Raw genomic sequence first — 143,076 nt, 5'->3', positions numbered from 1 at the left:
GGCTTTGGGCAGGGAAGAGCAAGAAGATGGTGGTGGCATGGGGTGAGCCTGGCATTGCAGGCAGCCCTGCACCTGCCTCTGCTTTGGGGCACCGTCTCTTGGCCCTAAAATGTGTGTATATATGTAACAGCACTGGTAAAGGAGGTATTGTCACAACCAGGATTTGCTCTCTCCTGAGACTTCCTTATGGACAGCAAATCCTCACATTTCTGCCATTCTTACCCTTGCAAAGTGGGTTCTCAGCATTTCCCTCTTTTGCGCTGTGTCTTTGATCCACAGTGTCTCTCCCGCTTGCAGCCATCACCCTTCTCAATCAGGAGGGTGTGATCAGGCTCCCTGCAAGCAGGCAATGTCATTTGCTGTCCAGTTCATGGCTCACAGCTCTAGTTTCTCTGTCCTCAGAGTTCCCCAGCCTTCCCCTTGCTAGTATTTAAGTGCAGTTTCTGCTGATCGCTACTGGAACAGGCAGCACCTTCTACATGACCAGCATGATGTGCATCTCTGTACACTGGGGGGGGATTGCCAGGCATATTCAGCCCACTCTGTGAAGCTACTTGGGGTGGGAGGATCCAACAGCACACTGCCAATCCTCCCCTTGGCCCTAGTGAGAATGAAGCTGGTGAGGAACAACTGCTCTCTTTGTTGTGCTTCTTCTGAACCACCATTCAGCTGGGGGAACAAAGCTTAAACTGTGCTCAGTTTGCTTTGTAACTTCTCTGCCATGCGATGCTTACACCAAAACCCAGGGGTCTGTGTGAGGGCATGAAGACAGGTGAGCAAGCTGGGCAGGACACTGCATATCACTGTCACACTCAGAAACTCTCAGTGACCACATGTGAGAGAGGAAAATCCAAGGTAACATGTGCTGAGCTGCTTTGCCAGAGAGAATTATGTCCAGTGTTTGTCAGTGTGATTTGTCATCTGAGGATCCCTGCAGATCTACCACAGCTCCTGGCGTCTCAGCTGTCAGCCATGGCACGGAAAATCCTCTTTCATCACTTGTGTCCAATTCCAGATGAAAACTCATTAAAGGTGGCCTCCTCCACCACCCCCTGCTGTCTCTGGGGCAGTTGCCTCTCAGTTGCATCCTATTACTGTAGGCATGGATTAATTTATACCAAAGCACAGGATCAAAAGAAATGTTTTTAAAATAGTGAATTCTGTAGCCCCTCCTTCATGTCCTGGGCAGCCTCACCTGCCTGTGCCTTGTCACCCATCACTGATGGCAGCAGTACCTGCTGCATCTGTGTGTGCTGCCTGCTCTGGGAGATGACCCTGTCTGCCCGTGAATGCTGGATCCTTTCCCTGCTGTTGCTGGGATATTGCCATTATTTTGGATGTCTGGTGTGGTGACATGCAAAGTTGCCCAGCCCTTTCTGTTCATCTTCCACAAGTGATGTCAAAGCTCAAAGGCAGGGAATTAGCCTAGTCACAAAGCCAAATTGGCTTTTGCATAGGAAATTACTGGTTTTGCTGTGGAAGTGACACTGGTTTTCTTAGGCTAAGTTCTTCTGAGGATGTGAGTGGACCATATACAATCACAGGGTTCTTTGAGCTCCAGCACTGGCTGAAAAACAGTCCACAGTGTGCTGAGTCTTTGCTGCCTCACAGCCAGAGGGTAACCCAGAGACTGGCTCCTGTTTGCAAAATGTATTTTTCACATTTATTCAAAGCAGGAGCCTGCCTGTGTGAAAGGCAGCCTGTTTGTGTGCTGCACTAGAGAAAAAGTGTTACATTTGCCCCCAAAATTGTTTATAGTGTGGCCAGAACTAGTGACAAAACACAATAGCCCAGGTCTTAATTTTATGAGATTTTATATGTATATAAAATGTATTTACTTTTTACATGCAGACCCACAGACATGGCTTGTTTGTTTGCAGTCCAGCCTGGTTTTAATCACTTTGAATTAAGTAACTGATCTTATTGCTGATCCGACTGTGAGAGGGCTTATCACAGGTTCCTTGGCAAATGACGAAGATCACTGTATCAGTGCAACCACATTTGAGTAATGTGACGTGTTGCCTTAGAGGTATTTTCCTTGCCCTCCTCTAGGACATCCTTTGGTTTCTCTAGCCGATGACCAATTAAAACCTGCTTAACTGAAACTCAGCCATGTAATGGCACAAAGGCAAAAAGCTCTGCTGTGTCTTTCAGCTAACATCATTTATTTCCTGATGTTTTCATTAAATTGAGGGCAGGATCATATTGATTTAATGGGCACGATTGTGGGTGTAATTAAAAGCAGTATGAAAACAGGCAGTATCAGTGAGCACACATAGCTAATGTTTAATGCTGGTTTTGAGCATGAGATGAAAGACCAGCAGAGACTACCTCCCTCATTTTTGAAAGGGGATGAAAGAGACAGGTTTTGCTCCAGTCCTTGCAAGGATTTTGTGTGTGGGTTTGACTCTCAACGCTTGCCAGTCTGCGCTCTTGGAAGCAGGCTCAGGAACAAAGGTCGGTGGAGACAACAGCCCCAGACCTGTGGTGGGCTGGAGCAGCAGAGTTGACACTTCACTTTAAAAGCTTCTGGTTCTGGTGTCTTCATCAACAAGTCAAACAGAAACACCTAATATCCCATTTAGCTTAAAGATCTTCAGAGAGAAGTAATGAGTGAGGAGAGTCAAGGGTTTGCTGGGCTTCAACATACACAGTGTATGTTCCCCTCCAATCACATCGCTGACCTCCAGTTTAATCTCACCATGTCACACTATCCCACCTGTAGAAGGGGTGCAGTAATGACACTTTGTCCATCCTGGTATAGCTCTTTAGCTGATATGCAAGTATATTGGTTTGATCTTTGGGGTCCAGGCCCTGCATGGGGGCCTTTCTGCTCTGTTGTCCTTAGACAGGGGACAGAGACTAGTTGTCCTATGCTGGCCTGTGGGGAGAAAAAAAGGCAGAGCTGTTGGCAGTCACTAGGCAGGACTTGCTCTTCTTTGATGAGAACATGACAGGTGAAGAGGCAAATGGCAGCCGCAGGCACCTCTGTTCAGCTGTGATGAATAGTAGCTGTTGCTGACACCTCGTGGAAGTCTTAGAAAAACATTTTCTCCAGAAACCTTTCTGTTTTGTTTCCTCAGCTGCTGGGGGTTCCTTTTACTGTAATTTCTGTCATCTCCAGAGCAGCCAGCCAGGAAGCAGGCATCAGGGCCCTTGGCTGCCTTCAAGACCAGGGATAGAAGGAAGGCATCGCTCTCTTCTACCCATCTCAGAGTCTGTAATGTCTATTTGTCTGCCTATTTTGCCCATCTCTGGTTTTTTTTGGGGGGGGGGTGGTATTTGCAAGTGGCTGTTAGAAGTCACACTGTACTTTCAGAATCTCAAATCACACTGGAAAAAAAGACACAGAGGTTTTCCTGGGACATGGGAAAAATATTTTCAGTTGAGTTACAAGACCTCTGAAGATGAAACAGAGTCAGCAGTGATGTGGGTTGGAACATTGCTCCTGATTCCTTTGCTGGAACTGTCAGACAACATCATTGTCCAGGGGAGGAGTCACAGCCTTGAAACCTGTTCTCATTGCACACCCCTGGCAGTGTCTCACTCAGCACCTACCCCTTTTTCCTCCTCAGTCTTCTGTATTAGTCACTCCCTACTTGCCTGGCTTTGTGTGAGTCATCGTTTTGCATGGAGCCTGAGCTGCCTGTAACCCTGGCTGCTTTGCTCTCACTGCTTCATTACAGGGTCAGCTCCATCCTGACCCACAGCATGAAAGAAAAGCTGCTTTGGAAGCAACAAAATGAACAAGTCTTCTCTTGTTACTCTTGTTTCCTGGTGACTGCTGAGCAAATGTGACATCCTTCCAAAATTCTGCATTCCAAATGATGCCTGGGGACCCAAATGAAGCTCCGAAACACTTCGTTTTAGAAAGGAAATCCCTCCAGCAGCTCTGGAGCAATTATGTAATGTGAGGGCTGACCCCTGTCAAATGTCAGTACTGGCTGATGGGACGCTGAATAAATGGCTTAAGTGGTGTCACAGATCCGTTGAGGCTGTCCACTGGTAGGATAACTAAATTTTTAAGCTTTAGAAGTTATTTTTCAATGTGGTTCCTTGGCAGAGAGTACAGAAAATATTCTGGCAGAAGTGAGTGGAGCAGCAAAGTGACAGGTTCTTCAGCTATAGGTATCTCACAAGTCCTCAGAGGTAATCACAAGCTGTTATCAGTGTTGTCTTTATTTTGTCTAGGTTTGCAGGTCACTCCTCATTAAGCCTTGATTTTGGCACCTGTAGTAAATAAGCCATGTTCATCCATCTGGAAAACTAGGGAAACTCCCAGAGCTGCAGCAGAGATTAAATTTGATCCAATAAATTACAAGGGGAAGTTGAAAAGCATACTTATCCCTTAAAAGACAAAAAAGTACCTTGTGGGGAGCCTTTCTCTTTCATAAGCAAGCAGATGAGGTGGGTCAGAGAGCTCCTGGCATCTGTGGGTGATTTTGGCCTTCAGCCTGATGTTGGTTGTTAAAAATATTATCCAAGATGTATTAATACAACCAGACTGGATTGCATCTGAGCTGAACATTGTGAGCCTAAGGCAGGACATAAATATAGAAGCAAAACAGCCTGACATAAGAGTCATCTGTCCTCTTCTACACAAGAAGGCAAAAGAGAGGGAAATTATTCTGTTGCAATTTCCAGATGCTTCCAGGCAATAGCCTGATCCTCAGAGAATGCCTATACTGGGGTCCTAGGGCACAGAAGACCTCATGTATCCCTTGCTCAGCCCCTGGCATGCTGTGCCACAGGACCGCACACTCAGCACATTTTTAACCTGGGGTTAGATTTGCCTAGACAAGGTTTGTAATCAAGAATGACTGTCTGTTTGATGTGTTTGCCTAACAGAATTACCCTTATCATGATGATATAGCAAGCTGGCCTTGAGCCCCAGGGGCTCAAGGGGTCAGACCTTTGCCTCCCTTGCTCCAGATGTGCTTGTCTCTGTTATCATGCAATAATCAGTTGGTGTTTCAGTTGGCATTCAGTGATCTGCTTTTGGAAAGAGCAATTGTGCCATGTACTGTTGCCTGCTGACATCACTCTTGGCATTTCTCTCTCCACAACTGAAAAAAGCATCAGTAATAGTCAAAGATTATAAAATGTGATGCAGTTTTACAGTTAGAGAATGGGACATCTTCCCCACGGAGAACTGCTCTGAGCAGGTGCCTGATTTCATTCAGTGTGAATTTGTTGCCCTCTCACTCCCTAGCAGTAGGCAATCATAGAATCATAGAATCAATAAGGTTGGAAAAGACCCCAGAGATCATCAAGTCCAACCTACCACCCAACACCTCATGACTAACTAAACCATGGCTTCATGGTCTAATCTCTTCTTGAACACCTCCAGGGATGGTGACTCCAACACCTTCCTGGGCAGCACATTCCAATGGCCAGTCGCTCTTTCTGTGAAGAACTTTCTCTTCACCTTGAGCCTAAACCTCCCCTGGTGCAGCTTGAGACTGTGTCCCCTTGTTCTGGTGCTGGTTGCCTGGGAGAAGAGACCAACCCCCACCTGGCTACAACCTCCTTTCAGGTAGTCGTAGAGAGCAATAAGGTCTCCTCTGAGCCTCCTCTTCTCCAGGCTAAACAATCCCAGCTCCCTCAGCCTCTCCTCATAGGGCTTGTGCTCAAGGCCTCTCACCAGCCTTGTTGCCCTTCTCTGGACACGTTCAAGCGTCTCAATACCCTTCTTAAATTGAGGGGCCCAGAACTGGACACAGTACTCAAGGTGTGGCCTAACCAGTGCTGAGTACAGGGGCACAATGACTTGCCTGCTCCTGCTGGCCACACTATTCCTGATACAGGCCAGGATGCCATTGGCCTTCTTGGCCACCTGGGCACACTGCTGGTTCATGTTCAGCTGGCTGTCAACCACTACCCCCAGGTCCCTTTCTGCCTGGCCACTCTCCAGCCACTTCAACCCCAGCCTGTAGCACTGTATGGGGTTTTTGTGACCAAAGTGCAGCACCTGGCACTTGGACTTGTTGAATGCCATCATGTTGGACTCTGCCCATCTGTCCAGCCTGTCAAGATCCCTCTGCAGAGCCCTTCTACCCTCTAGCAGATCAACACCTGCTTCCAACTTGGTGTCATCTGCAAACTTAGTAATGGTGGACTCAATCCCCTCACCTAGATCATCAATAAAGATATTGAATAGGATTGGGCCCAGCAATGATCCCTAGGGGACACCACTAGTGACTGGCTGCCATTCTGGGCTTGGCCCTCCAGCCAGTTCCTAACTCAGCACAGAGTGCTGCTGTCCAAGCCATGGGCTGACAGCTTGGCCAGCAGTTTGCTGTGGGGGACGGTATCAAAGGCCTTGCTGAAGTCCACGTAAACTACATCCACAGCCTGCCCCACATCCACCAGGGAGTCACCTGATCATAGAAGGAGATCAGGTTGGAGAAGCAGGATCTGCCCTTCCTGAAACCATGCTGGGTGGACCTGATCCCTTGGCCATCCTGCAGGTGCTCTGTGATTGCCCCCAAGATGATCTGTTCCATACTTTTCCCTGGCACTTAAGTCAGGCTGACAGGCCTGTGGTTTCCAGATTCCTCCTTCTGGCCCTTCTTGTGGATGGGCATCACATTGGCCAGATTCCAGTCATCTGGGACCTCTCCAGTGAGCAAGGACTGGTGGTAAATGATGGAGAGTGGCTTGGCCAGCTCATCTGCCAGCTCTCTCAGCACCCTAGGATGGATCCCATCCGGTCCCATGGACTTGTGAGTATCCAAGTGGCTCAGGAGGTCTCTAACTACTTCCTCATGGATTTCAGGGGAATTATACTGCTCTCTGACCCCATCTACCAGTTCAGGATGTCAGTTTTGTTAGCCCTCCCTCTGATTTTAACCCACAGGCACTCAATCCTTTCATCCTCTACCCCAAGTTCTGTGACATCTAGAGATTGCCTAATATACAGGGCTACCCCTCCTCTTCTTCTCCCTCGCCTGTCTTGCCTAAAGACCTTGCAACCATGCAGTGCAGTATTCCAATTGTGTGAATCATCCCACCATGTTTCTGTAATGGCAACTACATCATAGTTTTCCTGGTGAATCAAGACTTCCAGTTCCTCTTGTTGGTTACCCACACTGCGTGCAGCGGTGTATGTGTACTTCAGCTGGGCTGCTGATTTCTCAACTAACTCTAGTGTATGTCCCTCTCCTCTCTGGACAGACTGGTTTCATCACCCACCCCCTTCAAACCTAGTTTGAATGAACAATGAGTTGTCTGCTTTTTGTATTGTGTATCATGAACGTGCCTTAAATCATTAAAAAGCATCTGTTTGTACACAAAAGTGGATCTGCGATTAGTAAAGTTTGCTGATATAAAAGACTCGAGGAAGACATAGGATAAAAGCTCTGTTTTCCTGTTGATAAGCAGGATAAAGGCTTTGCTAAAGCAGAGCCTGGCCCCACTGATGATCAGTGACCAGGCTTGTCTACCCCTGTTCCTGGCCAGGGTGGGGGACACCTCCTTGCTCACTTGTTATTTTAACCCCAGCACTTCTCAGGCCAGCTGACGTGAGCCTGGCCTTACCAGCTCCCTGGGCTATTTTTGGAAGCAGAACCTCCTGCTTGATGTTTGCCCATTCCAAAAGAAGAAGGATCCTCTATTTATAATGTGTTATAATTGGCTTGAATGAAACCTGTGGCTCTCCATGCTTTAGGGGCCCAGGACACTGGTGCAGCAGCACCCTAATTCCAGGGGATGCTGCTGGGGATGCTGAGATGGCTCTGCATAAAGCCAAGGGGTGTGTAGGTACGTAGTGTGAGTTGTACATTCACATGCTCCTGGTTTCTAGAGCAGGATGTACTCATCTGGGCTGCATAGATTCCCTTCTCTAGGTGAGATCTGGGGGGATGGAGCTTCTTCGGAGCAAGGCAGAGAGATATCTTCCTGCTGCTGCAGCAGCATCACCATGGCTCCAGAGGCTGCAGGGCTATCAATATTCCCCACCCCCCCCAAGAAGCTTTTATAACTGGCATGTGAGCAGAGCTCTACGACTCAGAAATCACCTACTCGACCATCAGGCCTAAACAATTCAAGTTCACTTGTGATTAGTGTATATTTAATTTCAGTGGCATGTGTGGCTGTTCAAACCCCGCTGTTCTGAATGGAACTGTTCTTGACCTTGTAGCTCATTGTGGGATGAACTCCTCCTACCCAAGATAAAACAAAGCACCCACCTTAATTTTCTTTAGAAGCAGGCACATCTAGTAAAATGCTTACCCAAGGATGGTGTCTGATGTTTAATTTTGCTGTAATACATCCCTCTGCCATTTGAATTGTAGAGCATGATAGCCATAAGGCCAAGCAAAAAGATTAATAAATAAATAAAAACTGGGCAATGCTTTGTATGTCTTTGAGGGCTTATTTTTATTCCCATTTGTTCATCCTCTCTGCTGTTGGCTGCTGCTGGGTCTGTTGTAATAGCAAACAGAGATGAGGAAAGAGGGCAGCTCTGCCATGAATGTCTTTGGGTGGGAAGCGGCTGCATTACAGCAGTTAACTCTAACAGCACCTGCTGCCTCACTAGACATCTGTCATCTGTCACATCCATCCCAATGGCAAACCTATTATTTTTTTCTGAAAAAGATTGGATTATCAGTCATAAACCTCTTTTTTTTTGCAGTGTTTAAAAAGAGTCTGTCTTTCCCTTTTGCTTTGTGAAAAATAAAATAGCCAGAACTCTTCTAGTGCTGCTTAAAGCTGCTCTGCTGCCAAGAAAACCTCCCGGGTCTGGTGATGAGGCCTCTGGAATATTTCTCTGTAATTATTTTCTAATGAAATTTTCAAACCCAAGTACAATCAGGAGGTTAGACCATAGCAAGTTCACAGTAGGGTTTTTCAGCTCTCTTTTTCTAAAGTGGTATCTATCCCTTGGATAGAGCTGATAACATCATTTTCTGCATATTAGGGTGCCTCAAATCAGGGTGGCAATACCTTTTACTTGCCAGATTCAGCATTAGCAGCATTTTATACAATTCTCCATTTGGAAGCCTTGCTTGTACACTCAAATTATTGTAACTTACTTAGTATGTCTTTTTATGGCTCACTGGGTGGCTGGGGTTTAGGGTGCATCTCCCCATGCCAGGATTTTCCTCTGCTCCTGCACATGCAATTTAGGGAAGTAGGAGGGCTGATCACAGTATCACAGTATCACTAAGGTTGGAAGAGACCTCAAAGATCATCGATGTTTCAAGGCATTGCCAGTAAGGGCTAAAAAGATGATGTAAAGAAAGTGGGGTATGATATTCATAATTAAAACAAGCCAGGTATAAATGGTGAGGCTGAGAAACACCTGAGCCATGCTGCTAAGCATAGTAGAAAAACAGCTTGCTCCCTGCTGCTGCATGCATTATGCAGGGGCCTTGGCAGTCCACTCCCCTTTGACTGTGCTTCCTGGACCTCTCCTGTAGCCCTGTTGGGATATCATGTCTGGGCTCATCAGGCTCACCATCACCTTCATCTCTGCAGCAGCTCTGCCCTCAACAGGGCTGGAGCAGCAGCTGCTATTGATGTGAAGTGTTGGGAGCACTTGTGGACTTTTTGTTGTAGAAAGGTGTGAAGCACACTTGGACAATGTCTTGGGCTCCTTCAGGTGTTTCCCCAGTGCTGCTGGAGCCACAGAAGCATGGCATGCTGCAAAGGCTGGGCCAGTGCCCATGCAGTCTGTGCAGCCCGTCTGCACACCCTGTGCACACCAGCATGGTCTGTTGCAGACAAGGGTTGTTTAATGGGCTCCTGGGAGTGCTGCCCATTTGGCAGCTCACGCGGAGCTGGCTATGGGCAGCATTTCCTGAAGTGCCTGACAACATGGGTCAGTAAAATGGGGATTCAGTAAAATGGGGATTCTTAAATCTGGTAGGAAGGCAGGTTACATAAGCAGGAGGAAAGGTCTTACATCTCCAGGAACTGGAAATGTGTATGAACAATGAAACTTTCCAGTGTTTTATAGCTCCTGATAAGAAGTGTTGCAGGAAACAGACAAACTGCTCAAGTTCCCCTCTTCACATCTCTTGCTGCCGGCCTTTAGCCCCACCCTTCTGCCCCTAAACCAGGGATGACAGAATAGGAAGTGCCTGTGTCCCCATTTGCAGCCAGGTGTTTCAGCTTAAACTACTGAGGAAAGTGGGTCTGGGCTAAAATACCAGTGTAGTGTGGGATAGGGGTGTAGGTCTTGGAGTAATGCCTGTGCCTGGGAGAGGTTGTGCTGTTGGGTTGGGTGTTTAGTTGGTTGGGATTTTTTGTTTGTTTATTTTTGGGTTTGTGTTTGGGGTTTGGTTTTTTTTGTTCTGTTTTTAAAGTGATGTCAACATTGTTGGTTGGCTTTAGACAACAAGAAACATAAGATTTCATATCAGTTTACCCTGGAATTCTTGCTGCTGTTTCCAAGGCACAATACACCTGGAGACAGGCTGCTTTTGCAATTCATGCGTTCTGTGAAGCAGAAAGAAAAACATTTTGGCCAAGGTTCAAGCACCCTTCTCTGTTTTCTTAGTGATAAGTGTCTGATAAGAGTTCAAGGTCTTTGCTTGCTTGTACAGAATAAAAGCAGCTTTTCTTAAGTTGCTGCTGGCATCTGTGGGCTCCCCAGTGGTGCCGGTCTGTTGCTCCCAGTGTTCAGGCTGTTCTTGGTGAATAAGATAAGGTTGTGCTGTGTGGGTTGTAATTTGTCCTCCATCAGAGGTGAGCTTCCAGGTTCTCAGACTCTGTCATGCTGCAGTGGCTATGGCACAGCAAGCATTTGGGTAAGCTGGATGCTCCCTCTGAGGGGGCTGGCACTTTGTGGAAAGCATGTGGGATAGTGGCACAAGCTCAGTGCAGCTGGTAGCCCACTGTGGTAGTGCCTGGAAGCAAGCTAAGGATGGCAGCTTTTTCAGCACCATCATTAAGCTGCCTAGGGAGATGTAAAGACAAGAGAAGCATTCTTAGTGCTGCTGCTTCCAGCTTTTTGTCATCTGGGGAAGGTGTGACTGGTTCTCTGATGCTTGGTTTGTGCTCTCAAAGACTTAGTGTGTCTGAGGGTTGGATTTTTTTTTGGCAGGAGTGTGAGAGGGTGCTGGTTTGGGCAGAGGTGAAGTGAGTTCAGAGCAGTGGGTTACGCCATTCGGGCTTGGTCTCAGAGCTCTGGTGGACTGAACCAGATGCCAGGAACTGAACTCCTCAGGTCACCTGCAGGGGTGAGGATGGAACTGCATTCACTCCCCCCTGCTCTGCTGCCTTCCCAGCCCTGTGTGTCTGACACCATGGCTAACCTCCCAAAGCTGGAGCCGCAGCTACTTTCATTTCTGCACAGGCTTGTTTGTAATTTCCCACCTATAAACAAACATTTTAAAGATATTGGCAAAGCTAAGCCATCAACAGGACAAAGCTCTATTGGTCTGAAAGTAGCTCATACATCAGCAAGTTTTATTGTGCAGCAGCTCAGCCACTGAGGAATTGAAACCACCCTCTGCTTGTTGTGCAGGGAACAGGAAAATGTGCTTCTTGTGCAGGTCAGTCTTTCAATCTTTAGTTTCACTTCCATTCTAAATGTGTGGTAGATTAGGGGCTTTATTCTGTGGTGTTTGTTTGTTTGTACAATTTAAAAAAACAATTTAAAATTTTTCTTTACTGTTATGTATTTTTCACCTTCTTTTGGCAGTGAGGTCTGGGTCTGTCTCACTTTTCCATTGATGAGCCCATGCTGTCTTGAGACTTTTTTCTTCTTCCTTATCTATGGAGGTCTTTTCAGGTTTCTTTGAGGACATTTGCACTGGTAGAGCAATAAGGATCTGAGGCACAGTTGTTGCTGCAATCTAAAGACAAACAAACAATTCAAATCAGTCTTTGCCAAAGGAGGAATCTGCTCACCCACACACAGTTAGCTGTTGTCTGGCTTCGGCACTTTTCTAACCATCATTTCCACCTGTGTGACCATAGGAGTGGGCTCACAGGTTCCTTGGGCTAGCCCCAGGCAAGGCATCAGGCTTCTGGCATGTGGTTCCACCCTGACATGTTCTTGACAATCCGCTGTGACTGAGGGCATGCACAGCTTGGGGGGAGTTATTGCCAGCTCTCCTGGAGCGTTACCAAGCAGCAATGGAAACACCACCGGGGACAAGACTCTTGCAAATGATCAGCTCTTCCTTGAAGAGCTCATGGGTAGAGGATGTTTGTAGGGCTTAAAGAAGAAATCTGCTTCACCAAATAAAACCCCCAAACTCCCACAGAGAGGGCCAAATATTATAAAAAGTGAGAGTGTTAAAATTTGTAACAGCATATTGTACATTTTAGTTGAGAGATTTATTCTTGACTCATTAAAGCAAAAAAAGAGCCCGGATGAGTTATTTAACTAAATGCTGTATCACAAGCAGCAGAGGCTGCAAGTATGAGGCAGGCAGAGCTGAGAGGCTGGGTTTCACCTCTCAGCAAGGTCTCATGACTGCCCCAGTCTGCCCACAGGTCCTGCCCTGGCACAGGCAGCAGAATTCCTGCCTGCTGCCACCCTTGTAAACATGGCCTGGTTAGTGGTTGCTGCTGGACACTAGCTGGGTGAGACTGCTGATAAATCAACAAAACCAAAGTGCCTTTGGCTGCTGGGGAGGAAATCCATTTTGACTTTTTTTTTTCTCTTCTTCCTCTGCTCGCTGCTACCCCCCAGCAGAGTTTCACCCTGAGATCTCCATCATTGTTCAGTGTCATGCTGTCCTCCCTTAGCTCCCCATCCTGGGAGGTGTGTGCAGGATCCCTGGGCCAACCCTGAGGTACGTGTGGCTTTTAATGGCCACCCAGAGCAGCAGCCTGGAATCTGGCTCAGCATCTAGCTTCACTCCCATTGAAGATTCTGGGGTTCATTTCAAAGCTCAGTGTGTACCAGGTGCTCTCTGATCTGGGACCCTTCACTGATTCCCAGTGTGAAGAGTGTCATTCTCTTACATAAGCCTTTGAGGCTTCCTCTGGTTTCATTAGGAGCTAGAAAATAGTATTCTGCTGGACTTCGCCCCCTGCAGTGATGGCCTGGCTTTGTGTGTGCGTGTGTGGATTCAGGTGTTTGATGTGGATATCTCCAGCGATGTTGGTCAAGCACAAAATGCAGTCTGAGAGAAGCAAAACGATCATTCTGCTTACCTTGCCCCAAATGTCAGATTATTTCTGTGAGGTTGTTTTCTAGTGTGTGTATGGGGATGGTCTTGTTTGTGGGTTTTGTTTTTGTTTGTTTAGTAAATTATTTCTAGGCCTCTCTTGCTTAAGCTCTTTAAAATTAGGAAAGCCAGAAGCTTGCCGTAGCTGAACTGGGACTGTGGTAGAAGAGTCCAGCGAGTGCTCTCGCCTCCGAAGTTTGCTGCGGCCAAACCTGCCTGGTGGCTCCCATTTCAAGTCGCCGCAGCAGAAGCAGCGAGTGTATCAGCAGCCAGAGGTTACCCCCTGCAGTACAGCTAAAGGTACTGCAGGTGCAACACGAGCTGGAGCTCATTTTGTCCTTTTAGATTTTCATGTTTAAAAAACCTAAAGAAAAACCAAACAAACAAACAGGGGGAAAAAAAGTCAGCTTGCTCAACTAAAATCCAGAGCCAGTTCTACTGACTTGTGTCAGGAATAGTGTGTCCAGCAGGAGTAGGGAAGTGATTATCCACCTGTACTCATCAATGGTGAGGCCATACCTTGAATACTGTTTTGGGCCCCTCACTACAAGACAGACATTGAGATCCTCGAGCACATCCACAGAAGGGCAAGGAAGCTGCTGAAGGGTCTAGAGCACAAACCTTATGAGGAGCAGCTGAGGGAACAGAGGGGTTGTTTAATCTGGATAAAACTGAGGGGTGACCTCTCTACAGCTACCTGAAAGGAGGTTGTAGAGAGGTGAGGCTTATCTCTTGTCCCTAGTGTCAAGTGACAGAATGAGAGGAAATGTCTTCAAGTTGGCTAAGGGAGATTTAAATTGGATATTAGGAAAAATCGATTCACTTAAAATGCTGTCAAGCATTGGAATGGTTAAGTAGTGGAGTAACCGCCCCTGGAGGTATTCAAAAGACATGTAGATGTGGTGCCTAGGGACATGGTTTAGTGGTGGGCAGTGCTAGGTTAATAGCTGGTCATGATGATCTTCCAGGGGTTTTTCCAATGTAAACAATTCGATGATTCTATGACTTCAGCAACCACAAATGGGTTGTTAATGGCACAAGGGAATCAACAATTATTGGTGCTTGTCTTCTTTGTGGGACCCGACTGTCAGAGATTTCCAGGGAGGTGTGTTAGGCCAAGGATTGTGATATAATAGCTAAATCCACGGAACAGCTCCAGACACAGCTTTGCCCCAAACCCATGACAAGGCATGAACAAAAAAGGAGCTAAAAGTTTATATGGTTCAAAGGACAAGTGAGAGAATTCGTGAGGACACATGCTGAAAGATGTTAAAGCTACACTGCAGCCCAAGGACACAGCTAAAAAACTGTTGGAGATGGGAGGGGTTTGGGGAAGTATTTTTGTTGATTCTCTGTTCTTGCAGTACTCCCTCCTTCAGGTGCACCCAGGACTGGTGGACCTTCATATGATCCAGCCCTCCATGCCTCTTGTTCTTTCATGGACGCTTTTGCCAGTGCTTCCCAAAGTAGTTTGGGCTTGCTGTTGCTGCAGACTTGGGGTCTCTTCCAACCTTAGTTATACTGTGATACGGTGATAAATTTAGGCTAATGCAGCTGCATGTATTGCACAGAGGTCACAGCGGGAATGTCCTTTCCAGTTTTACACAGTTCGGTCCTTTTGCAGAGGAAAATTGAGCTCCTGAAGAATGTACTGGCCTTGTGCATCACCTATACCAAGGTCTGCTCACCTTGTTCGTTACCTACACCAAGGTCTGTCCAGTATATTGATGTGCCTCATCTTAGGGATGCAATGGGGCTTGGCCAGCAGTTGGCAAGAGCTCATAAAAGAGCTGGGACGCTTTGTCTCCCTCTAACATGCACACACAAACCCCCTGAGCTCTTAGCTGGCTGCTGCCACAGCCCTCAGTGTGGCACTGTGTTTTCACATGTGAAATTCAACAAATGCAGCATTTTCAGGAGCTTGGCATAATCAGGGTTCCCAATCTTCTTCACTGCCTTCTAATATACACTCCTAACAATTGACTCTGTGTGTTGGGACAACGCCAAATGCAGGGTAAAAGACTTTGTTTTTCTTTCCCATAATGAAGTGCCGTGTTTGCTGCTGTGTCTCCCACTCGGTTAAGTGTCCGTGTATGGCCTAAAATGCTCTTTGGTGAATTAACATAAGGTCTGATAGGATTCAACCAATATTCTCCCATCTGCTGCATGAGCTGCATCTGTGCAGCTCACGAAGGGCAGCGCTGGCCAGTGGGAGGGTGGGGTTGGAAATGGGATGTTCCCCCATGAGGGGGACGGGCTCAGGCTGGGAGGAGCACTGTGGGGCTGTGTGCCCGCCTCTCCTCACCGTCAGCCCAAAGCAGCCATGCTTGCAGATGAAGCCTAGAAGCCTAGGACACTCTGCATGGTGTCATAGCTGTGTCTGACTCACTCCTGCAGGAAACTTCCTGGATGTCAGAGGAATTTTCACTGTGATTCTGTAAAAACAACTTGCAAAACCTCTCCTCAGTCTCCATCTGTGCTGCACAGTAACTGGGGTAGCCAGCTGATAAAAGAGTCCTTTTTTTGCATTGAATCTAAAGATATATTGGAGAAACATTCCCTAAGCTGGACCCTAGGAACATCTAAAGCACTGCAAGGAATCACAAAAAAATCTAGTGGGATGTTGCTAGTAATAGATGTGTGAGCTATGGGCTGGGAGGTGCAGGAAGTATAACAACTTCCTACCAGTTCAGGATGAGCTGGAGGTGAGATCGTGACTGGGTTTCTCAGCACAACATGAGCAGTGAAGTTACCCTAGCTGGCAGCCTTGTCCTGGTGAATGGCTCATCTCTCCTTGGAGCAGTTCCCTAAAAAGCATATCCTGGGTCTAGTGCCCCTGTTGCCACATCTCTCAGGGCTGCTCTGTGCTACCAAACTCCAAATAGTGGATTCTGGTGGTACCTGGGCAGTATGACATTTTAAAGAGGCAGAACACTTCTGCTCAACTTTTTGGCATAGCCCCAGCTCCCACCAGGAGTTCAGAAGTAGTCTTTCTGATACAGGAAGATGGGTCATTATAAGATGGGTCAAGACCTATTGTTGAGGGCTTCTTGGTGGCAGATAAGCCTGGGGTGTGGCTACAAGTGCTGAGCCCTTCTTGCCCTGGAGGCACCTCCACTCTCTGAGGAGGGACTTTGCTGGATGGGATCTGTGACCACTGCTATTTCCCCACCTCCTCCAGCATCCCGCTCTATGTGCTTTGGATAAACAGCTGCAGAAAGGAAGCCTTTGTTCACAGCAGATTTGAGGGAATGGCTCATGGTGGTACAGATAACCCTGCCTGCAAACAAGCAGAGAGGCTGCAATACAACCAGGATGGTACACAATGAGTTATTCACCAGCTGTTTCTTCCCATTTCAACACTTGCTGTAGAAGCAGGAGCCAGACACGGTGCATATGAAATGTGTAATCAACCACAAAGAAAGGCTCACTGGGTACTCGCTCCATCCTGGTTATGGGAACCAGGTTTGTGCAAATCTCTCTGGTCCTCTGTAGTGTTTGACCATGGGTGACACATAAATGTGCTTTCTTTGCACTCTGAATGCCTGCTGAAGACCTGAAAATCTGCTTTACAGAAGTGCCAGATGCCCGCAGCTTTGGCAGATGTTAGTAGGAGCAATGCTTTAAACATACAGAGAGAGTTATAGAGCCATGCACCCTAGTGACTTAGATCTTTGGGCTTTTCACTTGGGCAAGTACTCAGGCTATGTGTATGGTTTTATGTCTACCTTTGGCCAAAACTATTGGCTAAGATGTGGAGCCATCTTGGAACGTGGTTTAACAGCCATGGTGGTGTTAGGTTGATAGTTGAACTCAGTGATCTTAGAGGTCTTTTCCAAGCCAAAACAATTCTAAGATTCTAAGAATAAAAAGTGTTGCTGATGGGGGGTTTGGGTTTGTTTTATTTTGTTTTGTTTCCTTGCTTGTTTTTTTTTGTTTTGTGGGTTTTTTTTCTTTAACTTGGCTATTCAAACTCCCATGAAAAATATGTTCCTTCTTTTCTTCTGTCACCTCTTATAAGCTCTCACTTTTAGCCTCTGCTTCCCAGAGCCCATAAAATGAATGGGTAAAAACACTGAGGAGAACATTCTTCACTGAGCGAGTCGTTCGCCATTGGAATGGGCTGCCCAGGGAGGTGGTGGAGTCACTGTCCCTGGAGGTGTTCAAGAGGAGATTGGATGTGGCACTTGGTGCCATGGTCTAGTCATAAGGTCTGTGGAGACAGGTTGGACTTGATGATCCTTGGGGTCTCTTCCAACCTTAGTTAAACTGTGATACTGTAAAAGTAAACAAAATCCCCCAAACATAGCCAGTTCATATTCTGAGTGTCTTATAGTGTCCTATTAAATGTTTATTTGAAAAAAAAATAATCCCTCTCCTTACATAAATATGTGCTCATTTGTAAATCTATAACGAATTTTAAGGTTTGAAACAGCAGTAGAATGACCTTCTACAAAAAGAGCTTTGCAACAAGATGCCAGATGACGGACTACAGAACAAGAGCAGAGTAGATATGAGATACTTCTGGTTTAATATATTCAGAAAAATTTTGCTCAGAAAATATAAAGGTATCTAAGAAAAATAAAAGCTTGAATTGTTCATGTATTTAATGGAGCTCAAAAGCAAAGTTGTTTGTACCTGCAGTTTCAAGGGAAATTCAACACAAGGAGTAATAGAGGAGTGGACATAAGAACAAATGGACAAGTACATTGCATTTCTGTTCCTTGTGCTGAATAGTGTGTTGAAAACCTCGCCCGTGTGGTCAAGCCCTCTGGCCCTGCTGGATTTGGGTGGTGAGCAGTGCTTCTCAGTCTCCCAGTTCACTGGGAGGCTGACAAAGTGTAGGCATGAGGGTGAGAATGGTCCTGTCATTCCACAGCACTATACAAAGGTAAGAAGAGTAAAGTTAAGTCCTGCATCCTGCTTTGTCATAGGCCCCACTGGTTCCCTCCCTCTCTCAAGTTTACCTTTGTCATTAAACCAGAGAATGGCTCCAGGCGTTGCCTTAGTCTCCCTGGAAAGAGAGGAAAAGGGACCCTGTCTGTCAAGGGAAGGTGAAAACAGCTGAGCTGATAAGCAGAAAATCCAGCCCTGTGCTGGCTGTGCCTGAGCTCTGGCAACCATTCCCTCTGCAAGTGCCTTGGAGGGGGTTAAAGTTTTTGCTGCCTCTTTTGCCCAGGGAGGTGGTGGAGTCACCATCACTGGAGGTGTTTAAGAAGAGACTGGATGAGGCACTTGGTGCCATGGTTTAGTTAATTGGTGTTGGATGATAGGTTGGACTTGATGATCTCGAAGGTCTTTTCCAACCTGGTTAATTCTATTCTATTCTACTCTATTCTATTCTATTCTATACAGTTGGCCCCAAAGTGGGTCTGTGCTCGTGCCGCTGCTGCTGCTGGTGGATGCATGATGACAACCTACACGATTACGTTTCTGTCAGTGGATATAACGAAGTGTTGCCAGATGATGAGACCTCATGCAGCCTCAGGGATGCTTTTAGATTTTTCTATTAATAACTCCCTACATTTTCATCTCCAGGAACATAAATATGTATCCTCAAATGCTCTTCATCATCACAAGCCTCATCAGGCTGGGAGTCTGTGAATGGTGACTGATTTCAATCCTGTACAACATAAAACTGGCATGGCTAGGGCTGTCCTCACCTCACATCGACACCAAAATGCTGGGTTTGTGCACTCATTACAGTGACAGTTTGTGCAGGCTGGGAACAAAGCTCAGGAGAAAAGCTGCAGGAGTTGGGCCAGTCCTGGAGCAGTCTGGCATAAACTCAACTGATTTGAATGTGAATTACACCCATTTAGGCCAGGCGTGGAATTTGCCCCTGGCAAGGGCTGGCTCTCTGCAGCTTCACTAAACCAAGTCGTTTGTGGCCCAAAAGGCTGTTCATGGGAAAAGAGCTGAACAAAAGCAGATCATGGTGCCAGCCTGAGCTGCGATTTTGCCTATGAAAAATGTCACTAATAGAGCGATTCATTTTTCTGGTGATCTAACTTAGATTTTAACTTTGTTAAAAATTTAAGTAGTTAGTGAGTGGAAACAAATGAACACCCATGAACACACAATCTAAATACTTGCTGATTCTAGTATAAGTGTTTTGTTCCTGGATTTAAACTTGCTCCAGATTCAGTACATGCAGAGCTGACATTTTGTCACGCTGTACATAGGCCTGCCGAGATGCTCAGCACAGACATTGGATTTGATCTGATTGCTGCCAGTTTCTTGTGTAATTTTGGATCTGGGCTTTGTCATCTGGGCTCTGGACTACCTGAACTGCTGGCTTTGGGGTACAGGATGTATGGTATGGATCTCCTAGACTGGAGACTGATGTTTCCTGCAGAGGTCACTTTGCCATGTCTTTTAGCTGCTTGGTGACTAAATAGAAGTGGTCAGCCCAGTGGCAGCATAGGAGGGACATCAGCAACCAGCTAATGGGAATGTGTGTGCACATGTGTGTAAGACCAAATACAGTGTAATGTCTGTTAGCAAGATACGTGCAAGTGAACAAACTAGACCTGCTGAGACAAGAGCTGCCGAAGTCCCACTACAGCTGGCAGGACCATGTTCCTGTGCCCAGTGCTACTTCCCCCTCTGGAAACACGAAAATTACCCAGGGCAAGCTGCTGTCTCCCTGTCAGCTCAGCATGGATTTGCCAGCTTCAGATATGACCCTGAGCCAGTATCTGTTACATATGCAGCTCTTCCTGAGATCAAAGAGGGCCACTGGCATCAAAAAAGATTTGTCAGAGCTTTGACTCTGTCCCTCCCTGCTTAGGCAGGACAGGCACCCCGGGACTGATGGAGCACACAGCTGTGCCCTGCAGAGGCCACACTTCCCTCCAGAAGCAAATGGCACTTGTGGGCACCCTCCAGCCACTTTTGAAAATTTTAATAATGCAATGTTAACTCTCACATTTGGGCTAAGGTAACACAAATCACAAGTTAAGGAGTATGTATTCTAGTAAGTCACATGATAATTATTTTTGGACAAAGAGCAGCAGTGGGGAGCAGTTTTCACCCTAAAAAAATGCAGAAATAGTAGGGTGAAACTATGCTTTCCTGCTTCAAAGTGTTGCAGCCACCTGGCCTCACTTGGAGTCACCCAAAATCCTACCACAGTGAAGAGCAAAATGTGGCCATAATGATCCAACTGCTTATTGAGCCAGAGAGGACCTGAAGTCGACTAATTTCACAGCAGCATGTTTGTGTAGTGGAATCCCATGTTAGTCTTCAAAATGCTAAATCAAGAGAGAAATCAAGATTTTTCTCACAGTTGGGTTTAGGTTAGCCTTTCCAAATGGGATGACACAGCACTATCATGTACATTGAAGTTGTTGTATTTCATCCCATTTGATTTCCTAGTTTGCCCTGAATAGCTGAGGACTTTCAATAAAATAGTTTTGTGCTCTTCAGGATGCTCAGGGGCTCTGCTTTTAGGAGTCAAGAAGCTCCGCTAAGGAACCAGTGCATGTTGCAGGGCGGAATGTGCATTGTGTTGAACTGGGTGGCTCTGCTTTGGAGGCTACTGGTACAAAGGGAGCAGTGGGAGATCATTTTTCTAATGTTGAGTCCCCATGTGCAAAGGCTGCCACAGGATGCATGACTCATACTTAATGAACCTTCAGCTGTTTCTGTTAATGTTGCTGTCCAAAAATGCCTGCGAAAAGATGGCTACGAAAGGTCCCATGGTGGGCAGTCTGTGCACTGTGTCCTCTGCCTTCAGCAGAGCTGAAGGAAGACTGCTCCTCAGGGAAGGAAGCAGGGTCAGGGTCCACGTCCATCCTTGCCTTCCTTTGTCTGACATGGTCCCAGATGCATCCTTTCCCCAAGGTGGGAGAAAGGCACGTTTGCATTGGAAGAACTTTTTTGGGAATCCTTTGTCACGGGGGAAATCCTGCTGGTTCTGGTCAGCTGAGTGCTGGAGAGCCTTGGTAGCAAATGAGGGCTTCCTAGCCCGTTCCTTAGAAGTGGGATGGAGGCATCCCATGTGCAGTATTGTAATCAGATCTGGTTTGGTGGTTTTGTTTTCGTTTGGTTTGTTGTGTTTTCTGAGACACAGATCTCATTTTACCTGCTTGTTTCCTCCCCACCAGCAGCTCAAGGAGCCAACTGCATGTTACATTCAGCCCGTGCTTTAAGTTAGTGGTGTTTCCACAGCTTTCATTTGCAGATCTGAGTGTGCTGATGAACTAACAGCTTCCAAGGATCCCTCCATGAATGCTGTCTCCTCTCTCCCTTGTGAATCAGAGGTGTGAACAGAGGAAGAAACCAAGTCAGTAACAATGATGACAGAGTCCGTCACGAACTGAATGAGTCAGCAGACACACTATTTTCAGTTAAACCTTAGCTTTTATTTTATTTCAAATTCTATCTCAGATCTCAGCTTCTATTTTATAATTTGGCCTAGAAAGATCTAGGAAAGTGAAGAAACTAAAAGACATTCTCAAATGCATTGTTTTTCACTGCTGATTTTTACATTAGATAATTTGAACCTTCTATTATCTTTAACTGCTGGAATCAGAGCTGATAATGTGAAAACCAGGATATTCAAGATAAGGTGCCTTTCAAATGAATAGTACAGAGGGAGACAACCAGTATCAAAACCTCTTGAAACAAACTCTGTAACTCAAAGGAAAATAGGTCATGTAAGTACAATTGAGTATGATTTCTGCCTGGTTTCACAGGATGCTGGTGGGTGCAGATCCAGACACAGGACCACTGCTGCTCACTTGTCTCCAACCCCTTTTACACCATTGATACCCATAGAAACCACCTGGCCTGCTAAATCCCTCACCAGGTGTGTAGTTAAAGCTTTCATTTATAAATGAAGAGGGCCTCAACAGCCTACAGCTTCTGCAGGTTTGCCTTTATGTGACTGCTGTTAGCTACTCCTGCTGGTTATGGAGGGCACCTGGAAGATGGGGGCTAGTTTTGGAATCCTGGAGAGGAGGAGCTGCTTGGAGTCTTGCTCTCTGCTGGTACATCAGTAGCGATACATTCAGTCCTGGGATTTGGGCTAGAGGGAAGTTTGTTTGGCTAAGCTTTCTACTGGGGGCTGAGGGAGCCTTTGTCTGCCTTGGAAGATGAAGGTGGGCTCCCTGGAGCCTCCCTGAAGGATGGGCTAAGGGCTAATAAGGCTTATGTATGTTTTGAAGGATGGAGAAGAGGAGCCTGTATTATGTTCAAGGCTTGGAGAGCTTTGCACATCTTAATGATGGCGAGTTCAGTGTGGATTGCTCCCTGACATGGGAAAATCTTCCCATCTAAATTGTTCAGAGCTGAGCTTCAAGGAGCAGATAGGTCCTGGAGGAGGAATTTTGCAGTGTGGAGTTGGAGGGAGGCACATCTGCAGGCAGCTGGCCTCAGGGGACGTCTCCCAAAGGTCCTCCATGATTATTAAGTGCTTCCATGGTGTTGGTGATGCAACAGTTGCTGCATTGGTTCTGTGTTTCCCTGGCCAGAATAATTACTTCTCTCAGAAATATCATCTTGCTGCCTTGGATGTGTCTGGGTCCAGCCTTTCTAACAGAGGCTGAACATTAGCAGCTGAAGGCTTAACTGTAATATGCTTAGTGTAATAAGCTTTATTATTTTAAATGCCTGATTAAGAGCCTCAGGGACTGGAATCCTCCCTCTCACGGGGTCACCAGCAAGTGCCCTGGCACTGGTGGGTGAAGTTTCCCCTCCTCCCCCAGCTGCTGGCATTGTACACCTCACTCCTGCTTTTGCGTGTACAAAGGCATTTTGTTCTGTTCCTACCATCCCTTGCTCCTGGTGCTGGCTGTATCAGGGACTCCTGTGACGTGGGTCTCTGCCCTTTTTGCTGAATGGCAACCACTGAGTTGCTTCATCCTAGCTAGGAAACAGGCTGTGCTGTACGTGAGGGCACTTGAAGTGGGGCTCTGGGGCACAGACCTTTTCATTCCAGCAGCTGTGCTCACGTGAGGAGCGGTGCTACAAAGCACCTCTGTGTTGCAAAATTAGCCCTAACACTGCTGCATGTCCCAGACAAGGGGGGACAAGCTCAGAGCAGAGTGGGAAAGAAAATATGTTTCCACTTCTAGAACCTCAGCCTTTAAGTTCTCAGATGAAGTACAAATTTCAGCTTGATGATAGTCTACTAAATATCTTCAACTATAAACTCAAACTGTACCAGAGAGACAATCCAGAAATTTAGAAGATAATTGAATCTGAATATTAAACCAGTGATTCCCTGGAGGGAAATTTTATCAACATGTCTGATTCTCCAAGGAGATGGCATTCCCAAGGAACTAATTTTGTAACTAATGATCAGATTAAATAAGGCTCTATCAATGGTTTAGAAGACCTAACTTGGTGCTGGTTGAAGGCATATGGAATTTGTCATTGCTATGAATGAAAAAATTGTTCAGAACTTTTGTGGAACATGCCTTGTAGTTAAACCCACTTTGCCTTTCAGTCTGAGGCTGGTTAAAGATTATTATACCCTCTACAGCCTATATTGAAGGGGACATTCTACCTTGCTGTAACTTTTTCCTTTTGTTTGAAGACCTTTTACAGAAGCCAGTGGAAGCAAGAGACAGAGACATTGACAAATGCCTTGAAAACACAGGCAGCTACTTCTGGGAAAGATGATGGCTGAGGGCTAACCTGAAGGCAACTGTTTAATTCCAACTTTAAACTCAATGTCCCAAATTGCATAAATTTCCTGAATTCCTTATCTATTTGAGCTTCTTAAAAATCTCATGCTTGGGATGCTGTGCCTCAGGACATTTGAAGGTAAATGCTGTCCCCATTTGGTACTAGCAGAATGGCTGAGCAGATTTATGTATTCATTATTATTAGCGTGTGTTGGATAATATACTAATTTTTCAATGTGTTCTGCCCTGGGCAGCGGAGGGGCACACAGAACACAGCAGCTTTGGGCCAAAGTGGGTGAGGGAGTTGGGAGTGGGCTGGGGGTGGAGAGGGGCTGCTGGGGAGGCTGGTGCTGTTTGTCCAATGGATAGACTTTCCTGATGGAGGAGAAGGGTCTCTGCCTCCTCACCACTCAGCAGAGGTATTAGTCCAGTAGGCTGGACTGTTGGGTGCTGGTGATGGACTTGTCACATGTGTGACTGTCCTCAGAGGAGTGTGGTGCCCGCCAAGGATCAATAGTGAATGAGATACCAGAGAGTCAAATGCTTCTGCCTCTTCAGTTCTTGACAATGGAGTGTGATGCATTCCCAAAAAAGGAAGAGTTGTCCTAGGCTAGCCAAAGGATTTGCATTAATTTTCCAAAACAGCAAGAGAGCTGTCAGAAATGGGGAGATGCTTGAAACAAGCCATTCATTGCCTGGTGGGTGTTTGTTGGCTGATGACTGGGAGGACCTGGGTGGATGTGCGAGAAAGGGATAGGAGTGAAACTGGAAAAAGTGGGAAAGATTAGAACCTGCCTAGTGTGCTTGAGTCTGAGTGGCACATGAAACGTGCTGTAGAGAAACCAACCCCTCAAAAGTAGCTATTCACACCATGTGCCCCATCCTCACTAAGTGTTGGTGGTACAGGGACACTCAAACATCTGCATGGAGAAATGTTAGCTAACTGGGAGAGTGTGAGCCTTCCTGGTTGAGGTGGGCCAAGAGAGGAGGAAGACTTCTGTTGCCTCTGTATCTGGGTCCCTGCCTCTGAGCTCCAGGAAGAGCAGAGGATGTTTTTTCATGGAGGTGAGTGCCTGAGGGGGATGCCAGCCCTGGGAGGCTCCAGTCAGCATCTGAGCCCAGATGAGCTTCTTTTCAGCAAATCTTCACACTGGATGACTCTGTGGTACGGTCATGAGTTAGCAGCCATCCAGCCCTCCAAACCACAAAGCAACAGAAACTTTAAAACAGAAGTTGCTGAAAGGCACCCTGGGGTATACCTGCAAAAGACCCCAAGCACACTGCTTGAAACATCTCTCTGAGGATAAGTAGGGGAATGCCCTGACCCAGTGTGGTCCTAAGCTCCTGGTGCAGCTGGTGGCGTCCTAGGGTAGGTGAAACCTGCTGAGGAGGACAGGGTCTGTGCTCACCTGTGCTGACCTGCAAGGCAAAATTAGCCATGTTTCTTTTAACTGTTTTAGGTGGGGGACTGTCATGAAAGCTCAAATCCCCTGTCTTTTGTGCACCAAAATTCATCAAAAATTTGGCTTATGGTGGTGTGGTAGAAGAGTAGGCTTGATGTTGGCCCAATCTGCAGTGCTGTCAAAGTTATTGCAAAGGTCTTGCACTGGGAAAGGGTAGATTTCTTCTTGCTTGCTTGTACAAAATGCAGCAGCCTGTGGATAACACAGGCTTCAGCCCTGGCTGCGAAGGGGAACCAGATGGGGTGTAAAAGGTCCCAACCTTGTTTTGAGGGGTGGCTGTAAACTGTGCTCTGTAAAGCCTGCTTTGCTCTTCACTGGACCTGGCGTTTCAAGAGTGCTCTGTGGTTGCTGCCTTTGGATGCTGTTGTCTTCAGAAACCAGCCGCTCATGCCTAGGAGTTTGGCTCGGAGGTGCTGTGCTGGATTTGGACTTCCAATTTTCTCTCTCCATTTCCCCAGTCACGGTCGCTGCTGGCTCCACTAGAGGGCAATGCGATCCGGTACGGGAAAGGGAGCAGCCGCTGGCGAAGCGGCACAGCGCGCACGGGCGGCCGAGGTGGTGCTGGGCGGCCATGGGCCCCGGCCTGGTGCGGGGCTGAGCGAAGGGGCTCGGCAGATGCCTCGGTGGGACCCCAGTGTTGGGGTGAAAGCAACTGTGGTGTCGCTGCTAACCCACACACTGCGAGACTTGGTGGTCGCTGCAGGGATAGGAAAGAACTTGACAGTCAATGAATGTCACCGAAATGGTGGCAGGGGGAAGCCTGAAGTAACACTGAATGCTTCTGAAATGGCAAAGAAAATGCGTGGGTAGGGGGGCAGATAACGTGCACAAGTACATGGTTCTGCTGCAAGCAGGGGAGCCTCCTCTGGGCATATCTTCCTCTTCCTTAGAGTTGTCAAAGATGATTGCTCTGTCGTTAAGCACAGTCCAGTGTGGTGGGAGGTGACAGCACCTGTCATGAGTTGTCTGTTCTCTTGTCCTGCTCTGGGGCTGGGGAGAGATGAGTGCAAGAGGCATTTTGTTTTTCATCGAATCTGGGGGTTTGTATTTTGCTCAATATATTGAATCTGAAAGAGTAGGTCGGCTTTCTTCCCTGGTCTGGGTGGGTAAGGTTTGTTGTTGCAACCTTACACCACTTGAGAATGTATGTAATAGGGTGGCTTCTGCTGAGGGTTTCAAAAGCTGTGAAAGCTGATTTTGTGTGTTTGGGGTTTTTGTTTGTTTTGTTTGGTTGGTTTTGGTTTGTTTTTCTTTGCCCTTGGTTTCTGGAGGACATGGAGGCTAGCTGATGATCTGTGCTTTGGTACATGTGATCAGGCACAATAAAACCTTCAGGGATGGGCTCAGAGAGGGGTGGAGGCAGGGGTGTGCTCCAGTGAGGTGACCAGCCCAACTTGGGGGGGACTAGGGGTGCACGAGGTTGGGCAGAGGTGAGGGTGTTGAGGTGCCTTCATTGAAGAATGCCCTGGACTTTGCCAACAGCAAGGGTAGACTGTGTAAGTAGCTGCGGGAGCTGACTAGCAGCTGTGCAGTGTGGCTATAAAGTGTACAGACCCCCAAATACAGCTCCTTGGCTGCCAGATGATCCCTCCTGCGGGCAGATTCTCCCTGCCTCCACTGCAGGGGCTCCTTTCTGTGCTCCTTTCTCCACAAAGGGTCCTCTTCTTCCAGGGCCAGACATTGTCCCATGTTTAATGTCCCAGCTGTTGTGGTGGCTGAGCAGCACACCCTTTGAATGCAGGGGAAAGTGAGGAGGATGACGACCCAAGGAAGTTTTTATCTGTTCCAAATATTGGTTTGTGGTTTAGGACCACCTCTCCATCCAAACTGCAGGGGATCGTCCAGTGGCAGTAGACTCTAATGCTCCAACAGTGACTCTTGGCTTTGGCAGACTTATGTCCCATCAAAGTCCCTGCAGTGGGCTGTTGCTGCTGGTCTGAGCACTGTCTCTGGTGAAGGCTGTGACACGGTGTGAATGGTTCTGGGGGGGCCTGTGGGACTCTACTGCACTCCATGGCTCTGAGTGGCCAAATACTACTTAAGACCAGGATGGCCCTGGCTCTGCCCCAAGCTGACTTCTGGGGTAGCCACAGCTAAGAGCTCTCTGTGTTAGAGCTGACATGCCACAACAGCTGCTCACCCTGCTGAAAACTGCACCCATTTCAATTTATGTCAAACCTGCTGCAAAGTGGCACACCAATAAAAGATGTCAATTGCTGACTTTGATGTTCAGTAAAACTGAGCCTGGGAAATGATAAAATGCAGCTGCACCGAGGAACTACAGCAAAGAAATTTGACATTAGTTATTCTAGGTTTTTATCAGCTTTTGGTAGATGGTCCTCCCAGCATTAAAACTGTAGCAACTCTTTTATCTTCCTGCCTGATACCTTGGGTGCGGGCATGTTGGATTTGGTGACTTCTTCCAGAAGGCTGGCAAAAAAGCAAAACTAATTCCAGTTCAGTACATGATGTCATTTTGTTCTTTTTCTGTGGTTTATTTTTCTTTAAATTTAATCTGCTCCACATTTGGCTACACAGAAATTTCCACTTCAACCCAACCTTTGAGCTTTTGACAGACAGGTTTATTTAAGGCCTACAGCTGGAAGAAGTAATTAAGGCTTCACTAAAAATGCAACCTCTCTAAATAAGGCAAAAGTCCCACATTTCAGCTTAGTCTTACATTATGCCCTTAGATGGAGTTTCATAGGTATGTAGCATTTTACTGATGGTGGAAACATGGTGCTCAAACCACCTCTTTTATTTTTGCCCTGGAAGCTCACAAAGTTGTACAGATCCCCTAAAAATGCATTTCTTGCCCTTCACAAGCCAACACCTTTGATCTGCCAGTGATTGAAAGGAACCACTTTTTCTTTTGTTTTCTGCTGTTTTCTGTCTTTCTGGGAAGAGTGGCCAAGGAAACTGCTGATGCTTAATGGAAAGTTTAGCAACAACCCTTAGAGTGAAGACTTTTTAAATAATTGCAGGAATGAACCTTGTTCTGTTTCCCAGAAAAACTTTACTTAGTTAACTTTCTTAGATGAATCACTGCTGCTGAGAGGAAAGCACTGCTGATCTTGTCCCTATTTCTTTCTTCCTTTTGTGCCAGTGCCTCATCTCCAGAACACATGTGGTTAGTCCTGTCTGAAGCCAGTTGCTGCTTTAAAATTCTCCCTTTTTGGCTGGCCATGGCTGTTGCTGCTTACTGCTTATCAGTAAGCACGGTTAAAATGTGCTGCTGCTTTTTGCTTTGTGCTATGATGTAGATTTGTCCAACTTCAACATCAGGAGCTGGATGAGAAAAGAACCAGGAGTTTGCTGGTGCAGTGGGTACCTGCTTCTGGAGACTGCATCACTGCTGTCATAACCCTCTTGCTGCAGAGCCTTGGTGCATGTCCAAATGGGCTTAAAACATACTGACAAGTAAACTATCAGTGGGCTTGATGCAAGATTGGATAGTGCTTGTCAGGGCTGTTCCACCTGCATGGTTCATTGGAGATTACCCATCTTCCCACAGCTGGCATGGCCCTGGCATGTATCATCCAGCTAACTTCAGTCCTTAGGGTAATTCAGTCTCCCTGTATTTATGCCTGATGAGGACCAATTTTGCACTGCAGGTGACTTGCTGGTTTTTACCTCCGGCAAGTGTGAAGGTGAAGCCATGGTGGAGGTGGGCATACTCGTTCCACCCTGCAGCTAGTGAAGAAACAATGTTTTAGGTGGGCAGGCACAGAACTTGGGGGTCTGCCAATGTGCTTGGGTAACCCAGCCCAGGCAAAGCTCTGCAGCAGCAAAAAGCCCTGACCTGGGGAGAAGTTGGGATGGTTCTTAGCCTGGCTCCATGAATCCAGAGGTAGCTGAAGGGGAGCAACCGGAACCTGGAGGGTTTATTGCTGCTGCATTCAGAAGTGTGACATTTGTGGAAGAGGAGATAGATTCTGTTTGCTCAGCAGATCCAAGGGAGGCTACATGCTGGGGAGCAGAGTGGGAAGTGAAGGGAAAAGGAGAGAGCAATTTAAAGGAATCCTCTAGTATTAATTCTTCTGCCTGTGCCATGAGGTTAATGAGGAAGCTGTTAGGGAGCTTACAGCACTGCTGCTGCATTGCCACATTTGCTAACATGGCTTTCAAAACAAAGGAAGGGAGAGAGAAAGGAATCAACTGAAACTTTTAAATATTTGTAATAACTATTTAGATCTGGTCATGCAAAAAATGCAATAACTTCATCCCTGTCAAAACATTTTTTTTTTTAGAGAGTTTAATGTGCAAACTGCCTCATTGTCATCAAATTTGCAATAAGGCCTACCTGACTTCTTACAAAGGTTGGCTCTTGCAGTGCCCCTCTGTGACACTTTTGCAGCTGACAGAGAGAGGAGGGAGAAGGTTCACATGGGATCAAACACATCCCAAGTGGGTATTCCTCCAAGCAGGGAAAGCTGAAGTGTAGAGACATCTGTGATGGCTCATTGTCCTTGGAAAGGCCCTGCAGGGGTGGGGAGGGACAGTGGTATCCCTGTGCCAGATCTTATGTATGTTCAGCAGAGCCCTTCTCTGGTCCTACTGGCTCCATGTGGGTTTCTCACTCTGAGGAAGGTCTGTGATGAGCTGAGGCAAATCCTCCAAAGTGTCTGCACAGCCTGATGCTTGCAGCAGTGAGTCTCTGAAGGTGTGGGTCTGCTAGGGCTATTCTCAGCAAAACTGCTTTGGGTGTCACATTGGTGAAGCTAACCATGTACCTACAGGTTTTAGCCTCCAGTTCCTCCCTGTAAGAGAGGTACCTCTCTTACAGGTATCCCCTACCTGGGCAGCCTGGAAACAGGTGAAGTCTGGGTGTTACTGGCAGTGCTGGCCAAAATCCAACTTTCCTATAAGTGCCTGTGTTTGCCTCCTGCATCCTCAGGTGGATCATACATATGAGCAACACAACTGGAGAACTGCTACAGGCAGGTAAGTGGTGTCTTAATGTTTTCAAAGTTAAAAAAAACCAAATCTACCTTTGTTTCAGATGATTTTTAGAAGTGAATTAATTGTCTAGATGACTGCCATTGTACCAGAGAGTTCATCATTCCGTGTTTGGCACAGTCAAGGTCTAGCCTAGTAGTGAAGTGTTGATCGCTCTGATGGTAGAGACAAACTGTGATGATAAGAGAAAAATGAGACACTGAAACAAAATGCACTGAGCTGGTCTGGGTTTCTTTGCAAGCATTGTTTTCTGACAGCTGCCAGAATCTTTGCCTGGGGATCCTGTGCTGCGACAAATACCCCTGGGACAAACAGCTCAAAGTCTGTTTGGGAGGGGAAACTTTCTTCCAGCCCAGCTTTGCACAAGTAGAATAGAATAAACCAGGTTGGAAGAGACCTTCAAGATCATCACGTCCAACCCATCATCCAACATCATCTAATCAACTAAACCATGGCACCAAGCACCCCATCAAGTCTCCTCCTAAACTACAAACAAAACCCCTCTGACCTCTCCCTCCATGTCCTCTCTCAGCAGTGGGCTGTGTTTCTCAGGAGCAGCAAGCCCTCCTCCCCTCTCAATGAGAGCCATCTTAGATATGAGGGTTTTGGCATCTGAATCATACAATTTGTCAGCAACCTGAGGTATTTGGAGGCTTGGGAACTTGCCACCAGGATGCTGAACAAAACTCTGCTTATAAGTTACTGCTGCTGTAACATATGCCCTGGAGGGCAAGCAGCATAAACAGCATCTCTGACATGAATATGCTTCCATGGGGCTCCATTCCCCCTCTGCAGGGGGAGCCGTGCAGTGCCTTGGCAGACCTTTCTGGCAGCCAGCACTTCGGGGGCACTCTAGCTGCGTGCGTCCGACCCCAGATGGTCATGACTTGGGACTGCAGTGGAGGAGTTTATGTGCAGAGCTGGGGGTGTTGGGAGAGGAAGACAGCTGGCACGGCTGCATTTGCAGAGCTGCTGTTGGTGGGCTGACCTGCTGATAATGATTTGACCTCTTTCTCTTAATTGGTGGGCCTCAGTTAGGGCAACTGTAATTATAGTGGCACCTTGCTGGTGCTGAGCTGCACGTGGTGGCCAGGTCAGCTTTCTGGGCAAGAGCATTTTCAAGTAGGTTGCCAGAGCCCATGCAGACCTAGAACTGCTAGGTGGCCTCTTTATCACAGAAGGGTATTAAAGGCAAGCCTGGAGAGGAAAATGCCAGGACAGTGGGGTTAGGAAGGTGTGGAAAAGGAGTGAGGGAGGGAGGCAGGCAGAGGAGATGTTTGCCAAGGGCCTAATTAGCATGAGTAAAAAAAATGATAGAGGGAAGAGAGGCTGGGAAGTAAGGGAGAGCCCAGCTTGTGGAGAGAAACCAGATGAAGGGGAAGAAACTAGAAGCAGGGGAGGAATAGACATGGTGAAATGGGAAGGGAGATGAGGCAGGAGGATTAGTGGGTTTGAGGAATTTTTTTCAAAAGAAGAGAATTAGGATTAGAGGAAATGGAAATCTGTGGAAAGTAGAAAGGAGAAATTAACCGAGGGAGGAAAATCTGTACTTTAATATTCTTCTGTCCTGGGAGAGAAGAAATTGGTTTCAGGATAGTTGTGCACTTGGTTACACTAACAGGAAAACCCGAACAGTGAAAGGTCCATAAGGAATGGAAAAAGAGCAAAGGAAGAGAAGCAAACTGTGGAGCTGTTTATTACAGAGATACTGCAACTGGATTTTCTTTTCTTGGCTAAGCAGGGTAAAAGTGGGTTCAGCTCCCCTTCTCTCTCTGGAGCAACTCTGGGGCAACCAGCTTGCTGTTTCTCTGCTGGTTATGCTGCTGTTGTGGCACATTCCTACAGTGCACATGTGAGCAGGGCTGTCGATGGAGCTGTTTTCATTCCCAGGGTCTTCCCTTGCAATGCTGCGTATGGGAGTGGCTGTGCCTGGGTTTGCAGCCCTGCTGCTAGGCACGTGGCCCAGAAAGCTGCGTGGTGGTAGCTTTCCCTCATGAGCTGAAAAAGCAACCTGAAGAGCTAAACATCTGTGGGAGTCTCCCTTGCTCCATCTCTTAGCTGTGTATCAGGTGAGAACTCAGGTGTTTTTCACTTGGCAATAAGCTTTTTTGCACTCCCATTGGAGGCACTGATGCTGAGCTGTGCTGATGTTCAGTCCTCATGGTGTTGAGTCCCTGGGCGCATCTGCAATGCCCAGACCATGCAGCTGGGGAAAAAAAAACTCAAACCAGGAAGAAGCCCAGACTGTGGTGTTTGGTGACCCTTTGAATGTAGTTGTAGTAGAACCATCTCTGCTGCTGGGCAAAGGTAAAACCAGGGTGCACACAAGTCTCTCCCGCTTCTTGGTTTCTTTATGTAATACTTATGTTATTCTTAATTCTGGTTACATGGGTGTGATCATGTATAGAGGTCTCAGTTGTTGATCTCAATTCTTCCCTAGCTTGTAAAGCAAAACTAGTATGCTGCCTATAGGCAGAGGAAACTGAAATCTAATTCAAGAAAAAGTTGTTATTGCTTGGGAAGCACAGACTCTCTGTGCCCATACCTGATGGCTGGGAACATGTAAACTAGCATTGGTAGACTGGAAATGGAATTGTAGGAGGGTTTTGGTGTGTGGTTTGGTTTTCTAGTTGTGGTATGGCTGTGTTTTGTTCCTCCCCCCCCCCCCCCACTTCATTTTGTGTATGTGGATTTTTGACAGACTGGGTGCAAATGTTCAACAGCTTCCACTTTACTTGCAGCACATTCCTCTTTTTCCCTTACCATAACAGGGTCTGGGGTAAAATAGAATGAGAACTATCCATGTAGCCTATCAAAGGTGCTCATGGTCCTTCTGTGAAATATAAATAGTTCTGCATTTTAATGCACTTTTGGATAGCTTTTGGCTCAGTGTGATGCTTGAGCTCAGCAGAGAGGAAAAATGACTCTTAAGCAGAAGTCATTATCAGAATAATGACACCATAATACAAGATGAAATCCTGCTCCTTGTCACCACCCAAGCAGTCATGCTGGACCACGTGCAACCAGGAGTAAAGTGCTATTCCAGTAGAAATCCCTAAATTTGCTGTAGTGGTGGTATAAATCAGGAGTAACTCCAAAAAGGCTGCCAGTATTGCCCTTCTGCACTTGTCCTTAAGTGAGTGTTTCTGAAAGGGGGCAGGCATGCTCTGGGCTGTGAGGCCAGGGGTATGAGCATGGTGTGGACCTATGTATGCCAGGACCCTGGGCAGGACTGTGGTGGCCAAGGGGGAATTGTTCACCTGTTATGTTTGTCCTTGGCAGGATGGCAGGGGAGAGGGTCCCTTGCATCTTTGCAGCTAGCATCCAGCAAAAGGATACTGTTTTGCTGCCCTTTTTTTGTTTGCCCTTGATACAAAATGCGTGGCACTGTGCAAACATGGTTTTGCCTTCAATGGAGGAAGGAAAAAAAAATCCAGGACTGGGCAAGGTGATCCTGGACAAGTAAAGTCAGTCCTGTTTGAGCACATAAGTTAGGGAGATGGCCATAGATGTTATGAGAAAATCCTTCTTATGTGGGTATCTGCTGTAATATAACTGTGCTTCAGGCAAAAGGCATGGTCTGATTTGGCCACAGAGAAAGGCTACATGAAACTTTTTTTCCTTAGCTTTACAGCTCATTACTGGAGTTGCTGAGTTTCTTCTACAAAAACTGCATAAATTCAATGACATTAGAAAGCTAAAGAAAATTAAAGCTGAACAGTCTACTGCCTTTCCAAAAGTTTCAAACAACAATTTATTTCAAACTTTGATTCAGTTTTTAATTTTAATAAATCCCCTTAAGGTAGTGGTTCAGTACTAAACCAGATACTTAATTTCACATTGAACTGAAGTGCCAGTAGCAAAAATAGTCATGTTAATAGCCATTTTCATAATACTGAGAAAGGGGCATGCTAACATTGGAGATCTGGTTTGGAAAGGGAGAGTCATTTGGCACCCTGGTGACAACAGCAAGAACACAAGTGCATGTGGTAGTCTGTCCCTTCCATTGAGAGTAAGATCATAGAGTCACTAGCCTTACAGACAGTGGTGGTCCTTCTGGAATGGGATAAGGAAACTACAGTTCCTCCTTTTGTGCCTTTAACAGCAGTTTAAGAGTCTGGATCATACTGATCTCCTCCTTGCTCTGTTTCCAGTTATAGGAGGACAAAGTGATTTTGCTTGGTGGAAAAAAAACCAACCCCCGAATCTCAGAAAAAATACCAGACTCCCTCATTCCAGCTGAGTGGTTTAACTGTTTTAGTAGGCAGATGCAGAGAGGTGGAAGCATGTGGAGGATGTACATATAGCCCTGCTGCCCATGAGGATGAGTTTGTGATCTGAATGATGAGCTGCTGTGTCCTTGACCCCCTCTGCCCACGGGTGCAAGCACAGAGCAGCGACCAGTAGCAGTCTTGCTCTCGGCTCTGCCAGTTAGCTTTGCTTTGAACAGTTTTATTTCCTGTGGTGTGGTGGATGGGTTTGCAGGCAGTGCTCCCTGTCAGACATCAGTAAGGGACCACAAAGCAAGCTGGATCAATAGTCTCACCACTGTGATGTCCTTTTGATTAGCACAGTGTCTCAGTGACCAGATTCTAGTGTCATATCAGCTGCCCTTGGCTGGAGGTATTGGACTGAGGCAGGTTCTGCCTGTCTTGGAAGTGACAAGGTTTTCTATAACATCCCATTATTAGCAACTTCTACTTTGTGTCAGACAGGCAATAGACTTGTTGGTTTTCAACTACAAGAGGAGAAGCAGCTATAGATATCTCCCCTATGCAAATGTGTGCAGCCAAGTGAAGAGCACAGCTACTTGCAGGGTGCCAGAGTCCCATCCTGCATGCCCCAAAAATTCTCTGATTTTCTGGTCAAGACTCATTCCAACAAAACCTCATGTTTTTTACTTTTCCTCTCCATATTTAAAATGAGAAGAGCTTGAAAAGGCCAAAACATGCTTCCTAGTCCTCCTCTGCCCATTATGTGTTTGCACTGTGAGGTTACGCTTGGGTGGTTTTTTGGCTTTTCCTAAGAGCAGGATATTTATATAAAGTTAGGTTGTCACAGGCTCATGTAGGAGGTGAAACCTCACAAAAACCTCATCCAGTGCTGCAAAATATGAAGAAGCTACAGGAATGATCCATCAGTCCTGTTCAATACCATAACTGATGATCTGGATGAGGGGATTGAGTCCATCAACAGTAAGCTTGCAGATGACACCAAGTTAGGAGCAGGTGTTGATCTGTTGGAGGGTAGGAGAGCCCTGCAGAGTGACCTTGACAGTCTGGATGGGTGGGCAGAGGACAAGGGCATGAGATTTAACAAGGCTAAGTGGGGGTGCTGGTAGGTAGTAGGCTGAACATGAGCCAGCAGTGTGCCCAGGGGTCCAGGAGAGTCAATGGCATCCTGGCCTGTATCAGGAATAGTGTGGCCAGCAGAAGGAGGGAGGTCATTGTGCCCCTATACTCAGCACTGGTTAGGCCACACCTTGAGTTCTGTTTCCAGTTCTGGGCCCCTCAATTCAAGAGAGATGTTGAGTTGCTGGAAGGTGTCCAGAGAAAGGTCATGAAACTGGTGAGGGGCCTGGAGCACAAGCCCTATGAGGAGAGGCTGAGTGAGCTGGGGTTGCTTAGCCTGGAGAAGAGGAGGCTCAGGGGAGACCTCATTGCTGTCCCCAACTACCTGGAGGGAGGTTGTAGCCAGGTGGGGGTTGGTCTCTTCTCCCAGGCAACCAGCACCAGAACAAGAGGACACAGTCTCAAGCTGTGCCAGGGGAAGTTCAGGCTGGATCCTTAGGAAGAAGGTCTTCACAGAGAGAGTGATTGGCCATTGGAATGGTCTGCCCAGGGAGGTGGTGGAGTCACCGTCCCTGGAGATCTTCAAGAAAAGACTGGATGAGGCACTGCTGTGGTCTAGTTGATTGGATAGGGATGGGTAATAGGTTGGACTGGATGATCTTGGACATCTCTTCCAAACTGGTTGTTTCTATGATCTGGGTAGAGCCCACTGCCTCACTTCAGTGGTGTCAACGCTGCCTTTGGCCCAGCCTGGCTTGATGCTGTATGTTTTCCCATCTGTTTTATAACTAAAGGCTGAAGGATTATGTTCAGCCTTTGAGTAGTCAAGGCCCTTTCTCTATTTTGCCAAGCAGCATCACCCTGAGCAAAACCTGTTGGAGTTGTCTTGGGCCTTTTTCTTTGCTCTGGCTCTGAGAACTGGTGGTCAACAGCCTTCCTGCCTTAAACTGCTGGCCAGGAAGGATCCCTCTCAAACACTGGATTAATAAAAATGGATATGGAGAAGACTGTTCCTGGCCTTATAAAGGGAGAATGCTGGGTTTTTCCCACTGTGCTCCTTATTTTTATTTCTGTTACCTTTGCAAGCACACACAGCCATGGGCAGTACAACAGAACACGGGCTGTGCTGCGAGGCGTGGCTGTCAAACTGCTCAAAATCTGTCACTATTGTGATCAAAAGCATTCTTAAAAACACGGAAAACTGTTGAAGAGCACAGCATTTTACATTTCAGTTTGCTCCTGAGGCCAATTTAGATAGCTGCTGGCCTGCCATAGCAGAAGTTTGCCTGGGCTGCTCATCTCTGTAAAGCTGAACCCCCAGATGGACAGATGTCAGGATCCGCCAGCTCTGCTGCTGCACAGCTCTTCCTGCTACCAGTAGGTGCTGGTGTGTCCTGACAATCCTGTCTGTTGAAAATGCTTGATGTAATTCAGGACAAAGCTGTATTTATCTTCGCTCATCTTAACTCAATTTGAAGAAAGGGCTCTGCTATCGCTGCTTGGGGAGGATGTTGTCCAGAAAGGTTAACTGTAGAGGATGTTTATGCGAGAATCTAACTTCCCAAGGAGGGAGCTGGGTACAGGAAGTATCTCCTACAGTTGTCATTTTAATTTCCTGTTTTAAAATGATCCATCTTGACCTTTTAGAGGGGTGAGCTCTGCTGGATGTATGCTTTGCCATCATGGTGGTGTAAAATGAATAAACTGCCTTCGGTCCTGCTCATGGAAGTCCTCATGGCTCAGCTGTGAGCTGGGTGGTCCTGTCTCTGGAAAATAGACACCCACCAGAAGACCCTTTCAGTTTAATGATGGTAAGTAATGCATGAGACTTGTTCCACTTTTAGTGCTGTCTAGTATTGTAAGCGGTGATCCTATGGGTTCCTGGACATTCTCTGTTCATGTAGCAATTGCACCCAGCCCAGTAGCAGCACCCAAACTTCTTATGGGTCTCTGGTGGTGTCTTGTCAACTTGCTCGCCAGGAATGTGGATGGCCAAAGACATTCTGGCTTTTTTGTTGGAGGTAGGGGCTGAAATAGTGCTGGTTTGCCTCCAGGTGCCCAGCCAAGGTTATGCATTGGTACAGCCTAATTCCCCATCCTGAAAAGCTGAGAGAAAGTGCTCCTTAGCTCTTCTGCAGAAGGCACTGGAGGGAGGTGAGGACCTAAGCAGTTGTGGGGTGCAATTCCCTGTGTAAAGACACCAGCAATGGCTTGGAAGATAAGTGTTAGCCAGTAGACTGGGAAGGTCATTATTGCTGCCCGTGGTGCTGGAAATATTGGTGGACCAGAGTAATTTATACCAGCAAGGGCTGCATTATAAAGGGGCTAACACAAAGGGCTGAGTTCAGTTCTGACCTGCACTGTGTGCAGCCCTTCAGTGAGCTGGTGTGGGGTGCCAGTCAGCTCTCATTTTGTCCCCAGTGAAGCTGCTGTTCTAGTCAGACTACAGTACATTATAATGGGTGTGATAGTGGGAATGGGATCAGAAATGTCTATACAGGAGACCAGCACAAGTAATTTTTGATTTTTTCCATAATTTGACTAGTATTTCTGGGGAAAGATAAGGGTACTGATGGTGATTTGTACCTAAAATTTCTTCTGAGTAGCTGTTTGGTCAGGCATTGAAACAAGATGGCAGGGAAGTGGTGGAGTCACCATCCCTGGAAGTGTTCACAAAACATGTAGACCTGGCACTTTGGTATATGGTTTAGCAGTCATAGTAGTGTTGGTTTGACAGTTGGACTTGATCTAAGAGGTCTTTTCTAGCCTTAATGATTCTATGATTCTGCTGTGTCTTGACCTGCCCCTACATCATTTTCAGCTGACATAGGCTGTCCCTTGCTCTTGTTGTGTGAACTATGCAAAACAAAACAAGTACAGCATGAAAATGTGAGTGACGTGTGATGCAGAGCTCCAAGGATAGAGGCCAGGAGTTAGCAGCTCTGGACATGTGGCATGGTCAAGCTCCAGAAGATAATTTGCTCTGTATGCCAGCAAACAGCCTCTCACCTGCATGGGTGAGGGGCACAAACTCGAGCAGCCAGCCTGGGGTCAGATCACCGAAAGACAAAGCCCGAGGGTCTCTTTCTGGTTTCCAAAAGGGTGGGCTGGACTTCTGGGCAAGCAGCACCCCTGCTGCTCCTGCCCACTGAGCGCACAGCCTTCATATTTCCAGGGCAGCACAGCACTAGGGAAGCTCCTCCTTAACTTTTTCCTGTAATGCAGCAGAAACTGTTATTTCTGCCCAGATTAGACTTCAGGCAACCTACTGAAATTCTGAGTCTGGCTGCATAAAGTGTTACCCAGCTTCTGTTTGCTTGGCTTTGTTTACCTTTGTGTTCCCCCCCCATACTTTTCTTCATACCGGGTAGGGGGAGCATTTGAATCTCCAGCAAATTAGTGCAACACAGATTTTTAGCAAGATCTAACATATCCACTGCTCTTCTGCAGTCAGAAGCCAGCAGAAGGACTGTGAACTGCAGTGACTTGAAGTGCCTTTTGTTGTCCATTTACACCCATGTTGGAGCTGGTGGCCTGCAGGCAGTGAGAGCAGCCGCTTGTCCTCCTGCCTGCTGCAGCCAAAACACATGTCCAGCGCCTCTGCTCCCTCTGCCTTTTCCTCTGAGACACCCGAGTTTCTGCCATATATATATAACATGCATGACAGAAGCAAACTTCAGTTGACTTCTGGGTGTTTGTGGTTTTTTTGGGGACAGTGATTGTTTGACCTCACTCCCTGCTCTGCAAGGGAGAGGAAATTAACTGAATGTTTATTACATTTTGTAGTCCACATATGCCCATCTACAGCATATGCTTACAACAAATTTATAGACCCCTATAAAGGGGCTTATAGACATTATATTTAATTAATGTGGCAGAAATTATATCATTGTAATAACTGCCTGGTCTTTAGAGGTAAAACTCAGTGCCAAGGATTCCCAGATGAATCATCTCTGATAAGAACCAGAAATGACACAGGCCGTATATTGTATGGTGAATTTGTTTGGATTGGTACCTTTAGGGTATTCAGCCCTGCCAAGTCTCTGTGGTGCTGACACAGTTTATTACACATTTTCATTTATTAAGAGATTATTTGACTGCAGTTTGTTGTTTTATTGTACAGCAGGTGATAATTTTACACTAAATTAACTGTAACATCTCTGTTAGGAACAGGCCAAAGAGGCTTCTTGCTATGATGCTAAATACTAAGTAATGGCTTTTATTCATCAAGGGAGTAATTTACTCTCATGTGCAGAGCTTGAATAAGACTATCCTCCAACCTGTTATTAGTCTGTGTGTGTGCAGTTCAAGTTAGGGTTAATGGGTCTTGTGCCAATGCAAGGAAGACTGCCTCTTAAAAACAGATATCTGTGCTAGAACCACATATCTTGCTGCTTTGGAGCTTGACTAAAAACCAGTTTGAGGCTACCAAATCTGTGCATAGGCAGACAAATGGCCACTGAGTTTGAGAGGTGGGTGATGCTTGTGGTGTCAGCCCAGGAGCTTGGATTTTAGCATCAAAAAAATGTTACATCTGGGCAGGCAAAAAAAAGTAAAAGCAGCTATCAGTCTTTCACTCTACAGTAAAATAAAAAGATGCTGTTTCTCTTCCTGGCTCAAATATTTCTTTGTTTGAAATAACAAATAAGTCAGCTAGAAAACAATTTTCAAACCTTTTATAAAAGTAAACAAAAAGAAAATGAACAACAGCAACTATCTCCCATTTCCCACAAATTAATAACTTTTGAAAGAAAAATATTTATTAAGTCTTTTTTTTTTTTTTTTTTCATTTAAAATAGATTATGGATAAAAATAATTTGCCTGCTCCTTAATGAAGTCCATTATACCAGACTAGTTTCATAGTCTGTCTCACACAGATACCATTGACTTCAGCTTTGTGTTGGGAGATGGGAATTCCACACCAAATTGAATTGGAGACTGAAGCAGGAACAATTATGGCTGCAAATTATTAAAGCGTTGCTATATTGGAAATTCACAGCATGCTTATAGTGGTAACTTAATAGTAAGAAGAACCATACTACAAAGCTAAAAACAGAGGAAAAAAATCAGAACCATATTGCTTTGATCACAATTCCATGTTTAAAGAAAGTAATTATTGGCAAAATAATCCCCTTCCCAACTGCGCCATGGATTAGCTTTGGGTAACATTTCCTTTATACAGAGCACATCAAGGGAAGAATTATCAATTAATATCTAGGGCTGAGTAAGTAATTCATAGTAAATAATTTACTCAGGGGAACTTCTTGACACACATGTGCTTTTTCTCACTTAGGAGTTTTCTGCAAGCAAACCATGACTTTCAGTACACTGTACTGCTGAGCAATAAACTTGCCAAGTGGTTCGTTGTGAGCTACGCACATTTGTTCTGACTGGACAAGCAGATGAAGTGTTACATTTCTAGCTGCTGAAGGGATGATCAGAGCTTCTAAATTAGGTGTCCAGTGTGGGGTTTTTTATGATTAGTTATTCCAAATTGTCTTCTGGGGAAAATATTCCTAGGGCTCTTTCTATAATTTGATGCTCAAAGATCATTCTGTGGCAAGCTTGTTAGCTGGAGTGCTCATGAAAAGCTGCTACCGCAGCAGTGTGTGTCCACACGCTAGGAACATGGGAAAACTATTCATAACTATTTTTTGCAGTATTCCCCAGATATGAAAACATTGAATGGGTTTGACTATTTTATTTATTTGGGAGTATTTGTTTAGATGAGGGAATGTGAGACCATGTAAAAGGCTCCTGCCTACTGCCTTTTGGGAATATTCAATTTCTGCCCTCCTCCACAGTTTCTGGAGTCCCTGTTTTCCACTAAGGGAAGGAACATACAGCCAAGTTTCAGCTGAGCCTTAATGTGGGTAAGTGTGCTTTGTGGTTGGTTTTTTCTTTTTTTTTTTTTTTTCCTTCCCCCCCAAGGGGGAAAAGAGGGCTCCAGGCCTTGGAATCATCATCAAGAATTAAAAAAACCCAAACAACCCAAAACTAAAAGGATGGGGCTGCTACAGGACTTCTCATACAAAATGGTGCTGGAGGTTGGACCACAGTATGTATTACTATGGTACATTTCTACCCATTCATCATCCTTGTAGCCTGTTGAAAGGACTGTAAGTAAAACCTGAGCTACCAATCACCACTTCACAAATGAAACCCCTGATTTTATTTGATGGTGTAGGATTTGAGAAGAAAATGGGGGGGAAAACACAGAGCAGAATACGTTTTATTGGCAGAGTAGATATGGCAGAATAATTGCAATTTCTGGAGGATGTTAGCAACAGCATAAGAAGGCTGGAAAAGCAATAGCAGCTTAAATTTTGATTGTCTGTTTGGGGTGATAGCAAAGTCAAGAGTGCCATTTCCAGTCTAAAATCCTTATATCCAATACTAAAGAGCATTAGAGCCTAAATAAGGATTTGAATAGTAATGTCTTCAGCTCTGCCTAACCACAAAATTAAAGGATCTATTCCAGAAATACAGTACCCACATGAAGAGACCTCCTCCCCCTTCAGATCTCTGCCTTTGAAGCTTAAGTTCTAATTTGGGATTTAAAAAAAGAGTTGCACAAGGCCCTTCAGAAGTCTGACACAGTGTCCTGGAAGAGTTCTCATGCCACTGCCAGCTTGAGTAGAGCTGGGTTGGAAGTCTTGATGCTTGCCTGCCCCGAAGATGGAATACTACCCATGGTGATGCTGCTGATGCGAGAGTGATTCAGCTGTGAATGCAGAGGGAAAACTGCTGAAGCTGGGAGAGAAGCACTGAATCCAGGACAGGCAGGGTTTCACACAGGCTGCCTGAGTCCTGATGATGCTGGTTTTAAAATCAAACACACATGGTTTGGGCTAAGGCTATCCTCCCTTAGTCCAAATGCTTTGCTGATTATAGATGATGTGGGCTTTGTATGGGTAATTTTTTTTCCCTCTTGGTATAAGGCAGCCCCAGAGATACTATCAATGTATGTCATGTGCGTTTTTATTATGCAGTGTGTTTCATTTAATTGAAAGAGCTTTCTTAGCAGCCAGAGTACACTGGTGACCACTTCTGTTATTCTCAGCATTGTGCAATGCTGCTATTTTGCCTGTCCTCATGCAGGGTTGAGTGCACTTAGAAGCACCAGGCACAGCTCAATCATTTAGGGATATCTGAACTAGGATACAATAAGATAACTAGTAGTTTTTAGCATTGTGCCTTTACCTCCTAGTGTAGACAGAGATGGCAGCATCATCATCTTCACTAAGTGCCATGGGGTACCCCTTCAAATAAAATGCCTCTGCACTGCAAGTAAGTGCTGTGTCCCAGCAGCAGCACTGCCCTGGGATGCAGGGGATGCTGTTATCTGGGCTGCTTTGGAGTTAGGGCTGGCTCATGGCTCCAGTGCTGGGACAGCTGACTCCAGGGTTTGTGGCCTGTGTGGTGTTTTCTCTGGGTAGGTATGGCAGACCCAGCAGTATACAGGGGCTCTGCCTCAGGGTGACAGTGGGACCTACTGACCAGCCTCACTGATGCTCTGCCCAGTGCTCTGTAAGCAATTCTAAGGTTGGGTTTTCGGGTTTTTTTCCATTACATAAAATATTCACATTTGAAAAACCCCAAAACTCTACAACAGTTAAAGAACAGGGAACAATATTTTCTTTTTGCTCCTGCTGGGCAGGGTCTCTGGCCCTTCAGCTTGTGGTGGAGCAGTTTTCATTTTGAGTTTGTGTGTTCTTGGGTTAGTCCTAGGTTCTGGAGCCTATCCAGAACAGAGACCTCCTATGGTTCACAGGTCACCTGCAAATTCCACTTCAAGGTGAGCATATGCAAATTCTCTGGCCATATTCATTGTCTTTCTGGAGCTTGTTGTGCAGTCAAATATTGGTTTGAGTGATCCCACTGTACATCCCGAGTCCTGCAGTGAGATGTGCCAGTATTAGTCATATTAGTAAAAACATCTAGTAAAAGGATAGACAACTTTGTTTTAGCTAGTAAAAGTATATGTGCATCGTAGCTCAGCTGTGGACTTGGAGGGCAGGGAAACCTTTGTTGAGGGGCTGCTTCTTGGCAAGGGTTACAATTATTTTTCATCTGGAAGAGCTGCATTCTCCCAAAGAGGGAAGAGGCTCTGCATCCCTCTGCATCCCTTCTCTATGCTCTGGAAAACACTTTGAAAAATTTTCCCTTCTTCAGATAAAGAACTCATTAAGTTTTCTGTTCCTTTCAGTCCCTGTGCTTCCCATTCCCAGAGGCATAACATTGAGCCTAATCACTAATTAGAACAACTGAGGCCTTTATTTTGGTGTAAAGCTGTGTGGGGGGAAAAAAAAAAGTCCTCTGTGTATACAGTTATAACACTTGCATGATTGCATGAAAAATGGAGGAATCCACAAATGATTTCCAAATCTGCATCTTCCTTTTTCCCGTGAGTGTGATGCTTAATTTACACAAGTAAGGAAGTGTACTAAGCTCAGTATTTTTTCCTTTCTGTTTGTTTTCATTCAGTTGAAGGGTTGGGACTCCAGAAACCTGAGATAAGAGCCCTACCCTTCCCTTGGTGAGGTAAGCATGATATGGAGTACGGAGAGGAACTCAAGGAACAGCCATATGGACTTAGCTGGATCTTTTCAGCAGTTGGCAAAAAAACCCCAACCCATCTCATCTCTTTCCTGTTTTGAAAAGAAGGAAGATGAAAGCTATGATGTGAAATGAGCATTCATGTTGGAGGCAATCACAGTCTCAGTCACTGAGATACCTGCCCACACCCAGGGCTACGGCAATAAACTGCTGACTACAACTGATGTTGTAAAAATTCCTCCCTGCGTGCCCTGGACGCAGGTTGGTTTTGCATATGCTGAAGACTCACTGGGTGATGACTTTGAGTTGACTCATGAGCTGTTCTTCCTGGATGCTATGAAAGGTGGAAGCACTTTCACACTACCTGCTGCAAGTACATTGCATGAAATGAAGGCAAGATCTATTATTTCTGGGTTCGGTTATTTGACTCTTTTGTTTTGGCAGTCGCTGAGCTTTGCTACTTTGACATTTATTAAATAGCTTAATAGTGACAGAAGCAACAGCAATACAATTTGTGTGTGTAATTTAAAGCAAACAATTTTGGCTGTTAATTTGGCCTTCAAGGCCTGAAGTAAACAACTGCATTTCTAGGGAATGCCACTAAGGGAAGAAAACTCTGTCAGGTGCTACTTTTCTTTTTTTTAAATGATAAGGCAAAATGTCTCTAAAAGCTCTAAGCCCTAAGTTGTTATGGGGAAATAACAGCTCTGCTAATTAGATGATAACATACAACTTTATTAGTAAATTCTTGCATTGGTCTGGCATGGCTTTGGCTTGCTTATGAGATGCATGACTCTCTTCTTTTGAGAATTTCCAATATTCCAGCAAGTTGCTTAATCTAACTGCTGCAGTTCTCTAATCTGTGTTTTTGTATCAGTGTTGTGTGTTGATTACGACCTGGTTCAGCATATTTATGCATGCTAATTTTCAACATCTTACACACAAAAAAAGGAGTCTCTTCATGATGTGCAAGTTTGTCACCACTTCAGACCTTGTTTTCTGTCAGTCACCGGGAGAGCTGAGGTGGGTAGGTCTGTGTACTTGAGCTCATCCTGAGCTAACAACATGCCAGCATGTGGGCAGAAGAAAGAGCAAGGGGGAAGAAGCTGGATAAAACCATTAGCACAGCTGACAGGGAGACCAGGAGCCGACCTAACTCCTGATTCCTGAGTAGGGGCTGTTTGTATGGGGATAGACACCATCTTCTCCAGTGTCTGCTTGTCCGGCTGCATGGATGGTTAAACTGCCTGCGCACTGTTGATGGCTGGAGCTTATAGCCTGATGCTTTAAGGTAAACTAAAATCACTGCTGATCCACCTCAAAATATGGGATGTAGGCAGAGCACTCAGGGATGTGGCAAGAGCTGGCTTGGGGAGCTGGAGAGATGGCAGGAGAGTTCTGCCAAGAGGCACCAGACCATCTTACAGGGCCACAGTCTAGCCCATATTGAAATTACTGATGTATTTAAATCAAACCTAGCTTTTTGCAACATGATCTCTGCCTGTGGTTCCCTATGCAGGGCCCATATACATCTGTATATCACACAGCTCTTGCACAGCCTGCAGTACTTTTAACATGTGACATACATGTTTTCCTCAATGAGAGAGAGACAACAATTAACACAGTGCATTAATGAAGGCACAATCAGCTTGCATAACCTTGAACCACCGAGTGCATGCAGTGCTGTATGAATGAGAAGTTAACTGCAGATGACAGCTCATTTCTTTTTGTTCTTCTGTCCAGAACATTCTGCCAATACATAGATTATAAATAACATGTTCTTGCGATGGGAAGTGGGGAGATGGGGGCTGGGGTGCATTTCAGAAGTGACTGTTGCTTCCTTGACAAGGAGTGATTGCATGACATTTGGGGTTTCAGCCTTAATACCACCTATTACCTTGACTGCTGGCATCAGCTGTTTACCCCCAGGATGTCCAATGCTGGCAGCCATGACCACAGCCAGGTTCTGCTTTCTGAAATGAAAAGTTGAATGTGAAGCAGATTAACTGAAAAAAAACCAAACCCAAAACTACAGAAAAAGGCAAGTGGCATTTTTGATGTGCCTGGGACGCCTGTGCCCATCTGACTCACAGTTCATGACTCGTAGAGAAGTGTCATTCGTAATTTGTTTAAATGCTCACTTGCTCACCCACCCACAGCCATGCTGTATGCTGCTTTTCCATGTAAAACACTCAGCCAGCAATAAAGCTCAGTTAGCATTGTGCTATCCGCACTTTCACAGGGATTATGCCATGTCAGTGTTCTTTTTGTAGGCAATGTATTTACTTGCTGTAAGGAGCCATCTAGTGAGGGTTTACTGTACAAGAAATCAAAGTAACTGTTTCTTTACTGTTTCCAGGCAATACTGAAAGAAAAAGTGCCTTTTCTTCTTTCTTTTTCCTCCCTTCCCTGTGCTCTTGCTGAACTTGAGTCACAGCTAAATCAAGCAACTTCAGCAGGTGAGGCTGTGTGAGACTGCTTATTCCTCTGGCCATCCCTTTACAAAAGACTGAGGCACACACACCCTCACTCAGTTCTTCTCTTGGGTAACAACACAGAGTAAGGAAGAGTCCCAAAGGACCTGCACTCTGCCCTGGCAAGAGTGAAAGCAAAGGGAATGGGCGGAGAACACAGGGAAGGCCCATGCAAGGCAGAAGCGAAAGGCCTAAAGTATTTTAGTGTAAGAGGAAGGGAAGAGCGGAGCCAGCTGCAGTGCCCCTTGTCAGGAATGCACCAATTGCATAGATGGGAACTGAATTCAGTTTACAGAAGGCCAAGCCACAGCCACAGTCATTAGACAGATTCATTTGAATGGTGGGCACTTTGGTACTGGTTTTCTTTTTTTTCTTGCTGTTCTTTAAAGGATGACGAACTTCAGCGCATGAAAATATGAGAGTATAGTTGAGAAGGTCCATGCACCACAGAAACCCAAAGTTCCTGCTCCAGGAGCATCAAAAGCATGGCCATATTGCAAATCCATATTGTTATGAATTCTACTAGCTGCAGAAGGTACCAAGTTAAATATTAAGCACTCAGTCAAGGAAATGACAGCAGCTTTTCTACAGTTTAAAAGTAAGATTTTGTGTAGTGGCTTGAATCTATATCCAGTAAGTGTGGCTGGCTGGAGGGAGGGGGTGCAGGGGCAGTACAATTAATTTTGCTTCTACTGAAGCAGTTCCTGGGCTAAATTTGAGTGGCCACAGGCACTGAGGTTTCTGTCTGGATATGCCTGGGGTGATCCACAGCAGGCAATATGCTGAGTCTCCATTGTGACATTCCCTGTGGAACCTCCTGTGGCCCCTTCAAGCCTCTTGAAGAGGGGGGAGTTTCCAAGCAAGCAGCTGCTCGTCACTTTGAGCAGCCTTATGCTGTGCTGCTACTAGAGTACTCCTCCCCATTTCCTGCCTGCCTGCTTCCAGGCAGCTTTTCCATCCCTTGATAGCCCAGCTCTGTGCTCTCCTGCATTGTCCTTGGCTCACTTCCCCTAGGCAAAACTGGGCAGCCCTCGATGGGAGAGCGCTAAGCGTCAGCTTCTCCAAAGGGTTGAAAAAAATGGCTGGCACACTTGAGAAAGAAATGTGAGAATAAAGAAAGGAGAAAGAAAGAAACTCCAAAGCATTTGACACTACAATACACAATAAACAGGACAGTAATTTTTCATCGTTATGCTGTGTATCAGGATAGGGAAAGTAATCCAACTTTCATAAACAAGCCTTTATTCTACAAAACCCAGACACACTCTCATGCACAAGAAAATGCTCTGAAGTATGAATGCCCGTCATTTCACAGTAGCTATTCATTCCTTCTTAAAATTTATTTGAAAACACAAACAATAACATATTTATTTCTTTTACAATGAGTAAATCCTCATTTTTAGTCAGTGGGAAGTATTTGACTACATCAATGATTAATAGGTTTAATGTAATAGCTGCAACTGAAATTTAAAAAGCAAACAAGCCAAACAGAACAGAATGGATTTGTTATAATGATTTCATTAGAGATTTTTAAAAGTTTGCTTTATACTTGCAGTTTGTTGTCAGAAAGAATTGGCTGGATTCAGTCAAAATGGTTTGTTCTTTGTCCATGGTCACCATAGCTACCATTTCAATCTGTTAACATATGTGGTATTATTTTGTTCCTTTCTCTTAAACTCTCTTCACAGATGCTGTCAAGATTTCCCTTTGTACATATCTGATAGGTTCATGCCAGGTTTGGCTCCATGCCTTTTCAGAGAGCCTCTATGGTGAGGACATGGTGGTTAGGCACTCAGTGCAGCGATTGAGAGAGGAGAAGCTGGAGTGGGGATGGCTCCTACTCCACTGTGGCGAGAGATCTCTGAGAAATACTTTGGGAAGATATTGTCAGAGGTGTATCTTTCTTTCTGGAAAGTCAGGTATCCCCTGGATATGCTGTGGCAGATCCTTAACTGCTGTAAGTCAGTACAAACACATTCATTTTAGTGGAGCTGTTGTGCCTGCTGATGGTCAGGTTCTGAGATGTTCCTTATTACATAGGTTTTGGTTAAGGAGCCAAAAGATGAAGGAAAGCATGGCTACAACATTTAAAATAACTGCATAGTGAGATCATATACCCTGTGTTCTCCTGCTTTTTCGAGTCTGGGAAAAGGATCAGGTTGACGGTAAGTACAGAAGAGTATCCATTCTGGACAATGAAAGTGATTGGCAGATTGTCCACATTTCACTTTTTGATTGGCATTGAGTGGGGAAAAGTCAGTCTTCTCTTGCTAAATGTGAAGCTGACTGAGATGGCTCAATTTTTTTTTCCCAACTGTGAAGCAGGAAGGTAATTATATTGATATCAGTATGTATATGGTACAATTTATAGTGAGGAAGCCATAGAGAAATCAGGTAGTCTGGAAAATAAACATTTTCTTTCATACCACAGCTCTCAAAGAGAGAGAGTTAAGGTGAGCCTCTCTCTCTTTTTCTTTTTTTTTTCTCCAATATAATAGTATAAAAGCAGAGCTCAGTGGGTCTGATTTTCAGAGCTGCTGAGCATCCTGCTCTCTGATTTCTTTTAACTGGAGGTGTAAGTGTTCAGCATTTCTGGCAGCCAGAGCCCCTCTACTAATGCCTGCAGAGAGTAGCTGGAGAAAGTGTGAGAAACATTATTGTAATGAGGGGCTAATTCTGCCTCTTCTTCCTGCCTCTCAGTGCAGATGAAAGAGTGCCTGCGAGTCATGTTATGTGCACAGAGAAAGGGAATTCTGATTTACTGGCTCTGGTTCCCCAGGGGCAGGGATGCTCTTCTAGCACAACTCACTGTAAGTCATATCTGCATTTCCAGTATAAGGCCCATTTTTAAGGACTCCTCGTTTGGCTATAAAAATTCACTTAGCATGCATGAATAGAAACCAAATTGACAAGATAGACCATAACTGCTCTGAAAGGGCCATTAGTTCCTGTTGTATGAAAAATCCATGTTTTAAAAAAGACAGTATTGTTCAGATTTGCACAACAGGCTGTAACTGTTCCTTCTAAGTCATTATAGCCAGTACAGAAATAATAATTTCCAAAATCACTATTGATACCAGAGGTACAGAAACAGCAGGAGGCAGGTGTCTGTGCTTGATATTAACCCAGAGCCTCCTGGTGCCTCTGAGCAGGTTTGGATCAATGTAAATTCTAGATTTACACTGAAGTAACTCAGAAGAGGATGGCCACAGTATAGAGATTTGGTCTGACGACTGAGGGTTTGGTACAAGGTTCCAGGTGTCCTTGGATGAATCCCAGCTCTGTGGTAGCATGAGAGGGTATCATCAAGTTATCCATGGAGAAACACCACTCATCCCCTAAGCTCAGTGATGGTGGAGAGGGAAGAGGAAATGCATCTCTATTTGATGGTTTTGGTGTTTAATGAGGGAAGAGCCCAGGGCAGATAGGAATATAGCTATTTTTTAAACTGTGATTTTAAGAGATATGAGGTCATGGCATTTTCTAAAATAGTTTCTTTTAGCTGGTGATTAATCTGCCACTTGATGCCAGATTGAGGTTTTGTTGATTTTTGTTTTCCTCTTACATTCCAGGTCTTCATGTATTGCAGACTTTCTTTAGATAAACAGAAGTGAGGAACTAACTTTGATTTCCCTCTCTTCTCCATGAGATCACTAGCTTTTGAGATTTCCAGATTCTATTTGGAATGAAAAGAAGGGAGTGTGTAAAATAAAAGGTTGGCACTAGAGTCCTGATGAATTGTGCTCTGCCATAGGGAGTGTGTTCGCAGAAATGCTGAGCCTGAGCTTTCCTGTACTGGTTTTACAGCAAAGGGAATTTCCAGGTATTTCAGCAGAGTGATCCCTGTTTGTCAAAAGGATATGAATAAGGTGACTTTCTACATTCCCATATGGTATGGCTGGTATGCCCATGTGTGTGTGGTCATACCAACCTACACATTTTAACTCTCGTACAAAAATTTGCTCCTGTAGGATACCTCTGGCTGAATTTCTCTAAGATCATCCTATGTCATGGGAAGATATTGGTCTGAATGGTGGAGTAAAGGGGCTGTGCTGGCAGAAAGTCAAACTGAGAATTTTTTTGTTAGGATTTCAGGAGCAAGCAGCTGCCTCTCAGCTGCATCTCTCTTCCCCGTTGCTGGGATTACCTCTACAGCAGCAAGGCAAATGAAGAGGTCCCCTGGAGAGGCAGGAGACTGCTTGGCTGGAGGACTTTTTTTGCAGAATTTCTGTCAGAGCCTGGGACACTGGTGCACCTCCATGGGAGGTGGCAAGCAGGGGTCTGTGTGCCAGGTGGCAGAGGTGGGACATCTTGGCTGCCTTTTCTGCTCCCACCAGTGGATTGCAGCAACACGAGCCATTGCAAAGCTGCTACCATGGAGTGTCCTGCATAGAGGAGTTGCCCTGCCCTGGATGTGGCTGATGATTCTCATAGTCCATGAGCCTTGCCACCAGTAGCATCCTACTAAGGTAATGCCATAGCTTCTTCCCTCACTCTGAGAGATTTATTTAAACACTGACATGCAAGGAATTGTCTTCCTTAAACCCCTGGATCTCTTAAGTGTACAACATCCAATTTTTCTCTCATCAGGTCTTGTGACAAAATGTTCCCTGAAGGGATGGTGTATATTTCTTGCTTAAAATCTCCTGTAAGAAAATTAAGTTATTGAACTCCTGATCACCCTGAAAGCAATGGCAGCTGTCCCCCACAACCCTGTTTCCTATAATAGACTTTAGCATTGTGCACTAGCTGCACAGATGGTGATGATGGAGAGAAATTAAAAGAAAGAAGTTTATAAAAGGAGCTTGGTATTTCCCTGTGAGAGGGCACCAGCTACAGAGGGGTTAATAGCACCAGAGCCTAGCTCCTGTCTTGCCTCTCACTACTGTCCTTTCCCACTCTCTCCTCCTGAGCATTTCTTCAGGACTTATCAGGGGTGCAGGGTAGGTAAGAGCAGAGAAGGGCTGTCTGCTCTAGGTGCTGCCTGCCTAGGGGTGTCCCTGAAGCAGAGGCATGTTGGGTAGGGAGATGAGAGAGCTAGTAGGGAAGAGGCCTCCTCAAAAGCCTTACATTTAACGAGCTGAGAGAAGCAGGGAAAAAAGAAGAGAGGGGAGTGCTGTAGGAGCAACACAGGATTGTGGGGAAGGCCATAAACTTTAGCAGCCAAATCCCTGCTATGGGGATGCTCAGAATAACTACTGGGTAATGCCTGTTCCCATCGGCTTCATGAGCTGTGAAATAGTTCCTAGCACGGACACTGAAACACACTCACTGGAATTGCCATTCACACTTTGCTGTGATAGTTGGGATGTTCTCTACAACTCCGTGCATGCCATGTGTATTTGTCCCACTGCTTTTCCTGGCATCCCTGGCCTCTGGTTGTGTAAGATTTCAGTTCCATCCTCTCCTTCCTCCCAGGGCCAGCCCTTAGTGCTTTCTCTCTAGGCCAGGCAGGAGCCCTGCTCCAGGCCACGATGAGGTTTCTCCTGCTGCTGCAGCTCACCGGGCTCACCGTGCAGCTGCCAGCAGCCCTTCTCCTGCTTTCCCTCACTGATCCAACCCCAGCTGCCTCTCTGCATTCTTGTACTCCCACCATGGTCTTCCCTGTATTTTTTCCCCTGGCTTGCCACTCACTACAGGATATGAGCTGTCTCTTCCAGTGGGAAATAAAAGTTTGGATTAAAATTTGTTATATTATTCCTTTTCTAAATGTATCTTTCAGGCTGAAAGGCTCCAAGGACCAATTTGCAAAGAAGCATTAGAAATTAAGGGACAGATTTTTAAGGTCTTTCAGTTACATTGAAGTGAAATTAAATGCCACGTGGGCTTTTTTTTCAGCAGAAGAAAGTATTTCTGAGGTTTACATAGATGTCTTTGTAAGCTTGTAGGCATCAAAATGCTTTCACAGATTTGGATTTTGACCACTTCAGTCCCCTTTAAACCAAAGAGAGCCAGGCATCAACTCCTCTACACTCCTTCTAAATTGCAGCCAAAATTGTTGTCAAACTTGGAGTAGGAAGTTCGAATGTAAGAGATTATAAACCTGATTTCTGCTCCGTTTTAGCAGGCGTCTTAGCAGCAGGGAAATAAAACAAGCCATAGTGCTGCCTCTATAAACATCTTGTTCAAATGGTAACATTTTCCTGATTAATAGCCTTTCAGTATCAAAAACAATCGGTCTAGAGCATGATTAATTGTCCCTTCTACTAACCAAGTATATATCTACTAACCAAGTATATATCTGTGTGTGTGTATATACACACACACATATATATATATATACACACTTGTGTAAACACAGAGGCACACTTGTAGTGTGTCTGTTTTCAAGGAGAATACAATATATAGGGGGTGAGAGCTGTTTTTTATGGCTTGGGCAAACAGGAAGGGGTTTAGCCCTTGTAACCCTTTGTTGCAAGAATTAGGCAGCCTCAGGGATGCGAGGAGAGCATTGCTATCCTGGTGAAAGGCACAAACCACTCACCCGGGCACGGAGGAGACAGAGAAAGAAGTGGAAGACACCTTGCATTTTGTCCAGGGAATGAAAGCTTCTCAGTTGTGGGCACCCTGGCTATGTTTCTAAATCAAGAAATTATTTAAAAGGAGACAGTCCTGCCTGGTCCAGCGTGTGTGTGGCTACACCAAACACACAACAGTGACACCGTCTTTATAAGGGATTTTTATTGATTTATTTTTTTTTTACTCCCTTTTTCTCCAATCTTTGATCCAAGCTAACAAGCCCACATATACACCAGTGTCTCTCTTCGTGGTCATAGATGTTTCCTCATCTGTCCCACTTTGCAGAACTTAAAAATAATGAAGTTTTAATAACGTGTTTCTCCAGAGCAAGCGGCGTGAGCTGGAGGAACAGAGTTTTTTGGCCTTTTGGCATTTGAAGTGGCCAAAGGCTGCAAAAAAAGTGCATTCACTGAAAAACAAAATACAATTCTGTATTTTGTGTACACACTTGCCTACACTCTGCAAAGAGTTTTCTTTATGATCAGAAAAAGAATTTTTCAAAGGTTCCTTGAAGAGGAACATCAAAATCTGTGGTGCTGTGTTGGGATACTCTCAAAACTTCAGGCTTTTTAGTCTAAGCAGAAAGAAAGTGGAAGCACAATCAAACATGAAAACATTTCTCAGTGGTTAGGAACTAAATGCTCCATTGCTGTCAGATATATTATTTTCAGGGCTAATGAATTTCTGTAGAAAGGTTTGAAAAAGAGAAGCAGCCCTGCTGGGGGTGAAGAGGGTGTGGGCCTGAGACAGCAGCTGTGACAGGTGCAAGCTGGCTCTGACTGTGACAACCCCAAGACTTCCTACTCTGGGGACAGACACACATGCACCCCTTGGCACCCAAGGGAGAAGACACCAATCCACTCCTCTTTCTGCCATTTCTTCATTTTCTGTTGCAGTTAAGGAGCAAGTAGGTGTGACAGAGCATGTGCTGCTGTCCTAGAGAATGTCTTCAGCACGAGTGGCATCATGGATGGCATCCATCATGGTGCTGCCAAGCAGAAGTGGGGATGTGCTGCCTGTTCCTCCAGGACTGTACTTTGCAGCCCCACTCCCAGGAGGGTCAGTTTCAGGGCCACTTTAGGGAAGGCAAATGATTGTGAAGTGGGGGTTGTAAAAGTCACTTCAACAGTTTAAAAGTGTGAACTTCTGTTGTTAAGTATTTTAGATTTTTGAGTTAGATGTCAATCCTGGGGCTGCACACTCAGGTGTGCTTCAGTCTAATTCTTGGGTGAACTCCTGAGGTGTTTTTTTTTTCAGGAGTGAGACCTGCAAAGCAGATGGAAAATCCTCTCAATGTCACTCAAGCTCATTTTTAAATGAAAAATCAGGTGTTCAAGTGTTCCCTTCCTGCCCTTGCATTTCTAGAGCAGAAATACTGGAGTACTGTGGAGAAGAATAATGAACACTACCATGTTTGTATTTCTGTCTATCATGAAAATGTATTCTGAGCTAAAGAACTAATGCGCTGCTCACTGGGAAATATTTGTGGCTGTCAGTGCTGTGGTTTTAAAGCATTGCTAATTGTTCCTCTGATTTAGAACTGGTAGTTAAAAAAAAAAAAAAAAGTGGGATCAAGAATTACCATCATAAAATTTCATTTTGTGAGCTAGAAAAAAGGGTATTTTTGTGTAGTGTAAATAAACTTGTGTGTGTGGTGAATAAATATGCACAGGTACCGTACATGAAGGAAACCGATTATGCATGTGTCAGTATACAGAGGCAACATAAATGCTAAATACAGAGAGGAAAGTAAATACTGTAAAGAGGTCAGTATGCTGAAAGAAACTACGAAGCATTTCAAAAAAGTCTTTCCCTAATTTTAATGGAGAAAACAGTGCACGAAACTTAGAGGCTCCTTTCCAAACTACTGATTGGAAGTGAAAGAATTTTTACTAATCTTAAGCACAGCACTGAAAAGGCACCGGGGAACCCAGGACTGAGACCGCAGCAGCTCTTTCCCCCGCCCCCTGTGCAAATTCTCTTGGATTAAAATGGCAGAGGGAAGAGGGGAGTGGCTGGGGACAGTTTGTCTGATACAAGAAAACCGCTGCTAGACAAATTGCACGGGCTTGCAAAAGAAAAAAAAAAATCACTACTGAAGTTAATTTGAATTAAAATAGAAGGCACCCCCCGCGAGCTGCTTTCCATGATTATGTGTTGTTTTCCCTCACCCTGCTGCACAGTCCTAGTGGAAAATAAAAACGACGAGTTTGTGTACTTTTGTAGCCGATTAGTGTCAGGACGGGTCTGGACCCCCGTTCCCATTCTCCCCTGAGGCAGCTCCTGCCCTGAAGCGTAGAGAGTTTGCCGACAGGAGCCTGGTGCCACAGGGAAAGGACCAGTGGTGCCGCTTCCCCTTTTGTCTCCTTTGTCCTGGCTTCCTCGCAGCTTTCGGGTGCGCTGCTGTCGGAGGCTGGCTGTGGGGCAGAGCGCACACGGTGCCGCTGGCGGTGGGGCAGAACACGCACGGTGCCGCCCCGAAATGGGGAAAGTGCACAAACGAAGCACGATACCGGCCCCGGCTCTCCAAGCCCGATCTCGCGACGGCAGCCACGTGGGGAAGGTTTCTGTGCCGTGCCAAAGCCTTCGCGGGTTGAAGGGGCTCCTCCGTGCCCCGAGAGTCCCGGACATGCCGTCGAGCCCTCTTGGAGAGCCTGGCGCCTCGCCAGGCGAGAGCAAGGAATACCTGGGGCTGGGCAGATCTGGGGCGTGACGACGGTTGTTCAGGCTGGGCCCACAGAGCGGATCTTGACTTCGCAGAGAAGACCCCCAAGGGGAAACGGGGGCTTAGGAGTTACTTAAGAGGAGGCCGGGCGACCACCATCGCAGTCCGGGGCAACGACCTCGGCGGCTCTTTGTGGCCCTTACAACAGCCCGGCGGCTAGCACCCACGAGCGGGGCCTGATCCTGCTTTGGGCTGCTGCCTGAGACCTCCGTCAGGGTGGTGCCGCCTTCCCGGCTGGCTGCTCTCAACCCCTCAGGGCTTCGCTCCGCGGAACCTCCCCCGTCCCCGACACTACCCGTATCCCCAGCGCCGCTCCCAGCTGGCCGGGGCACCCGCCCCCGCTCTCTTTAAGGCGCTCCCTGCCGCTGGGATTCCCCAACCCCTCGAAGGACTTCTTCCCCCCGCCTCGCCTCACAGCCACCCCTGCCACCGGAACCACCACAATTGGGCCGCACGCAAAGCCACGACACTAACCGGCCCGTGGCTAACGGGGGCTTTGTATAGAATCCCATTCAAACCACGTGGTAACCTTCCGCCGCGAGGCGGGGGGGGGGGGGGAGGGGGAGGGGAAAGTAGTCCCTCGCCACACTCCTTAGGGATTGAGTTCACAGCGGGGCGACGGACCCCGCTGCTGCCCACTCCGCGGGCCGGACAGAGCCGAGGAGCGCCTCTTCAGTGGGGCGTGCAAACCCGCCTCTCGCCCGCTCCGCTCCGGCGTAGCCCTCGGAGGAAAGGTATCGCTGGGCGGAGAGATCGCGGAGCCCTCACACGTACAGCCCGACGATACGCCTCCACCTAACCCAGCAAACGGAAGCGCCGGGCCGCCACGATGGACAGAAAGCTCCGTCCAATAGGCAGGCGGGTTGGCCTCCCAAAATGTAGGTTTAGCCAATAGGCAAGGGCAGGAGCGGGGGGAGGCGGGGTTGGTCGTAGGCAGCAGTGCAGGTTGAACGGAGTCCCAGCGCAGGGCTGGGATGAGCCTCAAAGTTCAGGGCGATCGTGGTGGGGGATGTAGCAGCGCCGCTACCGCCGCGCACCGGCCCGGCCCGCCCCGGCTCCCGCCTTCTTCGGCGCCTCCCCCAGCCCCCCCCAGCAGTTTTTAAACTCTGATTCCCAACCTCCCCCCCTTCCCTTCTTCTCCACACCCCCCCTCCCCTTCTTCCCCTAAATGCCAGCCATGATCGAGAAGGGCCCAGAGGTCTCGGGGAAACGGCGGGGCAGGAACCACAACGCTGCCGGCGCGAATAATAACAACGGTGGTAGCAAAAGTTTATCTGCCGCCCCCAACGGCAACAGCAGCGGCAACTCCTGGGAGGAGGGTAGCTCGGGGTCCTCCAGCGATGAGGAGCACGGTGAGGAGCGAGGGTGGCGGCGTGTGGTGGTAACGGGGAGCGGGCGGGGTGGGGGGGTAGGGGCCGGGCGGGCCCACGCGGGTAACGCTTCTCCCTCTGTCTCCCGCAGCTGGCGGCGGTATGAGGGTCGGGCCGCAGTACCAGGCGGTGGTCCCTGATTTCGACCCCGGTAAGTCTTTATAATTTTTTTTTTTTTTAAATTGCCGGGGGTGAGGGGGGGGGGCGACTCCTCCCCCTCATCATTGCTTTCGACCCCCCGTGGTCAGCGGAACTTGAGGGGCGAAGGTACTTCTGCTCATCGGGGGAGTCAAAAAATACACCCCTCCCCCCCCCCCCCCCCCCCCCCGTTCCAGTCCCAAACACCTAGAGCAAGAACAAGGAGTACGTGTCTCCACCCCCTTTACCCCCCCCTCCCCCCCATGCTTGATAAAAGAAGTCTCGATGCTTTCCAGAGGGCGCTTTGCAGGCAAGGAGAAATAGGGAAGCTGGCAGGACTAGAGGAGGCAGGAGATGGCAGTTGGGTGGTTTTTTTTTTCTTCCTTTCTTTCTCTCGCTCTTTCCCCCCCTTTTCTTTTATTTTCTTTGCCTTTTTTTTTCTTTTTTTCTTTTTTTCTTTTTTTTTTCTCCCTTCTCCCATTCTCTCCAGGACTTGTGTGTCTGTGGGTTCGGTGGTAGGGGTGGAACTAGAAGAAATCAAGTTGCAAATACGTGTTTTAACGAAGGTATTTAGAAGCGTCTTGAGTTTGTATTTCAATTTTCCCTTCCTAAGAAGATGCTTGCCTTCCCCTCTCAAAAAAATAAATAAAAGAAATCACATCTCAGCTGTCCTGCTGCTGTTCTTTGCGAGCTAATTTAAAGTGGTATGGAAGCAAATTTTGAGCAAACAAAGGAATTGGGGCTGTACTGAAAGGCAGGTGCTGGAAGCACGTTAATACTGATGTATCTCTGTGTATATAAAAAGACAGGTTGTTGACCTCCTTAGTTTGAAGCATAAGCAATTTTCTTCTAAATTTTTTTGTTCCTTTGTAAGTGGAGGTTGAAGGTAGTGAAAACCTTCCTTGCCTGGAGATTCTAGCGTTTGGAGTTGTCCCTTTGCCCAGCCCAAACTTAATTGAATCCTCCGCACCTCTTGCCTTAAAACAAAAAGAATGGTGTGGAAAGGTACGGCGTCTCCTTGTGGAATAATCGTGAGTTACTACTCTGTGAATTTAGGAAAAAGGTTTCTTGTAATAGCCCTCAAGACTGTGCACTAATAGGTTGGATACCTTTTTATCACTTACTAAATATGTTTATTCTTATCTGCTAAGGTCGTGGGGAGGATGGGGGAGAGTGGTGGAGGGCAAAGAGGATATTTTTTTTCCTAAGTTCAATATTGCTTTATATTTAGTTAAAGAATCATTTCCCCCACTCATTCCTGTCTTCATTTTCTTGACAAAACAAGATAGCAAGTCTTGGCGCATGGGAACACCATTTCTTGGTTGACCAGGAGGAGGAAGGGGTGGGGGTGGGGAGGAGGAGAAAAACTAGAGGGGGAGGGAGAGAGAGCTGTTAGTTAGGCAGCACTTGACACTGTTTTTCAATCTGTAGGTCAAACCCAACATTTCTATAACATGCAATGTGCATCAATCTGGCTATTATCCAGGTATCACAAGGATACTTGGGCGTTTCAGTTACACTCTTTGTGCAATTCATTTCCTGAACGTGATACATGGAGGGCAAAAAATGCTATGTGCCCCTGCCTCACTATTATGTGCTCAGTTATACGTTGCTGGTTTTAACTTCCAGATGTACAGCGACCTATACAAAGGTTATTGCTTTCTGTACGGTGTGGGGTGGAAGAGAGGGGGAAGTGTGTGATGCGGGGAAACAATTGAACTTTTTTTTCTCTTTCTGAGTAATATATACCTTAATGCAGCATCAGCAGGCAGTCTTGTTTGCCTACATGGTGTAATATAGCAAGCTTTTAGTAGAGTGACCTCAAGTAAATGATCAGTCTTCTGATGACCTGGATGGGTATCAGATCCTCCTTTTCCAGACTTTTCACACCCTCCCCCCACCCCCTTTAAAAGTTAACAAGTTTGTGGTGAGCTTTTGTCTGCTTGTGTGTTAAAGAACTTGTTTCCTGTCCTGCAGAATTACCCAGGACAAAATTTGCAATGCAACTTTTTCCCTGAATTTTGTGATCTCTTCAGACACATTGTGTTTATTTATTGTGCCTCTTTTCTTTCCCTGTTTAAGAAGGAAAACCCTGAAGAAGTCTAACACATTGCATTAAGATCTTTTGGTTGAAACTGAAATTGTCTCACTGATAATTTTAAAGTGAAATCAATGGAATGCTGTTATCAGGGCACACAGATGCTGTGTCTGTTTCTCACTAGAAATTTTAGAGACTGATTGACAAAAGGATCCTAAAGCTTGAAGGTTGTTTGGTGTTGAGTTGTGGAGGCTTTCGCCTTCAGAATAGTTGGCTGGTGAAGTGCAGAGGGTTCTTGCTGCTGTAGCTGTATCTGAGGGGAGAATGGCACAGACTATGCCTTGTGTGTGCTATTTTATTTTTTAAACTTGATATCCATTTCTAGCTTCATTTTGGTTGAGGTATATCTGTAACTGCTGATCCTTATATCAGCATTCTTACGTGAGTGTTCCTCTTTCCCCTTGCATAGGGGTAGACAAGGCATTTAATTTTATTTTGCTTCTCAGCCACATCTGAGTTCTAGCAGAGAGCAATAAAATCTGGGATGCTTTTCTGGAATTTTTTTTCTGAAAACCTTTTCTGTAAGACTCTGGGAGAAAGGTAGAGTCAGACAGTGGTGGGATGTTGGTCTGGGCTTGGTGAACTAAATAGCTAGAGAGAGTGAAAAAGTATCATATGATAGGCCTGCAAGCAAAGAGAGTTGCGCCCTCAATGATTGCTTGGGTTTGGGGAGAGAAGGGGCCTTGACATTTTTTGGTTAGCATGAAGGAGTATAGAGAGTGCTTGTCTGTCTTATTTGAGCAGAGTATGAAAAAAATTAAGGGTTGCAATTCTTTTTGGTTGCTTCACCCTTAAAACCAGAAAATAGCAAGTTCTCATCCTGAATTAAAATGTATTGGTGCACGTTTGGCTAAAACTTGCTCTGGCAGTGGCTAAGGAAGGGCCTGATGTGATTCTCTGACTGTAAAAATGCTCATGGCTGGAATCCTCTGTAGGAGGTAGTCCTTGCTTGCAACTCCTTTAGTAAATTTCTTTATAGTGGCAAGACCTACTCCCTGTGCTGACAGAGCCTATAGGTTCTTTGCCAAAGTTAACGCTAGTATCTTTCTTACCTATCCCAATCTCCCCTTACTTTGGGAAAGTGAGTTCTCTGTGCAATGATCCCACTCTTTTTATTCTCTCAAAAACATACACCTCTGTTACTAATGGTGTAGTACTTACACCTCAGTTATTGGTATAAGACACTTTGCAGAGGCAAACTCTTTATTAAACAAGTTGATTCAAATAGGGAGAAGAAGAAAAACTTCTGGGACTGAAAATGCCATGCCAGAACTCACCAGAACCAGTAAAACTTGCGCTTCAGCTGTGTGTTTCACTGCTTGGCCTTGATTTCACAGATGCTATGTGAAAAATTGCTATTGTCTTTCCTATTTCCTCTCTTTATTAGAGCTGAGAGTCAAATATTTGCTAGCTGAAAATTCCATGTGTTAAACAACGGCTGGTATTGGTAGGTCAGCATTTCTTGTGAGTGCTCAGTCTGAGACATTGAAGGTTTTGAAGAGGGAAAACTATTACAGTTCTTTTAATCCATACAAATGAAACCCACATGTCCTCTTAATGGAAAAAATCAGTGGAAGGAAACATTGCATATCCTAAAGCTAAATAAAATCTTTCATTTGGGGAAGCATTGATATTGTACTTGACCATTTGTTGCTTATTAATTTGTGCTATTGGAGCATTGAAAATAGGAGGAAGAAAATATTAGTGAGCACTTTAACACAGCCAGTGAAGATAGTCTGTCCTAAATTTTGACATGTATTAAAAGCAGATGAACTTTCCTTTCTTCTATGTAGCACTTCAACTTTTACATTGTCACATTCATTGTGATGTCAGTGAAAATACTAGCCACATCTTGTGTCTTTGTACATCAGTTGTGTTGATCATGTTTGGAAAGTAACTTCTGGGCTATTTCCAGTAGAAGCAGTTAAGCAAAAGCTTGTTTCACTCAATAGTGTCTTGCAGGCAAGTTGGGCTGTGTGTCACTTTTGAGACTTCAGTCCCATGTTTGCAACACTGCTCTCTTCCTAGTTTTCTGGTGTTGTACTGTAACAGTAAAAATGGCCAAAGGAAATACTCTGTAGTGCTTTCATCCCTAGGTGCTGAAGTCTGCTGGAAGGCTGTGAGTTCTGGACCGTCACTAATCTTTGAGGCACTTGTTCTCCGGTCCACAGTTAGCTGTGCTCTGCCTTCTCCTACACAAACACCTGATATTCCCTTGCCTTCTTTCATGGCCAAGAATGTGTTTCAGCGTTAACAAAAAATGAAGGGGATGGGGCGAGGGACTCCATAGGAACTAACCTTTTCAATGTAGTCAGAAACTGTCAGTGTAGTTGTCTAAGAAGGGTTAAAAACAAAACCTCTGCTGTCTCTGATCTGGAATGCTTGATAGGGAGTGGTGTCCTAACTGTGTCCTAGAGGAGGAAGCTCCTGCTTCCATCCATCCAACTCTGACTGTTAAAGGTGCCCACTCTCTCATTTATTCCAGATCAAAGATGAAAGTGTAATAATGAGACAGATGCTGGGTGGCTGATTTCCCTACAATAGCTGTATTTCTCTAGTGGTTGAAAAGGCCAGATTTCATTAGGTTCTATCTTAAGGTACTTGGAGGGGTTCTCAGTAGCAGCACCTATCATCCTACACAATAGAAACAGTAACCTTTGTTAAACAAGAGGTTGTTAAAGACTACCTTTACTTCTACTTGGCAAGTCCAACTCCCAGCCAGCTTGTTCTCTTTCTTTGCAAGTAGTCCTGCTCCTAGCAGTCCTAATAGTTTGCAAATAGTCTGAGTACCCAATGACTGTAAGAGAAAATGGAGTTTAGATGAAAGGACTCATGAGAAAAGGGGGTGTGGGGGAAGAAGTGTGCTTTTCAGGTGAGACTTTGGGATCGCCATCTGAGCAGGTGGAAAAGTCAAAGCCAAGATCTTGAAACTGGAAATACTGGTATCCTGGAAAGCTATCTCATCTCCTCAAATCACTGCCTTAAACACAACAGGTAGGAGCTCCTGTAGTGCAACAATGTCTTTGGGGAAGAAGAGAGGATTATGAGTATGTTTGATCTGATAAAAAAACCCCAAAACCATAACGTACTAATGCCCAAAGTGTTTGGCTGACAGAGGCTACCTAGTATCTTGATAAACCAGGCATTTCTTGGTCTTTTTGCTGGTGTCCGAGATGTGCGTTGTCTCCAACGGGACTGTTTTCCCAGGTAGGTGGTGGAAAATTCAGCTATTATGGATTTTCTCTTGAACTTTCTGTTGGGAGAAGAGGAGATTTCCTCCTAGTTGCAGTTTGCTCAGCCTCTTACTCCATCATGGGTTATATTTGTGTTGTTCACCTTCCACAAGTCTGAATGTATGTGCTGTACTGCAGAGTGGACTGGAAGGTAAGGTCTTCAAAAGGTGGTTCACCAAAGTTGTTGCCAAAATGTGTTGTTTTTTTTTTTTTTAGCTGCCTCACCCCCATAGGCATTTGAGGTACAGTCAAAGGGGTCAGGCTGGTTCTCCAGCTCTCAGGAAGGGGAGATGATTTCTGCTGCTTCCTTACTGTGCTGGCAACTCTGATGGTGTGTGGGTGACTCTGTCTCATCTTGTTCCATCAGTGGCATATACTGCTGGTCCACTCACTGCGGTGGGAGAGGGTGCAGTCTCACTACTCCTGCCTTAGGAGAATGAAGCTGACTTGTAGATGCTGACACTTTAGTTTTATTGTCTGTTCCATAAATCCACCCTGGAGAGAGAGTAGTGGTGCTCAAGTTGGAGACTTTATTATCCATATCTCTGGCACCTCAGCAGGAGTTCAGCTTGATTTGGTACCATGCCTTTGTTACCTCTGGGCTGCTCACCCGAGGGAAGCCATTGCCTCTGTGGCTCAGTAGTTGCCTTTCACCCAGTTCGTTCACTCCTTCTGTGAAGTGGTGCAGAGGCTGCTGGTGGTGAGCAATTCTTCTGCTCCTCCTGAAGCCAGGCATGGTTTCAAAACATTCTTGTTATTCAGATAATACCAGTCTATTCAAATAGTACTGGAGCATCCTTCTCAAACCTTAATGCTGTAATAAACAAACACGTCTTGGTGTAGCCAAAGCCTGTGGCTTCCTTCCCTGCCTGGCAGGTGCGTTGTTTGTATGTAGAGGTAATAGCTGTCTCGCATTGACAAATGTATTAATGGCTGGACTGGAATTAATCCTATGTAGAGTGACTGCTTTATTCTTCATAACTGATTCCTGCTGCTTAATGAGTTGCTCTTAAAACTCTTGTTTTCAGCCCTAGTTAGGTCTGTGACTTGGCCGAGTGAAGGTTTAGAGCTCCCTGTGATTAGTCATTATAATTAGCTCGGAAATCTTTGCCTCTGTGATCAAGGCTCACTGTATAATGCGGCTTACAGTGGGCTCTACTCCTGTCACGTACCTTCTGAGTATATATGGCAAAGCTTTGTTTGACATAAAAATGTATTTTTTTAAACTGATGTAACTTTAATGTATATATATATTTTAGTATGCACCAGGCAGGTAAATCTGAAGTAATTAACTCCTTAAACTTGTGGTTAGTGCACTAGTTCCTGTTTCCCTCAGATATAACAGTTTCTGATTGTGGCCAAGGTTTGCCTTGCCCATTCCAAGTGTAAGGTGGGATTGAGACATGGTGATTAGGGGCTGATTGACTCTGCAGACCAAATCAGAGAACTTTGTGATTGTTGGAGCATGCACCCTTCCTATGAAGTTTGTACCTTTTTCTACACTGGGTGGCTGCCTTTTGAGGCTTTAACTTGATGGTATAACAAGATGAGCAATCTCATGTTCTTAAGTGTTTAAACTTGAACAGTTTCTATTTTAAACTGAGTTTCAAAGTGCATTTGTAAACTGAACTTGGTCTTCAAAAATGCCCTTGTAAGGAATGTTGGATGAGTTGCCTGTCTTTAAACTTTACAAGCTTTTAATGTACAGTTCCATATGAAAGCTTTGACGACTTTTTACTTTTCGAAAGTGCAAGAGGATGTGCTCAGCCTTGGTGAAGGCAGTGAAAGTTTCTCCAGCATGTTGTAGAATTAAGCTGCTTTTGTACTGTTCTCACTGTTTTGAAATGCAACAGATTGACCTACAATACTTAAAGGCAGTCCCATCAAACTCAATAAATTTGCTTCACTTCTCATGTACAGTTTTAAGACAAGTAAGTTTAATTTGCCTTTCCAAGTGTCTTCAAAAGTTCAGCTCTGCATCAGCTACTCTTTGAACTTCTTTAAAGGAAGTATTGGTAAATGTTGCCTCTCTGGGGGGAGGAGGCTGCAGAAGTGTGATAAAATTGAAAAAAATCCCCTCTCAGGAGGAAATTCTAGTCTATGCTTCCCCATTCAGCCCTGTCCTTCTATCATGCAGGTACCTATAGAGGACATCATATGCACTCTGCATGTGTCACTAGGTATGTCTATATTCTCTTGTCCCATTAGGGGCAGGAGGATAAGGTGATGAGTCTTTTCTTAAAATGATTTCGTCTTCCTTGCCACTTCTCTTATATTTGTGCTTTACACCTGGATGTATTTCACACACAATAATCTGACAAGCAAGCAACTAGTTTTTGTTGTGTAGTTGTCTAATTGGAGGGGTCTAACCACTTGACTGTTCCAGCTTTTCAGTTCTTCTCTCGGTATGTATGTGGTAACCTGTCATGATAGCATGTGCGCATGCTTTTAGATGACTAGATGTGTTAACAGGTTGAGATATCGTTTATAAAGAGACTTTGATTTGAAAACTGGGTATTACACATTAGTGTTTGTGACCTTGAATTTGTACCTTTCTAGAGTTTATAACACTGATATGAAGGCACAGCATAACAAGTGTGTAACATGGTTGTGGCTTTTGGGTTCCGAAATCCCTAATGAATACATGAACAAGGCTTGCATACAGGGGTATGATGCATGCCTGCCCATCTTGACTGGTTCCTGGAGAGGGCAGAGAGAGATTCTAGTTCCACAGTGGGACTTGGGTTGTATACAGGCTAAGAAAAACCTCTTTTGAATAGGAAATGGCCTCCCTTCTTTAAGAAATGAAGTGGCAGGATTGGGAAGGTCTGGTTTGCATAATAGCATTACTTTTGAGGAAACTCTTTATGTGCAGTTCATAGTGAAATGTGGAGTTTTTTCTCTTCCTTCTGACTTCTCACCTTCTTTTGGAGGTCTAAACTAATCCCTATGTTCTCATTAATAATATTGGTTTGAGACTTGGTGGTGTGAATAGGGATAGGGAAGGCTTTTTCACGTCCTTCTCAGCCTGTATTCTTAGGTAGCTGCCCCAAGTATCTGGTGCCATTGACTGGAGTTGTATATGGTTGTATGCTTAGGTTGCTAACAGCTGTGTAAGCATCTAGAACTGCAGAATCTGTAATATGAGCTTTTTTTGTGCTAAACAATGCAAATGACCTGTAGATACCAGTGTGCAGGTCTATTCTCCCAACTGAAATCTCCCTGTCCTTAGAGGGGGACTGCACTGGGTGCTTTTGGGGGAAAGGCTGTAAAGGCAGGCAGGCATACCAGGTGCAGTGCTTATACTTTCTTGATATTGTTTCCTGTCTGGGAATCTTAAAGATGTCTCTCCTGGGACCCTTGTGCTCATTTGTGCAGCTGCCAGGGTACTGTTCATGACAGTAGCCATGGGAACACAAGTAGGATGATACAAGTTTAAAACTCCAACTTGTTGCTAGGCAGACCCAGTTCAATGTGTGGATTAAGTAGTCCTAAACATGAAAAACCTCATCCTGGTCTGATATTCTACCTCTTTCATGGAGGAGGACTACTTGGCTCATCCCAAATTCTGGCTATTTGTCTTTAGGCAGGCAGAATGAAGCTAGTCCCCAAAGGGTCCCCTGACACCAGGCAACTTTGGGGGAATCCCCTCTTGTACATCTGAATGAGTACTTGGTGGTTGGGTCAGGGGGAGTTCCAGCAGGTAGGTTTCAACATCATCTTTTCTTGAGAACAAGCTTCTGTGAAGTAAAGCCATGAGCCGTCTGATGCACAGCTCATACAGTCTGAAAGTTGTAGCCTGCATTAAAATAGACACTGCTAAAAGTGACATACACTCTAAACAAAGGTCACAGGCTTAAAGTATCACAAGATCGCTTCTAAACTCTGGCTGTAAAAACTTAAAATTCGGACTAGGGCTAGGTAAATGCCTTCAAAACTTAGGCTGCTGTTGTACACTCTTAGCACAGATGCTGGTATATGCTGTATGAGCTGATATAGACCTTTTAACTCGGTCAGTCTCTTGCTGATAATGTGCTTTGTCTCAAGCTCATGTTGTGGTATTTCTTGTTAACAAAATAAGGGCAGCCCGTTCCCTCGTGTTATTTTTGTCATCAATGCCTGACAAAGGGTGTATGGGAAATTATAGGGGCCTGAAGGGAGCTGGAGACCCAGACTTTCAGGAGCTGATGGGCCCTGTGTGCTTCTTGAGGGCTGAGCTCCAGCATGCCTTTGTCTCTGCAGCTGTTGGCTTCCTGTGTCACAGCAGTAATTGGTTATGCTCTGGCCACTGGTTTAAATGGATCTTTTTTATTTCATAAACATTTGCTGTGCAATAACTTTCATTCCTGTTGGAAAAAAGCCATTTATAGAGATGCTCCCAATTACCACCTGCTCTTTTTCTTTCTTTGCAAAGTACAGTCTTACCTAATTTAACCTCCCACGGCAACTGCTTTGAAGTAATTTTCTCTTTGCACCTTGGCTCACTGCTATCCTTTTCCCCTCTGACCACCCTAACAAATTTTAGTTGTCCTTGCTTGTTCTTCCAGAAATGACCTACTTCTGTGGGGACAACTGCTTTCTTGGTTTGCCCAAAATGTTATTGTAGTCAACTCTTAGAAGAAAAGATGGCTTCCCTTTAGTATGCCTCAGCCCTTTTTTCACTTCCTAAGTTGCTATTTGTGGTTCTCCCACTTCCATTATAATTTGTGTACAGCTTCTAGATCCTATCTGTCCACCCTCTTACCACTCTAACCCTGCATGGATTTCTGTGCTCTTCTCTATCCTCGTGAGCCTTCTTTCCCCTTTGTCCCTTCAGGAGGGATACCTTCTCTGTGCCAGAGCTACATTGTAATTGTTCTCCCCAGTTGCCTCTCAGGCTGGAAGAAAGTGAACTTGATTTTTACTGTTATAATTTGTCTCTAAAAGAGGGGAAAATGTAGCAGAACTGTGCTCCTTGACAATTTATTTTAAAATTATGCCTCTCTGGATGTGGCATCTGCCTGCTTTTCAAGCATTTAAATAGCAGTGATGTTTATGCTTTTTCAGGCTCCTTTCTCAAGGCTTTTTTGCACTGCTGAAGAACTGCTGCCCCAGCTTCTCTGGGGGAAGCCTCAAGGTTCTTCTTGCTCTTGTAGAAGCAAATGCTCCTTCGTACTTTAGTAGAGCATTTGTCACTTTGGCCAGTAGTGTCACTCTTCTGAACCGTTGCTGCTGTGAGCTAACAGGTGTGTGAGAAAGGTGAGAGACTTGATCTCTCCTGCAGCCAGGGCTGCCTTGGCTACAGGCTATCCATCATTTGATGGATTAAACAAAATGTTCTAAGTAGCTGTTCTCATCCCTGCTTGGCTGAAGCCTTCAGCCCATCCCTGCTATCTGGGTGCTGAGAGTAGCTCTGAAGCCTATCCTATGAGTTTGGAAAGGAGGGAATGGAGGTCTCCGTTTCTGTTTTGTGAATAAAGCAAAACTTGGGGTTGCTGGCTGATGCATTTGCAAACAGTAAGTTGTGTTGCAGAGAGGATGGGCTAGCGCTCTGAAGAGCTTTTCCTCTTCTTGCTGTAGACTCAACCTTGGACTGATCCAGTGTGTGGAGTTGGATGGGGCTGAGGGGAGCTGAAGAGGGTACAGCTGGATCTCATCTGAAGTTCTTATTGCCTTTCTTCTCCTGTTAGGCTTTGTGCAAGTACTGAATAACTGGGAGGAGAGGCTTGCTGGTGGGAACTTGTGGCAGGAGGAAGATTTTTTTTTTTTTTTTTTTAAAAATCCAAAAACCCAACAACCCTGTTATTTATTTATTTTCCCCCAGAGCTGTTCTCTGGCTTTCAGCCCAAAATCGGAGTTGCTTGGCAAATTCTTTCCTCCTGTGTGTACTGGCTCTGAGAAGCTGTTCTGTTTGCTGGGAAACTGCTGCATTGTGCTTTACCTCCTTCTATATTTTGGGTGAAATTTTAGTCCTCTTGATTTGGTTCTTAAGATGCCTCTCCCCCCACTTTGCTTGGGAGCATGAGTGCATGGGGTCAATTTATTTTGTTTCTTTTCTTGGGGAATTTCAAGTGAAATGGCAAGCTGTCCTCCATGTTGTCCTTGTGGTGTAAAGAGGGCAGACACAAATCCAGCCATCCCATCCAATAGTGGGAAGGATCTAGGGGGGTATATTTGTGGATTTGGGTTTAATCATGGAGTCAGAGTTTGTGACTAAGAAGTTACATAAGAAAAATTGATGGTTTTTATTGTACCTATCTTGTTAAAGTAATTTTGGAGGATGGGGGAGAAATAAAGGTAGGACTCTTAAACCTTTAAGAATATTTTTAGAGGTTATAAAAACAAATAAATGAGATGTTGGAGAAATTAGACTTGGAAGCAGTTCTTAAGCTCTGAAACTGCTGGGAAGGGAGCTGTGTTTATGTCCTTTTACCTGAGCAAAGAGGCTCTGGGAGCAGACAAACCAACTGTCTCCAGCTCAGTTTGGAGGAATGCTGCCCTGCCTGGTTATCACTGGTTCTGCAGTGGCTGCTGCGTTGCCCAGGGCAATACCACCTGAACAGCAGTGTGTCCTTTTGTTCCAGCTCAAGAGAAGAAAACTACTGGGTGGAGTAGCATTACTTGTGAAATCATGTCAGTGTCTGCTGAGGGGGTGGGAGGAGATGTGATGGGGTCTCTGAAAGAGATGGGTAGGAGAAACCTTTCCAGTGGACTGTGTAGTGCTTGTATAAATAAAGGCAGCAGATTTAATTCATACTGCCAGAGCTGGGACAAAGCTTTGAGCAGGTGCACACCCAGAGCTTGCTTAAGTTGGATAGATGCCTGCCAAAATGTTTATCAAATGAGAGAATAAAAGGAAAGGGCTGTATTTAACTTTTTTTTTAATGATTAATTTTAACAGTAACTTTAGAAATAAAGTGAGTGGCACGTACAACCAGGGTTTGAAAAACTGGCTTGGTGCTTGCAAACCGCAGTGGGAAACACCTGTGCTGCAATATGCCCTGCAGCAGGAAGGGATAAAATGATTGGATGCTGCTCACTTACTGTGTTTGTTGGCTGTTACAGTGGGGTTCTCCTTGTATGTTTGGGTTGCCTTAGCACTCTTAGCGCTACTTGATTCTTGCTCTTTCATGAGTAGACATAATTGGGCTTGATATCTGTATTTCACTGTTGTTCGAGTGATTCTGAGCCTCTGGAGCAGGAAAAGAATGAATCTAGTTAGTCTTAGCTCAGTTCTACCCTGATATGCAGTAGGGGTACTGAAGCTGTCTTCAGACTATGGAAGACACTACTGCACTAATGTGCTAATTTTATACTCTTACTTGGCAGGTTGCCTTTGTAATCAAAGGGCTGGAAATTTTTCAGTTTGAACAAAATGTTCTAAGTAGCTGTTCTCTAGGTGGAAATGGATTTGATATGGGACACTGCCTTCAAAAGAAATGCATCCTTCCATGTCTTTCTGGGCATAATCGTGCTAACCAAAATTCTTAAGTGGAGTGATGGTCAAGACCTAGGTAAGGCTTAACTGTAGAGTTTGCTTTGCAGTATATCTTGTCAGTGCTTATGCATCTAATGGGAGTGGAGGAGGGGGACATTTTCAGAAAGTACCTGGAAGTTTTGGCAACGGCAGTTACTGTGAATTTCAACAGACCATTCTATTGTGATTTTTAAAAAATAACTATTGTACAGGCTTATATGGTCAAAAAGCAAAAGCTTGCTGTAAGCAACTTTGCAAGAAAATACCCTAGTGAGTTTTGCAGTACCTGGCACATAGGGATTATGCAGCAGGGACTAAATATCTGCTTCTCATCAATAGTATAAAAGTAATTAGAAACATCTATTCATGCTCTTGGGGTTTTTGCCCTTTGTTTTAGGGAATCAGAACATATGTATCCAAGTTTACTTTTTCCAATGGCAGTGTCTGCGGCAACAGAGCAATCATACTGTTTAAGTGGTTTGAAATGAAATGTTGAAGGCCCTGCTATATTGCTGGAAAGCTTAAAACAAATGGCAGAATTGCTTCCAGGCTGTATGAAGCTTGTGTCTTTCTGTTGCTTTTATTTTTTTTAAGTGGCTTCCAGTGTTCTTGAATCTGTGTAGAATTTTAAATACCATATTTTTTTCTGTGCCCAGAATTTCACCTTCTGTAATACTATAATGAGAGCCAACTGCTAAACTTTGTTGCTTTGAGTTTAAGATGAAACAAAGCTTTGTGTACCTTATGTTAAAAGGACAAGCTGAATTGACAACAAGAATGTGTTTTATCTTCTATAGAGTCTTGCCAAAATGTAGTCTTAGAGGGCAACTGTAAGAAGAGAGAAATCAGTGGAGGTGCAAGGATGATGCGAGAAGGACTTGTGAGGTCATCAGAGCTGGAAGCTAACTGTCTTAGATGGGAGGGGGGGGGAGCAGGAAGAGAACCAACCAAGAAGGGCTGGAAAGTGGCAGTGGGAAAAATCTTAAAAAAAAAAAACCACTCCTGCTGTTAGTGCCCTCTTCCAGAGATACATGGCTATTCTTTCTGGGTTTTTATCATTTGATGCTTTAGACACACTGCTGCCAGGTCAGATAAGTGCAAATCTCCCCTTCCCACACTTTGGAGAATATGGTCTTGAATAGAATTTCTGCAATCAGGAGGCAACCAGGCTGTTGGGGTGGTGGTGGAGGGGAACCTACGTTCACGACAGCATCTTACTAGCCAGAAGCTGCTGCCTCTGAAGACCTGACACATCCACATTGAGCTGAGCTGCTGCTTCTGCCTATAGCAGCTGTCCTTGTCTGTTAGCGGCTTATATACGTGGATGGATATTGCTTTGGCAAGCTGGGCAAATATGCAGCTTGCCTGGCGATGGGAGAGCCAGAACAGGCCTGTCCTTTTCTCTCCTCCCAGGGAAGGAGATCTGTGGTTTTCTCTGTTCATGTGCTCTTTCCTAGCTCCACAGCTGACCATGCATCTGAAACAATCTTTTGCTGTAACTTTTTTCTACCTTACACAAAGGCATTTTTCTCAGAAGTTGTGGACTTGCGTAGTGGGGATGCAAATTCTTTGGCACCTGCTATTGTTCTGTCATTCATGATTTCCTGTGACCATCAGCTGAGTGTGATGTCCCCACTGCATACTGTTTACTTGGCCTCATTCTGCTAGGCTTGGTGAAACTTGGTCACCATAGAGCTAATGATTTGCTTGCCATGTCCTGCAATAAAGGTGCTGGGGGGATTGCAAGTGTTTTGGCCATTCTGTCAAATATACCGACTTTCCTGTTGCTTGTCCTGCCTGTCCTTTGAAGCCATGTAGCATCCCTTTGTACTGTCTTTGTGGCATGGGGACCTTGAGTGTGATTACCTTTTGCTGGACTAGCAGGCTGCTGGAAGTGTGAGCGAGCCAAATGAACTGCTGGCTCTGGGGATTGTGCCTGGGCCAGGTGCAGAAGGAATCACACACTAAGTTACCATGCAGGCTGACTCTTGGCACAATATTCTGCTGAATAAAACTGCAAGATGTGGTTTGCAGACTCTAGAGTCTGATCTTCTCAAGTCTTCCTACTTCTCTTCAGGCTTGAGTTTTACAGTGTAGGTCTTGTTTCTCTATCTCTGTGTTTTGCTCTATGTATGTTCTTGACTAAGTATTTGTTTGGGTTAAGGGGCCCTTGTGACTTTCTTTCTACCTATCACCTCCCTTCTTTTTGGAGTCCTTGTTTCATCCCTGAGCTGCATAAAGCACCATATCTCTTTCAGAGGTGTCTGCATTCTTAGTTATCTGAGTCTGGGTAAGGCCTTGTGTAACTCAGATCTCCTGGGTCATGCCAATTCCTGTTCATTGTGCCATGCAACAGTTCAACTTCCCCTCTCTGAAAAACAATCAATATTGCAGTGACTTGTGGGCAGTTCTTTGCTGTAGGTTCAGAGCATTGGTCTGTTCACGCTGCAGCAGGTGGTTACTCTGGTCCAGGACCCTATTCAGTGAGAACAGGTACTCTGTGATGGTGCTACTGTTAGGTGCGAGACCCCTGTTGTCCTTTGATCTGTTGTTTCACAGGTGTCTGTGTCACACAACTAGCTATAGGATGACAAAGGTCATCTTGTCAAAGTAGATCTTTAAGTGACTATTCAACTTGCGCTGTGATGAACTATTTCAATGCAGCTACAGTTGAGTAGGAGTATAGGCTGGCATTGAGAGAGATGGTGGGAATATAAACTTTTAATAGCCATAAAGGAATAGTCTTTAGTCACAGCCCAGCACAACTGGAGTGTTACTGAAGTGAAGGAATGGACTAAAGATCATAGACAGACCTGGGAATGAAATGAATGGATGAAGCCATCAGTGCACCAAGAATGGCCCTTCTGTGTAGAAGTCTAATTGGCAGTGATGGGGTAAAGAGCATGCAGGACGCTGGGATTTGACACTAGCCTCTGTAGGGCTCTGCTGGGTATATCTGACTGCTGGAGGTGGTGTGTGAAGCTGGATCATGGGTTTCTTCAGGATTTAGCTGTGTGCTGATGAGAAGATGGACAGGGGCATGGAAAGAAAAGTAACTTGTTCCCTTCAGTCATTTGGACTGTAAGAATACCAGCTTGTGCTGGGATTGAGGAAAATGAATGATATTGCATGCCGTGTGTACAGCTCTTGGTACTTGTCTTCACATTAATGACCTTGGGACGTTTGTGTGCCACAGGGCAAGTAGCCACTGTTCCCATTTAGAGCAGGACAGGCCTTTCAGTGCACACAGTTAATCCAGCTACTAAGATGAGTAATTAGCACCGCTCTTCTGTCTGTATGTTCTCCATAGTCAAGCCTTCAAGTTCTTGTTTCTTATTCTGTTAGCCCAGCTGGGTCACCTGACTTTGCACAGTGGAGGCTGGATTTGGATGAGTGAGAAACCAGCTGGGAGGCAAGCCAGGTTGGCATGCACATGATATGATGATATTTCTTCTCCTTCCCTTCCATTTTGGGCCCATGGCTGAAAAATTTGTTCTGAAAAAGCATCTTCCAATTGATTTTTCAAATGGGGAAACAGGCAAGGCTTGTTCTAGTAGGGGAAGATAAGCTCAGCTTAGATTGCTGTTCCCTGCAGCAAAAGAACAGTGACATCTCAAAGTAAGAGGTGGTGGCAGAGAAAAGACTCGAAATAGAGCTTGATTTCATTAAGCAAACTCACCTGAAAACCTTGACGTGTGAGAATCTTTTCCATTTGGCAGAGGCTGTGACAGGTGTTTCACCATAGGATGCTCATTGCTTGACTTTCAGTGTGACCTTGGGCACAAAGCTGAACCTTTTAGCATTCTGTTTTCTTTAAAGCTGCTGGTGCTGTCCAACGTGCAGATGAGCATCGAGCAGACAAGTGTGTGTTGTATCTAGAGATGTTAGAGAAGGAGGCGGCAGCCTCAGCAGATCTACTGCTTAGTGGCAGAGCTGGAAACTCCCCTGTCTGATTTGTGACAGTAAGATGGGGAAAGATGTCAGTGTTTGTGGTATGTCTTATTAACAGAATTGATGCATCTGAAGTCTGGTCTGACCACAACAGACTAATTCATGTTCTGAAGGTAAAATAGGAAGAAATTTTCCTTTGTAATCTGTCTTCCAAAAGTCAAAAGTGTTTCTGGCTGCAGAGTAAGTAAGGTGCATTAACTATTCCACTGTGTATTTCTTGTGGAGACAGTGTACTTGCTCTAGCTTTACTGCAAAGTAAAGCAGGTGTGGCCAGTATTTGGCTTGCCTTGGCCATGGCCATCTGAGGGAGGAGTCTGCAATTCTCTGCTGGTGGGGGGGAAGGGAAACATGCCTCTAGCAGGGAAGGCAGAAGCTAATTTTACACATTTCCCTCTGAGGCTGCTTGGAAGGAAGAGAAATGTATGTAAGATAGAAATAAATGTGTGTTTGGGTTAGACTCTTGTGCCAGACCTGTGCTGGGCCTTATGAGCATTGTTGATGTGTCTCAAAAGTTTGATTCCTTTCCTCTGCCTATAAAGGAGTGGTGAGGGACCAGAAGGTTTCCTGGACTGCTCAGTGCTGCTCATTTAAGGGTGTATTTCTCTGGGCTACCTTAGCTTTTATTTCATGATGCTGCCTCTTTCGCTTGCCTCATGCAAGAAATACTGCTCCCAGGAATCACTGGAATCTTCTGCTCTGACTGCATTGTCCCTGTTTCTGGAATATTACTTCTGTGGGTGAAACCTGGCATAGTGGAACAGCCACAGCCCTGGAGCAGAGGGATTTCACTTTCTCAGAAGAAATCCTGTTTCCCCATTAAGGAGTTTGAAGTGTTTCTTGTCAGTTTCTCTTCCATTCTTTTTTTCTGTGATGTTTTCACAAGAGGGTTTCTGAGAATCTGGAGACTTGTCTCCTGAAAATCTGAGAGGAGAGTGCAGGATGTCAAAGGAGGAGTGGAAGCTCTTAAGGCAGTGTGTTCTGGAATGCTGGATTCAAGAAAGTGCCTTAAGCCCAGAATTTCCCACAATCTAAGGCCTTACTGACTGTGAAAGATGGAGAAGTGAATGCCAAGTGATGCTAATAGAACCATGTTCATTTCTCTTGGGCTCTTCACTAACTGCCTGCCTAAATAAGCACCCTCTGCATCAGCCACACCATTGCCTCATGCCTTTGAGCAAAAGTAATTTTCCTCTCGATGGTGTAAAATGGGAAATGCATTCCAAATTGTCTTCTAAGCAATGAGAGGACAGCTGGTCTATGGAGACACTACAGCATTTGTTAAAGTAGTCAAAGAGTGCTGAGTGTCTGCTGCACCCATCAGAAGTCCTTAGTGGAGCTCAGGTTTGATCCAGCCTGCTGTGTGCAAGGTGTCTCTGTACAATGTGTGAGTGCTGGTTGTTTGAAAATCTTAATGGAACTTAATGAACTTGTGCTCAGTTGGTTCTTGGAAGGGAGACATAAAAAGCAGGTCCAAAATGTATCTGCTGTGAGGAGGTGGTTGAGGCCCCTTCCCTGGAGATATTCAAGGTGAGGCCCTGGGCAGCCTGGTCTAGTTGAGGATGTCCTAGCTGACTGCAGGGAGGTCGGACTAGGTGAGTTTTGGAGGCCTCTTCTGGCCTGGGCCATTCTGTGATTCTATGATCCTTGGTGCAGTATGTGCAAGGGACCCCTGATGGAGCCCCTGGATTCAGGAGCAGTTGCTGGAAGCCTGGCTGCCTGCTACTTGTCTCTTCTCAACTCTGAAATTTCATGCTTTTAAGTGAGTGATTAACTGGTCCAGGGGCTTGGAAGAAAGAGGCGTGCAGCACCGTGTTCTGCTGTAGAGCTGCCTCTAGGAGAGCACTGAGTGATGTTGCTGGTATTTTGAAAGCAGTACTTGAGACCCATCACTTCGAAGTGCACTGACTGGCTCTGATGGAAGGCTTGCAGGGTGTCTCTGTTGCTAGTTTGCAAAGCTCTTTTGTGGCTTTATCAATTACAGCTTTAAAAATAAACTTGGAATTATTGGCTGTGTACAGGCTTACAATGATGGGGTATGCTGTTGGCTCATCTTTGAGTCAGAGGTATGGGTCAGCTGTTGCCAGGTGCTGTGGGGCCAGCAATCTGGGATGGTTTTATACTTAACTAGTATGGAGTGAATCCATGAACCAGAGCCTAGTTAGGTCAGTGGAACAAGTCCCTTGGTGTCAAAGGGCTGTAGGCTGGGCCTTGTATTGATATTTCTCCACTCTTTTTTTCCAATTTATGATGCAAAAGAGTTGCGAGAGGATTTTTTTTTCCCTTTCCTCTTTTATGTAACTGATTTTAACCCACAGTATTGTCTTACTCTATCACCAGTGATTCTCCAAAACTGTAGATTGACAAGAGACTTTAATAAAGCTTAGCAATATGTTAAAATCTATTTGAGTATTCTAGAAGCTTTTATAATAAGAGCAATCATATTTCTAGAACTTAAATGTCTTCACTTGTTTGGCTTGTCTTTTTAATAGCTGTCTCCAGTTACTTTTTCAGGCAGTTCACCCAGTGTGGAAGCAAGAGCTGCTGTTCTGAGCTTTGTCTGCCTATGTCCTAAATGCTCTGCATGTGGTACTCACTGCTGCAGTGCCTGGTTAGAATAAACTGATGGGGCACACAAGATAGAGTGGACTGGGGAAGTAGGGAAGAAGAATTTTATCTGAAACTGCAAAGGTGTTGATGACCTCCTTTCTCATGGCTACTAGTTTGCGTTTCTTTCTTGTTTACTAATATATTCTTTCATTTTCTTGTCTTTGTAATACTGCTAGGAAAGGCTAGGCATAGATGCAGTTTCATCTTTTCTGAAGTGTAACAATGATAGATCATTAGCTTCTCTAGCTTATCCTCCTTAACTACTGATTTTGTTCCTGGGTTTGCCAGAAGATCTTGCTGGCTTCCAAACAGGAAGTCTGCAGTGCTGTAAATAGCTGTGTGGTTCATTCTGATCCCTTCCCCCTCCACCCCCCACACCCCCCCACCCTTTTTTTTTTTTTCCTCCATCCTAATACTTTACCAGCCAGAGTTAAAATCTCTTTCTGTAGGCATCAATTGTCCTGAGCTATGGCTAGGCATCATCTCAGCACATAACCATCAAGTTTCATTGTGGAAAAATGTGGGGGTTGTGGGAGAGTGGGGCTGGTACTGCCATGTACCAAATACTGTTGTATTTTGGCAATATTTCCTTCAAAGGTATTATATGAAAACACTGCAGAATGTCAGAGCATCTTTGTACTCAATGGGAAGGTTGCTGTCTATCTTAACTGAACTGTAGGAAAAGAGGGCTCAGTTCAGCAGCCTCTGAGGAGGAGCACACCTAATGGACACAAGATTTCAGTTTTCTGGTGAAATTTTGCTGCTGATTTAACTTGATTATACCTGTATAACCATGGAGCAGCCTTCTTCCCCTGCAACACAGTGAACATAGTATGATGTGACTACTTTTTCACTGATAACTGCTCAGTTTAAATTGCTCTCAACTTCCATATCTGTGCAGAGATGTGGGTTATGTCATGACTGTCCCTAGTTGAGGTAGCAGCTGTAGGTAGGGTGACTGTATTCTGTAGTGATATTCCTGGGTGTAAGAACTTCAGAAATGCCTTTTGATAGCTCATGTATATGGGTATCATTATTCTTTTAGTAGGTTTCTTTAAGTAAAGCTTGAGCTGTGTAGCATAACTTTGGCTACAGGGCTGCAGAGATGTAGAGTTCTGACTTGCTCTTTGTACTAAAATCTTTTCTTATCTGAGCTGAGCTAGGGTGTGAATTTAATTTGCAGTAGTTAAGGCTGTATAACCCACATGCAGGAACCCCAGTCAGTTCTGAAGAGCTTGCTTTCTCTTTCCTTTCTTCTTCCCATTGGGGCTTTCTATTTAGAAAGGGGTTTTGTGAAACCTTAAATAGTATTTGAGATGCTGCAGACTTCAATAGGTAGGCAGAGCATCTCATATCCTACTCTGAGGCTGTGAGCCCAAGGACACCTTCCTGTTGTCTTACTGGAGTGAATGGTTTCTGCTTTTGCTTTGCCCCGCTCAGTCCAGGAGCCATTTTACGGAGACCTCTGGTATCTAGGTCCCTGGAAAGGCTTGTGTTGCAAGCAAAAGAGACACAGCTACCAAGACATTTGCTGGTGTAACTGGTCTGACACTGATTTCTGCTCTCATTAATGCTGGAACTGGATGTGCAAGTGCTGTTGGTGTCAATGACGGAAAAGGTATGAAATAATTGACTGGAAAGAACAGTAGCTTTCCTGAGGAACAATTTTTGGCCAGCTATAGAGGCTGTTCTTCAGTAGGTATGGTAACGTGCCTGTACTGGTAATACTGGAAGATTTGTTCTTTGAATGTGTTGGATGGAAACTTCCTATGGCCACTGTTGCCTTCAGGAAGTAACTTGAATTGCTTTTGTGGTCCTCTCACTTTGAAGTGCAGTGGTGAAAATTCCTCCAAATCTTTGCATGGCTTGCACATGCACAGCAATTCTTTCTGCTGTGGAGCCTGGAATGCTGTCCTGATGATGGCCTTTGGGCTTTCTAGTCCTCTGCATATGTGTCTGCAGAGTGCTGAGTATTGCTGTGAGTTGAAGGCAGGAGGAAATAGAGGCACAGAGGTGAAATGACTTGCTTCTACTCCAAAGAACAAAGTGTGGCTTCCCAGTAGATTCCTGTTCCACATTCAGCCACTTTCTCTGTTAGTCCAAAATAAATCCATTTTTATATAGTTTTTTTCTTCAGAACTGCAGTTCATAAACATTCTAGCAGATGATCTGAGCTTTTGTTGTAACAGTGCTTGAGAAGGAGAAAATGTGGGGCTTCTGGCTGCAAAGCAACTTAGCAGGGTAAGGTCTTCATGAATCAGTAATGAAATGCAGTCTCCCATTCCAGGGATGAGATCTTTTAGGTCTGTGAGAAGAAAATAATTCCCTCGGGTTTTTTATTTGTTTTAATAAATGAATATGATGGTTTTATGGGTATTTTGTGAACTTTGGGCTCAAAGACAGAAGGTCAGACTAACGCAGATCCTCATAACCAGAATTAAATGATACCGGAGACTGGTCTGTGGATGACAGTGTTGTTTCATGAAGGCCATATACTTTTCTAGGCCAAAATTCAGTGCATGAAACAACACTTAATCTCTGTGGAAAGATTATGGATGTGATGTACTAGATGTGAGAATGTATTAGGGGAAAAGTCATTAGGTCTCAGAATCCACTTTCCCCTCTGAAAGTCCTGCATGGAAAAATCAGGAGGGATATTCTTGAGATGTATTTAGGATTAAAAGTGAAAAGCTCTAAATGAAGATTACTGCATAACATAAGTTATTCAGAATTTTTTTCTGTCACTAATGAATTTGCTTCATTAAAAAAACCAAAAAAATCTGTCTGTAATAGTTGAATTAGTGATAACGTGGGATCAGATTCACTTTTTGTTCCTTGCTGTTTCCATGTCGCACTGAAGGACACTTCTATGCAGATTGGGATGTTGTACTTGTTTCTTTACGCTTGCATTGTGACACTAGGTCTTTATTGGTGTATCACTTCAGAGCCCTCAGGATATATAACCTTCTGTTGTAGTTAACAATATTGATACTTTCTATTTGTGACACTTTCTCCCTCCTTTGTCTCATTTTACAGATACGTCAGCTGGCAACAAATAACCATAGTGTGCTGTGACATTCTAGTCTCACTTCTGAATGTTGATAAATGTGCCTTGTATTAAAAGGCTGTACTTGGAAGCATACTTGATAGAATTGTATGTGCTAACTCAGACAGGACATGCTTCTCATTCCAGGATGAGCAAATGAAGTTCCAAGTTCCTACAGCTTTGTTTAAAAACTTTTGGAAGGAAAAAAAAGAAATAGTTTTCACTCCTTGTATTTCATAACTTAAGAGAACATTGCACTTGTGATGCATGAGGTGAACAAGAATGATCATCTTTACGTTAGGGTATGACAGGACAGTGTCTCACCTATGAGTACATGGGACATGGTGGGGACCTTTACCTCTGTCCTCTGCATGTGTGCCTTGTTCTAGGAGGATTTAGGCAGCTAAGGAAGTTACCTTTCTAATTCAGAAGTGTTATTTTCAGTGGCAGTGCCAAGAATGAGACTATTGTAGATGGCCTTGAAATCACCTGAACAAAGAAATGGGAGGAACAGGGGGAAATTACCATTTTTTGAACAATGGCAGAACTAGTAGGGTTGTGTGATGGTTTCAACTGAGTTTTCTACAGAAGAGCCAAGTAAGCCAGGGAAGAGACTGTTAGTATAGCTAAAAGGCAAAGCCAGACATGATGATTGATGCTTCTATTAATTTTTATTTCTTTAATTTTTTTAACCCTTGTCACAAGGTTTCTGGTGGCCAAAATTGGTGGTTCTGTGGGAACAGAAGAGGAAAAGCTTCTGAAAGCAGAAAAACATGCTTTGCTAGCAGTCTTGGTAGCATGTCCTTGTCCTATACATTTGAATTGAAACGTAGCATAGAATCAACAAGGTTGGAAAAGACCTCAGAGATCATCAAGTCCAACCTATTACTTAATAGCTAACACCTCATGACTAACTAAACCATGGCTTCAAGTGCCACATCCTTTATTCAGGAAGCTACCAGCATCACAGGGTGACACGGGACATCACCAGTCCTAAACTTGAAGGAGTAACAGCTGACCATGTAGCACATGTCCATACAGCTTGGGGCAGGGTCTCCTCTGCAGTGTTCTTCTGTTAGATGGTGGCTGTAAGAGACACCTGCTTATGTTCCGTTTCTATGTACCATAGCCTAGTGTGTTCCCTGTCCCTTTTGTCTCTCCCCTGCTCCTAGAGGGGAAATTCTTTATTGCAGGTAGTGCAGCAGGGCAAAGGCATGGTGCCCTTGCCTTTCACAAAGTGTTACTGCAGGGCACCGGCTAAGCCTGCTGGCGTGTGACCTTCCTTTTTAGGAATTGAGAAGCAACCTAGAAGCTCATTGTGAAAGCTGTAGCTTTCCAGTAGTATCACTCAGGAAAAGAGATCTGGAAGAAAAGGATGTAGTTAGTCTGTTCCTGTAGACCACTGAGTGGAATCTTCAGAAGGGCTTTGCTCTTGATTAGGCTGAGGGAAAAGGAAGTTACGTCACCAGCCAGTGTCAGATGGAAACAAGTTTTCCAGCCTTGTAGATTTTGCACAGAAAGATCTCTCCAAGGGCAGTAAGCTGGATCTGTGGAGACTGTGGTACTTTGGTGTCGTCTTTCCTACAAAGGGCTGCAGAGGTTGTTTTGTTAATGTAGACAGTACAGATATTTAAACAAGCTGCAGAGAGGGACTGCTCTTGGTGTACTTCTATAGCCCAAGGATGCAAGGATTCTCAAGGAGAGAGCCCAAGCATTTTACTAAGCATTGCTTAGTTACTACTTCTTTTTCTTACAAAGGAATAACTTAAATCCCACTCTTCCTGCATCTGTGCTAGCCTCATGTGACTCTTCCACATACTGACTGGGTTGTGTGGGGCATGTTGGGGCAAACATGGCTACAGTTCTAAGGCTGGTATTAGTGCTGTGTTGCTGGAGGCCATGTGAGTTGATTTAGCATGTGGCTTACTAGCCTGGACAAAATGCTCGTTACTGATGATAATCATGAACTTCAGGAGAACACCACCACAAATTTCTTGGGGCTCATCAGAGTTGTTTCTATCTCCCTGCATTGTGACCAAGGTCTTGCTGGCATTCAGGCCTTGCTAGAACATGAGCTAACATTTGTAGCTTATGCTGGATATACTAAACAAAATGCCTGGGTGCAAAGATCTAGCATCCAGATGTTGAGAGGCTTCTGCCATATTCCTTCTGAATGACAGTTGTTGAAGATGGGTGTTTGTTGAGGGCTTCAGAGGGTCCCTTTTCTCTGCTGCTTCTGTGTCTTTTGCAGCAGCACATGTTGTAACTGTTGTCACAGGAGGTTCCTACTGCTGTTGCAGGATAGTGGAGAACTGTATGCAGAGGTGTGGGAGGGTAAGCATGTCACACTGAAACTCTCATGCAGGACACTGCAAGTGGAGATGTAGGAAATGTTTACAAGCTTGAGCTTGGAGTCATGTTTGTATTTGGCAAAGTACAGACATCCAGTGCCTTCTGTGGGCATCTCTCGGGCAGGAGCTTAGGAACAAGGAGAATAAGATATTCTTGTTCTTTACAGTAAATGTGTGATACAGAAATCTGCCATGGGAAGAGAGCTTCAGTCTTGTTTGGTGAAGCTGGTTTATTCTTGAGTTTGTGTTCTTTTTGTTTTATTTTTTTAACTGGAGCTGAGTATCTTTTATGGGCTGTGAACTCTTCTTCCTTTGCTGTTGTATAATGAGGCTAGATCTTAATGAACATGATTATACCAGGAATCACTGCCAGCATCATGAATGTCTGACTGCAAATAGTTTTATCATTAGAAAGCTGGACCAATTGGAGTGTGCCTTAAAAGGAGCTGAGGCTCCCAGCAGTGTCTATGGCCCTGGTAACAAGTCTGGCTTAATGATTGCAAAGCTTTTGTGGAGGAGCTGTGTGCATGCAAGGAGAGGGAGGTGAGGCTGAGGGATTTTATGGGATTGGAGAAGGAGGAGAAGAGGGAAGTCTGTGGAGTCAACTTAGCCCAAATCATTTTGACACACATTCTTCTACAAGAACGACCAGAAAGAGGACTTGAAAATACAGACCTGTCAGTCTGACCTTGGTGCCAGGCATGGTCATGGAACAGATCATCCTGAGTGTCATTATGCAGCATGTGCAGGGCAGCCAGTTGATCAGGCCCAGTCACCATGGGTTCATGAAGGGCAGGTCCTGCTTGATGAACCTGATTGCCTTCTACAGCAAGGTGACCCACTTAGTGGATGAGATAAAGGCTGTGGATGTTGTTTACCTGTTTTTTAGTAAAGCATTTGACACTGTCTTCCACAGCATCCTCCTGGAGGGACTTGTCTGCTCATGACTTGGATGGGTGGACACTCTACTGGGTATAAAAAAATGGCTGGATGGCCAGGCCCAAAGAGTGGTGGTGAATGGAGTTAAAGTGAGTTGGTGCCATGGTCTAGTCGTGAGGTCTGTCAAGACAGGTTGGACTTGATGATCCTTGGGGTCTCTTCCAACCTTAGTTACTGTGATACTGTGGCAGCTGATCACAAGTGGTGTTCCCCAAACCCCAGTATTTGGGCCAGTTTTCTTTAATATCTTTACCAATGATTTGGATGAGGAAATTGAGTGCACCCTCAGTAAGATTGCAGATGACACTAAATTGTGTGGGAGTGCTGCCCTGCTCAAAGCTAGGAAGGCTCTGCAGATGGACCTAGACAGGCTGGATTGATGGGATGAGGACAGTTGTATGAGATTTAACAGGAGTAAGTGCTCTGTCCTGCACTTGGGACACAGCAACCCCACACAATGCTACAGAATTGAGGAAAGCATCTGGAAAGCTGCCCACTAGAGAAAGATTTGGGGGTGTTGATTGACAGCTGGTTGACCATGAGGTAGCAGTGTGCTCAGGTGGGCAAGGCCAACAGCATTCTGACCTGTATCAGCAATGGTGTGACCAGCAAGAGTAGGAAAATGATTGTGCCTCTGTATATGGTACTGGTGAGGTTGTATCTTAAATTTGATGTTCAGTTTTGGGCCCCTCACCACAAGAAGGACACCAAGGTGCTGGAGCATGCCCATAGAAAGGTAACAAAGCTGGTGAGGGGTCTGGAGAACTGCTGGAGGAGCAGCTGAGGGAACTAGAATTGTTTAGTCTGGAAAAGAGGAGGCTGAGGGGAGACCTCACTGCTCTCTACAACTACCTGAAAGGTGGCTGCAGTGATGTGGGTGCTGGTCTCATCTCCCTAGTAGCAATTTGGATTTGAGTGTTGGCACAGAGCAGAGGACTCAAATCTTTCAAATCAGATCAGAGCTCAGCTGCACTAAGAATGGTGGTTATGAGTCCCCATTTCATGGTGCTTGTCTTGTAGTCTAAGGTAGCAGCCTCTGAAAATCCAGACGTCAGGAAAATGGTAAATGCAATTGAATTGTGCTGGGAAAGTTGCAAAGAAAGTGCAGGCCAGGATAGAAATGAAGATGCACAGCTTTTCTCCTGAGGAAGATGCAAGAGTCTCAAAATGCTTGACAGAGCCCCTTGCTGTAGGTAAATGATGCAGATTCCCTGGCTTACCTTGCCTTACAGTTTTCTTTGACCGTCTGCTTTCCACTTTGGTGCCACTGTGTCTCAGCTTTGCTCTGCTCCAGACCACATAACACAATAGCCTTATAGGTGGGTAAAATACTCTGCAGAGACTTTTTTTCTTTCCTCTTTGAAGCCCCAGCAACCTTAGCATGATTTAGCTTTTCAGTCTCTAATAACTCTGCTCTTCTAAATACTGTCCCTCCCCTGAGGCTCTCTGTCCTCTTTATGTCCCTGTGTGTTTTGTTTCCCTTGCTGCCTTGTTCTTGCTGCTGATCGTTGGTGGTGTATTTTTTTGTGTGTGGTTTGGTTTTGGTAGTTTTTTTTTTTTTTTTTTTAAACTTCTCTATGGATGTGTTTAAGTCCCATTAAGTGCTTTCTACAAGCTGAGGTGCTGAGTTTTGGATTTGAAGTGACCTGGTGGCAGAACAAGAGGCATCAGTGGGTCACTGATGCTCAGAAGGTGATAGTGTGGAGACAGTGTTCGAGTGGTAGCAATAGATGTTGAAGGACGGGGACTTTGCTTAATGCCTCCTTATGCGGCTGGAGTTCAATGTGGTGCCCTGTGGAGAGCTGCTGGTCGCTTTTATGGAGTTATCCAATGGTCTCTGGGTAAAGAAAATGAGTATGACAGCCACATTTTGAGCTTGCCTAGCGCAGTGCAGGGCAGCATTACTGATGTGTGAGGAGGCACAGCTGTATTCCTATCAAACAGCTGCTGGGGGACGGCCACTGCATTTTTGGTCCCCATTACGTTATTTGTAGGAAGGGAAAACACGAGACCTTTGGGCTCTTAATGCAGGCAGGGGTGCTCTGACTGCTTTCACTGTGATGATGAGTTTTGGGAGGGAAGACATTGAAGGTGTTTTGCCCTGAGCATGAATTCTATCTGAAAGGGATTGTTTGTTTTTTAGCTGGAAAAAACAGATGAATTTTCCTCTCTACTGAGACTGTGTTTGTGCTGAATAGGATTTTGATCCTCAGATTGGAAAGACTGATGGCCCTGAACACAATAAAGTTAATTTTGTAGTTGTGTGTGTGTGTGTGAGAAGGACGGTGCTGCAGTGCAAGAGACGTGCTACAGGGCAGGTAACTGCTGCGTGAACCACTTTCCTCTGCCTTGCCTGGAAGTGCCTCCTCCTTCCCCTCCCGGAGCAGCGCCAAGCTGGGTTCCTCCCTCGGCGCTCCACCAAACCACACTCCTCTTCCAGCAGTCTGGCCCTTCCGTTTATCTAAACTGCCAGGCTGGCATTCGTTTGACTTCGCCTTATCTGCTTAGCCTCACCATCCCCTTTGTGCTTGATTCCTCCTGGCGATGGAATAATAACGCTTGGTCTCTCTTACCCCTGCCGCTTGGTTGCCGAGGATTTCCCAGCTCTCTCCCCGCTCCTGCTGCCTCTCGGCTCTTTGTGTGAGCGCTGCTCCTGACGATCGCCACGTGGTGGTTGTGTTTCAGAGAGCTTCTAAGGCCTTGTGCCTGCAAACTTTGTCCCCTTTGTTGCATAGGCTGGGAAGGGGATTGTGCTTTAGACATGGATAGGTCATAACCGATTTGCTTTTCCCTGAAGTGTATAAACAGAGCAGAAAGACTCATGCTTTTTTGTGCAGTTCCCCAAGCACAGTGGGCCTCTTCCCACTATTCACCCTTGTGCTTGTGTCCTGATTGTGTTTTTTTTTTGTTTGTTTGTTTTTCTTTTAATATGCTGTGGTATGCAAATGCTGGCACTGCAGAAGGTGTGTTCATAATTCCAAAGCAGAGGCAGCTCAGGAAAATCCAACATCTTTGCAAGGCTGTGCCCCTGTTTTGTTCCTCTGGGTGGCAAGTGTGCTTGCTGCTGCTTATTGCCAAGAGCCTGTCTCTCCAGGTGTTGGCTTGATGTTACTTGGTACCTTTTAGGATCAGTTACATTTGGCTTGAAGTGGGAGTATGAGCAGAACAGCAGTGCAGAATGAGTGCAAGGCAGTGCTTGGTATGTAGCAATGATGAATTGTTCAGCCTCTCTCATACTTGGTATACTTCTTTCTTGTTCTGATATTATTAATGTAGATGCAGGGCAAACTATTTCTGAGACTTTTTGAAGACAGGAGAGGAGGGATCAGATGACTTGCTTTGGATAGTCTAAAAGTTGAATGTTAAAACCAAAATTTTAAGACTTGCTCTGATTGTTAGTAACATTTTAAATATAGTCCTTATGTGCCTCTGAGTTTGGCAAAAATGGGGGAAAAAACTAACTTGTGAAATCTGTCAGGGACAAAATGTGATCTAGGAGCTGCCTGCATTTCAAGGGCATGTTAAGTCTGACTTTGTTTTTGGGTATGAATATTATCCTTGCAGCACCCTGGTGAGCCAGGCCCCATGCAGACAGAAGGAGCGGGACTGTCTGTGCCTTGGAGGGCTTGTGAGTTAATGAATACAGCAGTCATCTCCAAGGAGAGCTTGAAGCTGTCTGACGGTTCGAGATCTGATTTAAAATACTACAAATGTGTTATTTATGGGCTCCTATTTGATTTCAGCTTTTCTGAGAGTGGGTTGATGAGTAAGGATGACCCACAGTTGGGGTCTAGCACAGGGCCTGGGAAACCTGGCTCAGCTCCTGCAAGCCTGGCACGCTGTGCTTTGCGTGTGTGTGTTGATAAAAGCTCTCATCTGTTGGTAGCGGTGCTGTGAGGATAGGGACCTGGAAGGCTGTCATGGACGGGGGTGAGAGGAGGATATGCAATTGTTGCAGACGTTTGGTAGTCGGATTTGTGTGGGTTAAACTGGGCATGCTCGCAGCCTGTTGATTGCAGTTGCACACCACATTGGTGCATGACTCAGTACTGGGTCGGATTTGATATGTAAACTACTTGTACACTCACATTGGCCTGAGGACCGGTCACTGCTTCTGTATTGGGAGAGAAAGCTCTGCCCTTTCTTCAGAGGTTGCTATCTCTGCTGCTCTGCCAGCCAAGACACTCACTTTAAGCTGTATGAAATGAGCTTCAGGTAGAAGTGGTCGGGTTAGTTTAAATGACTTAAGCACAGAGGTGAGGCCTTTTCTGGGCATGTGGCTAGGGCCTGATTTTGCTGTTCTTGGAGGACACTGCCTCCAGCAGGACGTGCATTGGTGGTACCTTCCTAGATGTTCAGCCTGTCCATAGAACGCAGCTGACTTTGGAAGATTTGTCTGCCACTGTACATGATGGGATTGTCTTCTTATGGCCTTGAAAAGTGGTATTTGACTCATGTTTTAAATAATCATTATGTGAGTAATTTTATTACTTATTGAGAGGTGACTGTGATTAGCTGTTGCAAATTGATTCATTCAGCTGTGTAAAATGATTTGGAACTGCAAGAGTACAGTAATGTGGAATTTGTCTTTCATTTGACCTCTTGAGTAGACTCTTGTCTGGATGAAGACACCAGTGAGTCCTGTTTGCATGCCCTTCACAGTATGGTCTTGCCAAACAGTAACATGTTTTCCCAGCAGCCTTAGGTCATAAGCCATTGAGCATAGTTGGTAGAAATTTTTATTTTTTTTAAAATGAACTTCTGAGATGTTGGGTGAGGAGGAGGAAGTGTGCACATCCTATACTCTTTGGAGACAGGGTTCTAGTTAGATCTATTCCTGACTATCTCTTGGTGAGGATTTTTTAAAGCCTGGTGGAAAAAATAAACCAGTTACTTCATTAACCAAGAATCTACATTTCATATCACTGTCTCTTTTCTAGGCACTGGTTACTTGTGGTCAGTGTAAGCTATCTCAAAAGTATGCTGTCATGTGAACTTTGGATGGGTGGGAAGGGAAGAGGTGTTGATAAAAATACCAAAAAAAGTAATTTCTCTGCTTTGCAAACACTCAAGACTGACTTCTTTTCCTTTCTTCTTGCGTTGAGGCAGTAGAAACCAGACCAGCTGCTCCTTAGTGTGTGGGAAAGATGCATAAAGTGTTGCTTGTTTGGGTTGCCAGTGCTTGTGCAGGCCTATGAAGGCCAGGTTTGATGCTTTGCAGGGGAAACAGTGTTTGCTCTCTGAGTAAGGAGGTTCAGTGCTTTCTAAATGTGGGAGTGTCTTTCTTGAGCAGAGGTACTGGGTGTTCTTACTCCCTGATGGGTGCTATGGAATGAAAAAGGATTGGCAGCCTTCAATAGCATTATGTTGGTGGTCTTAAACAGCATTGGTCTCTAATGAGAAAGGGGATAGGGGGAAGCTGCAAGGTCTGAGAAACTGTTGGCTTCTTGCTCCTTGTGTCATGTCTCCTGGGGCAAGAAGACTTGGGAAGCCAGGGGTGTCCTGGAGCTGGGGGTTGGAGAGGAGCCATTGCATTTCTCACTTTCCAAATAAAGCAACACTTGTGTATTCTCCATTTCGGATTACATAGATTGTTGGTTTTGTTTCTTGCTTTTTACATTTACTACGAACAGCTGGATTGTCCTCTTGTAAGTGTGCAAAAGACAGTATGTAAATTGAAGGAGAGAGCAGCAGAAGGGCTGTGGGTATCTGCTGAATGGGGGGAATAGGCAACCTGTTCAGTCTTGTGACAATACAGCTATAAAAGTGACAGGTAACTCTTATGTGCTGAGCAATATTTAAGAAGTGGGTAGTAGGGTGGGACAGCTCTTAATTCTATGCGTATGGTAGTGGTCTCTAAATTAGCTCTTGCTGTTCTAGATAAAGATCTTGGAAGTCATAGTGTTTTCTTCATCAGCTTAATGGTAATAGTTAAAATGAAAGTGTATTGTTAAAAGCTGTTATGAAAGCATCTGAGAACAAAACAGAACCTCAATGTGCCATATTTTATAAATCTGGTGGTGTACCCTCTTTCTGAACACTGTGTACAGTTCTGCTTGTGCCCCATTTTCATCCCTTCCCCATGCATATGTAATTCTACAGACCTGTAAGATAAGTAGATAAAGTACAGGAATTGTTCTTTTCCATCTCTGTATAAGGGGGAAGCAGAAAACCCCAGACTGCCTAGCTTGGAAAACAGATGACTGAGAGGAGTGTGGTAGAGGGTCTGTAAAACAGAAAGAGACACAGGGGAGATGAACAGGGTACAGTTATTCTCTGCTTCTCATAAGGCAGGAAATGGGGCCACCAAATGAAATGACTGAGTAGCAGCTTCAGAGCTGAGGACCAAGTGTGTGCATAGGCTTTCTTTGTTCTCCTTCAGACAACAAACATATAATTAAATTGAAGCACTCTGCCACAGGATGTTGTTGATGCCAAAATTACAAATGGGTTCAAAAAGGATTAGACTATTTGATGGACTTTGCCCCCCCGCCCCAATGAAGGGCCATTAAATCCAATGATGCAGATACAAAACCAGGCTCAATAACTCTCTCTGCTGGTCCGGGACTCATTATTCCTGTGTGCTGCCTGTGAATAACAGGCAGGACTGGGCCCAAACAGCTCTTCATGCTAGGTATGAGAGAACATAACAGATGACCCTGTTCAATGGGTGAGAATACCTAAGGTCTGGCTTTGTAAAGAAATGGGAAACAATGAATGGGGAGCTGTGTGTGTAGCTATTAGTTATTGCTAAGGATCAAGGGAGTCAGCAGAATCAAGATCTGTGATGGAAAGAGATTTTTACCTTATCTCTTCTTCCTTGTCAGTAGACTATTGAGCTTCAAACACATTTGACAGTGATCTATTTGTTGGCAGCATGAGACCTGGTGCTACATTATTGCTGTTTCTTTTCTGTATATTAAATTCTATACGTGGATCTTACTTGCATTCAAGTAGGCTTGTATGTGTGACTTCTTGGTCAACTAGATGAGAGTGGAAAGGAAACAGCTTGGGGGGAAGGAATAAAATGCTTTATTGTTGGGGCAGTGTTCAAAACAGTGGAACAGAAACCAACAGTAGTTGACTCACTGTAGTTTGGCTCAGTTTGTAGCTTGGCTCTCAGACCTAATTGTGGGCATGCATTTACCTATTTTTAACAGACTTTAAAATGGTTCTCTTCATGGCTCTGTGGAGGTCTTCCATTGTGGTTTTTGTAGGGCTGTGGGTGTGCAGGGGTTACCAAGGTTGGTGGCAGGATGTGGGGCCTAGCATGGCAGCTGCGGGTTGTGGGTTGGTAGCCATAGGGTGTGTGGGGCCCATGAAGCCTCATACATGCTATTTACTGCTACTGACCAGTAGAGTGGCATGGGTCCAGTCCCATCCCAGTCCTGCTAATGAAGCTTTGAAGTTGCTATGGTTCTGAACTGCGACCCTGGGGATGCCAAGGATGCTTTCTGATGTTGAGGGGAGAGTTGTGTTTGGAAAAGGTAGGTGAGCCTCATAGGGCCAACCCAACATGTGCACTGCAGGCTTTTGCTTTGTTCTGGTTACCTCCTCTTTGGTTGTGCACTTAAGACAGCTGTGGTAGCCCTTTTCCTTAAAAAAACAAAACCAAAAGTGGATAGTGCAAATTTTTTTCATTCCTCAAATGGCTTACAATAGATCTGTGGTAAAATCTTAATCAAATGTGTGTGTGTGTTCTTAATTTTATACTTTACTCTCTTTAAACACACACCAGCCCTTCCATGGTTCATTACAAAACCCCAGCCATGTCTAGACAAAAGCCTGTTGTGATTAGCTGAGGTGTGCTTCTCACTATTGAGTGTGTGAAGGGGTGTATTTCATGCTTTGGATAACATATTTCCTGTACCTGTATGGGTTGCAGGGCAGAAGCTCAGAGTGGAATTGCGTGCATGTAGTGAAAATAATTTTGCACGCTTAGGGTATATATTGAAAAGCTGTTTGCTTGTATAGTTATTCAAACCTCATCTATGGCTGCACATTGGTGCCACCTGCTTGCAGGAAAGAATGAGTGGACTGTATTATTCAGGGGAAAAAAAAAACCAAGGCAAGGCCTCAACATCTGTTCTGGCTTTATTGTTTGTTCTGGCCTGGGCTGTGGACAAAATGTAGGCCACCGCTTTTGCTTTACTGCTAGCTCTTTAACTAGCAGTAAAGGCATGTTGGATCTGGTACATTCTTAAAGAGTTTGAAATAAAATTTAAGAAAAGTAAAGACATGAAGTTCAAACTTAGTATGAATTGAACTTGATTACTTTGTGAAGTGAGTGAAACTATTGCATTCCATGCGTATTCTCATTTTCTCTTCCAGTTATTCTAATGGTAATAATGACCTTTGTAATCATTACTGGATGATTAGCCTTTAACTGGTTATTTTTTTTAAAGCAATATTTTTCACACTGTTATAATGTGTGGGGTTTTGCAGCGCAGTACCTACACACCTATTCTGAGGCAATAAGGCCCTTCAGCCTGTGTCTCCAGTGCTGCTGCTCTGTGTAGAAACCCAAATAGTCACCTTTGTTTCCAAAGGCAGATACAAAAATGCCCTCAGAATGTTATTTGCATATAGATTATAGTGTCAGCTGGATGTAGCCATGTATAGGTAGACCTAACTGCTGCTTAATTTATAACTTTAATTAAAAAAGGTTCCTCAACTTGCAGGATTCCAGTCTAAAATATTCTGATGCATTTAATGATTCTGTAGTGTGTGCAAAGATGTGTAACATCTTTGCAGCCCTCAGAAAACACAAATGAAAGGGGATCACAAGCATTATTTGCTGACTCGAGACAAGTCACATGCAGAAGGAAGTGGAGATGGGCATTAAAGTTCTTCAAATGTCTTCAAGTTGCTGCTTGGGACACCACTGCTAGCAGAGGAGAAGGAAGGAGGAAAATTTTTTCTTCTGATGCTCAATTTTGATTGCATTCTCTTGTGCCACATAAGTATTTTGTTGTTGTGTTGTAGCTGTGCATTTACAGTTAACATTCTAAGTTTGGCCCGTGCCTCCCTTACCTTATTTTGTTTAGCAGTCACCAGGACTATAAACATTTTCTTTATATTTATTTAACAGGGTATGGTTGAGAATGGAAGCACTTCTTAATCTCACTTCACTAGAAATAACTATGTTTAGACTTGGTCTAAAACTGCTTTAAGCAGCATTCATCAGCTAAATGGTCCTATGTCAACTCTAGCTCTTCACCAAACAATAGCAACATCTGATCACGTTTGAGTATTATACAATGCATGTTTGCTATATATGTTGAGGGTGACACATTGAAAAAGTGTTTCTTAGTCTTTAATTTTAAACCTACAGTATGTGATTTAAAAATGTTATGGGGGGAGATCAGTAAGTGCTGTTAGTAACATGGGAGCCTTTGTAGTTGGGAGTTTTTCCATCCTGTACCTTGGGGATTTCAGTTACTGTGTAAACTTTAATAACTTAATGAGATACATTGTTTAGATCTGGAAATACTTTCTTACCTGTTGTCTTGCAAGAGATCAGTGCCTGAAGAATTCCCTGTACTTCTACGGCAAGTGCTTTTCATAGTTTGATTTGCCTGTGTTTACCCTCCAGAGATGGTACAACAGTGTTTCTGTATCAAATACCTGACAGCGGACATGCTTTTCTGAGTTACTTTTTGCTTTTTCTAAGTAAGAGGCACTGACTAGCAGCAGTTGCCCCTTCTTTGTGGTGGTTGTTGCTGGGCTCTTGCACAGTCATGTGTTAGAGTGTTTTGCTTTGAAATTCACAGGGCTTCAGTAGCTCTGAAATGCCTTGTGCAAACAGCAACAGCAAAAAGTGCCATCAGAGACTACTGAAAAGGTTATGGAGGAGGAGTAATGCTGGAGGCCTTCTGGCAGATCTTTTCCCCCACTTGGACAGGATGGAGCTGGGAAGCAGTGTGTCTTGGCATCTGCAGGAGGCAAGGGTCTTCTCTGAGGGTCAGCACAGCTGCCTAAAGCTAAACATAAAGCTGGGACGTGCAGCATCCTTGGGGAGAGCTGCAAGATGGAGCAGCTCCCTCAAGTGCAGGAACTCAAGTGGCAGCTGGCACTGGTGCTTTGCACAGAAGCAAAATAATAGGCAATAGAGTGATTGGTGGCTCTTAGAGAGGCCTCAGCTCCCATTGAGTTGATTCAGGCACATTTCTTCTGCAATTTGCAGAAGAAAAATAAAATGGGGTGTATCAGGCTGGAGCTGTACTGTGCTTGGCTTCTGCTTGGTGGTGTGCGCTGTGTGCACTGTTATTCCACCAGTGGTCCTTAAGATAGCCTTAACTGGTGGTGTGATTGAGGGAGGTGTCCTGCCTGTCCCTTCTTCCTCATTTGTCTTCCTTGTCTCTTAGGATATGCAGTAGAAAACTAGGAACTGGTATGAGTTAAAGCGAACAGCTTTTGTTTTGGTTTGTTTTTTTTTTAAGCTCAGGTAGATCCCCTGCTCTGGTTTCTCAAATAAGTGTTGGTGGAAGGGGAAACTCTTTTGCAGTGGTGCTCCTGAACCATCACATTGAGGTAAAGCTCTGTGGAGTGAAGGCAGAAAGTGCCCTGTCCACATAGGTCTCCTGTGTACCTGTTTAGCTGTTGGTCTCCTCTTGCAGCCATCTAATTTGATTAAATAATTGAAGAAAATGCTGTTTGCTTCTATTTTGCCAGGTTACTTTTAGGGAATGTGTTTGTTTTGGAGGTATAAGTGTCAGAGTCAAAGCTTGATGGTAGGCAGAGGCAGGGAGCACATGTCAGGAAAACAGAGAAAAGCTGGCTGAGCAGGACCCTCCTCTCCCTTCAGAAGTGGTGAGGTGTTGCAAAGATTCAAGTGATGAAGTGCAAGCTTCATCCTTTGGCCTTCTGACTTTACTCTTCAGAGGCTTTGAGTTCATCTCCCCAAAAAGAGATTCAGGTGGGATGAACTGAGTGGTATTACTGCCAGACACAGCTTTCCCTCTGTACTGATGCCAGTGCCTCCATGGCTAACTTGAAATTTAGGAGGGGTCAGAGGGATGGGAAAGGTACTCTGACCTGTAGAGGGAGCTTCATGTGTGCGCTGCAGTAGCCTTTGGTAGCTTCTGTATGGAGACATGCCCATTTCCCTTTTGCTGTCCGGTGTCCTGACTTCATAGCACCCGGGTAGAGGTGAGGAGAGAAGCAGGCTTGTTGTCTTCAGCCCTGCTTTGTTGTCCACTTGCAGCAACACGGCTGAGGCGCCTGGAGGGCCATGTACGTTATGTCTTGCAGTCTTCTAGAGAGCCTGAACAAAGATTTGCCCTTTCATGTCAACACAAATGTATTCATGATGACAAAGTCTACAGCATGTTCAACACTGAGCTTATTTCATACAGTCCTGATGCCAGCACCAGTACAACTTTGGTTTGCCTAAGAGAAAATACAAAGCTACATTAGCTGCAGAACAACCTCTCAAATGTGGGGAGATAGATTAATATTCTATGGTGTAGGGAGGGGTTCCAGATCCAGGGTTTAAGGTAACAGATCAGAGGACTCATAGGTTTAATTAGGGCTTAGTGTTCTTCAGGAAGTTCCTTGCAGGGATCTTGCAAGTTCCACTTTTCTGCTCTTTCTGCAGAGGGCATTTGGCAGCCTTGACCCTCTTCTCTGACTTGGATTAAAAACAACAAGGAAATGTGGCTCTTAGAGGGAGTGGGAGAGCAGGACTGACGTTGTATGTATGCAAGTGACAGACACATAGTCTTGGGATCGAGGCTGTTCCAGGTAGTAACCTTCACAGAAGAGAAAAGACATGCTTTAAGGACTTAGTCAAGATACTTGTTTCTTAGATTTGGCCTAATGCCTCTTGGAGTCTGAGCTGACTGCTGCTGCTGATTGAAACCCCTGTGGTGTTTTCTGTGTGTCAGTCTTGCAAAAGCTTTCCAAGAGTTGGGGATGAGCCATAGCTGCTGTGGATTGGGTTTTCACATCTGGCAGTGTGCTGCTCTTGCATGTGCCAGGCCTGTGCCTTAGCACAGGCAGCTCAGGGACCCCCAGGGACAAAAAGCCTCAGCCTACAAGCAGAAGTGATAGGAACTTCAAGTGGTGGTGTTGCCTCTCTACTTTGCAAATCAATATATTTCTACCTGCTGTGTGGTCAGCTGCATGCTGGTGTTGTGTTCTCACAGCTCCAGGGTGAGGCGGGGGAATAAAAAAAAACAAACCCAAAACTCCGCAACTTGTTTTGAGAATAATGTTGATGTATATAGGTATTACACTTTGCCTCATCTCCTCCCTTGCACATTTGAGCTGCTTGGCCTTGTGTAGTAAACCACATCTGTAGGTGGGACCAGCTTTAAAAGTAACATTTTCTTCACAAGGTGAGTTTTAACCTGGATCAGCTCCCTCCTGTGTTTCAGTGTATAGCCTGTAGAGTAGGGTTCTGGGGATGAGAGAGGAGACAGGGATGGGAACTACAACATGGCACTGTGCCTAGTTGAGTTTGTACTTCTCTGCTTGGGGAAGAACAATGGAAGCTTGCATCCTTCGAATTCTGACAGTGGAATAAAATTTTGGGGGTGCTGCTTGTACTAGTCTTCCAGTTGGGGATGAAGGAAGCATCCACAATTCCTCCTGGTCTTAGGACAAATAGGAAAGCCAGCAGTGGGAAAGGTATTATGGAATGTCTGCTCTCACAACAACCATGATGGGGAGCTAATGGCTATGGCAGAGACTTTACAAATATCTGGTGAGTGAACTAAATGATTCCCTGAAACATCAGATGATCTTATGCCAGTGTACAGCTTCTCTAGACACAGATTACATTGGTTTAATTGCAGTTGCTGAAACAAGCAAATTCTAAACCAGATCCTAAATTCATCTGTTTGTCTGAAAAATAGTAACTTTTGTCCTCCTTGTGATTACTTTTATGTGGAATATACAACGGATTAAATTGAATTAGCTTTTTAACATTGTCAATGAAGTGTGGAGTGTTCAAATTCTTTGTCCAGAAGCAGGGGAAGTAAGAACTCCTTGTTGGTGAGCCTTGCACCTGCGCTTGGAAATACTGAAGCAAGGGATGTTAATAACTGCTCTTCCCTAAGCCCTGTCTTCTCCTCTCATGGCTGTTGCTATGAAATAACCATTTCAGTGTGCTTCCAAATTCTGAGCGAGCTCTTAACCTTTTCTTTGCTGCATCAATGTAGCAAGACTGTGTGCTGCATGTATTCATCATGAGGTCAACACTGGACTGTGAAGAATGCCTGTCACATCTGCTGTGTTGGTGGTGGGCAACAGAGGTTCTCCTTCCCCTCTGCCCTGCGGAGGCCACATCTGGAATATTGTGTCTGGTTCTGGGCCCTTCAGTTCAAGGAGGACAGGGAACTGCTTGAAAGAATCCAGTGTAGAGCCACAAAGATGATTGAATGGAACATCTCCCTTATGAGGGAGCTGGGTCTGTAGCTTGGAGAAGAGGAGACTGAGGGGTGACCTCATTAATGTTTATGAATATGCAAAGGGTGAGGATGGAGCCAGGCTCTTATCAGTGATGCCAAATGATAGGACAAGGGCAAGTGGGTGCAAGCATAGGAAGTTCCATGTGAATGTAGGGAAAAACGTTTTCACTGTGAGGGTGACAGAACACTGGAACAGGCTGCTGAGAGAGGTTGTGGAGTCTCCTTCAATGGAGACATTCAAAACCCACCTGGATGTGTTTCTGTGTGATGTACTCTCAGTGATACTGCTCTATCAAGGGGTTTGAACTAGATGAGGAAGCTGGGTGGCAGGCTAAGTCACCTCTGATACCATGGAAGAAGACTTGGCCTCTTTGGATGTTTGAGGACACTCACTAATCCCCATCCCCCACCCTGCTTTGTGTATTGGCCTTTAGGTGCTCCTGTGCTTTGCAGAGAAGCATGAGTTTTAACTTTATCCTACTGCATGTCTTGAACTGGCCTCTACCACTCAGGAACAAGAGTTGAGGGTGAACAGGTGTGGGTTTGGGCAGAGAGGCAGAGGGGGAGAGGTGGTGTGTGCACACAAAAAGGGCAGGGGCAGTATGCAACTGCAGTGCAACTTGGCTGCTTGTTGCCACCAAGAGGCTGGAGGGAGGAAGAAACTGGGCTGTGGGAACTGGTTGGAAGAGAGTTCGAAGGATTGCATGAAGCCCAGCATCCAGTGCATGGGGCTCTTCTGGGTGTCAGGCCTGGGATTAGTTTGCCCTGGAATGTGGTGCTGGAAGGAGGTCCCCCCTAACCTGAGGCACTCCCTTTGCAATGGGAGATCTTAGGTGCCTGGTGGGGAGCTGTGATGGAGAATGAGGAACTCATTTTACCAGCCCTGCTTGGGTGCCATGAGGTCCTGCAGTATCTCCCTGCACTGGTCATGATCTCCCAGGGTTCACTGCAATTCAGGTCCAGGAAGGCTGCAGTGCTCCCTCCTAACACACAAAAGTGTAACTTGGAGTTCTAACTGTGGGAGGTGAAACTTCACCAGTGGGTGAGCTGAGCTAGTGGTGCTCTGCTCCAAAAAGGGGCAGTTGGGCTGGGATGTATGCCAAGACACAAGGGGGAGGTTCAGCCTGCTAAACTAGAAGAAAACCTTTCTCTTTTCCTAAGTTAGGTGTGTTTTACCAGTTCAGTGAGTGAGACACTGGTAAGGCCAGGCTGACAATTTGCCTAGTATTAAATCTTCCTGGCAGAGTGTGGGCAGGCTCCTGAACTGCAGAGGGTTGTTTGGGTGAAGAGTGTTTAAGAGACCTGACGGATGATTTCTGTTGTTACAGTTTAGGGTAACACCTGCCTTTGAGTATTTTTATGGGATAAGAATGTGCTTTTCAGTATAATGGAAAGTGTGGAGACTTTTTGCATCTTAAACCCTATGCCAGATTTCATTAGGACAGACCATCCTGGGTAGGGGGGGGGAGAAGCAAAATTTGATAAAGGAGAGGCTTATGGTTCTTTGTGTTCCAGACTTAGATTTGAAATGAGGGAGAAAGTAAGATTTAATCCCCAACTTTTCAAGATTGTTTTTTTTTTGTATAAAGTTGTAATTTTAAATGCAGTTGCTCTTCATGTTCTGTGTATAGACCTGGTCTCCACCCCCATATCTTGCCACCAGAGGTGGCTGTTGTCTCTTCTCTGTCCTGTTTTCCTGTCTAATATAGAAAGTAATGAATATGCACAGCACACAGTATCTTGTATGTGCAGTTCCTAACCTTATTTTTAAAAAAGCACAACAAACTGTATGAAAGATAATCATAGTGATTGTCTTGGAAAAAAGTTGTTAGTTCAGTGTATGTGTGTTGCTGGCAACTGGTTATTTTTAATGCATGCTATATGTGCTTTACACTTAATGTTAAAATTTTTATCTAAAACCTTTTAGCTGAGCAAATTGAGTGCTCATAGCATTGAGGTGTAGTTTGTGACCTGTTTAACACACGATGAAGTGGTGTTCATATGTCTAATTGCACAATGCAGAGAAAATAGCATTGTGTTGAAGTGTTGCATAAAATGTCAGCATTATGTGACGTTTTGGAGTGGAAGTAACACTGTAGACACTTATTCATAACAAGACCTGCAAGTTTCTCTTGGCCAGGGTGGGTAGTTGAGCTGGCTGTGCATGTGCTGACTCAATGGAGCAAGTTTCTTTCTCTTTTCATCCACCTCCTCTTTTGCCTGCTTGTGACAGGAACTCACTGTTGAAACACACCTTAGCTTGAGGTTGGTCTTTAAAACTTGTGGCTTTGTTTCTTTGCCTGAGACTTTTAGAGCTCTCAGGCCAACCGAGCATTAAGTTGGCTGAAAACAGACTTGCTTTCTGAGTGCAGGTGATTCTGGCCTGGGAAGACTTGAGTGTCACCTTGGTGTCCCTTTCTGTCCTGTAAAGAGCATGGATTAATAGAAGGGCATTTGGGCCAAGGGAAGGAGGTGCTCAGAAGTGAAATTGAGGGTGTTCATGCATGTGTCTACCCTCAAGTGTTAACCTGGCTTCACAGCACAGTCTCAGGATGTCAAGGGCTTGGAGCTTGCTGCCTGAGCCTAGCTACTCCCTTTTTTGTTTAATGATGGCTGGAAGAAAAACAATCAAGTATGCTGGAAGAGAAACATTAATTAAATTTTAATTTACATCTAACGTGTGCTTCTTGGTGCTCTGCATGAAAGAGTGAGCATGCGGTGTCTGTCACGTTATATCGGGGGTGATGCATTGCAGAAAAAAGGAAAAGCCTCTGGTCTGAATGGGAAGATGGGATTTTAACTCTGCAGATGGGTTTTATATCTTGATTAAAAGCTACAGATATATGTGTGATAAGTCACTTTTGTTTCCATTTTGCATCTGAAGTGACTTTTCTGTAACTTGGTTTGTGTCTGTTTTCTCTTAAGCCAAACTTGCAAGACGAAGTCAAGAGAGAGAGAATCTTGGCATGCTGGTCTGGTCACCTAATCAGAATCTGTCTGAAGCAAAATGTAAGTCTCTTCAAATCCTTTTATTCCCTTCTTCCTTTACATGTATCACCTAAAGAGTGCAGAATTGCCACTTCTGATAGAGAGGTTATGTCTATGACCTTTCCATTATGATATAAAATTAATTTGAAAAAAGCAAAGCCTACAAAGCAATCCCTGGGAGGAGCTTCATTCCCACTGCGCAGTTGCTCAGAGCATCAAATCTATGAAGACAGGGAAAGCAGGAGAAATCTGACACACTCTCCCTTGGTATGAATTCTTTAAGATACTAATCCACAGGCCTACATGATCTACTTTTTTATTGCTGGTGCTGTAGAAGATCACACAAATAACTGGGGAGAGCAAACAGAAAAGTATTTTGGAGGTGGAATATATAGCTATTAGTAGTATCTTTCCTGACAAAGACACAATCTACATCTGGAGCCCATGGAGGTTTAAATGCCAGAACAATTGCAATGCCTTGGAATGCCACGTGAGGGCAATTACCAGCACACTGTGTATCTGGGAACAAGTCTCAGTGCTGCTGCCAGATGGCAGAACTCGTGTTTGAAAGGTTTGTCTAGCTACAGTTTTCCTTCTGAATAAGTAGGACTCCTTGATTAAAGGGCTGCTGTTTGAATGCAGTAACTAAACCTAAGTGATTCTGGGGGAGGGAGCCTTTAAAAGGAGCTATTTTTGACTTTGTGCTCATAGCCTTTTCTCCCCCCTCCCCCCTCTTTTCTGATTCTGGGACCAGGAATAAAAGTCTTGTATTCCCGTTCCTTTGCAGTTGTTTATGGTGGCACTATTAAGCTGATAACTGATTTTCCCCTAGACCCAAGGGTTAAGATGCATCAGATATCACAACATACTTGTGGGGATGTGGTGGCATTTGCAAATTAAGGCAGCAGAGACTGTGCACAAACTGGCTGTCATGAAAGGGCTGGTCTCTGTCCTGGGGCATTTGTTCCACTGAACAAGTTACCCCTTGAATAACTAAGGATGATGGTACAGTGATCTACAGATAAAAGGGCTTTTCAAGGATCATGTCTGCCTTCTACCAGTGGTATGTTGTCTGCTTCCTGAAGACTTACGAGGAGAGGGATATATTTGACAGTTAGCTACAGCAAGAAACTTCTCAAAAGGTACAAAAGCAATAAACTGCTGCCTCCACCAAAAGGAGGGTCGGCTCTGTGACACAGGATTCCTTTAGCTGCTTCTCAAGTCTGACAGTCTTGTGAATCTCAACTCAGCTTTGGAACATTTAACTCCTGCCTGATAGGAAACCTGATTCTTGGAAAGGGAAGAGAGAATGAAGGAGGAAAAGGAGTGAAGATAGGTGGAATAAAATAGTCTGAATGTTCTGTGGCAACTGGCACAAAAATATGCAAGGATATTATAAAATGTACAAAGGATATAATATCTACTAAGATGTTGTGAACCTAAGAGGCAGTTAAAAATGTAGCATGACACTGAATAAAAACCTAGGTGGCACTTGGCTATTGGTACAGTAAACAGTGTGAACATAAGCAAGAAGAAATTTCTCAAAAGGTTTAAAATTTCAGTAAGAAATTGCATCAGCAATTTTGCCTTCCAAAAAAAGACTGAGGGGAAAACAAGGTAAATATCTTGTATGGTGTTTGGGGGGAAGAAGTACGATGTTCTTGTGCTGTACATGACACAAGATATTTCTCTCGTGTCTAATTGAGAGGAGTGGGGATGTGAAATTCAGTATCTTGTAGCAGTAAAAAAGCCCAAAAGGAACACTGGGAGAGGTGGCCAAAAGGACCTTGGAGTGGCAGGAAAACTCCAGCAGATGAGGGTAGCTGTGCAGAGAATGAGAGAATAGAGTAAGAGGGGGGCTGGTTGGTTATTGCTTTGTCTTCTGTCATTTTGAGCTTATGCAACTAAAAGGTATCCGTTACTCTCATCATGATCAGGTGTTGCTTAAAAATGAAAACCAAATCCTGCTGAAGGCTTTTGTTCTTTTTGAGACTAGAAATGGATTGATTTGTAGAAATAAGTTTATAGCTGTAATGTATTCAGCCAACTGTTACACACTGATTTGCCACTGCTTGAGAGCCTGATTTAATCCTCCTTCCTTTCAGAAGATGGGAGCTTCTTCCAAAACACCAGTGCTCTGCAATGGCTGTAGAGCACTTACTAAATGTATTACAAGCAGAATTCTCTAATGTCTTTTATGGTTTAGGAAGAAAGAACATCAGGGGACAGGAGAACTTTTCAGCTACTCGAGTTCACTGACATGTCTTGGCACTGTTGTTAGTGAATCCTAACTAAATGAGGTCCATGGAGATTTGTAAGAGGACTGATGATGATCAACATATCCATCAGTGATATGGGATGGGATATGGAATTACTGTGGAGAGAAATTCAGAATGAGGCATAGATTGACAGACCAGTAAATAAAACAAATGCTACCGACAGTCCTGTAGAGCGGTTTGGGTCTTTCCCTAACACGGATTGATGCCAATGCAATGGGTTCTTAATGACACAACTGCAGGGTTATGAATCTCAGTTCTAGAAGTTCTGGCATTATCTTCTGCATCAGGGCTGGTACTTGGAAAAAAGTGTCTTGGAGAGCAATTTATGGGGACACAGTGGGCAGGTAATTTGACAAAGTTTCGCCTTGTTCTGCTTGACCCAATAGGTGATGTGGGTGTAAAGAGGTAGTTACTAGAATGGTTTGTTGTCTCTGCAACCAGCAGCGTTCCAGAAAGTGAACCTCAGAATAGTGATTTTTTTGTGTTGAAAATCTGAGAAAAGGATGGACATGGGAGCTACTGAAATGTTTTGGAAAGTGAAGATGCAGCAAACTGCATCTGTTTAGCTTACCGAAAAGAGACTGAAAGGGGACTATTGTCAATTATTTTCTCAAAGAGAAGGTTTGACATAGTAAGACACATGCATACTATAAATAAAAGGCTACAAAGTAAGTCCACATGGACTTAGAAGGAAATGCCTGAGTTTGTGTGGGGATTTTTGTGATTGACTAGTGGAAGTTATCCAAGGAAGCAATGGATTCCCTATTTCTTGCTGTTTTTTTTTAGAACCATGGATTTTGTGATGTGTTATCCTTGATGGGAGGAATTATTGGCAGTGTGACATGGCAAGTGAAAGGAGCTGTGGTCTGCATGAGTTTCATTTAGCCCCCTTTGGTTATAAGACCTATTAATCTTAACTAGCAAATCCATTCTTTAGTATTGCTGATCAGTTTGAAGTGTGGATGTACAAATCCTTGCAGTCCGCAGCTTGTTGGCACTTGTGTCTACTTACTTTCCTTTGTACTCCAAAGCCTTTTAATCCATCCTATGCCAATTCTTGCAGTGAACTCTTTAAAGTCATGGGCCTCTTCTCTGTTTCTATGGCTGGGACTCAATGTGAAGATGGAAGTTAGTGCAGCACATGTTAGCTGTCAGTTGGGAGTGAATTGGTAGCTCTCATGAGCAAGATGGTTCTGTGTGGTTGGTGAAACTTTTGGAAGCCATCTCTGATAAGGTGAGTCTCTGCTACAAAACACTGTAAGCAGATCTATGACAATGCCCAGAGCAATGCATGCTGATGGGTTTGCTAGGGGTTGGCCAAACTGGCAGAAGTTGTAAGCTTGAGATGAACTCTAGAAAGACCAATGTGTCAGCCAAGACCAGGCAGATACCTGTATACTAGATGTTCCAGGCTCATACACTTAGTTAAAGCTTGTTTTGGTACCATGCACCCTGTATGCTGGAGCAATATTTTAATCATGTTGGAGAAACCTTTCACCTGGGAGCAATGAAATGATGCATATGGTAGAGAAAAATGAAACGGAAGTGTGTGCTGGCACATTGACTACTTTTTTTATTCTGTGCCTTGTTAACCATTAATCCTGGGACCAAACCACTAACTGCCTTGCCCAGATTAATACCAAAGTTGAATACTGCGAGCATGTTCCATATTTACTGCCATACTCCTGCCTTTGAGAGGTCACTTACATAGCAGTTGTCACCATTAGTGAGTAGTTCACAAAGTTAGACCAAAGGTAGAAGTTTGTCCTGTCTCTTTTGAAGAACAAAGAAAGAATTGCCATTGTGCAGCAGCTGAACATTTGAACTTAAAATAACTGCTCCCCTTCCAGCTCTGCTCCAAATACCCCATGTGCTGTGGGTGGTGTTGCACCTCTTACAAAGAACTTGCTCTCAAAATGAGACACCTGAGAGGCTCTCTGAGGACTTGGTGCCATGGAGGGCAATTGTTCTGGCTGTGCTGAGACTGTCACAGAGGGTGGGAAAGGAGAGAGGAGGAAGAGTGAAGTCTTGAGCCAGGTGACATTGGGGAGCAGGAACAGCTAGGTGGAAGACATATGTCTTCTCTGTCTGAATGGCCCATGGGGAAGGAGGGGAGAAATAGTGAAAAATGCATTGTAATGATGCTGTGGAAACCCTGCACAGGATAGAGCTGGGCCAGCATGAAGCTATTAATAAAACAACACTCTCTGTGCCAAGTACACCAATGGGTAGAACCATAAAAATGATATTGAGTTGGTTTAGAAATGAGCAAGTACTGGCATCTGCAGCTGCCCAAAAGTGAGGGATGGAAACCAAGCAAGAAGAAAGGATGCAATGATTGCCTTTATGCATCTGCAGTTCAAAGGTGAACTACAAGAGGAGAAAGACACATTGCTTTGGTAGTGATAAGCTCTGTTGTGAAAGTAATTTTTCTGCTCTCTTCCTGACAGAAGACATATGCCACTTGATGGAAGTTTTGGTGTCTTGGTGGGTGTGTCCAGTGGATTTGCAGTTTATGGAGGCAGATGCTTGCCTTAATACCTGTGAGACAGCAGGTTGTGGATGGTAGCTAGGTCTTCCGGTTTGCAGTGCTGCTTCTCTTTGACCTGATGGTTGACTGGTATGCCAACCTCGGATGCTCATCAGTGCTTCCCTTATAACCCCATGGCATCTCTTCCTTTGAGGCTGCAGCTGGCTCCCTGCTTTACATCTCCCTTGGTGCACTTCGAGAGAATTTAGACAATCTCGTTCCTCCTATGGAGAGAAGGTAGAAGTGCCCAGAGGACATGGGGACAGAGGAGTGCCAGATGAGGTGAAGCAGTGAGTGCTTTATCATCCTCATGATATGCTTGGCCAAGCCCTGTGGCTGGGGGAAAGGGAGGGAGTCTCTGAATGTGCTTGGAAACCTGATCCTGGGAAGGCAACAATGTACCAGCTGAGGTGCTGATGGAGGAAGAAGTGCTCGTCGCTATGGTTACTATATTAACCCTGTTGTGTCTGGATGGGCAAGGTTTAATTAACTGTGCCACAGGCTGGGTAACGGTTTGGGAGTGTGAGAGTGGTGATGTTCCACCCTAAGAAGCTATGAGTTGACATTCAGGATCCCAAAACCCTCTCAGCCAAGTCTGTAAGTGTGTCCTGGTCATTAGTGCCAACAGCCTTCTTTGAGTGAGAGTGAGTTTTGGTAGATTTCTTCTGTTGTGAAGGTGAAGTGAATACTGGTATTTTTGAGGGCAGGTTGCAGATTTAAGTGGCCAGAGTCTGTCTCCAGCTGTAGTTCAAAGGGTAGTCTGTGACTAGAACAGGCTATTATTATTTGTTTGTTTGTCTTTTAATGGGGATATTAAAGGTGTAAATCACCTTTGCCTGAAATTTCTAACTTAAAATGTCTGCCAGAGTAGATAACAAGAAAATGGTTGTCTTCTCAGGTTGCTGAGTGTGTCTGATCATGCTTTGTGTGGTGAGTCTGTTTTCATTGTGTAGCTCAGCCATGGTTGTTTCAAGAAGGGCTTCTACCTGGTCACATACTTTCTTCTTCAGCTCATTTCTTTTGGCCTGTGAATTCTGTGCACAGATGACTCCCATTATCATTATCTGTAGTCATTTTCCTGGGGGTGTAGGGTGCCATAGCAATAAGGTAGCAAACTACGAATGGGACACCACAGATGAGGAAAAGTGGTCTTAAAATCTCTGTTTTAGAAAATGAAGCCCCTGTTAAACATGAAGGGATTAATGCTTCAGAGGTACCTAGGAGCCACCCCCTCCCTAGCACACAGGCACCCCTCCTCAGGCAGCATCAGTGAGGGAAAGAATGTAGTCAAGTACATATTCAGCATCAGCAAATCGGCTTTTTAAATCCTTCCTCTTCATCATACTGTAAAAAGGATCCTGGGAATAGTTAGATCTGTGGTTTTATTTTTGGTCCCATGTCCCCTCCAGCCCCTGTCATTGTGACCTGGTTTATTAGACAACCCCAAGAAAGGTTGTGTTGGTGCTCAGGGAGAGTACAGCTACCTTGGTCAGAGATGGGAGGGTGGGAGCTGCCTTAGGCTTTGCACCAGAGAGAAAACTGTTGTTGAACTCTTAGCTGAGCTTGTCTCTTTGTTTGTTTTGTGGCTGGCTAAGTGCTGTAGGAGGTTTTTGAAAGGAGTGCATGGATTGTGCTTTTCTTGTTTGGCTTTTTTTTTTTGCTTGTGTCTGAGCTGCCTCTTTTTTCTTTTCTCCTTTTTTATTTCTTTTGAGGTCGTTGTGGGTTGTTTGTGGTTTTGTTTGTTTGGGTTTTTTTTTTTGACAGTATGAAAAGTGTTAGCCTTAAAAAACAGCTGCCAGGTAGAGACAAGAGTTACAGGTCTCTGAGGAGATAGACCTGAGGGGTTATAACTGTCACCTGCAGCTAGGTGCTTATCTTTTGTCACTCTAGTGAAGATATAACAAAACCCTCAAAATTATGGTCTTGCTGTTTCTATGTACTTCCTCCCTAGAAATACCAGTTTGTTGGCTGTCCCACTGATAGCAAAAAGGATTAATGGAAAAGCAGACTTGCATCAAGAACCTGGCAGCTGGGAAGCTTGGATGCAAATACAGTACCTGAAGAACACAACTCCATGCATTGAGAAATGAGACAACTTGTTCCTTTTAAGATTCTGTTTAAGTTTAGCTGTAGAAATAGTAGTCAAGGCCACTTCTCTGAGCAGCCACAGTTACTGCATTTCAGAAAATGCTCAAAAGGTGAAGTGATGCAGTTCTTCATTGTAGCTGAGGCAATCTTCAGTGTTTATGGTAGCAATGTTGCAAACAGCAAAAAGAAGATACCAGCCTATGGGTGTATCCCATGAGTGCCTCAGTTGCCTCAAACTTAGCTGCAGTTTCCCTTTTGTCATCTGCTGTGCTAGTTGCTGTTGCAATGCTGTGTGGAAATCTTGGAGCTGCTCTTTCATCATTATTGCTGCAGGTTGGTATTACTGGATCCCGAATGCCTATTTAAAGCAGCATGAGTTTTTAACCCTTTCACAGCAGTGGTTTGTATTGGAGCTAGGAGAGCAATTTAGTTTGAGAGGACTAGCGTGTGTTTGGGATGGATTTCACCCATGGCATAGTGGATTGTGTGGTGTGCAGTTTGCTTGGATTTATTTTTTGCTTTTTATTTTTCAAATACAAAGACCAAAAAATGGGGGGGGGAACCCCCAAACAAACAAATACCCTCAAAAACCCATAAACACCCTGAAGGAGAGAATGTGGTGGAGAGAATCCAGGGTGTCTTATCTAAGATAGCTGTGTTATCCTATAGGAATTTTTGCTGCTGTGTGGAGAGGGGGGGATGGTGAGGGCAGTCACCAGTTTCTCCATGTGCCTTGTTCTCTTCTGCCACCTGTTTGTTCCTCCTTTTTACTGCAGTGTGAAACAGGCCTCCAAACATGTCAGGATGACCCAGTTTGGAGGTTGCCACTACTGTTGCTGCTGCAGGGACTGAACTAGTACTCGTGCTAGGAAGCTGGTGTTTTTTCTAAGAGAAGTTTAGAGACAAGATGATGTGGATGTAATGGAGTGATGATAGCTGTGCTAAGAGCTGCCCTGGCAGCAAGCCTTGATCTGAAATAGGTTTGGGAGCAGCCTTAGCCAGCCTGATAGGCACTTGGAGTTGTAGGACCAGTATGACAAGAACTTGCAAGCTGCAGCTAATTCACACTGCTTGCACCCAGCCCTGGGATGGGCTGAGTGTGCTCAAGTCTTGCTGATCTTGTTGGGAATGGCAGGCATGGGGCATTTCAGGGGACTAGGTAATTTTTCTTGACCTCTTGTCTCTTACTATAACTATGATGGAAAATTAAGAAGGATTGGGGAACTAGAGGGTAACTTTTAAAAAAGTGTATATATTTTCTTTTTTTCCCTTTGAACGAGGTTAGTTAGCAAATGCACCAACAAATATTTTTTTTTTAGGGATGTGATGGGAGCTGTGCACAGGCAGGGAGTGGCTCTTTTGGGATATATCTACTGTTGAGGAATGTTTGAAGAGGTTATGGCTGTAACAGCTTGCTATATCATATGCTGCTGCAGAGTGTGACCTTTAAAGAGGTGCTGGTGCAGGAGGCATTGCAGCTAGGCTTTCTCAAGGACATGTGCCAGAGCTTCCCTGACCATAATGCTGAGGCATTATTTGCTCTAATTAGGAACCACTCCCACAGTTATTTTTCCTGTACTCTTTATTTTTGCACTCCATGTTAAGTTACTTTCTCAATCTTGTGCTTCTCCTGCAGATTCATGTTAGGGTAGGGTAGTAGTGCATTTTCTATTTTTTTGGGGGTGTGTATTTTTCAGTACCTTTATCTGTCAGTGTAACACTAATACTTTGTTTTAGAGGTAGCTATAAAGATTATGTTGTCCAAGTTCTGGCTGACAATATAAGCTGCCTGGATTTCTTCGAGGGGTCAAAAACTTTTCTTTGTACTTCTTTGGTTTCAGACCTGTAGGAAGCAAACAAGTGCAAGAATGGATTTATTGAGTGTTAGTGTCTCCTAAAGTCTGGCCTGCCTACAGTAGGGCAGTCCATGTGAGTTTGCCCATAGATAGCTTTTCCAATAGAGAAAGGGCTCTTCACCCAGAACTCTTGTATATTACCCAGGTTCTCATGTTGTGTGGGGTAAGGTACCTGGAATTTTATGATCTGCTGCACCTTAACCTGTAGTAGGTGCTTGTTTATGCTCTCTTAGTTCATGGGTTGCCTTATGAAGTGATTAAACAGGTGCTTATCAAGTGGCTGAGCTGTTTTTTTCAGGAAGCAGGAATAGGAGGGGTTGGGCAAGTAACTGGGTGGCAGAGCCACAACCTGCTCTCTTTAGTTTTTGCAACACTCTGTGCATTTGAAGTATGTCTCTGTTACTGTGCTTTCTACTAATGTGCTCACATCCTACTGAAGTGAAAGTGAGGAAGATGGAATCTTTCAAAGCAAGTCTGAGAGCTAGTTTTTTCATGCTTGCCATCCAGATGCAGTAGTGCCTTGAGTGGAGTTGTGGGAAAGCTCCTGCCTTCTCAGAAGGGACTAGCCCCAAACATCTGCAAACAGGCTTTTAACTGTAGCTGGAACAAAAGCATTTCAGTTACACTTCAGAAAATACAACTGAAGGATTCATTCCCCTCCAACATCAAGTTGCTGTTACTTAGTCCCTGGCATTCTTCATCTCATTTTGCTGGAAGCAATCTTTCATGCAACTTGTTCTTGAGTGTAGAGGCCATCTGGGTGCTGAGACGATTGTGTTACTCATAGCTGGGTTTCGAAATGAGGCCACTGGCTGTGAAAAATAACTGAAATAGTAAGGGGTGCTTTTGTGGCCTGACCACTCACCATTCAGGATCAGGGAGTTCTCCTGTTGGAGCTGCTGAGAAGCTGGATGTGGGCAATTACAGCTGGAGGCTCACTTTGCTCTTTGAGCAGCTTCTGGCTCTTGGCATATCTACTGAGGGCATCTCCTCTGTGTGACTCCCAATTCATCTTCCTTTCACTGCCTGCTGGCTTGCCCCATGTTTCCTTTCTGCTCAAGTGATATCCTTCAAGGAAGTGGCTAAGGGACAGATTGATCATTTCTTTTGGTTTTGTATCCATTATAAAGGCAGTCAGCATGGCTTCTACTCTTGTCACAGGTTTTATTATTGGTAACAATAATAATGAGTTGTAATTAACCTGAAGGCTATTTTGCTCCTACGCATCCCTTGTGTGTGTGCCCTTGTACTGCACAGAGACCCTGTGTCATGGGGAAGTAGGGTTACCCATGGTTTTTAGGGAGCCTGGCTCTGATACAGTGTTGTCATGAGTTTGCATTCCTATTACAATGAGGAATATAGTTTTATACTATGGTTTTAGAAGGCTTCAGAATATTTTGAAGGGACCTTGTGGAAGGTTTATTCTTTTGAGAGGTCTGAATATTCCTTGGTGGCTTGTGAAGCTGGTTGGCAGCAGTTTGCTTGACCAAGCCTTATGGTAACCTGTGCTGACTATCTTGCAGACCAAGAATTTCATCCTACTAAGCATGGTGTTCCTGGGTAGAGTACCAAAGCTTTGTGTCATGCTACTAGTAGTCTAGAATCTATGGCCTCCTGTGCTGACTCTGTCATTAGTGTGTGTCAAATGGTATTTTTCTGAATGAGTGAAGTTGGCTTTTGGAAAGGAACCACTGTGTTAGGCATTTTGAAAAAAAATCCATAAGAAAATCTATGTGAGGGAGGTTTCTTCTAATCCAGGCTGCCATCTCGTGCATTGAACCATCTGATCAAATATTTTTCTTGAACATTTTACCTCTTATCATAATTGCTACTTGCATTGCCTGGGAATGTTGCTGCTGGTAGTTAAGTATGTAATCCAGGTCTATAGCCTCTCGGAGTTAACTCAAGCCACAGTTTGAGAGCAGAATAAATCTGGGTTTAGGGCTGCTTGGACTGAACTGAGAGCACTGCTGGACAAAGAGCTGCTCTGGTATAAACTCACTCTGTTGTTAGGGTGTCTGATCTATATGTTTATCCTGTCTGTAACTTCTAGTCCATGTCTTGGAAGGTCATACATGGGAATAAGTACTCCCTCCCTGTCAAAAGCTAATGTGCACTGGTTTTTTGTTCTTGCATGACCTACAAACCCAGTATCAAGTGCTAAGTATGTTTAATACAGTCCAGTACCTGTCCAAGTGATAGCCATACTCAGATCGAATATGGTCATAGATTAGGTCCCTAGGTCCTCCGTGAATGTCCTTACAGTGGGCATCTACATGGCCTTTTTGAGGGAGGACAGCAGCAGCAAAAAGCCAAGAGAGCATCAGCTGGCTGGCTTTCTTTTATGGAAATCCTCATTAATACATCTCCCCATACATGTATGCAGTGTGTGGAACCTTTCCTTGGTAGTGTCAGCTGGGGCCCAGCTTTAGGAATGAGCATATGTTGGTAAAAGCTTTAAAAGTAATGTGTCAACTAGCAAAAGGCTTTCCTGATAAACAGTTTAAAATAGATTTTGTTGCTTGCCAAACCTATGTTAGATTGTTCAGTACACCTGTCTGCAGTGCAGCCTTCTTGCTGATGTGGTGAAAATCAAAAGGCAGATGACTGAGGTCTTTAACCATCACTGGAGTTTCAACTTTGGACTTGCCCTTAGATGTACACCATGCAAAGAGCAGTATTAAAATAAAAAAGAAAAAGGGTGGGAGGAAAATAGGAAATAATTATGTTCCTTTTCTAGCTTATTAGTGTGCACTGCTTAGGTGGGGACTGATTAGCTTTGTGTGGGATAGGAAGCTTTTGGTAGCTGTCAGAGCTTTTAAAGGGAGAAATTGCCCAGCATGGAGCACTCCATTTTATTTTTTGTTTTATGCTCTCCGAGGCTGTAGTTTCCAGACTCCAGATGTGGTTTGTGAACAACTCTTTCTGACCAGTGCTAGTTTACCTACCTATGCCTGTTCCTGCTCATCTCTGCAGCTGTGGGGTGTCTGGGCAAGGAATGAGCTCACTTTTGACTGAGACAATCTCATTCCTTGCTGGAACTAGGAGGCTTGTCTCTTTTCAGTCTTGTGTAACATTCCAGGAAAGTTATTTATATGGTATGCAACCGTAAAACAAGTGTAAGACTGTTTTATGAGTATCATGTTGCTTTGGTGGTGGTCACCTGTTCAGTGCCTTGAGTTGAGCTAGTGCAAAGAGAAAGGGGCAGCCTGTGTAGTTAGGGCTGGTGATAGTGGGGTCTGAGGCTGCCTATCCTGGAAGTGAGACCATCTCAGTCCTTTCAACCACCACCACTCAGTGCTTACATGGCTCACTGCTGCTTGGGTGAGAGGACATAACACAGCGGGAGAAGAGTGGGTGTTTCTCAGGTGGAGCAGTTTCCTAGTCCAGTTCCTCAGGGGTCCCAGTAAATGTGCATGTTCCCAGGTGGCTCCCAGGGGTGCTTTACATGGCCCTGCTGCCTAAGTATACTTCTAATGGATTAGCACCTTCTGGTCTTGTGGATGAGAGATGAGATAAAGTCTGAGTTAAGGGAGGCGAGTAGGTAAGTAGGTTTGCAGTTGAGAGATGCTGTGGAGCCTTGTTACTCAAGGTACCCTACCCCACTGCAGGGTATTTTTGTTGCTCCTGTTCAGGTACGCTTGTCCAGGTATGGGTGATTCCCCCCCCCCCCCCCCCCCCCCCCTTTACTTTGTCTTCCATTTGCACCAGAATTTCCCTCGCTAACTGTGGATGCAATGCAGTTGAAGCCTAAATCCTTTCATGCCTTCAGCTGCATGAGGTAATTTTTAAGTAGCCTTTACGTTAGTGTAACTATCACTCTCTATTCCTAGAAACAGTGTTAAAGGAGTCTTTCAAATAGGCTGATTTTATTTGAAGTGATACTGCCTGGAAAAAGTGATCAAGCCACTGTCCTTTGCTTCCTGCTTGTTCTCCCCTCCCTGTCACAGCTGGCTTTGGTGAGACACCTGTCCAATCTTTGTGCTTTTTGCATCTTCCTCTCCTGTGCTGGAACCACGAGGTGGCAGGATTGTTCTGCCAATGCTGCAAGGGCGGTGGGACAGCAATGCAGCTGCTCATTATTACAGCCATGGCAAAGCTTAATTGTTTGTGTACCATTGTAATTGTGTTTTGAAACTTGGAAGAATTTCATATGGATGTGTCTATCCATGTTCCTTATTTTCTTTATATGACATTAATCTGTTAGGGGAATTGACTTTTTCCCTTTCCCCTGTTCTCACGCGAGATGGAGGGGAGTGGGAGGTATACAGAAACATTCTGAATTCCTCACAGGTTCCAGCATTGATCAAACCCTGTGAAGCACGTTACTGAGGCTGTGAAGGCTGCTCCTTTTGTCCTCATTTCACCCTGTTCTGTCAGGGTATTGCATCACGTAATATGCAAAGTGTTCAGAGCTCCTGCAGTACCCCAGTAATAGGGGTGAACTGAGGCTGCTGCAACAGCTCTACCTCTGCATTCCTGTTGCTTTCTATACGCTTTAGCACACTCATTTCTGCAGCAAACCCTCCTTGGGGTCACTAAGTTGACCAGCAATGCTGGTAGTGTCATTAAGAAGCAATTTGAGTAGGGAGTAGAAATCCTCTTGAAAGACACACTAGGAAAGAGTTTCATCTGGTTAAATGCTGATGAGTAGAGTCATTGCTTTCAGGCATTTTCCTTTTCAGGGTGGGGTGGGAGAACTCTGAAATTAATGCCTCCCTGTTTTACATCTCTCAATTAATTCTTCTAGAATTCAGGACTGAAAATCAGCAATGCAGCTTGTTCTTGTCTCTCCTTCCCTCTGTCAGACGAGGGTTGCCTGTCTTTTACCTCTAGTGAGGAATTGTTGCAGGAAAGATAGTTAGCAGGAGAAAAGGGTGAGTGAAGAAAAATGTCTGGAAACAAGATCATAAAATTCAGGGGGTTGATGACACCATTTTGGTCATAAACTGTTCTCTAGATGGTAGGAAGGGAAGCATCTTTATCTGCTTCCTTTCCTACTCCCTTCAATTTCTCTTGTCTCTTCATTGGTGCTGCACTTAGGGTGCTTTGGTCATTTCATTGTAGACCTCAATTCTTGCCCGATAGGGAGATGTTTTTCAGTATTTCTGAGCATTCTGTTCTCCTCTTTGCTGGGGACAGTATGTGGGGCTCTATTCCCTTTGCACCCTCACCTGTTGTGCTGCTTCTGCCTTCCTGAGTATGACTGGCTCTAAGAAGGGGCTCTTTTGGGCCAGTGCTCACTCCATTCTGGGTATGGGGCTGACAGAGGCATCCTGCTCACCTCTACACAGATGAAATGCATGCAAAAGAAATACTAGTTTGATTCTCATTTCCATCCCTCCCCCCATCTGGTTTCTAGTAGCAACAAGAGCCTTCACAGGAGCAATGCATCTTGTGTCACACAACTGCCTCTATTCAAATATTGTCTTTTTCTGTCCTGGTCTGTGCCAAAATATCTTTCCAGCATAGAGAAATGAGTTGAATGGGATGGGAGAATGCTTTTTTTTTCTGACATGTTTGGAGAAAAAGTATGTGGGTAGAAAGTGTGGTGCTGTAGTTTATGCTGGGGGAAATGGGATGGGATTACTTTGCTGCTCTTGCTTATTCTCTTCTGGCATACTGTCTCTTCTGGTGTAAGCATGGCTCAGCCCCAGGCTTCTCTGGCTCTGAACTCTGATGTCTAAACATATTGCTGGGTTACATGCTGTGTGACTGAATGCGACTGAAATGCAGTGGAGCAGAATTTCATGTGCCTGCTGCCCTGAGCTTGCTAGAGGTACGTGTGGAAGGCACAAGTGGAAGAGGGCACTTTTTTTTTCAGCATTAAGCTTATGGCCATTCCAGGCTCTACTGGTATGGGAGACTAAAGGGATTGTATGACTCAGCTGGTGCCGTGCTCGTTCATATTTCGTAAAGAAAGAGCAGTCAGAAGGATTGCTCAAGACACTGTCATACCTCTCAGATGGTGCAAGCATCAAAGCAAGCAAATCTGTAATTAGCCAAGAAATGACAAGCAGAATGGGCTAGATTGTCAGTGAGCAGGCAAGAGTAACATTACAATGGGGTACTCCTTGCCCTTCCTTCATCCACAGACACTCCTTTAGTATATGGGAGTACTGCCTTATTGCCTCTTACTTTTCTCCTCTCTTCCTTTGCTCTAACAGTGAGGGATGACACTGAGGTATCACCAACCTCACCATGACAAGAAAAGCATCCTACTGCCTTTCATAGTGTCCAGTCACTCATAGTCTGCTGTTTGGCTCTGTGGTGTATTGACTTGATTCAAGAGAAATCCTATTAATACATGGGGACCTTGCTGATCTTACTTGGTTAGGAGAGGAAATGGTTGTAATGATTTTATTGTATTTTTTTTGAGGGGGTTAGGGTGCAAAAGAGAGGGAGTATTCTCACTGCATATAGCATCTGGCATAGGTAGGAAAGGGGAAACCCCCCATCTCTTGTTTGCCTGTATTAAAGGATAAGATGCTGAAGTCAAATCAAGAACTGCAGATCTTTCCACAGCAAAAGGGAGCTAGTTAATGCAGCAGTGCTTAGCATTCAAGAGCTGAATTCAGCCATGGACTTCAGAGAATTCAACTCTTTTTCCTCCCCCTCTCCCTTACAGAAAATATATAACACTGCATGGGCAATACCTGCCCTAAGGGGTTTAACTGAAGTACAGGGAAATGCTGCACTTGAGGTTTCCTGGCAGCCTTTGGTTTTGGTCTGGTTTTAAAGACTGGAAGCATATGAAATCATTCTTCTGTCCACATCCTACTGACGTTCCCTGCCTTCTTTGGCGTGTGGAGGGAAGGGATGGTGTGTAGGGAGGAGGCAGTTCCATTTATCCCCATTTTCTCTGTGTGGTCCTCCTGGATTGTGTTTTCTCTCTGTTGTTGTTGTTGTTGTTCCTTTCCATGTTGTGGTCGTTTGAGGCTGTGCCTTTAAGAACAAACACTGCTGGAACACACTGGCTAATGTTTTTGGTACTAGAACCAAAACATTCTGATATTCTAAACGAATTTCATTGGTTGATAAACAAAAATTCAGCTTTAGATTGTGAAGCGGTTGGAAAATTTTTTCCTCAGTGCAGTTCGGTTTGGGAGTTGGGGGAGTTTGGTGTTTCAGCCTGTTCTCCCTGCCTGCTTCTTCTGCGAACTGCTGGACTTGGCCTTCAGATAAGCAAACACTAATCCTGCATGAGCTTTTGAAGCTTGCTAACAACTCTTTTCCTTAGTAACTTGCCTTTCTCTCTCTCTAACCCCTTTTTGGGGAAAAAGGGAGGTAAGGGGGGGAGAGAGGGGGTTCCAAAGAGGGGATCCCTCCCTGAGGGAGGGATTTTTGTTGTGTTATTTGTCTTTGCTGTGTATTTCTGTGTATATATTGTAAATACCTGTATATATTGTGTTATATATATAACCTGCTTTCCATATATGCTTGTAAATATATAGCTTTTGCTCTTCGACTGAGTTAGCTGTGGTTTCTTACTCTGTGGAGGAGGGAGAGCTAAGCCCTCTCTCAACCCACCACACATGTCAAAGCTGATTTCTGAGGTTCCTACCCTTTGGTAACCCTCAACTGCTCACTGTTTTATTAGACAGTGGAGCGATTTCAGTCTAAGAATTTTCTGTTGTTGTCCCCATTCCCTGCACTGTCTGTGAAGCTGTTCTATTATGTTTGCCTTGCACAAGAAGAAATTTGCAAGAAGGGATAGTTTTCATCCCATGTTCAATGTGGTCCTTAGAAACAATTTGCTGACTCGAAGAGACAGATGCATTTGTACTGCAGAAGGTACAAATGGTTGGGGCTGTACCTTTTTCCAGAGGGCTAATAAAACTTTTGCTGAATGCATCTAGAGCAGAGTCCAGCAACAGTTTTGTCAGCCCATTGGAAGTCCCTGTTGTGTGCAGGTGGGAGCTTGGAAGAGCAAGAACCTGATGGGGCATCCTTGCTAGAGTGGAACTGTGCCTGTGTGTGCTACATGCTCTTCTGCCTCAACATACAGCTGTATAAATATTTCATGGCACTTAAAGCCCTCTTTTGCAACACCTTTTTTGCAAAAATTTACTAGTGACTCTCCTTTCCAAGTAAGAGGCCAGTATTGATATCACATGTCATACTGTTTTGTAAGATGGGCTATGTACCTAGATTTAACAACTTTGTATTGATGACAAACTGAAAATAAGAGGCTAGTGTTCTTATACTATGCATTTCCTCATCTATCCTCTCTATTTCCCCAATGTTTTAATTGCTTTGTTTTCTCAGCTAAAGGAAGATTTGAAGTTTTAAGATGTGCCATACTATTAGATTCAGAGAACCCATGTGAGAGTTCTCATAAAAGCAGAAAACCTGGGAGAAGCACATTGAGAGCTGAAGTTGTCAGGCCCAAACTGTGGGAAATGTGGCTTCCTTAGTTGTAGCACAGAGAACCATTTCCTTCCAGAGATGCTGTGCATTCACTCTGTGAGACAGGTCCTTAGCACAAGAATTTGTTTGTATTCTTCCCTGTGGGAGGAAAGTAAGGAGCAATGACTTGAAGTCCAAAATTTGAAGTGAATTCTCTTACCATGAGTCTTTTGGGATCCTGACATACTGGTTATCCCACAGCCAACCAGTGCTTCCAGCATCTAGCACTCTTAGGTGAAGTGGAAGTTTCACCTTTGAGCATGTGGGCTTTTTTCAAAGGTGTTAATTACAGTGCATTTAATAATGGCCAATCACAAGGGCACAGGCTTCAGAATGCCACTGCTAGTACTGACTTTGATCCAGCCTTATCAAATGGGTGCTGTTGCATAGAGTGTAAGCTCTTACGGAAAGGGACATTTTGGTTGTAGTCTTGTCTATATAAAATGTAACTCCTTAGAGCAGCTTTGCATTGTTAAGGTTAAAAGCTGCTGGGGGCCAAATAATGCATAGAGGGTAGAATTCAGTCCAAGGTGTAAAACTGTTGAGGCATAAGGGCTGAAAAAATTGCCAAGATATCTGCAGTGGTTTTGCAGTGCTAGGACTCTGGCAGTATTAGAAGGTATGGACTGTGTCTGAGGACTTTTGTTCTTAAGAAAAGAACTGTTTTGGGAGAATAGGGGGAAAAAAAAGTAACTGGGACAGTTAGGTCCATAGCTTTGGTGAACAAGTTTTGAAATGCTATATGCCGTGTTTCAGAAGTGCTGGAACTGGATTGGATATCATACATTACCTAGGCTTGTTAAGAAAAATACATAGTAGTTTGTCTGGTGACTGTTCTTTTCCTCTTGTTTGCTGTTTTTCCTGAACTGTTGGAAACAGCAGCCATTCGTGCAAGTTCTATGTGAAAGTTGCAGTGACCATGACTGAAGTCAGAGCCTCAGGGCTGGGCTTTAGAATGAAAGGGTAAGAGGAGATGGTTTTATGAAATGCTCTAATGCCTTGTCTTTGTTTTTCAGTGGATGAATATATTGCCATTGCTAAAGAGAAGCATGGATACAATATGGAGCAGGTAAAACCCTTTGAATATTTATTTTTAAATTTTTTTCAGCAGGTGTTAGGACATAAATTAAAGTGACTGTCCAGAACTGCTTCTTTCCTTCTATACAGTCTGGGTTTTTCCCCTTCTAACTTCTCCAAAACTGGCTGTTCTTAATAGTAACCTGTGCTCTGGGGGATATGGAGTTCATCTTTAGCTTTACTTCAAGAGTCAAAACTGGAAAACCAAAGCCATGTTTATTTCTAGCAGCATTTAACCATGGGTATTATGCTTCCTATGGTGGCTACAACTTGAACATTTTCAGAACCCCTACTTTGTTAAAGAGATTGGCTTGTCTTTGAACAGCTGCCTGATTGCATTGCAGTTTCCCCTTGATGGCTCCACCTCTGCCTCGTGGATGTATTGGAAGTTATTAATGAGCTATTGAACCATCATATGCTTTTCTGAGGCAAAACAGTATCCATGGTTATTTACTTTAAAAACTGTGCTGCAAATCATTTTGCATTGAATAAATGAGCACTTGAGATACATGTGCAGCAGCAGTGGATGACTTTACCAGCTGTCCCTGAGGTTAGCCAGTGCCTTTAGCCTAGGGATGGAAATCCTGTCTGAGGAGCAGACTTCTCCTTTACTCCACATGGTCTGAGGTTGCATACTAATCTTTCCTGGGTTAGGTAACATGAATTTCAACACTCATCTGGGGAGATGAGTACACCTATGCCTGGGAAGCTTTTCTGAATTCTGTGGAGTTTTCTTATGCACTAATACTTGCCTGGAAAGGGAAGGCAGGGAACCTACTGACATAGTGTACTGGCAAATTATGTACTGTCTTTACAGAAGGATTCTATGGAAACTTCATGAAATTGTTCAGGCCAAGAGCATAGAGACCAGTGATTTTGGTGGGCAGGTTTTCTATTCAAATTGCTATCATCTTTGAGTTGGACTTTCAGTGGTTGATACTCATGCTCAAAAAGACAGAAACAAGAGCACTGACGTTGAGAAACCCAGCAATATTTCCAGCAAAATCAGGAATGATCAGACTTGATAATTGCAGTTTCCAAGTGCAGAAGACAGCAATAAAAGGAAGATGAAAGCACTGAAAGGCTGCAAACTTAAATGAAAATAAGGGTGGTAGCTTACTTCAGTTCAGATGGACATATCTTAGCATTGGATGTTGTGGGTAATATTTGCCCAAAATAGATGGTCATAGGGTAATAAAAATGGGGTTCTTTATTTTAAGGGACAAGTGTTGTCTGGAGACTGTAGACTGGTCAAAATAAAGCTTGTGACTTTTAAAAAAAGCAGTATTGAATTCCTGTGTTTTGAAAGACTTAGATTTGTCTGACAGAGATTTGCATTCATTTTAACATTGGAAGTGCAGACCTCCCACTCATTCCTCAAAGTTTTTCTCTCCTTCTCTGTATACAGAAGTAGAAGTTACAGGATTTACTCCACCAGGATGTAAAGTGGCTGAGCAACTTGTAAAAATGTCTCCTTCCTTCTAAAGATTTTTCTTGCTCCAGCACTCTTGTGTAATACTCTGGTGTTAAACATGTTTCCCAGGGCCTTCAGGATTTCCTAGACAGCTCAGCTAGGCACATCCAGAAAATAACTGGAGAGCATCTATCTTGTATCACTCTGGAAGACATGTACTCATTTTGTGTTACAGGACAAGTGTCAGGGCTTTCAAATCAGGATGATTAGTTGTGTCACCACAGGATACTCTCTCTTCAGCAGATACCATCAGAGGTGCTGTTGGCTGGGTAACTGTGGATAAGCTGATATGAACTCTCTGGAAGCCAGGCAGAGCTTGGTTTACATTTGGCCACTGTTTCTGGCCTCTCCTGACCAGGGCATTCCTTTCCAGTGCGTGCATCTCCCCAGCAGTCAGTCTCTTTGGACCTCTATGCAGGTGGCTTAGCTGACCATCTTCACAGAAATTCCTATTCTTCTGTCTGTACCCCCTGCCCAAAGCCTACCTTTGCAGATTGAGATGTACCAGTTTGTTGGAGAGAATGGCAAGCTGCCTGTCAGGGTGGCTGGGGCATGTTCTGGCACTCCTTTGCCCAGCAGCTTTCCTGTCCAGCTGGCTGCATATGCGCTGCATGTGGCTACTATAATTCTGTCCTTTCTTTCCCCTTGCCTGTGGTCGAGTGCCCTGTTGTTGGCTCTGCTGCTGTCAGATGATGGTTGGAGGCTTGGGGCTGTGCTGGTGGGAGTTCCTGTAGCCTCACCAGCTCTAAGGCAGGGAAAAGGCAGGTTCTGGCAAGCAGATGAGCTCCAGCAGGGCAAGCCCACTTAAGCTAGTCTTGCAAATGGCTGTAGGTGGTTTTGCTGAGCTGTAGCACTTGCAGGCTTTTGGGAGTGGTACAGCAAGCCTGGCTGTGAGCTGTGCTCTCCTGCCTGCCTATGTCAGACACCCTGAAGGCTGGAATAGCTGTGTATTCATTTGCCTGTGTACAAATGCAGAGCTTTCTTAGGACAGCACAGGGCAGAGGAGGGACACTTTCTCCTGTTAAGCCTATAAGGAAAACATTTTTGTATACTTCAGCCCTTGCTGTCACCCTTGGTGGTATTTAACACTACCCTGATATCCAAAATGTGTCCTGGATTTTCCCTTGCTTTCTCCCAGGGGTTATTTGGTACATCTTGTAATTGAAGTTGAAAGGAATGGCTGGGGAGAGAAAACTCTGTCTATTGTGGCTGCAAAATAGTTTCACCCTGTGCCTGCCAGGGTGGATGGAGATAAGTGTCTGTGTTGTTCCTATGACATCTTGAGTGACCGTGCTGCAGTCAAGACTGCTTCTTGTTCTGTTTGATGACAAAAGGGAGGAGAAGGATGCCTGGGCAGTGTTGAGAGGCTAGTAGGGTCAGGGCAAGATCTTGTGCAGCACTAATGTTTTTATACACACTCTGCAAAGTCTTAGGGGAGCAAAATCCCATAAAGGAACTGCATTTTGCATAGCAAAGCATAATGGGGAAACCCCAAATTTGGAGGGATTTTGTAGCTCTGAGCAGCCAGAGCAAAACTACTAGATGAAACCCAAGCTGAGTTTGCATATGACAAGCAGGTTACTCTGGTGTTTTACTCAGCATGTTGGGAATTGTTTTCTCTTCACAGCTATTGCCAAAGCCTGGTTTCTAGTTCTGCAGCCAGGCCTTCCCCAAAATTACTTGCCTGTCACTGGCATGCCAGATGTAGTGATGTGTTATAACACACAGGGGCTGTGCACTCCTGAGAGAGAGGCGTCTGCAAGCGTCTCACATATAACAGGAGGAGAACGTTGTCAGTTAAAGTACAGTGCCTGCACTTTGGAACCTAGAACCAGAGACTGCAGTAGTGAAACAAAGCATCTCTCCAAGGAACAAAAGAGCAGTCCCCAGAATGAGTGAGATTTGTTCCCCCTTTTGATCAGGGACATCAGCAGCAAGTCAAAGCTGCATATGTTCTTCCAGTTCTTCCCTCATACTCTCCTCCCTATAGCCCCCTAAACAACTATAACCACCACCCCCACGCTCCCCCTCCCAGTCAACTAAACTGTCCTAATTGCACAAGAAGTGAAGGGAGTTGAGCACTAGCAAGAAGTTCCCATTAGCCCAGCCTGGTTTTAGATAGCCTTCCCAAGTCTTTGCTCAGCTTTCCTGTACATACCACAATCAGTGAAGCTGGAATGATGTCTTAAATTTTCTTCTTTCCCCTTTCTGTTGCTACTGTCATATTACATTACTACCTGTGTGGTTTGGATGAACATCTCGCTGGCCTTCACAACTACTGGGGTGGAGATCAAATTCTGGGTTTCTCACATACAGAGAAGTGTCTGATGTAGCTGAGAATTAAAATTGTCTAGCATGTTGCCTGAGAAAAATGTGTTATCCCTCCCCCCTCCCTTTGCATGTGAATAATGTAGTTGTGATTACAATTGTTCCCTTGGTGTCCTTGTTTCTAGGCCCTTGGAATGCTGTTTTGGCACAAGCATAACATTGAGAAGTCTTTGGCAGATCTGCCAAACTTTACTCCATTCCCAGATGAGTGGACAGTGGAAGACAAGGTCTTGTTTGAACAGGCCTTCAGTTTCCATGGGAAAACCTTCCACAGGATCCAGCAGATGGTAAGTGGTGTCACAGGAATGGAAAAGCACAGCAGGCAGTTGTACCATCATCTTCAGTCCTGATTGTGCTGGGCTCCTGTCTAATGTTCTTGGGAGAGAACAGGCCAAAGGGGATGTTAGTGGAAAAATATTGCCATGAATGGGAAGAAACTACATTGTTTCCAGAGTCTCTGTAGAAATGTTTTCCTGGTTCAGGATGAACTTTGACTGTGCAGTGTTTTTTGGTTGGAAATTACAGTAGTCAGTCCCCAGCATGCTACAGTAGTGTTTGTCTCAGCTGGAGATCAGGTATGGTCTGTACACACATGCCCACCCGCACACAGAGTGAAGATCATCTGTGTACACATTTTTTACAGCCTGCTTTCTAGGAATTCTAGGAATTTCTACAGCCTGTTCCTTTTTTACGGCCTGCTTTCTAGGAATTCATTTTGCCTATGAAGTCTGTGCTTAATCTGATTTGAGACTGTCAGTGGATGCTGTGGTATGGAGGTTTATACACCGCTGCAAGCATTCAGTCCTTGGCTTTTGCCTGGTAGTGGTATTTTTTAAAACTGTGATTGAGGACTTCAAGGATAAGTTTCTGCCTGAAAGGGAACTGCATGGGTGTGTGCAATTTTTCAAAAAAGGGGGAGGATGGGATGTAAAAAATATTTATTAATTGTATCTTGAGAGTTTCTTCAAGTGGTTCATCACCTGGGTGGGAACCAGGCTTTGTTCTTTGCTCTCCTGCAGTAAAGTGCTTCTTGAGTGTTCCAGCAGGACCTGGTTACGTTGCCTGTGACCCTTTGAAGTGAGCATAGGCTGTTGCAGTCTGTTCAGCCTCTTCAAAGCACACATGAATGTCTGTGTTGCTGATCCTGCTGAAAAGCAAAAGGTGACTTGCCTCCCAAGTATGAAGGAGAACTGCCAGGTCCCTTTTCACAAGGGTGTCAGGAAGAGGCTTCCTTTCTTCCTATCCTTGGTGAAGCTCCTTCACTAGTGTTTGTTTTCAAATGGTCTTGGAGTCCTAGGGTCCCCTACTTTCTTGGGTCAGATAATGAGGCTCGCACATATTGTGGACAGCTGGATACAGTTTCGGGAGTTGTGGACTCCGAAAGGATGAAGCTGTTCTTACATAGGGAGAAACAAAAGGAGAGGGGAATGTCCTGGGGAAAAAAAGAGAACATAAAGCCTGTCCTGTTGCTTGTTTCAGTACCAAAGCACAAAATTCTCAAGTTTGCTTTGTGTAGAAGCATGACTGTCTCCACGAGTGAAGTTCCCTAGTTATTTTTTTTTTCACTGTTATTCCTAGAAAAGCCATTCTGCATCAAAGGAATTAGATGGCATGAAGCTTTCTGTTTAATGGGACAGGAATCAATGGGTCAGGGGCACATTAATTGTTAGTTTATATATCATAGTATCAGTCAGGGTTGGAAGGGACCACAAGGATCATCAAGTTTCAACGCCCTTGCCATGGACAGGGACACTCCACACTAGATCAGGCTGGCCAGAGCCTCATCCAGCCTGGGCTTAAACACCTCCAGGGATAGGGCCTCAACCACCTCCCTGGACAACCCATTCCAGGGCTTCACCACTCTCATGGGGAAGAACTTCCTCCTCACATCCAGCCTGAATCTCCCCACCTCCAGCTTCATTCCATTCCCCCTAGTCCTATCACTACCTACTATCCTGAGAAGTCCCTCCCCAGCCTTCTTGTAGGCCCCCTTCAGATACTGGAAGGCCACAATTAGGTCACCTTGGAGCCTTCTCTTCTCCAGACTGAACAGCCCCAACTCTTTCAGTCTGTCCTCATAGGAGAGGTGCTCCAGCCCTCTGATCATCCTCGTGGCCCTTCTCTGGACACCTTCCAGCACCTCCATATCTCTCTTGTAATAGGGGCTCCAGAACTGGACACAGTACTCCAGGTGGGGTCTTACCAGAGCTGAGTAGAGGGAGAGAATCACCTCCCTTGACCTGCTGGTCAATGCACTCTAATATGCTGTCCTATTAGCACTGATGCCACTTAGAACTGAGGGGGAGAAAAAAGTTCATCAAAACTAGAGAATTAAAAGTGAGTGGCAATATTTACCGGAGCTGGTTCTGGTATTTTGGCACTCTTAACATATGTTTGTGGCCAAGTGGATGTTTGTCAAGAGCAGTGTTGTCCTTCTGTTAGTTCTTTGGAATTCTTTAATTCTAGTGTACCAGCCTGCTGCATGGCTATTGACAACACAACATTGACAGTAGCACCTGTGGCTTGCCAACACAGATGGATTTATGCCTGTGTGCAGCTGTGGGCTAGAGTCATAGTTTTGGTGTGATCCATTATTAGAATCTAAAGTCAACCTGCAGTCTGAGAACCAGGCTTATCTCAAATGGAGACTTAAATTGCTGTATCTGAAAGAGAGATCTGGCTCTTGCTCACATTTTGCTATTCCTCCCTACTTGTCCTGGTCTCCAAGCTGAATCAGACACTGATCTAAAGCATGTTTTATTCAGTGAGAAAGGCTGGACTTTTACCTCGTGTAAGTCCTGTGTAAGAACATCCATGCAGAATACTTCAAAAGTAGAAAATTAAGATTAATGACACTTTGTCTTTTGGAAGGCAGACTTTTCATTCATAGCTGCAGGGCAATGACATTAATGTAGGAGGACAAGAAGAAAAGAGAAAGATAAAATTCTGAGACCTGTGCTTTCCTGTATTGTCAGTTCCCCCCACAGTGACGTTGAAAACGTCTTTGTTGAGACATGCGAATAGACTTCATTGTTGGAATGGTGTGAATAAACCTCTTTAACCAAACATCAAAGATCTGCTTGGGATGTAGCCTGCAATTCAGCAGTTCCTGAGGTTGCTTACACATGCCTGTGTTGGATTTTAAAAATCTCAGTCTGAAGGCCCTATTTTGGATTTGCTCTTGCTATGTTCATCTATTCTGAAGGGAACCAGCTACCTGGCTGGTGAATGGAGGCTTGCTGAGATACTCCTTAGAGATTTGGTTATCCCTAAATAGTAGGCACTAACCTGAAACACTCCTTCATAGACAGTTTTTGGAAAGGCTGCAGAACTGCCTCACTTGAGCTTTTGAGAGAATCCTACACAAAATGATCAGATGTTCATGACGAAACCAGACCAATTGTATGTGAACTCCTGGGGATACTTTACATATAAACATATAAAAGGATATATGTTTAATTTGCAGCTTCCTGACAAATCAATAGCCAGCCTGGTGAAATTTTACTACTCCTGGAAGAAGACAAGGACTAAAACCAGCGTGATGGACCGTCATGCTCGTAAACAGAAAAGGGAACGTGAGGAAAGGTAGGTTTGCAAGAAGAAAGGCTGTGTATTGGCACACACTCACTTCTTTAGGCTATCTCAGCAATTCCTGTTAGAAGCTAGATGCTTCCTGGTACTACACCTTCTTTCCCCACCCCTCTTCCCTGCTGTGCATGTTTTGCTTTGCTTAAAGCCAAAAGGAATCTGTCAGCAATTAGGTGAGTTCCCTGTCTCAACACTGCAACTTCTGATTGCCCTCTACTGCAGTGGTCACTATCACATTACTGTAGAACCTTTTTCTCTGATACTGCTTGAGGGTGGGGAAAATGAAAACAAAACTGTTACAAGTTGATTGGCACTGTTGTCAGCAGAGCCAGAAAATCTGATAAGCAGGACAGTAAAAGGAAGTAATGAGAGAGATAGAAATCTGCCTTTATTTCCTCTGTGTGATGCTCAACAGAATGAGGACCTGTACCTCACAGGGTACAGGTTCCAGGGCAGCACCCCTCAGCCCTGCCTTGTACATACACAGCCCCTTCCCCTGCCTTTTATGTCAAAACCTGTTATCAGTATAAGGCTATTGGGGCAAGTTCTGTTTCCAGTGAAAGATGGACTTGAGGCTGTGTTTTTGAGTGACTGAGTAGAGGGTAGCACAAAGGAACTTAGGATGAGTTCTCTGGCAGAGGTGTCCCAAAGAGTGCTGGGTGCATTAGGATTTGGGTGAGTATGGTGGTGTTCCAAAGGCCACTGAGCTTCAGCAGATGAGCTGAACTCCTGTTTGTGTAGCTTTGTCTGCAAGTCACCCTCCTAGACAACTGGGCAAGCCCTTGAGGGTTTAGTCAGCCAGTTGCCTTGTGTGTATTGCTAGAGATATTTTTACACTTAGGTCTGCCACAGGACTTTTCCTGGTTTTGGAGCTGACAAGGCCTCAGAAATTAGGTGCCCTCAGGTGTTGGAGGGAAAAAAATCCCTCTGAACACCAGCAGCTCCATCTGCTTGATGCAGGTGCATTCTCAAACGGTTCCAAAAAGCAGTTTGTCTTTGCTGGCTTTGGGAGACTCCTTATGTAATTAGGCAAAATTCTACAAAAGCTTTTTCCCTCGAAGGACTTGCTGCTCTAGCACTTCCCAGGGAGACACTTGCTGGCTCCAGTGTGATTGTGAGCCCCGTTTTGAGATGGAGAAGAAATGTGTTTGCAGCGTTGAGCTGTAATGACTCATTCAACCTCTCCCATCTCTCCACTAGATCCACAGCACTTGCTTAACAAGCAGGGCCAGGGAGAATGCTGCCAGCCAACCTGCCCAGTACCAGCCAACTTGCCCAGTATTTGGCTGGCTTTATCTGACTTGAGACTTTTTTTTCCGTTCCATTGTTTTCTCTTCTTTGCAAAGACTCTTTTGATTTTTCTCCCCATCCTGCCTCTTTTTTAAAAATAGCTTGTGATTTTGGTTTGGGTTTTTTCCCTACTGATTTATGAGGGCAGAAAAAAAGTCTCTTACAAGGAGTATGCTTTTGTCTTGTGCTATGTAGTTTAGGATCTTTTGATAATACCTTTCTGTTTCTGTTCTGTGCTTGTAAATGAAATTACTGCAATCTGGAAATACATCTCTCTGGTACCTATGCCTGTTTGCTGGGAAAAGCAGCACCTCAGACTACCCGGTGATTGGGAAAGAACTGCATGGGTTACCAAGTGGTGTAATTTTGTAACCTTGGAGGCAGACAGTTAGATTGGAAATGCAAACATCGTACCAGGCCTTCAGCTTGATACTTGATTTCCCTTCTTCCCCTGCATTATCAAACACCTTACACCTCTGAAGGATTTATCAGTTGCAGACATGCAGAGCATGGAAGCAAAGCTGGGTGAATTTGGGGTGTCTGGATTTTGAGATTGTACTGTGTCATAAGGTGCTGGCAAAACTTCAGAAGTGTTCTTCAGTCAATAGTTAGTGGTTTTTAAAACTGCAGAAATGATTGGGTGGGGTTTGATGTAGTTCATGTCTAGGGAATTTGCTGGAACACAGGAGCAAACTGTGAGCACAGTGAAGCCTGTGAGAGTTTGGCCTTTGCAGAAAAGCTGAAATATGAGCCTAGGGGAAAACTCAAGGAAGCTCTTTTGGAGATGTAGCTAAGAGAAGAGGCAGTCTGATGTATCTCACGCAAATACTGGTATATGTCTTCTGTGGCTAGGCAGGGAAATCCCCCAGCTCCTCAGTCTGTCACTAAAATAGCTCCCAGTGCATTTGGGACCAGGTTTTCAGTAGCTGTTCTTAGCTGTATGCAAGGGTCTTTGTATATGCAGCTCTGGGAGGGGGTGCTTGTAAGTATTCCCTGGGATAGTCATTACACTGACTAAATACCTTGTGAATCAGCTTGTGAGCCAGGCAGTTTGAGAGAGAGTAGGAATGGTTTGTACAAGTGACTGCTCTTGTGGTGGTGGATGTCAGCTCAGGCTACCCAGCGGTATGTTCCTTCTTGGCCTGTGTCTGCACAGCACATTGCTGCAGCAGAGAGACAGCCAAGCTTCAATGCTGGCACTGCAGCCACGCTCCTTAGCACCCACTGTGGCTGCTGTCCCTTGCTTCTGTGTGAGCACCCCTTGGCTGACTCCAGCACCCCAACAGCATGACACAGCTTCTGCTGGAGTTTCTCTGCACAGCCCTGCTATGCATGGATGCTGTGACATGCCTGCACCATCTAAAGTTGCTCACTCCAAGCTGCAGAGTTTGGCATGACAAAATAAGTTTAGGATTGTGTGTTTGTCTTGTTTTGGAGGTTTTGGGGGAGTTTTGGGTTATGGGGAGGAGGCTGTTATTGGTGTTTTGTTTGTTTTTTAAAAAAGAAAGCTTTGATTAGGTCAGATTATTTTTCTGTTTCTGAGCATCATCCCAAATAGTACAATTATTATTAACTTTTAGTTGTGTGCAGTACACAAATTCTAAGGGGTGAAAATACATGTGATTTAATACCTGATTGAAGTTACACCAAAGCCAAACTGGCTGGGTGTGCCAAGGTCACTTTGAATATTGCCTGAATTTCATGCCTATCCTGTAACTGATAACCTCTTTTTCTGTTCCGGGGGAGAATGAAATGTGAGGCTGTCATTGAAATAATCAAAACCCAAACCAAACAAGCAAAACCAGACCTCCCCCAAACAAACACACACCCCTACAACAAACAAAACCAACAGCTCAAGCATATTTTTTTTTTTACACTTGTTCTTGAGGAAATTCATCTTGTGCATGTCTCTTGCTAAATGTTTGAGTTGTATGAAAGCTGTGGCTTAGCTACTTGCTATAATTCTAAGTCTTCATTTCTGTCTTGTTTTGTCCAAAGTTAAAATGGTCAGTGTCCCACATGCTTTATATGATAACTTGCACATTCAATTTCATCTGTGTTGCATTCATCTGAGCAGACTGACTTTGCCTAAGTGCACTACTGAGAAGTCCTCCTTTACAAGACACGGTCACTATTTTTATAATTAAGAATTTCTTGACATAAACAAGAAAAACACCCACCCCAGACCCCTAAAACAACCAAATACCCTGGGAATAGAACTAAGTAAAGCTGTTGCACTTGCTGTTGCATTCATGTGTTTCTTTTAGCATGACATTTATAGAAAAAGAGAGCCTCATGAACTAATACAGCACTGCTTGCTTTTGTCTTCCAGTGAGGATGAAATGGAGGAGGCAAATGGAAATAACCCTATTGATATTGAAGTTGAACAAAACAAGGAGAGCAAAAAAGAGGTATAATTTTTTTCTTACAACTGTGCAAATGTGTTTACTTGGCTTCCACATGAAGTAATTAGTGACATTTTCTTTATTTCTGCATTGTGTAATTGTCACAGAAGAAAAGAAGAATTGTCTTCAGAATTATTCTTAGGTCAATGCAAGTAGAGAAAAATAAGTTATGAATGTAGCTGGGAAAATTCAAGACTTTACCATCCAATGATAATGTACTATGTGAATGTTTCTAGTCTCTTTGATTCTCTCTTTGGCTGTGTTAGCTTGAGCCACCTTCAGTGATGGTATAAATCAACTGTGTAGAAATGGAGTAGTAGCACTTATGTCCCCACTGAGATGGCTTGGTGGAAGGGAAGTATGTCATTTAGTCTCTTTGGAGTTCTGGATGATAATAGCCACACAAATACAACAGACATTATTTAAAACCCAGTCTGTGCTGCTTAACAAGGGGGTGCATATTTTAATGTGTATAACCTGCTAGTTATCTATTACTAAATTAAAGAAGTCTTGCTTTTCAGCGGGAGCGTGGGTGGTATGTGTGAGTGAGTGCTACAGGAAGGCATTTACCCTAAGACCTTCTCTCCTTGAAGTAACTTCCCTTCCTGCTTTCTTGTAGCCCAATTTCTTTCTTACTATTATCTTTTTTTTTTTTTTTGCCTTTTTTTCCCAGCTATTTTTAAAAGGGTATATGTAAGGAAAAAAGACATAATTAAAATGTGACTGCACACAGGCAAGACCAGAGTCCTAGATCAGATGTTTTGTTAGTCACTGTCAGTGAGATTAATTCATCTAATAAGTTATTTTGAGTGGAATAAATGAAAAATCACAGCATTCAAGTTCGTTCTTCACCTATGCCCGAGTGCTCTTGACTTTCCAGCAAAGCCTTGGCTGTTCCTTCCACCAAAGGAACCATCATCCCTGATGAATTCCTAGGAGCTGAGTAGACGTGAAGCCACCCACATTCATCCTTACAAGAAACCAAGTTCTCAAAAGTCTGTGCAGCACCCAAACTGGAAGGGTTCTCGCTTGTCTAAGTTACAGCTGCATAGTACAGCTCTCTAGTGTGTCTTGTAAATATGTAATAATGTTGCCTTAGTTCCCATTGTTTTAATGAATTTTCAACTTTTGATTTCACCATAAGCTCTTTGAAAGCTTGCATCTGTTGGAGGGCTCACTTCAATCCTCTTTATTATTACTTCCTTCACTGCCAGACTCGCACGCTCTGAACTTGCTGCAAAAGAGGGAAAGGTAGTTTGCCAGTTTGGCTGCCTCTGTTGTAAGGCCAAACCAGAGCAGATGGGTGATAGCTACCATCAAGAAATTTTTGTAGACTTGTATGGGAGGAGGCTCTCTGCCCTCCCTGTCATGCTCATGCAGGCCATGGCACTTGATCTGAAAGATATCACCAGAACTCATGGAGCTGTGCATGGCTGTGTATGCAATGGCAGGTAGCCTTGTAGAAGGTCTTCTGGATGGGTATGGTACTGGTGGGTAAAATGAAGGTGACAACCTGCATAGCCTATTCAGAGTTCATTTAATTTGATTTTGCAGTACCTGGGCCTGGCACCAATTGAAAATGCTGGGGGGAGATCAGGTATCCAGGAGGGGCAAGTGTTTTTTTTTTTCCAATTGTTAAGTTTCATTTAATAATGTGGTCAGATGTGCAGAGGTGGTGAGGTACTGTTAGCTTACCATACTTACCGTAAAGAACCTCCCTGTCCCGGCACCTCAGAGATGGTTTCTCCAGCTCCGAGCCATGTCGGTTACTGTATGACTTGCCGAATAATACTGGGATTTCTTAGAGTGTCTGAAATCTCTCATCAGTGCAACTAACTGTTCAGGTTTCCTCTCACAGTGACTCCATAATACTGAGGTCATGAACTAGAGCTGCTTTCTCTACATCTTCCCTGTTCCTGGAAATGTCTCCCTAATTTTTTTTTTTATGCCATGCAATGTGAGGAAGGGAACCTTGTTTGCATTATGAGTTTTGCAAGACTGAAGTGCACTGGGTAGCAGTGGCAATATATAAATAGAGAAGCACTGCTACATCTCTATATTTTAATTCTCCGTGGTTTTCATTGATTGATTTAATTCTACAGAGAGAGGTGTGTGGCCAGGAGAGCAAGAGTTTCCAAGATAGGATAGAGATTCACATTTTCAGAGCCCTGCATGACATCACAGGGGCCTAGAGGCATTTGGAGCTGTCAAAAAGTGTTCTGCTGGAGCTCTGGCTTTTTGTCCGCAACACAAAGGAGCTTCACATTCTTTTAACTGTGTAAAACAATTTGAAACTGTTTTAATTTTTCTGTAAGGTTGAGACTTGTGGGATATTTGCACTGCAGGCATTATGTATTGGTCCACCTACAGCCTGAATCTGTTGTGCACGATCCTATGAAATTCTGTGTGTAGAGGAAACATGAATAAATCTGAAATGTCTATCCGTGATAAATAATTTACCTGGCTCAGTTATCAAAGTGCTTGCTTCAGAAGTGGAGTGCAGAGCTTACCTCACTTAATTGTAGCTAGACCAGTCTGGTTTCTCCTGTTTCCCACCCTCTTCTGCAAAAAGAAATAAGGTATCCATCGTGTAACAGGAACAGTTACCTCTTGCTCCTGGGCTCGCCTTAGGCGTTCTCTCTCATAGAGTCCTTTGTGCTGAAGAAAACAGGCAGTTGTCAACCTTACTGTTCCTGTGTGGCTCTTGCCATTGAGCTAGTGAAAAGGGTGCAGGCTTTTATCTGCCAGTAGTTGTGCTGGGATCTTCCAGTCTTCAGGAAGAAGGAAACTTGGCTTCCAAGAAACTAACAATCTAAAAGTTATTTTACTCACTTCTTTATCCTGAGCCTTTAAATTTGGTTTATCCGTTCTGTTTGACATGTAGAAAACCAAGTCTCTGTAAACCCTTCTAGTTGTTTGTCCTCTGTCTCCAGACTCCACTTTGTTTTCTTCTGGTGTTAAGTTGAACTGGTCAGGCCTGATGATGAAAACAAGAGAAGAGGTTTTGGAGCATTTGAAAATAACTAGAATATTAACTGCTGGGAAAGTGGGCATCTGTCTCCCAACATGAGACCAGGCTGAGAAGATCAGCAGTCTCTCTTTTAAACACTGACAGCTGCCTAGAATAAAGGGGATATTTGTGTAAGACAATGTTTGTGTGATGTGCCACTAAAAGCAAAAATGCCTCCATTTGCAAACTACCTTTTTCATTCTCTAGATGGCTAAAAGTCACAGAATCACAGAATGGCTTGACTTGGAAGGGGCCTTTGAAGTTCCTCTAGTTTTATAAAAATGACTGTTGTTTGCTAGGTGCCGCCCACTGAAACCGTTCCTCAGGTGAAGAAGGAGAAGCACAATACACAGGCCAAGAACAGAGCAAAGAGGAAACCTCCCAAAGGAATGTTCCTTTCCCAAGAAGATGTGGAGGCTGTTTCTGCCAATGCGACAGCTGCTACCACTGTACTCAGACAACTGGACATGGAATTAGTCTCAATCAAACGGCAGGTGTGGATGGGATAGATCAAGAATAACTGCAGTTTTTGGCAATAGTGCCTGTCACAGTCTGCAAACTTTGCTGAATGTGTATCTTGACAATCATGATTCACATCATTATGTGGCTTAATGGACAAGCTGTAGCCTTTTGCAATAAACTAGCACAGCCCTGTGTTTTACATCTCCTATGTGTTAGATCTATGGGCAAGCATATTTTATACTTTAAGCAGCAAAAACCCATAGCACTGACTTGAAGAATCATTTGTTGGTGCTTAGCATTTCTTCCATTTCAGAGATCCTTAGGTTTTAACTGTGAACTTTCCTCAGATAACATTGGTTTTAGCAAAGTGTAATTTCCTTTGCCTTTTCCCGTGGTACTTTTGGACCAGGCAAGTATGTTTGTGTTCTTCAGATGTCCTACAAACCTTCCTACATACCTTCTGCTTCTCTGATGGGTCTGCATTTCAAACAAATGCTTTTTAAATATTTGTTAGTAGAGACAGGTTTACTACATGAGTTAGTTTCCTAGATGTGAGCATTTTCACTGTTTTTAAAGCAGAGGTTTGGCTCAAGGTCTTTATTAAACTTAGTAGAATTGGTATTTTGGCCTAAAGCCTTTTTCTCACTCTTTGGGAGAAGAGGAGCTCTCTGGCAGTCTTTAATCCATTACTTGCTGTGTACAGGGCCTTTTTTTCTTATGTCAGGCTTTATACAGCCCTGGGCATTGGGGCAGTTCTTACTCCCAATAACTTGCAGATACATATAGGATAGAATAAATTAAATGGGTTTCCCTAATGTGCCAGCTGTTCCTGTATTCCTTTAGTCCAGTGTATTTCTTTTTGGAAAAGGCAGGTTGTGGGGGAAAACTGGAATGCTAAACTGTGGGATTCCTGCTGGGGCTGCTGGAAGATTTGTCCCAGTATGATTTTATTTTTTTAAAAATCCTTGTTAAAGGGATGAAACTTTGTTTTCAGATTCAGAATATCAAGCAGACAAACAGCGCACTCAAAGAAAAGCTTGAAGGTGGTATAGAACAATACAGACTTCCAGAGGTAGGATCCTTTTCTGACCTTTGTTTATTGTGGAGTTAAATGCTAATTTGTGTTTACATAACAGGGCTATTCCTCTTGCCAGTAAACCAGGACCAGAGTCATATTAGTTGTCACTGTGAATCAAGATCGTTACCATGTTCAATGTTTTCGTGTAATGGAAATCAAAGATGGGGAATGAGCAGAAACAGCAGTGTTTAACATATGAAAGTGGTTTCTAAGAGAAGTACAGAGTATTCCAGAGATGCCCTGTTTTATTGGTGCCCTTGTGAGAGGGGTAGTTGCTTTGTTCTGAGAAATGAAAGAGATGTTAATGGCCTGTGGTGCTCTTAACACATGGTGCTTTTGCTGTTTTCCTTCCAACTCTGGCCCCTCATGCTGGAAATAATTTGACCAAGGTTACCTAGGGTGTCTGTGATAAAACCAAGTAGGTACTTTGGAAGAGCGTGGCTCTTGGTTATCTGCTCAGAGCATTCCCCATCTCTTTGTATTGTCATGGCTTACTGGCACAGTGTATGTCACAGTTAAGGAAGTGGATGCCATGTGCAGTTCTTTGTTGAAAACATTGTTGCTACTAAAAGGAATGATACAGTTTGGCTAGTAGTTAATTGCTTGTTTTTGTGAGGGTTTTATGAACTCAGATACAAGTGAAAAAAGTTGTTGTGTATACAAATGAAGTTACCTAATTTCTTTGGTCTAGATCGTTCAGAAATTTAATGCGCGTTGGACCACGGATGAGCAGCTTCTTGCCGTGCAAGGTATGGTACTACAAGTCTATCTGTACTTAAGAATGGTGATCATCAAAACTGCTGCATTTCAGAGCAGTGTTTCTCTTCAGTGGTTAATGAAGAATTTTGTCATTGCTGTGTATTAAAGTACAAAGAACTGAATTGAACAAGGAGGCAATATCCCCCTTCCTCTCCCTGGGCAGTATAAACTGCATCATACAAACATTTGCAAAAACTGTGCTTGTCCAAGGTTTCAGACAGTGAAACTCTACTGGACTCACAGCTATGCTCTTTTCCTGCACAACATCTCTAGTAGTACACCCAGGTTTACCCAGGTCTTTTAGATATGGCTCTGCTCATCTCTGCTACACTTTACTGTTCTCTTCCTCTGCACAGCTAGTCTTCACTGTCTCTCTTGCTATTTTTGGCGTCTTTTTTTCTTCCCCCTTGATTAATCTGTCACAGTTTCAAGCTCTTCTGGGAAGTTCAGCTTTAGATTGTTGTGCCGTAACTCAAGCCTGATTTGTGGCCTTTGCGGAAGTAACGCGCTGGTTTTGTTTTTGTTGCTTTTAGCAATCAGGAAATACGGCCGAGACTTCCAGGCAATCTCCGATGTGATTGGAAACAAGTCTGTGGTGCAAGTGAAGAACTTTTTTGTAAATTATCGACGTCGTTTCAACATAGATGAAGTTCTACAGGAGTGGGAGGCAGAGCATGGCAAAGAGGAGACAAATGGAACCAATAGCCAGAAGCCTGTAAAATCCCCTGATAACTCCACTAAAATGTCTGAAGAGGAAGATGAGGTAAATCCAATTTAGAAGTTGCGTAAAATTCCCAATCTGAGCTCAGTTCAGATAGATGTGTGTGTATGTATATGCACACTCTGTGCAAAAGCCATTTCCTGACAATCTTCAATCTGAGCGTATTTCACTTCCTCTGGATATACAGATTCCAGTACTGGTTTTGGGAACTGGGAATTCCAGACACATGTGAAAAGTGGAAAGAGAACAATTCATTTGCAGCCCTCTGACAGTATCTGTATCTCATCAGCACATGGACATTTTAATGCCACTTGCTGCTGAAACCCCATATATCATTATCTCACTTGGATGTTTTCCCTGCACTCAGTTCTACAAGCTGTTCTAGGTTTGGCTTTGTGGGACCGTACAGTCTTCTGAAGCAAAGCTCACTCTTTCGTTTTTGATGATGGAGTTGTTTCACTTGAGGGAAGGGAAGAAAGCTATAAACAAGGCGAGTGTGTGAAACTGTTCCCTCTGGAATTACCTAGAGACAAAGTTTCATTGATTTTTACAGCAGTTTCTGTGAAGACAGAAATTCTAGAAACAGCTTCTCCTTGATGGAGCTTCACAGTGGTAACACTTCTCCAAAGACAACGTGTGGTTGAAATGAACTTAAGACTGTAGAGTGTTTAAATATGAAAGTTAGTTACAAAAGAATAATATTGACAGTCTTGCAACAGAAAACCCCACTAGAGGTTCGCATGTTAAAAGTGTCTGATCTGGGGCTTTCTTTGGCCTAATTTTATAAGGTAGCTTGGCACAAAAGCCCTATCTTCTAAATGTAAGCACAGTCAACAGCAAAAGGCAAACTTTGGTCTTGCATGGACAAAAGACTTCAGTGTACTGTATATTTTTGTTGTCCTGATTATGGCTGGCTCACTTATGCTGCCATTCAGGCATTCAGAGAGCAGAACTTCATTGCTTCACAAATCCTAATAATGGGTTAATCAAAAAATGCTTGTATTGGAACTAAGTCCAAAGGTATGACAGATGAACAAAACCAAACTCAAAAAACTTGTCTTCTCAGAAGAGTGTGAGCAAAGTTGTCCCATTCTTCCAGAACTGAGAAGTGGAGCAAGGAAGCAATGGTGCTAATATATAGCTGCCAGTTTGAATGACATGGCTTGTGTCACTGCTTTTTCCTGTGATCAGTAGAGTTGTATGTGTTAGCAGTGCAGAGCTTTTCTTCTCTGAGCCCTCTGAGATTCCTCCTGCCTTCAAATGCACCCTTGAAGCTTGATCTCATTTGAGATAAAAAATGTGTTAGTTTGCAGCAGGAATTGGAGCATGCTGATGTGATCAAGTGTGTGGCCTTTGGAGCAATGAGGATCCCAGAGAAGTTAGAGGAGGAGGGAGAATTGGAAGCATGACAGCAGGGTCTGGTGAAATGGCTGGTGGAGCAGCAGTTGTGATGATGAAAAGTGCCCAGGCTGGAGCTGAGCAAGTGCTGAGTGGTGGGATGGGGACTAACTAGAACAACAGGCTGGTGAGAACACTTGCAAAGCGTGGAGTCAGGCAGTTCAAAGTACCCTGCAGTTGAGTAAGGGGTGAGGGCAGAGCCTGCCTGCACCAGGCTGACACAAGCAGGAGTCAGGCACTGTGGCAGTGAGTTGCCAGCTATGACATACCACATATGCCTTACACTAGCACCATGTGGCTTGTAGTTCTTGACCAAGCCTATTCTAGACAGTAGGAACTGATGTGTCACAGCTGAGATGAGGGAGGTGCTGGCAGCATGGAGGAGATTTTAACTACCGAGACTGCATCCTGTTGTAAAAATATACAAGGAAGGGGCACATGAATTTGCTCAGAGAGCATGTCTGCTGTACAACACCAGACACTGTTTCTCAGGCTGGGTGTCAATGTGCTTCTGCCTCTAGAGGTAACAAGTGCAATGCTGACTATTTGCCTGTCTGAGCAGTTCGGGGGGCGATGTGAAATTGGAATTATCACACAGGCATTTGAACTAGGAGTGTTCCTGGTCCCTCCTGAACTGTGTAGTATCATGCAGCACTTCCACAGGTGGCTGGTCAAGTCAGGTGGACACAGCAGTAGTCAGGAAGATTGCTGGCCCAACACTGAAGTTCCTAAGTCCCTTGCGTGCTTTTTCCTCTGGCATGCCTTGTCTACTTGGCTGCCAGCCTAGTAAAAGCTGTGTCAGCCCTCTGACTGCTCTGGGCTTTCCCCTTCAGTGTATTTTCATAGCAAGTGGCTGCAGTTTTGTGGTTTTGTTTTTTCCTTTCTTTCTTTCTCTATTTTTGAAGGGAGGAAGGTTAGACTGATGATAATAAAGTAACCTCAACTCCAGTCTTAATTCTCGTACATTTGCACTCCTAATAAATCCTGATGCAGACCAGAATAGGGGAAGCTGCTGCTATTCCTCCCATGTGCCAGGGTTATCTGTCATGTTGCTTCCAGTACCATGGATCTGGGGTGAAGTTTGGAGATACAAGAAAGCCTGTGTATATTAATTTTAAAACTAAACGTGTCCTTTTTCTCCCTCCTCCTCCTTCCCTCCAGGCTACTTCTGTTCTTGATGTCAGATATGCATCTGCTTCGTGAGAAGGTGCTGTAGCCTAGAACAATTTGTGTTGACTACTGTGTTATCCAGGATATCAGGTATTAGCAAACCTCAGACAGCCATCTGCATCATATCTGTGGACAAGCAGCTATTACCAAAAAAAGGCAAACGCTTCCAGTCCTGTGCTACATCTGCCTTAATCTCCCCTCATTCCTCCATACTGCCTCCACTTTCTTTCAAAGCACCCAGGTAGCTCAGCATCAACGTCCTGCTTAAGCATTGGGATTTCTAGAACCAGTAACACCTGTCTGTAAATTTTGACCAACCTGGAGAACGAGCTCCTTAGCAGCCCCACAGTAACTACACATTAGGAGTTCTTACAGTACTCAGTCCGTAGGGTGTAAGTGCGTATTGCTGCATGGCCTCGTGGTCTCCGCTTCCTGTGTATTCTTACAGTGACACTATTGTTATTGAGCTTTCTATAAAGAAAGGGGCGGTGTGTGCACGTGCCAGTGGTGTCAGCTTTGTTCTGAAATGACAGGGCGTGGTAACAAACAATCTTCAATAATGCAAAGTGACAGAAAATGGTATTTCTAAGGTTTGGTCAGCCCAAGGCTGTGGATCTAACTCATTACACTTCTGGTTTGTGCAATTCTTTCCACTGTATCTGTATGTTCTCGCTTCATAGAGAGCTCCCTAAACGAGCATTTTAGTCCTGTATGTTTTAATGGCTTTTATTTAGTGCGAAAGGGAATACGTAACCATTTGATACGCTAGTTAACCCCTGGCATTCAGCATTTGCATTGTAACTTGTTAAATGAGTGCTACACAACTTTCTTTTTCCTGATCCTCTGTGGGATTAAGTCAAAACAACTTTCTCTGGTGCCTCTCCTTTTGGAATATGTGCCTTTTACATTTGGCTCCCATAGATCACTTCCTGTCCCAGTGTCTCATTCCTCTTCAGAGCGCTGTTTGCCAAAGACATCAAACTACTTCTCCCGCTGGAATTCTGGTTGAGGGTTGGAGCATAAAATTCAGCCTTCCAGGAGTTTTTGGTCTCTTGAAAGTTTACTGGAGAAGAACTAGATTAATTTCATTGGCCATTTTAACCCTTCTGAAGCACACATCGCTTTCATGTTCTGAACCAAAATATGCAATTTAAAATCTAAAGAGGTGCTTTTCCAAATACTTGGTGCATGCAGCTTTCAAATCCCCAGCCCTCTTATCAGATGACCTGTGCTGTGGCCTGTCTAGCTGGCAAGAATTGGAGCTGTTCTTGAAAGTCCTGTATGGGGACTTTGCACTTTGAACAAGATAGTTGCTGACTGCCGAGCAGTGTTCAGAGAAGCCAGAAGCAGCAGTATTACTTCTTGTCCAGTGGAAAGCTGCAAAATAACACTAGTCACAAAGCATTTAAAAATGGTTGATGATGTTCGGAGAAACCATCAGGTGACCTTCTTTGCCTTTCTTCCTCTACAGAGCTTTCAGGCCAAGCTGGCACACAGCAATGTATGGCAGCAGCGTTTTAACACAAATGACCTAGTTCATGTCCTGCAGCTGAGGTGCTGCAGCTCAGAATACAGCCCTGAACTCAGTGCTGATGTTAGAGCTGCTGCGCTGTGCCATGTTGTGTGCTGCGTGGGCTCTGTTCTCTCTGTACCTAAATGAGGTAGGATTATTCCAGCCAGGAGACAGAGCTAGCTCAGACCACACCTCCTGCAGTGTAGAAAGGAAGGCAGGAGAGGTAGCCTCATGTACCACTGATGTGGTCTCCTCCTTGGGCCTTGTGTGAGAAAAGCAATTAGACATCAGAAATGGAGCAACAGCATGCAGACAAAGGAGCAGATAGGCGTTACTTAGGGCGAGCTAGTGTGTGAAGCCTAAAAAGGGCATTTCAGCCACTTTGTAGCTGTTTGTGAGCAATTTCATTCTGGTAGCTCCAGAGACATCCTTTGAGGTCATGGGAGGATGGAAGGGAGCTATTTTCTATGCTCTGTATTGGAAACTTGGCATCCCAAGTTTGTGGCAATGTCTCACTGTCGATGAGAACTGGCAGCTCTGATGGTGGTCCTGCAGATGTTCCTGTAGGCTTGTGCCAGTTGGAGTTGGGAGGTGGTTGTGGGAAAGGACACTAGTGGTTAGCCAGTGTGAGTTAGGATCAAAGACCGGGCAAATAGCACTGTGAATTCAGCTGTCGGTTTGGGTGCAAGGCATTAGAAATACTCCAGTATTAAACCTCCTGCTGGTACCAATGCATGGAGACAGGTCCTCACCAATGTGAGAGGGTTGTGTGAGCTTGCATCCCAGCTGGTGGAACTCGCTCCTCAGGAGAGGCTTCTGCTGGTGAGTTGTTACTTGTGAGGACTTCTCATCTTTTTTTGCCCTCAAATCTGTCCATCTTATGATCAGAAAAGTTGTGTTTTGGCTTCATCCCCAAGGGGTAGGGGGAAACGTGTAATTTGTGATATTAGGAAGAAAAAAGTTGTTCAATTACTTTTCAGTTGACTGCTATCTTATTGTAGTTGATACATACAATATAATAGCACCGTACTTTAAACATTTAGTTTTTTACATTCTCTTTAACTATGTTTTTAAATGCAATAAAATAATTTTAGCTTTTGAAAGTTTAAATGGTTTGGTCTTGTTTAAGTGACGATCCTCTCTTTCACTTTTTGAATGGGTCAAGCATTAGATACATCAACTGGTTGCATTCTGATTACCAAGGGTCCACAAAGATAACTGCGTAAGATAGCATATTCTCACTTAAATTTTGTTTCTTAAACTATCAATGTGAATGTCATAATTATATATATTTTGTGGAAAATGAGAAATAATTTCTCCTAAGTTATTGTGCAAAGTATGGTATCGTTAAAGAAAATGATAGTTTAAGCTTTAGTTTTAGAAATCTTAAAGGTATAAGAGTGTATTGCATATACATAAATTCCATTTGTTCTATTTAATTTGATGTAGCTGTGTAAAGTGCTAGGTAACTTCTTTTTTTTTTTTTGCTTATCCATTACAACAACCTTGCTACTTGAATATTCGTGTTAACTGGTTGGAAACAGTGATCAATTTTTGTAACCTAATCGTATAACCAGGGGGAAAAAAAACACGTCTCAGTTGTGCTTAACGGTATATCAACAACGTACAATCAGATGCTTAAGGTCATAGTAGCCATAGCTGGTCGTGCAACCACAATGGGTTGTGTCTTGATATATTTAATACCAATGGGGATAATGAATTCTTAATATTTATTTTTAGAAGTTTGCAACCAGAAAGACCCCATAAATACCCACTAGAACACTTTTTTAATAGTTAATGTGAGAGTGAAACTCTTACACTCTGAAAGCGGCGTCCTGACAAGCATTCTTCTTTCCTGTACAAACGCATCTGAAACATTATGTATTAAAATACGCTCATTGTCACTTTAAGTTTCAGTTTTTATTCTCAAAATTGCTTAATATGCTCTTGGTATTCTTGCACACCAAATATGAGCCAAACAGTGCATTACACTAACCTGATCACTGAATTTGTGAACATGAATCTCCAAGTCAATGAAGCTCAAAAATACTGTAGGAAATTTTACTGATAATGCGTTCCTTTTGAAATCTGTCATGAAATTACACACAGCCCATTCAGGGATGAGTGGTCTGATGTTTAGCCTTTACAACAAAAGAGAAAAAGTATTTTTTATTAGCTCCAGCTTGTCTTCAGCAAGTCAAAAATCTAGCAACCTTGTGCAATGCCCCTAAAGCAAATACTTTCTGCCACTCCCTGGATTAATGCAGCTTTTCCTGTCGATAGTAAAGCACAATTGCAGTGAAAGTTACAGTTCAGAAGATGGAAGGTCAGTATAGTCTATGCATGTTGTATAATAATGAGTGTTTACATTCATATTCTCTTAAAATTAAAATTTATACTGGAGTGTATAGTATTCCATTATGTAGATTTTACCAATTTTGTTAACTGCTTATAGATTGCTTAAAAGAAGTTTTTTCAAGATTTTAAAAGATGTATAAGGTTAAGTTTGCAAATATAATGGAAATGCTGTATAGCTTTTGAAGTGATAAAATACTCATTGGGATTTTAAAGAAAGTATGTTGTAATAATGATGTTGTAAGTAATATTTTAAATGTCTTTTTTGCCTGTTTTCTATTATTCAGCACACTTACTGTGATGAATGTTCATAGCATTATGAAACTGCTTAGCCACTGAAAAGTAACACTTTGGTTTTGAATTATTTTACTGTATGAGGAATTATAGTGGGGTAAATTCCTTTGTGAAATTCTGCATAATTCATTTTTCTATGATTTCCAATGTTTGCTGACATCAAATAAATTTTTTTTTTCAAGCCATTGACGTAATAAAATACATAGTAAAATGTTATTCATGTAAACTGTGGTTGTCAAATACAATTCATCCACTACCTTTCAGATTCTGGTCAGGAAAACTGGCCAGGGTCTGCCCCTTCATCTTTTGCATCATCTGTGTGTAGGTGTCATTGGAGCACAGTTAACTGCCATGGAGTCTCTGTCTCTTGGGAGTGTGAGCAACCTTTAGTGTGGAGCTACCACCTGGAGTTGCCTGGTGCAATTCATGCCAGTGGCCCTGGAGAGAATACTGCTCCTTTTTTGGTGGTGTGCCATATTCCTGACCCTGGCCACCCAGCTGCACATTGCAGTCCTGCTGGCATGGGCACGCCACCTTCAGCCAACAGTTATGTTTGGGAAGCAGTGGGACTGGGACCCAATGGGTCTGGTCTTGAGGGGGTAGAACCAGAGACTAGCTTGTAGGGTACAGGTGAAGACTGACAGTCTCATCACCATTGTAATGAGGAACTGGAGACTGCTGTCTGCTGCCTACAAGGGGCTAGCACTTGGCTGTACCAGCCAACAAGGTTGTCATCTTTGTCCTGCAAGGGAAAGAAATGTGTTTACAGCATAATGGAAAATACAACTTGTACCCTTGAAATGTAGCATTGTGTAGATGTTGCTATCACAAATGCTCATAAGGACAAAGTTTTGCACTGATGAGCCTCTCAGGAAGGTTGTGTTTTCTGTCCTCACATGCTGGGTGCTACTGAGCACTAAACACAAAAGCATGGACCACATGTTGCTCATGGGTGTTAAAACATGGAAGAAGTAATACAGCAAGATAATGCAATGGTTTCCAGTGCTGTAGTGTACAGAGGTTAGGAATTAGCCTTGCCTATCTGTATTGGAAAGGGAGGGCAGGGATAGAGAGGCTTGGGGCTTTGGAAGCACAGGAAGCATTTTTAAGAATTGAGAAGGTTTCCTTGCTGGAAAGTATCTTTGTAATTTTCCTGATGATGGGGAATATGGTACCAGTAAGGTAGTGATCTGCTTTCATGGCACAGTTGTTTAACTCAAGGATCTTTCAGCCTTTCAACTTCAATACATGCCAGCCCTTCCTGCCCATGTGCTCCCTAACAAAAAAAAAAATAAACAAAGGAACTTCCTCCCCTTTCAGTCAGGGAACATCAGCAGATGAGGAAGCTGGGGGGCTTACTCTGCCCCAACACACACACCTGAGGAATCTCCTGAGAAGTCTGGAAGTAGAGGTAAAGTGGTGGTAATGATTCTGCTTTTGAAAACACCAGTGCTGCATTTCTGCCTAGTAATGGTGTTTGTAAATGGGATTGCAGTGTTGAATTACTGCTGAATGGAGTTTAAATGCTATTTTTAGTGTTCCTGAGGGCCTTTATCCTACATAAACAAATTTGGTATCTGATAACTTCCAGCCTTGAAATCTTAAGGCCCAATTGGCACGCCTGCAACTACTGTGGTTTAGGC

The 143,076-nt window shown here is 44.5% G+C and overlaps 1 protein-coding gene across 1 annotated transcript; it reads left to right on the top strand.

Annotated features, from left to right (window-relative positions):
• The first annotated feature begins 56,696 nt into the window (after window positions 1-56,696).
• On the top strand, window positions 56,697-141,616 carry RCOR1 (REST corepressor 1). The gene is made up of 12 exons (XM_054161826.1): window positions 56,697-57,109; window positions 57,219-57,278; window positions 99,287-99,370; window positions 117,528-117,580; window positions 121,516-121,677; window positions 124,857-124,975; window positions 128,601-128,679; window positions 131,983-132,177; window positions 133,140-133,217; window positions 133,915-133,972; window positions 134,516-134,745; window positions 137,263-141,616. The coding sequence occupies exons 1-12, from the start codon at window positions 56,926-56,928 to the stop codon at window positions 137,302-137,304; spliced, it is 1,344 nt and encodes a 447-aa protein (XP_054017801.1). The 5' UTR covers window positions 56,697-56,925; the 3' UTR covers window positions 137,305-141,616.
• Window positions 141,617-143,076: the final 1,460 nt, after the last annotated feature.

The sequence above is a fragment of the Dryobates pubescens genome, chromosome 5 (assembly GCF_014839835.1).
Source record: "Dryobates pubescens isolate bDryPub1 chromosome 5, bDryPub1.pri, whole genome shotgun sequence".
Classification (NCBI taxonomy): domain Eukaryota; kingdom Metazoa; phylum Chordata; class Aves; order Piciformes; family Picidae; genus Dryobates; species Dryobates pubescens.
The sequence above is the reverse complement of the archived record's forward strand: the minus strand, read 5'-3'. Positions and strand labels throughout refer to the sequence as shown.

What these genes read in the sequence shown, in the direction of transcription:
- RCOR1 (XM_054161826.1), top strand. Translation starts at nt 56,926, where the DNA reads ATGCCAGCCATGATCGAGAAGGGCCCAGAGGTCTCGGGGAAACGGCGG. An exon ending in GGTCCCTGATTTCGACCCCG is followed by an intron (nt 57,279 to 99,286) that starts GTAAGTCTTTAT and finishes TTTTCTCTTAAG; the next exon opens with CCAAACTTGCAAGACGAAGT. An exon ending in TAGTCTCAATCAAACGGCAG is followed by an intron (nt 132,178 to 133,139) that starts GTGTGGATGGGA and finishes CTTTGTTTTCAG; the next exon opens with ATTCAGAATATCAAGCAGAC.